This window comes from Scomber japonicus, chromosome 14 (genome assembly GCF_027409825.1).
Source record: "Scomber japonicus isolate fScoJap1 chromosome 14, fScoJap1.pri, whole genome shotgun sequence".
NCBI classification, from domain to species: Eukaryota; Metazoa; Chordata; class Actinopteri; order Scombriformes; family Scombridae; genus Scomber; species Scomber japonicus.
The window spans coordinates 26,191,590-26,335,768 of record NC_070591.1 but is presented as its reverse complement, the minus strand read 5'-3'; the positions used below and the strand labels follow the sequence as shown (position 1 = coordinate 26,335,768).

At 40.1% G+C, this 144,179-nt stretch overlaps 1 protein-coding gene across 1 annotated transcript; it reads right to left on the bottom strand.

Annotated features, from left to right (window-relative positions):
- Positions 1–60,086: 60,086 nt before the first annotated feature.
- On the bottom strand, positions 60,087–143,723 carry dntt (deoxynucleotidyltransferase, terminal). Its single transcript, XM_053333016.1, has 11 exons — positions 143,530–143,723; positions 137,442–137,616; positions 134,864–134,974; positions 120,650–120,820; positions 116,920–116,991; positions 116,574–116,697; positions 115,005–115,137; positions 106,019–106,121; positions 96,492–96,740; positions 95,974–96,057; positions 60,087–60,173 (listed from the first exon to the last, which is right to left on the bottom strand). Exons 1-11 carry the CDS (start codon positions 143,721–143,723, stop codon positions 60,087–60,089), a joined length of 1,503 nt encoding a protein of 500 aa, XP_053188991.1.
- Between the last annotated feature and the right edge of the window lie 456 nt (positions 143,724–144,179).

The window sequence follows — 144,179 nt, the reverse complement described above, 5'->3', positions numbered from 1 at the left end:
GTTTACAGACATTTTTAAGGAAGGCTAACCACAGATATTGGCACCCTGTGTTACTTTTATACTTTCTACTCCTTGTTCTTTTTTTGGTGAACATAACACTAGCAGAGATTTGAATGCAATCCCACCATAACACTTTCAGCCTGTTCAGCCTGCAGAGCGAGGTAGGATTTGCCATCACTTTAAATCACTAGAGCATGCACGAACCAAGATGAGGTGTTAGTAAAAAAAAAAAAAAAAAAAAAGAAGAAAGAAAGAAATTTAAAAATCACCCCTGGCTTTAACTGAATTGGATGCTAGTGAAAAGGAAAACAGAGTTGTTAGGTGCAGGAGGGGGGGGGGGAGAAAAAAAAAACATTCAGGCTCATTTTTGAAAAGACCTGTCTGCGACTTAATGACAATATCCGTGCATGTGCAGCTCTGGGAATGTGACAGAATCAGGTTAAGAAGATAGAGGGAATAAAACATCATGTCATTTCAGCAGGGTGACTTTCACAGCAGTGTGTAGCTTTGTCTCTGCCGGTATGATACTAAAAACCCACAAGCTAACGTTAGAGCTCTTATGAGTCTAATGAGCGTGCCATATTTGAGTTTTTTTTCCCCCCAAAGAAAGGTAAAAGAAGCACATATTGTGTTTTATCCTACTGAGATGAGGCCTGGGCTAAAGATTAATCAACATGAAGTATAAAACTAGACTTATCAGAACTACAGAACAACTTAAAATTTGAGGACTTCTCACTGTCAATTTCATCTGTGCCCTCTTGTTGAGCAGTTCTTCATGAATAAGTCATCAGTCCCCCACTATTCCCCTTTGGATTATTGCTCGTTCCACTGCCTCCACGGCCCTGTAAAACCAACTGAAGTGTTTATGGGAGATAAGAGGCAAAGGAGGTCGCAGGCCCAATAACTCCTTTTATCACCCCACATTCTGCAGCATGGGACATTTTATGGGGGAATTTGCTGAAGACGAATTCTTAATTAGAGAAGTTTGTGGACCCAGCATCAGAGGCCTAATGGGGGAATAAAAAAGAATCACTGAAAGGGCATCTGCTGGATTGCTTGTTGGTCTGCTTTGTTACTTTGTCATGTAAAGAAATATGAGAAAAACAGACCTTGGTGTGTTCTAGAAGCAATATCAATAAAATGGCCTTCTAAAGATGAGGCTTGTTTGGTTAGGTTTGAATGCTGTGTTCGTCTAGACAGGTCTGAGCCCTTTAGAAATTAGTTTACGTTATTGATTTTCTTAGGGGGCTTATCTTTATTAAGGGAGCCTACCTTGTCAAAGGAATTACTGCCTTCGCCATTAAGGTGAGCTGATTCTGTTTCACATTGATGTAAATTCCTGCCTGAGAGACTTAAATGGCTTAGGTTAAAAAGAAATATGATGTTGTTGTCCTTTGACTTCTTTTATTAGTCAACAAGTTTGACAAAAAAGCACGTAAAATTCTATTTTTAGCTCCTATAGTATTAAAACCAACATGACCTAAGTGTCTAAAGCACATCTATCTTTTGTAGCATGGTGCCACCTTTGCCAAATATAAAGTGAGTGGGATGGAAGGGAACTGGCTCAAATTTTAATTAGCCAAGTTGGCAGACATGTTTCACCAGATCAGACCAGATAATGACTAGGATCCTGTGTTCCCAATCGCTTGCATATTAACTGAGAAAAAAAGGAGAAAATTAATTACTCATTTTCCCAGTCTGGGGAAGAGGGATCTCATCCTTGATTGCATAATTTTAAAACTCCATAATTATCTCAACTCTATAGCCACAATGAAGCATTGGGTAGATTCATATGAGTTGTATTTCCTCCAGCAGACTGCTTAAAGCTGAGGCGGGTTCAGAGGGAACACACTTTACCTTTGTGAGAAAGCGTGTGTGATTTGTCGGGGACTCTCTTGACGTAATTCTACTTAAAAGGATGGCATGAAGTGGTACGGTTTGTGAGGTTAGCCCCATCACAAGTGACAACTAAATTTAGCAAACAGAGGAACAATAGAACATTAATAGGGAAGTGTGATGCAATCCTCCCTCCTTCCTTGCTCATCAACCCCTGCTGTAAAGCCTAGATTAACCATCTTTCACTTCATTTAGATAGAGGATTGTTTTGGGGTTTGCCTGATTATATCTGTCTCGAGCACACACCATTGGTATTTAACAAAGATTAGCTTTAAATTGATGATTAACCTTTGTAATCCTGCGTGCATATTGAAAATGGCTTGCTTGTCTTTACCACAGCCACACAAAAGAGAATCCGCATTAACGTTGAGGGGGAAAAATTGAGGCTCGGAAAGCAAATGAGGCAGTGTTATCAGCTTGGTGCTTGGCTGGATAATGAAGACGAATCCTCAGACTAGAGAGTCATCTCATAATGAATCCGAACAGATGAATTCTTTTGCCTTCTGTGCATGCATCTTTTTAATACAACTTCACTGTGACCCTGACACGCAATAGCCACCCTTATCTTGCAAAGAAGCAGCATTTACTCGTGGGATTGAGTGGTTACCATTGTTTAGATGGTTGTATGAGGGAGTAATCAGACATTAAATGAGACATATTTAACTCCAACTGGGAAGGTAATGACTTAATTTGCTGGGCAATGAGTTTTCCCACGTGTGGTGTTCCTTGCATTAAATCACAGGCCACTGCAAATGCATCTGTTGCTCTGGAAATTATCTATGCTCAGATACAGCTGTGCAAACCTTGGAAGCAGAATATAATTCCGAATCCATCTGAAGAAAAAAAAATCAAACATAACTTGCTGCATATTAGTGGTTTGGAAAGTAAAGTAGTAATACATATCTCAATATTTCACCTGTTGCCCTCTGAACCTCATGAACAGGAACTTAAATATAGTAAAAAAAAAACAAAAGTATCTGTATTGGGAAATAAATTAAAGGCTGCTATCAACAATTCTTTTTTTTTTTTTGATTAATCTGCCAATCATTTTCTTAAACCATTAATTAGTTGTTTATTCAAGTTTATTCAAAGTATCAGAACATACTGAAAATTGCCAATCACAGTTTTCCAGACTTAGGTTATTTAAATTGCTTTTTTCATTCTCTCAACAGTCCCAAACCGCCAAAATAATCTATTTGCTATTACTCATGATGGAGAAAAAACAGAAAATATTCATATTTGAGAAACTGGATCAAATTGATTTTTACTATTACTTTAAAAAAACAAATAATTTTCTTAGTTTCAGCTCCAAATATGTTTAATTTGAAAAAACTTTCTCTTTGAACATCTCAATCTTTACAAGTCAACAAAAGCTGACAATGACCAAAAGCACCTTCCCTGTCTTTGTACATATAGTGATAAAAGAGGAAGGTATGTTATTATTAGATACAATGGAAGCTGATACCTAATCCCTAATGTGCTTTAGACCTCTGGAGCAGACCCACACCTTGTGACCCTATTGCAGTTTATTTAAAGGGGATCCATATGATTAAAAGGTTATTGTGAAGGTGAGGGTCAAATTCTGCCAGATTTTCACCTTGTTAACAGTTTGAACTAATAAAAGCGTATTATCTAAAATCTCTAATTAGCCATTTAAAAATGTGGTGTGGTGTGGATGTTTGCTGAATGATAAATAGTCTCTTAAAAATTAAAATCCAAATTTGGACCAATCTGTCAGCGAAATCTCTGAGTGATATTCAAATATGAGCAACTACATAGCAAAATATTTTTCGATGATGGAGTACACACACAAACACACACATAAAGTGAACATACTGTACAGTATGTTTTGCATGTAGTTAGGAAAAGTATTGCGGTTAATGCATGCAATGAAATATTTATCTGGTTCTAAAATGCAGATTAGCAAGTGGGTTCATTTAAAACGATGCATGAAAATTGGTGATAATGGAGATTTGGACAGAATCAATTGCAAATGAAGTTACTTTCATGCTTCATGTTTGTAAAAAAAACCAACAGACAAAATCAAGCTTTCTAAATACAAATCATTTGAGGCTATGTATTATTTACTGTCATTTGCTGAAATCCCATTTATGAGATAATGCCTTTTTTGTGGGTGTGGTTGTGGGGATGGGGGTGGGGGGGGTGCCTCATTTGCCCAGACGATAGAAACTAAGAGCAAAAATGAAAATAATCATCATTATCCTCTTAAACCCAAATTATCACTGTTCATAATTATCAACTGATCAAACAATAATGAACACATCATGATAAACATGTTGAACATCTGCTACACACATACTGTAGATTTGCCGAAAACAACAAATGGTGTAATTATAGGATTAGAAGGAGTATGCAAGTATGTAATGAAGTGAAAAGGGGAGACAAACACTAATCTCAAAAGAGGAAATGAAAAAATTAAAGAGAAGTTAATTTCAAAGTGGAAAAATTAAAGAGAAGTTAATTTCAAAGTTTCTAGTATCTGAGAAAACTTGAAATTATGGAGATAGCAACAGTCTGTGATTATAATGTGAAAATGATACTAGACACTGTTGCAGACACGTTACAGTTCTTCCAGTATATGCAGTTGTATTTTGGTGTTGGACGATCTGAAGAAATTAGAAATGAATCAAGTAAAAGCAATCAATACAAATCTGTAATAGAAACTCACTTGAACTTCACTGAAAAATGACTACAAGCCATCTTCTAGAAAACTGCCAGCCTCCAGCAGCCTTGTACACTGCAAAACAGAAACCCTGCTGCAATGTAGTGTAATGCCATCCAATACAACTAGGCTTCAATATACTGTACGACCTTTCTGAAACTTAGTAGTCTTATTTCTTTTTGACACTTAGTCAAGCATGTTGAATCAGCTCTATGTTGACTTTCAAAGGAACAGTTTGACATTTGAGAAAAACACTTCTTTGCCAAACATTTGATGAGAAGCTTGATGCCTTTCCATTAAATATGAGGCTACATCCAAGAGATGGTTAACTTTGCTTAGCATAAAGACTGGGGTCTTGTCGTCACAGCAACCAGCAGAGACTCTAGGAAGTGACTGCACCTGGCCAAGACATAGTCGGACGCATAACATCCCATAAAACCACATGGCATTTTTACACTGATAAGTAGGGCTGCACTAATTTGCATTATATTAGTGCTGCAAATGATGTGTTTTAATGTTCTATTACTGTAGATTACTTTCTTAATTAATCCTTAATTGGTTTTTGGTCTAAAAAATAGCAAAAATAAATGTCAGTCACTGTTTCACAGAACCAATGGTGACATATTCATATATAATAATATATGTCAAAGAAAACCATCAAATCATTACAATTGAAAAGATGGAACCAGTGGATGTTGTAAAATTACTAATCCAATAATCAATTATGAAATAGCAGATTTCTGTTTATCGATTAATTGAATGATTGACAAATGAGTCAACAGCTCTACTGAATAATAATGTAAGGTGTTTCTATGGGTAAGCTCCTCCAAAATACCAAAACACCCTTCCATTTAATGTATTTCAATAAAGTACCAGTAGCCTGAGCCTTTACCATGAGCATAACAATCAGCAGCTCTCTAACACAGAGTCAAGTTTTCTAAAGGCAGTATGGTATGTGCTCTGCGATTCACCATAGATATCTGCTGAATCACTTTATGAAAAGGATAGGTGCTTTATGGCATAAAAAAGGGGTAAGATGTCAGTGTTTTTGAAAGATTCCCCATTTTCATTCTCTTCAGCAAGGTGACACCAGGGTTGCAGGGAGGGGGACGAGCAGCAATATGCAGCAGTGTTTATGTGAAATGTGGTCACTGTTACCTATGAGAGCCTCTCAATCACATTAAATGGTTATTCAATTTGTTTAAAACTGTTTCACCAAACTACACAATCAATCCACAGCTATAAATCTTTGCTTTTCAGAGCTGCTGGAGTATTTTTAGATCAGACTTTAACATACATAAAAGTTCAGCGACAACATTTGGTGTTTGCCTGTAAGCCAAAAAAAGGAGAGAGAGGAAATCTAAGGTAGAGGAAAAGCATATTTCAAAGTTCAATTTCAAGTTTGAGATGAGCAGTATTCCCCTTTGAGATGGGGGGGGAAAAGAGAGGTGCCCCTCGGGGCAGTCTCCCTTCTAAAAGCTCCACCAAGACGGAGAGCCTCATTCAGCACCATGGACAGCTCCCTGCACAGCCTCAAGTGATACCTACTAAACCCTTTGTCAGGAGGCATGACTGAGACATCATTAAAAGTGGTCACATATCTTACTCTGGAGACTAGCCTTTATAGATGTGTGTGTGTGTGAGTGAGTCTCTGTTAAGTACTTATTTACTGTTAACAGTGTAACTAATTGTAAAAGACCTGTTAGACCCTTTTAGGGATCAGTTCTTCAATGATTTCTGCTGTAATCTTAAGAAGGACTAAGGGTTTGGACCAGGACACTATGAGGTTATTTTCATCTGTCTTGAGTTTAACTTGGCAAATCAAAGCACAGATTGTCTGCACTGCCATTGTTAGGTGTCTGACCTTCCCATAATAATAAACCCAAATCAATGTCTCTAAAGATCAAATTTCATATTTAGACAAACCCAGATCTTCGCCTTTAGAACAAATGTCAAGCATTGCTTCTGGTGGTGGCAAGAACGTGGGCCAAAAGGGCCGACCGACGCTTGACATTTTGTTCTCATGAGTATTCATCTGCTTCTTTTTAAATTGCTACAAGTCGTGTGTAAAGAAAAGGAAACACAGACAAAAGAGAGAAAAAAGTGGCCTCAGCTTCCTTCATAAAGTTGAGCTGAATTAACGTTGCTCTACCGTTGAGTTCTTTTACAAAAAAATAAAAAGACTTACAAACACTTGATCTATCTCCAGTGAGGATATCACAGCTGATTTGGCTCTTTTCAATATGCAAAACCCTCATAATAACGCCACCTTTTACATAATGTCCCTCTTTAGCTCCACTGATTATCTTCAAATCTTCAAATTAATTAAAAAAGGCCTTGACGCGGAGCATTGTTCAAGTGAAATTATCTAATTATAAACGCTGCTTAAATATTCTGCTCTAAGGCCACCAGATAGATGAGGAACATATTTCACAAACACAAATCAGTGGAAATTCTCATACCACTATCTTCTACTAATTTGCCTTTCCTTTCCTCAGCCTTAGAAAACTGTACACACACACCCCCACACATCATAAATTGATACATATGGTGGAGCGGAGGTATCTGAATCAAAACAAATCTCACTCCACATGACGGGGTCGTGATCTCTGCGAGGAGACAGATACCATTAATCTGACAAATATGACGAGACATGGGTGCGATATATTAAAAAGAAATATATATATATGGCACACTGTCACCAATAATGAGGGATGTGGCTGCCATGTGCCTACTCATCTGAGACAGGCAGAGAACAAAGGTAATGAATAAATAAACTTCTTAGCCCTTCATTAAGTGTGAATGATACTTCATAACACTTGGTGGTGCTGATGGCGGCGTCAGTCTTTCTTGAACCTCTTGATGAAAAACTGGATGAGGGGAGACTGTTCACTAGAAGGTGACACCGCCCTCCGTTGTCTGCTCTTTCACCCACTCCTATTATTTCAGAACCTGTTGTCTGATTCTGACATCAGAATCTATGTGCCTTTAATAAGGCTTTCCCAAAGGCTGAGTTCAGACTCCGAGGCTTTTGATGATGAAGATGCGGCTCCCAAGTGCCTGGCAATGACAGCTTCGACACTGCTTTTTAACACTAGGCTGCTGCTGCTGATGCACATGGTGGATATCAGCCCCTGAGATATGCCATACAGCAATATGGACCAAGGTGGTTCTTTGCATCATGGATCGCTGCTTACTGCACAAGCTCATGAATTATGGAATTCGGCACAAATATGCAAATCTGGGCATTAGCCTAGTTATGCCCCAGTACTGTAACTTACAGTGACTTATCTATTATGTATGAAGCAAGGATTGAAGTGAAGAGGTCCTGGCAGTCAGCTCCGTGGTCCTCTCTCACTTGCTTACATTCACATCATGAAAGCGCATGAATAGCAAGGGGAGGTAGCTCCCAAAACGTTAGCTTTCTTCCGCTCCACATCTCCAAAAGACTTGGGAGAATTAGAGTTTGCTTCCATGCTCAATTGCCAAGCTACTTAAAATAACAATGGTTTCCACTGGATTTGGAAGCCCGGAAGATACGTAGGGAATAAGCATGAAGTTGTTGCTAATCCTCTAATTTCCCCCCACAAGGCTGATTTGAAATGCTTGTCTGATCAGTAATCAGTCCACGGGGGTTGGGGGGGGGGGGGGGGGGGGTGAGCAGACAGGGGATCGGCCAACACGCACGAAAATCAGCCTCTGTTTGACATTACCATCACAATGCAGGATGAGTGATTGTGGTCGTCAGGTGACCTAATCATAAGCAGTGTAAATATCCCAAAATCAAGAAGCCAGCAGGATTGAGAATTCACTAGGTCAAACAGCTTCAGTTTTGAAATCACACACACATGCGCGCACACACACACACACACACACATTTTCAAGCTGAAAGCATAATGAAGCGAGTCCTGCGGCTACCGAGATGAACAGAGCGATCATTAGCTCGGATCAAAGTCAATCATCAAGCACATGACAGCTGACAACTTCTATTTAATCGAACGCCGGGGAAATGATGATACCTGATCCTCGTGAACCCGGTCGCTATGGTAACAAGAGGATGCTGCACTTTTGCACCATCCCATAGAAGTAAGCAGTCCTGCCTACTTTTATGGGACAAGAACCTATGTATTGAACTGGAAGATGATTTATGCTCATTTTTAGAGGAAGGAAACACTGCAGCCATTGAGGATAAAACAGTTTTGGACATATTTGTGTATAAGCTTTAAGTGTCTTGTTTCCCAGGCTACACTTACTGTACCAGTCCAGTTGTTGGTGATGACCAAAAGAGAACCAAAACTTATATACGTTACTCCAAGATTTTAATTCAAACCCACAGTAACTAATGTATAGTGTCACAGAGTGTTGCAGGAAGAGTTCAAATCATAAGTAATGATAAGCAACGACTAATGACATCAGCTCCCTAGCTGATTAACATGGCCTTTGGAAATGAATTGATATTATGAACTATGAATCTGCCTCACAGTAATAACAATGCCACAGCCAAAAAATCACTCCCCTTGGATAACACTAATTCAGGAGGCCCTATCATGGTGGAAACATTCACCAAATTTGACTTTTCTTTCTTGATAATTGCATTTTGACTACACAAGTTCAAACAAACACCAGATATATATAGACTTTCTAATTTCTTAACAAATTTTAATTACAGTTTGAGTTACAGTTTCATTTGACTGGGAAATGAAGGCCTTGAGATTGCATTGGGCACATTTTTTTTGTGTAGCCAAAAAAATAAAAAAAAATAAAAGGCTGCTTCTTTCATGATAACTCTTTCATCTCCTGAGGGAAGAATCAACCAACAACCTCGACCACAAAAAGAGAAAAACTCAAGAATTCATTTGCATTTTTAACAACTATCCCTGTACGCCTCAGCTAATAGTTTTCATCCTTTAATTCAACAAACATAACCTCATCAAATATTAATTTTGTTCTCTTGTTATTTTCTATTGCTCTTGATTAGCAAAAACTTGAAGAAAAGAGAGTGCATTCTTGTATTGTTCTTTTTTTTTCAACCCTTCCCTCCCTCTCTTTCTATTAGCTCAAGTGGAGCCAACTGGATAAACTCCATCAAAGAAAACATAATAACAAGGAAATTGCACACAAGAAAACCCGTTCCTCTCTCTTTATATCCTTTCCCCACATGAAACTCTGCTCACATTATGCCATAACATCCTCTGACCCTGTATATTCATCCAGTCGTATATCACCGAGACACTTGGAGTTTTCTTTGGGGAATTAGAAATCACGCCTCCCCTGAACCACCGTCGCCCGTACAACCAGACTCATAAACACTCGCTGTCAAGAAAATCCCACGGACCATCCTGCCCACCGCCTTCTCTCTAACATCACTTTTACTTACACATTTGGTTCCAGGCTGCTAAAAGCAAACAAAAAGATCTGTCCCAGTTAAGCTACAGATAAACAAGGGGTCCCATTCATGTTGATTAGTCGGGTATGAAAATAACGAGGGGCGACCCCTCTTTCATATTGACCGTTTGCCCTTTGTTGTCAAGTCTTTACCCCGCTTCTTTGCTAGGCGATTGAAGTTCTCAATACAGGAACGGCCTTTCTTCTTTCTTTACAATCATTGGGTTACATTCATCATTATATATTCACCACTTAGAACACACTTTAACCCTGTGCTTAGAGGTGGATTTGCTCACCGTTCATTTATGTGTTATGCATATGTTATATTTTGCACCAAATTCTAGAAGAAAATGTATTAAAGCCTGCAAGAGTGCTGGATAAAATGAAATCTTCCCCCTCTGACACACTACAAGTCAAAAGTTTGGACACAGTAGAAGGTGTGTCTACACTTTTTGGCTGGTGCTGAACAATATGCAGCATCTGTCGGTGGAATGAGCAAGTCAATGCTCATGTAGTAATTGTGAGACTATTAACACCCCACACGTTCCACTTTTAGGATGACAGCTGCAGTAGTGTTGCAGATGACAATAAAAGAACACAACTATTTTAAAATACCACCAAATTAAACCCCACATTTATCCATAGAGAAGCACTACGTTTCATATGAATTTCATCAGAGAACTTCTCCTCAGTCAAACACCAGTTTATGCCACCGAAATCCTGCAGCTAGTAGCACCAGCTCACATAAGCCAACACCCACAGGCTCGTAATTAAAGGTGAATTGCACAGCCTGTGGCAATTTGCATCCAGTGACAGTGATGCGAGGCTGCTGGAATTTCACACAAGGTACCTCGGTCTGATAACAGATACAGGAGATGCTGATGCTGATGGGAAAACAATGTTGCATCAAGCCTGTGTTTCACCAAGAAAAGAGTATAGCAATTACCATTAGTTACACTTGTGTTAAAGCTATAAACTGTGACATTTCCCACAAAAGTTTGAAACCATTAAAGTGTTAGTGTTAAGTTGATTTTCTATAGCACAACCCATAGGATATATAGAGGATGCCTCTCCTGGGAGCTTATAAAGCTAATTTATTGGATGTAGCATTTTAATTAGTTTGATCAATACTCTATCACGGAGGATTTAAATGTGAACCGCAGGCACAAGACAGGGCACTCATTTCACATGAAAGAACGATTATGTTTCAAAATGTCAGAGATTGAGCTGACAGCGAGGCGATAGTGGATTTATTCTAGCTTTATAATTGATAAAATTAATCGCCCGTGAATTGAAAAAGCATAAAACATCCTTTTGTCAGACGCCGGGGATTCAAGTGTTGCATAAAAAACATGTGTCTGTGTGTGTGTGTGTGTGTGTGTGTGTGTGTGAACCGCTGTGTGGTTCAGGGGCGGTGGATTTCACACAGTCAAAGTAATGGAAAATCTTAAAGAGAAAATCTGGTTACCTCGCAAATTTTTTGGAGAGGGGGGGTTGGTGGTGTTCGTTGAGGATCTCAGTGCGCCTCCTGGGTTTGGTTTGATCTCAGGAGCGGGTGATGATGATGATGATGGTGGTGATGCTGAACCACGGAGCGCACTTTTGCGCACCGATGGTCCACATAGAAGAAGAAGAAAAGCGTCCGTCTCTCCTCTCGGCCACTCTCATCACTGATTCATTAGAAAGCAGACACCAACGAAAGGGGCAACGGAGTCCTTGTTTATTCAAAAGTGGAGAACTCGACTCCGTCTCCTTGCTCACGCAGCAGACGAGCCTCTCTCTCTCTCTCTGTGTGTGTGTGTATGTATGTGTGTGTGTATGTGTGGAGAGAGACGCGGGGAGAGAGTTGTGCCCAAGCCGCTGCTTTGCGTAGCAGACTGAAGGGGAGCGGGGAGGAGCCGTCTGCCGTCAGATGATCAGGGCAAGGTGCTCTCCTCCCTGATACTCTGCAATCCACAGTTTTATACTGAGCTGCAGTTCACACTTTAAACACAATCTGTCTAATCAACTACTTTGAGTGGGAAATGCTACTTGGTGCACATGTTTATTATACTTGTGTATTACAGTGTAGTCTATACTGCTTGTGGCCAGGTGATGCCTGTATCATTCCTGCTTAGCACAAAATCTATTAGATGGGCAATATGGTTATGTATATTATAGTAATTGTACCAATACTAACAAAACAGCCATAAATAATGATATTGATTATATATGATTGATTGAGGCCATGGTGAAAAGAAAATCAATAATTCAATCATTTTGAATTGGATAGTGTACTGTACATTGAATTAGACACACTACATTGTATTGCCAGCATCCAAAGCATGTCAAGGTTATCATTAAATATCACAGTGTTGTAAGTTCTTGTATACTACCATCAATCAACTCAACAGGGAGGGTTCACACTACATTTCAAGGTCCTATGGGAATAGTATGGCAATATGAAAGAAGGAAAATCAACAACAACAACTTTCTAGTCATTCAATGGAACCAAATGGAAACCCAACAATGTCAGAAGGCAAAAGTGTTTATAGCTGCTCCAAATGGCCACACTCAAGGGCAGTGTTCTATTAACATCGTCTCTTCAAATAGGGTCTCCCCTCCCATTAGAATTGTTTTACATATTGCCCCACTTTGCAGTTTGAGTTGGGGTTATGTTATGGGTGGTGCCCATGTATCTGACAGAAGTGCTTGTCAGATGATTAAACAGCTTCAGAAAGCCACTCTCCCACACCTTTTAGATGTTGGACTCCAAGAAGCTCTGTGACTTTCCCAAAACCGACAAGCTGACATTCACACCTACTACGCACACTGTCAACAACATGTTGTACAAAGTAGATCTTTTCTACTATAAACCCAGCCCATATAGAGGTTAAGTTAAGGTTGATTTAAGGGGAAACAGACTTCGACACAGCTGTCATAGAGAAAGGCAAGTGATAATTGCAAGTATAACAATGCATACCTTCGTATAGTCGCTCCTGGAAGGCATTCAAAGTGTTTGTATGTGTGAAAAATGAATTGTGTAAAGAATGAAAAAAAGAGACATTTGAGAGAGAAAGTCAAACACTTTTTACTTTCCCAGCCACATACACATGGCTAGTCATGGTTTTGGTCAAGTTTCATCAACTCATTCATTCATTTCCTTGAATTTTTGAAGTGCAGATTTTAATAATGTGCGTGTGTGTAAGTCAGTGTTTGGGTTCTAGTCGTTGTCCATCATACAGATGTTACATGTTGCACCTTTCTCCAAAATGATTGATTTTTCTCTGCACCCACCAAAGAGGAAACATTTAACTCAAACTTGGTTTTAAGTAGTCTTTCTCTAAAGTTGAGCCCATGCCCCTTAGCATAAGCACATTGCCAAACTTGAGTCATTCCCTCTCCCTCCCTCTCTCCCTTTGTTAATATCTGCTTGAGTGTGTAAGTCTAAAAACAGACTCATCACCTCACAGGTGGGGTGGGACATAATGCCTGAAAAAGACAGATCTTTTACAAAGGAGGGGTCAGATATGCCTGGGAGCGACATGTGTATCCATAATCCCCACTCATAATGGAAGTGTGCGTGTGTGTGTGTGTGTGTGTGTGTGTGTGTGTGTGTGTGTGTGTGTGTGTCTGTGTGTGTGTCTAACATCCCCATTGACTACACTGACTACTTCCTACAGCAGCCTGTCTCAGAATCCTGGCTGTCATAGCCGGATGCCTAAAAACGAAAGCCAAGGAGAGGGTCAAGCCAAGGACGCATTCATATTTCATCAGCCCGGTCCACCTTTACAGAGAGAGAGAGAGAGAGAGGGAGAGAGAGAGAGAGAGAGAGAGAGAGAGAGAGAGAGAGAGAGAGAGAGAGAGAGAGAGAGAGAGAGAGAGAGAGGGGGGGGGGGGGGGGGGGGAGGGGAGAAAGACAGCGATCATACTGGATTGCTTAAAAATGTATGGTGTTTGTAGGACAAAAGATGGCACTTGTATGTAGATCTGAATCCTGAGAAATGGGGACACCAAACAAGTCATAGCCTAGTCAGCAGCAGGGAAGATGACATGGGAATCCGAATCCGAAAAAAAAAGAGAGTCACTTTTGCTTTAATTGAGCATAAAAGAGCACTTTCATGAGATGGGGTAACAGTTTGGGGAGAGGAAACTAAAATCCTGTCCTTCTTAATAAAATATATCGCCGCGCTAGATAAAAAATGTTTGGAAATGGGTAATCTAGGACCCAAAGGGCTTCTGACCCTACTTTGAGCAGGACTGTGTGAGCGTAAGAGATAGAAATAGTTGCGAGCTGTACTTTGCAGCATGCAGATGTGTTTGATAATTTATCAGGCGCCTGTTCTCCAAAGCAGCAGTGATAACCTACAATCGGCTGCCTCAGAGATACCTGGAGTCAAGAGGTCCCAGCTCAAAATGAACTTTTAATGCTGACTCTAATAATATTTTCATAGATGGAAGCAGGATTTCAAAAATCATAACTAAGACTTTTCAGAGGAGAATCCCACATTAAATCTTGCAGTGAAACCAATTATTTATTGAGAAGTATTGAGTAATTTTCATGTCACTAATATTATACCTCCTGTGTTCCTTTTTTTTTCTCCATGCTGGATCATTTTCAGCCCCATTATTTGTGCCACTGACCCTACACGCTTTTAAACACTTGCCAGGAGCTCTAATACAGTGGTGTTTTTTTTTTTTTTACATAATTCTAATGTGCCGTTTGTCATCGCTTGTGTAATCTGCTTCCACGACACAATGTGCAACCAGCCAGCTGCATCGGTGTTGTTCAGACTTGCCCCCCATCCTGGCCCTGCGAAATACTCCCCGCTGATGAAATTTTCATTGAGCGGGATGAAGCCGAGCGTCGTTTCATAATTCCCCGGCGAGTTGCATCAGCTTGTACTGATATTGTTCTATCAAGACTCACAAAGAGCAGATTTCGTATCTTGATAGGAGAGGGAATCTATTTTGTTTGAGGCTGATCCTTCCCAAGGCACGCTGGGGCTTTGGAATAGATGTACCAAGAGTAAGATGTAGTTTTTTTTTTGGGGGGGGGGGGGGTTTAGGAGTGGCACTTTTTCCTTCAGAGTATGTCATCGTCCCTTAACTGTCAATACAGTGATGTGTCTTGGTGGATGTGACAAAAAAAAAAAAGATGGGCAACTTTGAAAGAAGTGCCTGATGGGACTTTGGCTGTCATGTATTATGTGGAATAGAGAATGCAGCTATCTTAACAACAATGGAGGGTGATGGCGGGACGCATCTGTAACCGTTACTGCAGGGATTGGAGCGTCGCAGTCGCTTCTTGATGTATTTACTGATAATAAAAAAAAATCCTCGCAGCAAATTGCGCGTTTAAAATTTAATGCCGGTTTCAACCTCATGCAGATGTTTGATGATCGTATTTGGCTCGGGCGAAGACAGAGAGAAATGGTGATTTGTTAAGTAATGCGTCACAAGTTGCCAATGAATCTATTTGCCATACTTCCCTTTCAGTACTTTTCAAAAAGGCGGAACATCTTTTACACACTGCCTCAGACATGTTCAGCTATTTTCATGTGGGAGTAAAAACAATGAAATGTTCCTATTGCTTTTGGCACTGCGTGTCTTGCCAAACAGTTGCAACTGTGGCATATGCTTCATGTTTATTTAAACATTTGGAAACCAGCAGAGGCTCTCGGTTAACACTCAGCCAATCTGATATTTTCCACTACATTTTACATCATTTCCACACTGGGAAAGATTGTTATTAACTTTTAAGACTCCAACTATGTAACTCCATTGGCAGATACTGAAAATGTGATGTATTTTAACATGTATTTGATGTAAAGTATCATTTAATGAGCCTTCTGAATAAATATTAGATGAACATTTGAGATGAATAAACTAAGAAATGCAAACCAATCAAAATCCATCCCATTTCAATAGCATGATGTATCCCTGTTTCTTTTTTGGCTTTGGTGTTCCTCCAGTCTGTGGTAATTCATCACCAGGAACTGCACTTCTTTGTGTTACTTCCTCCATTTTCTCTCCTTTGTCCTCGTTTCTGTGTATGAGGAGGCAGAAAGCCTAATTTCTGGTCTAAATTCTGTTCACCAGCTAGTTACTAACATTTCCTGTCTATCATTTGGTGCTGCACAAGCTTTTTCCAAGTGATTTTCACAGGGTTACATTACATACAACTATTAAATCCATTGTTAATAAAATTATTGACTAGTGCAGCTTTAGAGCCATTTTTTTCTGCATTCACCTCTAAAATATTCTTCATTGTTAGTCTAAACACACCTTCACAATGTTCTTCAGTCCAAAAAAAAACCCCCTCTCTAACTACTATGAACAAAAAAAGACAACTTTTTCAAATGACTCACAGCTCTATTGTGACTTTATGAGAGACTCTAACCCCTGGCTTGGTTCATACTATGATTTTCTGTGAGAGGAAAAGTCAACACTCCAGGTCATTCACTGTGATTGCTCACCGCTACTTGCTGAGTATGAGGAGAACAACTCCGTGAGCAGGAATTCACCAGCGGGTGTGAGGTGACTCAGTCACCATGGTGACAGAAGAGTCCTCCCCATCAATTCCTCGCATGGCGATGAAATGCTTTATTTTCCTGGAGGATGGGATCGAGAGCTTTGACCTTCCACTCTACTGCTCATTGACCCGCTGTCGAAGATTCCCAATGCAGAGAGCTCTGATTATTCCGAGAAACAAAAGATAAATCACGGAAGAGAGTCGAGTGTCGACCCTGTGAGGTTCCGTCGAGCCCCGCTCTATATCATCACATTGGGAGAGCTGAAGGAGCATCAAAATAGATTAGAGAGCTGTGAGACGAACCTGTTGTGTATGGGATGGTGAAGTGTTCAGCACAGCTTAAAGGAATCGTTAGACATTTTGGGGGAAAATACACTTCTTCACTTTCTTGCCTGGAGTTAGATTAGAAGATTGTTACCACTCTCTGACTTCTTGAGTGATCCTGATTTTCTCTTCTAACTCTCGGCAAGGAAACAAATACACTTTTCCCACCAGTTGTCTTATGATTCTTTAATTAATAATAAATATGAAACAAGTGAGGATTTTTTTGTTTAATTGTGATGGTTTATCTATTCATGAAGATCATCAGCTGGGTGTCAGATTTTCATCATTTTGTTTATTTACCACTACAGCACAGTTAGGTTACGTCTATTTCCAGTAAAATAACAAATGACGTGAAGGACAAAAGCACTGTGATAGAAAAAAAAAGGAAGCAGAAATGTCTGGTTTTTAAATGATTCACAAGCTTTTTCCAAGCTGTCATTCTCTCTCCGTGTCCAGCACTGTGGCTGACTCACAGGATCAGCCTGAGCTAATTTGGAGCAGGTGATGTGGGAAAGTTATAATTGTGCTTTTGTTCACACATTCACAGCTGACAATGTACCACCTGCCACTGTGTGAAGCGTGTGTGGATAATACACCGCCTGTGCTTGCCATGCGGTTTTCACCCAGAATTTGTGTTCTACATTACATCCACTGCCATAATAATTCAGAGATGCTTTGCAAATAAGCTCATTAGAGATTCAGAGCAAAAAATCTCTCTAATAGTGACATATTTAAAGTCTTGAGAATGGGGCATGTTAATTCATTTCTTTGTAGAGTATTTAAATATATCACTACATTACCATATCCTCAATTGAAGCAGGTTATTTGACATCTGAAAATGGAGGTTTTACTGTGTAAGAGTGTATCATTTCACTGTATAATGTGAAATGTGGCCCGGCTGCAGGAGTTCATTATTCTGCTTTTGGCCCGGTGCCGGTTAGAGAGCAAACCTCTGAGCGGGTTTCAGACCTCCACTCAGATGAGTGTGAACTTCCCCCACAATAGCAGGGCGTGCAATCAGATGACCCAAGTTTAACAAGCTCATTCTCACTCAGAGAATGAAGCCTCTCCACATGAGCCACAGTGCGATAGGCGAGGGAGAACGCTATTTGGAAGTGACTGAGGTCTACGGCTTTCCTGTCAAATCTTCTGAACTTAATTTTTTTTTTTTTTTTTTTTTGCTAAGCATGAAATACCTACCCTGATTTAAACTGATGAGGGCCACCGCTTGACTGGAGCAATTCTGCAAAAGGACCTGAACTCACCTCCTTGACAAAAGCAATGATGCCAAAAAGGGAGACTTCATCAGCAATAAAGAGACTGAAAGGAGTGCAGCGATGTAGACCCATGCTGAGCAAATTTGACAGGATTAAACCAAACATCTCCTTGCTGATTTATTAGCATCTGGAAAAAAGGGTCAATCAAAGAAGGAAGAGAAAGGCATGTAAAGAAAGAACATATTTTACTATTGGTAATAGTGCCAGTAATACAGAACTAACTGATTTGAAAAGGGTCTGATGATGTGCAATATCTGAGTGCAACAATTGGATACGAACACAAGTTGCAGGGGCATTTCAGAGCCTTCTTTAAATAAGTAATTGTTGCTCATTAGCACTATATCTTCTGTGCTTTCACCCCACTATGGTTTCTTGCAAGTTAATTGCCAATTAATCCATGTAAGAAAAGTCAGAAGATTCATTCCCCCCACAGAGACTAAAATACTTCTTTTCTGTTTCCAATTGTTGTTGCCAGGCACTCAGTGGGGCATGATGTTCCCGTCTCTGATTCAGCCAGGTCTCACAGTTCAGATCAGTTTCATTATATGATGACATTTGTAATGGTATCAGTGCAATCAGAGGGAAAATGTGACAAAACACTGATACATTTACTTTCAAAGTCTTCAATCTTGATAAACAAATCAATAATAAATGAGTCAATATAGTGCAATATGTGATGTTTTTATGAGCGGCAAGGATCGGATGTGATTTTTGCTTTTACAAAGGAAAATCATCATTATAAAGGGAGCTAATGCTAATACATTGTCACATTGTGATAATGGTGACAGCGGTGTCGTCTTCGCTTGATTTGAGGCTGATTTGAAGTTTGAAGTTTTTTCAGGGGCCCGTGTAACCTCGCCGCATTAATAATAATGATGATGATGTCAGCGTCTGCAGATGAGAAGTGGCACAGATGAAGAGAAAGCAGGCAGGCAGGTAGAAGTTTGCAGATATATAAAGATCATTTAATGCATGGAATAAGAATCATTAGTCATGGCATTAGTTTTACAAATATCCATATCCAATGATGTGTGAGTGTGTGTGTGTGTGTGTGTGTGTGTGTGTGTGTGTGTGTGTGTGTGTGTGTGTGTGTGTGTGTGTGTGTGTGTGTGTGTGTGTGTGTGTGTGTGTGTGTGTGAGTGTGTGTGTGTGCTGGTGCCCCTTGTTTACATGGTCCATAACTATTTTATGCAGAGCATCTAAATATTTAATGGCATGTAAAGGCGTTTTTCAGAATATGCTATGTTTGCATATTTATTTGCTTTTAAGGCTCAGCAAACAACCGTGTTGACAGCTTGCAGTGGATTCAATGAAGTTGTGATTATGGGAAAATATGGGCTTTTACAAATGGACTCCTTGTACATTTATCACTCATTTCACAGGGCCTATAAGTCACTCTCTGGCCCCTAATTTAAAAACACAATGCACAGCGCATAATGCAAATGTACATACGCGGAGCACAGAGGTCTTTGATGGATTTGTGTTATAATACACATGCAACATCCTAATTATTCCTGCTTCTGGAAGACTGGGGTTGTCAGGGAAATGCAAAGCCGAAGAGCCCACATGCTTACATGCTGATAGTACAGCTGCAGAGTGCCCCAGGTAAACTTTTTTTTTTCTTCTTTTTCTTGTTTTTGCAGTCAGATTGTTATCGTGTCAGTGCTGGAAGCTGTCCAGACCAACTTTGATCACGCCTATAATCATGACCGTGGAGGAATTACCAAACACGATAGCTTTGTCCCACATTCAGCCCTGCCCTCATCCCTGGAAATAAAAGAAGCAAGAAAAGGAGGTATGGTAGTACTTTTCGGGATGGGGGTGGAGGGGGGGGGGGGGGGGGGGTTCTTTTTCCCACATCTTTGCTTTTTCTCTGACAGATCTTTGTAGTTATTTGTATCCTCGGGCAAAGCAAAAGTACTGAGTGTGATAGCTTTTTATTCGCTGTAAGATTTTGGCTTCTTTTTTTTGTTTTCCTTCTTTTCTCCCCATTTTTTTATGCAGTGTGTAGCATATTTTAGACACACTGATGGCGGCTGAGCCTAAGGGAGTTAAAGCTTGTCTGCATTCGGAGTGCACTTGTTAGGGTCTCTATGTTCTAGTGGGGGAAATCAAAATAACAATGTATGAGCAGGAAGATTTATATATATGTGCTGTACTGTAGGAATGTGGCAAACGTCCATGACTCTCCTGTGACAAATTTAAAGGATCACTCACTCACTCACTCTTTGTAGGATTGTTTTGTTCTCCAGTGGCAACGTTAATCAAATTCTGACTTATGTGTAGTGGTAACTTGACAGTTGAGCTATGGGGGGAAAATGCTGTATTATTCAATAAAATATTACAAAAGTAGCCTTTCTGTTCGGTTGAAAGGTTTAACATGTGCAATAATTTAAAGCATTTTACTTATTTACTTAACCCTAACCCTAACCCCTGTATTTTACATTTCATACTATTCTCTAAGCATTTAAAATGAGAAATATTCATATTCCTGTTTCATCTACCAGAACCATTACACTATATCTCTGTGGTATCATACTCGATGATAAAATAAGTTGCTCTATTTCAACTTCTAATGACCTGCAGTGTTTTGCATATGCAGATCCAATGGGAACCTGATGTGGAAACAAGTTGGCAGCACATCAGAGAGGTCATTTGCAGCAGACTTCTCATGTCAGCTGATGAACTGTTGAGTGAGTAATTTTGGCCTCAGAAGGGACGGACATCCCACCAGTCTATTGTTCAGTGTTAGGCTGGAGAGTAGCTGTTAGGTAGTGTAGTGAGGTAGATGGGTGGTCTAATTTAAAGCTCAGACTTTGTTACATTTTTGTGTTTGGTTTGATAATTACGGCAATTTTATACAACAGAAGTCATAATTAGCTTGTTGACAGTGTTTCGGTTACATGTCATCTCAACGATCCAGTTTCAGTCCGTTTAACTCTCGCATAGCATGACCAATGATGGCGCACTCCATGTCATAATTAACCTCATCTCCGTGTTAACAACTTCAGAGAGCGATCCCCCTCTCCTTCTCTCACACACCAATACAACCTTGCAATCTGGGTCCTTTCCAGTAGATTGATCAGCTATTTGCTCAGCCCTCTGAAGCACAGAGGGCTGAGGTTGTCACACGTCTCAGCGGGTTATTTGGTGCTCAGGGGTTCAATGGCCTTTTCTCACCTATCAAATGAGCTTCTATGAGTGATTTTCAACAAAATTGGGTTGAATGCTTTCTTCATCAAAAAGGTGATTGTAGGTCTGATCAGGCTTGAATGTGTATTGAGGGGATGATTCATGAACAGGTTCTTGAGGTGGTTTATAATGTAGTGGAACATGTTTGCAGGTGGAAAGAAAAAAGAAGGCCAGCTTAATAGCAACCACAGTGTCTCCAGCCCTTCTTTTGACAACCAAGGCAGGTTTCTGAGTAGACATTCACACAGGATGGAGCAATATTTACTTTCTGTCTAATATACAGTATTTGCATACTGTAATTGAAGCGCAAGCAACTCCCAGGTTGGCAGGCATTCAGCACCTCTTATTTATTTATTTATTTATTTTCTTATTTGTGTTCAGAAACATTTCTGTGAAGTCACCTGCTCACCTTACAATGAATATATTAGTCACCAAGGTCTGAACCATCAGGTCTGTAGACACACTGTGTGCACAACATGATGAAAGCAGATACAGCTTGTGTTTTTATATATATTTCTATGACTGGAGCACCTATGGAGCCATATAGCTTCACATGCGTTATTCATTCACAGTTATATGGCATCTATGGTACCTAATGGAGCTGTCAGGGCCGCAGCTTTGTTGCTGTTGTCAGGTGTTGTGATGTTCAAGGCTAGGGCGGTATTGTAGGACAGGCAACCTACACATAGTATGTTTTCTATCCCGACAAACTGTACAAAATATTACTTATAATAATTAGAGTAACTCAGGTGAGGAAGTTCAGTCAACTGGATAGATTGAATTAAAGTCACATTTCCTATTGTCACGACTTAGAGATGCATATTTGGTGAATCAGTTTCAAAAGGAGACTCAACCCCGTGTATTGTATTTGTGCCTGCTGAGGAACTGATTGTCATGTAGATCTCATTTCCCATGAAATGCCTCCCACAGATTATAATCCACTTGATTAGATAGTGATTGTTCCCTCAGCTATAAAACAATCTGAAGTGCTGCTGCATTGTACAATGACAAGTGCTGTTGACTCAACCAAACCGACCACGTGCTCCTTACTAAAATTAGAATCCCAAACCTTCACCAGTCAACTGTTTTCCTGCTCCTTTATAGTCTCCAAAGACAGAAACTTTCTTTTTGTCATCATGCAATTCTTCAGCTATAGGAAATGTAGCGTGGGGTAATTTGTTCACTTCACTCACAGTGCTTTATGCTTGCATAGTAACGGGCTGAGTCGCCAAGTCCTATAAAAGTCTTGATGAGACTTATCAGCGAAAAAAGAAATATGTTCGATATTACTCGCCTGAGCTTATCATCTCGTTAATTGATGGGAAACTTAACAAAGAACTGCAGTAATAAAGTTACAGAAAATAATTAGTGCCTGCTAAAGCCTTCATTAATTTACAGCTATTAGGATTCTTTGATTAAAACAGTGTGTGGGTTGTCATTCACTGAAGCAAGGGAAGAACTGGGCAATTAAATTATTGTTCATGTTAGTTAAACATTTATAAATGTGTCCATGTCAGAGCCAGGTAAAACTATAGAAAACATCAGGATTCTTATTATTATATTAATGAATACTTTTCAAAAACATTCAAACATTGAATAAGCTACATGTTTCAAGATCTTTCTGAGCCAACAGAGGCAATGACATTATATTTTTATTTTTAAAATAAGAAAGTCATGTAAGGTGATCCTGGAAAAATCACAGGAAATTTTACAATATATATTAGCAGCAAGACACACAAAAACAAGAGGGATCAAGTTTCTCACTCAGTGCGTCTGGAGATGGTGCCCACATCAAAAATCCATTTGGTTTCTGTCTGGTTTTAACCTGCACTCCTGGTGGGACGGTCGATCAATGTATGGACCAGAATCTTAATCTTTTATAGTTTGGGCGTAAGAGAACTAAACAGTTCTTCTTCTCCTCTTGCAACCATGAAGGAAATGGAGTTTAGTAGACTTCAAGCTTGCCTCCACAAATGATTTAGCCTCTTCTTAGAATAATAATTTGTCTGATGTGGTTTTCCTACACACACACACACACACACACACAGACACACACACACACACACACACACACACACACACACACACACACACACGCACACGCACACGCACACGCACACGCACACGCACACACACACACACACACACACATACACACACACACACACACACACACACACAAAGCTGGGATATCTTAAAATAGTAAAAATTCCATCCACTCAAAATGCAAATGCAAATATTTTTCTGTTCAAATGTTTAACTGCAAGACACAATATGTCTCATATTATACTCTTCTCTCCCCTCTTTCAGTATGCATGTGCTGGGAGTTTCACATTTCTGCATCACACTTGTGTAAGTTGCATACTAGATCATGATTTTTCACATTTGAACTCATGTAAAGAAAAGTCCAGGTGTGACTATTAAGCAAGCCATGACTGTGACAACTGACACAAGCAAGAACTCAAATGCAGAGTCGTATACAGTGGGTAAAATAGAAACAGTCCTTTAATCGATGCCAAAAGTCGGCACACAGGAGATCAATCAGTGAAGGCAAAAGTACAAAATCGGCAGGCAAAAAGGCAGAAACTGGTTTTAAAAAACAATAATGGCTCACTAGGAAAAATACAAGACATGCTGGAACACTGTCACCAGGGAACAAGGTGAACTGGCACAGAGGGGAGAAAACAGACTATACATTCAAGGGAGGGGGGGGGGGGGGATGAGACACAGGTGCAATGCATTAGGGCAGGGCAGGTAACCACACAGGTGCAACACATTAGGGCAGGAAGTCAATGACCTGGAATGAGATAAGAGGTGAGTATTAAAATATAACAGGAAATATAAGACAAAACACTAGGTGAAATATAAAGTGACTTAACAGACATGGCATGACAGTGTTATAGTTAGCCAGTATGCACAAAAGCAGGTACACGTCTTAAAGTCAGCTTTAAGGTGAGCACAGATTAACTTTTTCCCTTCATCTTTCTACTGTCAAACTCTGCACATGTATAATTCTGCACAGTGAAGCTCAAACATCCATAAGCATAAGTTGGTTGCCATCTCTTCTTAGTGTTTCTGTCTCTTTAAAATAATCTTTACATGTAAAAGTGATAAAGTATTCAAAGTATTAAATCCTGCTGAACGCATCATTATCTTCTGAGGTGTTCCGAAACAGAACGCTAACCCAAATAATATTGACTCAAAAGTCTGCGGGCACTGATCACAAACATGCTTCTCATGCAAACACCTACGCAGTCACATTCAAATGAACAAACACCGATAGCTCCCAAGGCTATCTGTGAGGGTTTCAGAGTCCACCTGTGCAGAGCGGCTAACGTTGTGAACTCTCTTTGACACCGACGTGTGAATGCACCTCGGCATCCATCCCTGAATAATTTGTGGGCTGCCAGCTGAACCGGGCTAAATGGTCTCCTAGCCCCTCTGAGATGCACTCTGCTCTGCAATCTCCACTGGTACACATTTCATGCTTCTGGGGGCCTGCTATGATGAAAGAAAAACAAGGTCACAAAGTGGAGGTTGCATAACAGATTTCTCAGATATGTGCACGTCTAATAAATTATACGCCACCTTTTATAGATGTTTTCCGAACCATTCAGTTTATCTGACGTATACACTGGAAATGACACACATTCTACAGATTTAAAAAGCTAGCAGCACTCAAAGCACTTGTGAATATTGTAGTATCTTGGATACCTGCCAACAGACATATAATTTCCTCATGCTGCCATGAAAAAGATATATGAATAGACTGACATATGAATTGACTGCCTAAGCTGGGCTCTGGCTCTGCCCACACAATATAATTTAGTCCTTCTTACCTGCAGGAATTATGTTATTATATGCGTATGTTACTGATATGTCTTTGCAAAGTCTATTCCCCAGGTATTTTGTGACATAAACATAAAATATCTGGTGTAATATATGGTATCAACATATAATACATGGGGATATCTATCTAAAATGTAGAGTAATGTGATTCAAATACATTCAAAGTATGATGAGGAACAAGAAGGGGTTTCACATGGAAATAGTGAGTTTGAAGTTACAGTAGGAGAATGGACACATGTATTTTCTTAAACCTGGATACTCAGTGTAAAGTAAGTTCTATTGAATTTTTATGCCAGTTCATTTCATATTCTACCAGCTTTCCATTGAGCTGACTGAACATGTTTGAAGATAGTTTCTTCCTTACAAATCCAGCAAACACAGACCGACATTAGCATTTGTTTGGAGTGGCCACCTGACACATGGAAGACAAATATTCACTCTTCTTTTAGTTACGTTTTGGTCTCAATCAACTTCTAGCAGCTGTTAAATGTTGTGTGTTCACCAGTCTGAGAATTGGTGTTGGATTGCAGGTGGTGTGCAGTAGGGTTTATTAGAGATGAAATGAATGAATTAAATAACAGACTATGTTGTTTTTTCATTGTTGTTTGACCATGCACCATCGAGAACAACATATGAGTGCTTTTTTCTAATCTCTTGTCACAAATTTCCCAAAACCATTACAAAGAACTGTTAAAAACAATTATATATTACACTGTGGTTAGGTTCAGGCACAAAAAATGCTTAGTTAGGGTTAGGGTTAGGGTTTAGGGAACAATCTTGATTTGGGTTAAAATGATCACTTTATTTAGAGAGACATATGGTGTGGTTTAAAGTTATATCCTCCTTAAAGTCAAATGACCTTAATGATCATGGCTACAATAATCACAGGGTTAAGAGTAGTTGACAGTCAGTGAAATGAACAGTGATCTCCTGCGGCAATGCACTCTGTTGGGTCAACGCCTCCATCCACCCTTCTGTCCCTGAATGAGGAAGTCAGCGGACATATATAGACATGATCTCAACTGTGCAACTACTCCGGGTCATGCTAGGCTACGCTACATGGCATCTGTCACTCAAATGTCACTCAAATGTCAGTATATGTTGATTCTGGGTGACTGACATTGCAACCTATTGTGTCCTGCTTCTTGAGAGGACAGTCTGATATTTTGGTTTAAGCTTCATGAGAGTGAACTGAACTGTAAAGCCGCAGGTCATAAAACCAAAATAATGAGCTGAAGGATGCTAGAACGCCGTAGTCCGAGTCTGGGGATAATTCTCATTGTAATCATTGGATCCTTCGGTATACTGATTAGTACAGCTTTGAACTCTTGCTGAATTTTTCCATGGCATTTTCACAAAGTCTAATTTGTGGTGCAGGATGGCAATTTTCACATAATTTGTGCCCACAAAAAATGCAATCTGCATATCAGAGTTTGTACTCAGCACCAATGCCACCAAGAAAAATTCCAGTACATCAAATGTGCTCGGCCATTAAAATGATTTTGAATTATTTACATTACTGTGATATTCCCTTGGGGCAATAACGCCGCAATAAAGGCACTTAGGGAAGTGTGGACCAAAAAAAAAAAATCAAAATAGAAGTTACTGATGCATAAGATGAACAGTTATCAAAAGATTTAGGTACCCAATGAGATATAACTCCATAGAAGACCATAATCACAGTCAATTTCATCTCCGCTGGGCATACATCACAAAGACGTAAAGTGCTCGTGCATTTATGCTTTGTGAATTGTAACACAGTCATTGCAATGGTTTTCTCCACTGATGCATGCTTGACCAAGTAGGAACAATGGGGATATCAATTAGAAGAGGGGCTCACCCACCTGTCGGGAAGCCTGATCAGCCTGGGCCATCTGCAGGCTTAAACTGTCTCACACAGATCTTCCAATGAGCCAAAGCTTAGAGGGAAATGTTGGATTCACACCCCATTTAGCTCAATATTAACATAAATCATTTTGGGATAAACACCTCTAGTAGCCAGAACTGCACTGGAGCTCAAACAGTCTATGGTTTCCCATTTTAGTCCTTTCATATAGTTTTTCCATTTTTCGCCTATTAATGATACTTTTTTGTAATTATGATGAACCTTTTAGGGATTTTTTTTAACTTCATGGACAACAAGAGATTCACATTCTTCAGTTCTTCCACAAAGTTAACACAGAATTGCTTTTTTTCTATCTCTTTCAGGGGTGAAATACTCATTTATAAGCTAAAGTGAGACTTGTTTCCAACCCATCTCGTGTGTCATTTAAGGGAACTCACAATATTCCAGCTCCTTCCCCATGGCACATACACACATTTGTAACTGAAGCTTGAACACCTGTTTAATTGCCCTGAGCATTGCAATCAGCATTCGGTATGAATGCATTTGGCAAAAGGGAAGAGAGACTTTGCTCATCTTTTATTTAGCAAACAGGCATCTCATACAGACAACATATAGTATAGTGAACCACAGACCTCAATATACCAAACCTAACTCTGTACTCTGTACCTCCAGGAATGGAACAGATAAACAAGTCCAGACCCACAGCATCGCCCAGGCATGTACTGTGCATTATATAAATTATGTACTAGGCAAGATCATCAACCTCTGTAGACTCTTAAATCTATATAAATGTATATTTGCACTTCATTTTTAGTGTTAAGCATATTTAATATTAGCTGTAGTTCTCTCATTGTGAATGTATAGAGTATATATGCTGTCTGTGTCTTAGGGGAACATCATTTTTCCAATAAATGGAACTCTCTGTGCCTCTGTGAGACGAACATACACTTCCACATTCTCCGTCTTATTTTCTGAGATGTAGACATTTTATACTAACCTTTTTTTTGTTTGTTTTCTTTTCCAATGCCATGGTCAGAAAATGATTTTTTTTGTGGGGGGGAAATCAGAGTGAAACGCTGAATTATTCATGTCTAGGTAAGGTTTAGATGACAACGTATTCTCTAAAAAACATGTGTGCACGTATTTGCTTTCCACAGTGGCGAGAATAGCCGAAGACAAATCACGCTTTTGCAGCTGTTTGGCAGCCTGAGTAAAGGGTGTGACAGCCACAATGACACAGGAGGGCTTTGTCATCTCTCCTGTAATCACAAACTTGATTTCTGTTTGAATTGAAAGGGCTTTTTTAGGTGTGTTTTTTTTTTTGTTATGAGGTGTGAGCTGTTGTTGCAACAAACATGGTTTCAGTGCATCTGATACGTGTGTGTACTGTTTAAATTTGGGGGGATATTTCAGTCTACAGTATTGTTACAGTCAGGAAATATTTACCAGTTATTAAATAAGAGAAGTGTAAAAGAAGGTTAATAGAAATGGAACTTTATGTGAGAGTGAATTATAGTGATTATTTATGTGTTACACCAGCTAACTGTGTTATTTCCCTGACCTATGCCCAAATGCTCAAACGTGCTCCAGTAACTCGCACCCTTGAAATAGATCAATGAATCAATTAGAACATTTCCTAAAAAAGTTACAGTCATCAGTGATACACTAGATGTGAATGGGAGTCACTTAAGCAATGAACCACTACAGCAACCAGGCAGTAAAAAGAACATTTTTCATAATGTCCTATATTCAAGTAAAATGAGTTTACTTCTGCTTCTTCAGAGCTCTACTGTATAAAACAACACATCTGAAGAAAACACTGGCTCCCTTGATGTGTGAGTCGGCGTTAACAACTGTAGCAAGGCGTCTGCAGTCAGAATCATAGCCTTTAGTTAGTTCACTTGTTAAATTCACAGCTTTTCAATCTTGTGGGTCAAATGCTGTTATTGTACAACATAATGCAGCTCATCACGGGCATATTGCCTCACATCTTCCTTTGCACCCAGCAGCTGGCCCTCAGTAGCTCCACGCATCCGTCTGTCCTGCACTGACGTAGGAATAGACAAAAGGGTTCAATGCATTCAGCTTTGCATAAACACTTTTATTATTGCTCTGCCCAAAGAAAATCAAATACTGGAGATAATTTATTCATATCTCCCATTTCTCCATTGCTTGGCATTGAAAACTGAGGAGTGGGGAACAGAGCTTCTTTTTTTTTCTTTTCTTTTGAAGGTCTTCCATTAAAAATGAATGGCCCTCTGATTCTGTGAAAATAAGGCTGGGATTGGGACTGTCTCCCAGATGGAGCAGGGCAGAGTGAGGCCTTAACAGGTCCAAGTTAAATATCTGCTCCTCTCCCTTTCTTTCTATTTTAGGTGTTCCTAAGAAGAAGAATACACGCTCAGCAAACCCTTCGCCGATTAAAGGTTCAAAATGTAGTTGCTTACGATTCTGGGCCGTAACAGAGAGGGCTAAGACAGCTAGTTTCTCTGTCTCTTCTTCTAACTTTTAATATAAAAAATGTCTTACAGCCCTGTTTACTCATGCCAGTCAGATTAAAGGCTCTAACAATTGCTCATTTCTGTATTATCACTGACAAGCCGGTAGATCACAGAGTGAGAGCTGTCACAACATTCGACACGGAGCAGTTTACACTCCTCCAAAATGAGAGTTTTATCTCTGACGCCGAGGCGAAAATGCTGAATACAGTCAAAAGAATAATTACACACTAAAATCTCACTCTCGCCAGCTTTTTCAGTGTGTTTCAACTTGGAACTTTGGTGATGTGTCACCTGAAGAAGAAGAAGAAGAAGAAGAAGAAGAAGAAGAAGAAGAAGAAGAAGAAGAAGAAGAAGAAGAAGAAGAAGAAGAAGAAGAAGAAGAAGAAGAAGAAGAAGAAGAAGAAGAAGAAGAAGAAGAAGAAGAAGAAGAAGAAGAAGAAGAAGAAGAAGAAGAAGAAATTTTCTGGGAGCAGGAAGAGTTGCCTATGACATCTAAAACTTGCTTTGAGTAGATTTGAATCTGCCAGTTTCATTTCCTCTGTCCTGGTTGGCCTTTGGCAGGTGTACCAAGGACCAAGGCTAGTTTAAAACACTGAGACAGTGTGGTCAAGACAGGTCTTCCAAAGTCCCTTCCAAAATGACTAATATGACTAATACAAAACTATCTCATCAGCATTTTCTGATCTGCCACCCCTATGATTACATTTTGATTTAGATTAGTGGACTAAAATGACTTAATAAGAGGGGGAAAAAATCTTATAATCCAAGGTTAATTTACAACTACACACTTTTATCGACTAAAATAACGACAGCCACAGCAGTTTAGATTTTATCCAGATGACAGCACATTAACAGCTACATTTTTAGTAATTGATGACCCTCTCTCCACTCTAATTAAAAAAGTGTTTTGCGGTGCTCCCTTAAGCACAGTTGATCCTAAAATCTTACTTAACAAACTATAATCTTTAGCCCTAGATGATATTATATATTGGTTCCACGTTTACCTTACAGAGACAAATGGCTGATGGTGCTGAATCAAGCCAAACCCATTAGTCATAGTTGCCTCATCTTTACGGTGTTACATGAGCTTGCACTTCCCCCCATTCAGCCAGTTCATAATGAAGAGGGATAGTAACAGCGGGGCAACAAGGGTAACTACCAGAGGGGACTAGGTTTAGGCAAACAGTCCTCTCAGTCAGAGCCACCCACTACTGGAATAGCCTACCAATTGAATTAATAGAGTACTTATTACCCAACCTTTAAATATAAATTTAACATATGGCTTAAAGCAAACTAAACTTGCAATCATGAGTAATCAAACTAGCTCTGATTATGTTTTAATATATCTCTTTTACTTCTGTAATGTATTTATGTATTGTAATTAATGATAATATATTGCAGTATTTGTTGAAGCACTGTATTGATGGCATTAGGCTTCTAATTTGTAATAATCTGCCCATGGACTACAGATGAAAGTTAGCTCATTTGCAAGCTCCAGCACATTTACTGTATATTGATTAATGTGAACTGTCCTTAGTAAATAGATAAATAACGGTGTACCACAGGGATCTACTCTTAGTCTTTCAACTTTTGCATTAGTGAAAATATCATTATTCTTCCCAAACGAGACTTCATTGTCCTTCCTTGGTTCATCCACTCTTAATTATCTTTATTCTATAATTGATGCTCTCCAGATATCAATTTTGAATCACATACTTGTTTCAAATGAAGATAGTACCAAGTACATTGCATTCTCTACATCTACTTTTTAATTTATTTTAAAATATGTATTTATGTTTTTTAAACTACCTGATTAAATGAAGTTGGTAAATGTGTGGCTGTCAAAGAAAAAAACAATCTTCCACCTTGACACAGGAAATGTTTAGCATAGAAAACACGGTGTAGTATTCTGCGCCACATGCATCCACATCTATAGTAATGCAAAGCAAAAATAAAAACACTATACAGCACTCCACGATTCCCTCTGAAACATATTTTTATCATATTATTATTGTGAGTGCATAAAGTGCTCTATATACCATGAGCAAATGCACTCTCAAATGCAGACAAACACACATATACAGCATACACATACATATATAACGACAATGACATGCTGCTAAGGCATATTTGTAGTTTTGAATAATTCATGTATTTTGAAGATTTAATGATGTGTGCATCCTAGCAGATGGAATAATCCTGGTCAGTCAAGGTCCCAAGCCCTGCCTGTATCAGGACTGCAGTAGAATGCCTAACAAGACTGGTGGGCTGAGGATACCAGTGTTTTCATAAGCGTGTGTGTGCATATGTGTGTGTGTGTGTGGGTGGGTGTGGCGCTGGGGAGTGGTCCTATGATCACAGGGCGAAGGCTGCAAGCAAAATGCATTTTTAATTCCAGCGTTGTTTATCTTTCCTCCTGTTAGAAGTGCAAAAAGTCTGAATGATGTAAAAACCTCAGAAATAATTACACTCAATTTCAGTTGATGCACTGAGGAAATAGCTCTCGGTAAATCCTGAAAAACAATCTTTAACTCCCTCGGGGAAGAGTGTTTACATCAAAGCTGCATCAATAATTTCATACCGAAACTAATTTTTACAGGTTAAACTTGTGTTTGTCCCTGACAAGCTTAGTAAAGATGGTACAAGGGTAAATCATGCAGAGAAGTAAATCCCATCAAAGTGTTTGAGATATTTGGTAATTTTCAGCATCCATTTATTTAAAACTCTCATCCAGGGCAAATTGTGCTTTTCTGCTGCAGCTGTGGATGCTTTAAATGCTTGTTCTCTCACTATACAGGCAGCTGGAAGTATAGGGAATGCAAAGGCTGAACCCACTGTGCCTATAACTGGATTTACAATGCATTTGCATGAGCCTTTTCCACACTACATTAGGGAAAATGTGGAAACAGACCTAATAATGTGAGCAACCCCCTTTTTTTACTACAGTGATGAGCTAATTTTAGCTATTACCCTTGAGAAATCTTCTTTATTACCTTTAGGGAGTGTTTGCTGAGCGTGCATGCTCAACGTTCTGCTACAGGATTCAAAAGCTTAGTATTGAGGTTTAAAGAAAAACAAAGCCAACCAAGCATTGTTTGATCCTCTGTTTTGCCAGTATTTCTTCTTACTGCAGTACTTTTATATCAATTTACAATACATCTGAGGAGCATATGAGCATCTGAGGTTTTTACTGTGTGCATTGGCGGGGAAAGGAAAGTCTGTCACACGCAGCCATCCCTGCATGTTGTTTTGGTGGTTTGAGGAATGTGAGCATTGTTCTTTGGATGTAGGTTGTAAAATGTGGACTATTTTAATTGGTGCTCCATCTGTTGAATGCTGCTTTGTAAACTGATCATGAGATAGAGGCCTGCATGTCTGATTAAACCACTTGTTGAATTGCCAGTATAGTATTTGTTCATAGATTTTGTATTCAGCTTCTTTTTATGCTTATTCCAAAAAACATCCTCAATATTCCTTAAAGCCCCTAATCGTAAATTCATGTAGCTGTTAGAATTCACTTTAAGTACTTGCATTTGAATTTCAGGTTTTCAATCCCAGCCCACTATCCTTAGGAATCATTCTTAGTCCATGCTGGAGTCCAAACCATAACCAAGTGTTCCCTATCTCCAATCATACCTTAAATCATAGTTTATTTACTAAAACCACTACCTTTCCCTGACCTCAACCATATCACAGTGATAATGTTCAGATGTTGTGGAAAGTAAGAACTTTGAGAAAACGTTCATGGAGAAGAAAAAGTAATTGAGCATAATCCAGGGTATTGCTCTGACATGCTCAGACTCTGGGCTGAGATCACAAACGTAAGCATGGATGGATGGATGGATGGATGGATGCATGAACAGATGGATGGATGCATGCATAGATGAATCCTTATGAAGCAGAACTTCACCCTTTGAACATGACTTCTGCACACACACAGGACAAAGTGCAGGCAGTACACAACCCAAACTAAACTCATTATTCAATTCAGAACTAGGTCAGTAATAATGTGGCTGCACTTGATTGACAGTGTTATTTTCCAGTCCACTGTGTGCATCTGTAGGTGCTGTGTTTGTACAGTTATGTGAAACTTTGGTGACATTTATCCACATATACTTTATGATTTATGCTCTCCCTGGTCTAGGGCATCCTATCTTCTGTTCTTATCAGAGGGGACAGTCAACATGGCAACAGAGCTGACGGGAGTGAAGCCAAAATTTCTCCTTGATTAATGAAATCAGCTCTTTTAACAGACTTTGCTCATCATGAAATCAACAGATTCAATTAATCTTAAGCGTTGATGGAATGTAATGGAAACTAATGAGATCCAGAGATGTTCTGTACAGACACCACTTATCTTTATTCACTGGGTGCGAGTTAATGTTTAATAATTGCATCATTACATGCCATCTGTTATTGCTAATGAAAATCATAAGGGTTTTTAAAGTTCTTACTTTAAATCATTCACGCCATAGCTAACTACCTTGTAATTCCCCCAAAAGCCTTCACTCGATACAGCTCTATTCGAACAGGATTAGTCCAGCAGGTAGAGGTGGGGTGATGTAATCATTACCGGAGCGTGTCTGCAATTTCAGTCCTGTCTGAATCTGCTATGGCAGTAATTTTTATGGACTAGTAAAATTTTTCCTTTTTTATCTGCTTTTATGATATCCAGTGGAAATAACCTGAGGGGGGAAATGAGCTCAAACTGACATCGCTGAGACTGTTGCCAAATATTGGGTCATTTCCTTTGGGAAAGCACTCCCTCTGTATGGTAGTGGACCATCTGCTCAAATTACGATTGGCAGCAGGGTTCAGCCTACGGAGAGAGGTGACCCAAAGTTTCAACTCTCTTCTGGCTCTGACTTTAATCTGCTCGTCATCCTCTTTAAATGATGTCCCGCAAATCCCCAACAGGGTTCAAGTCTGTAGTACCTTTAAACAGTCGACAAGACCGAATGTCTAAAGCAGTTCATGCTCAACTTGCTCTAGGATCCAAAGAGGTACGAGCAGGTGTGGTGAGATGCAGTGCACGAAACCTGACCTTTCTTCTTTTTCTTTCAATCTGTTCTTTTGGTGCATCTATTTTCTATTTTCTATTTTCTGGAAGTTTATTCTCTGAAGAAATAGATTTACACACAAGGATTTTAATGTCGACAGAAAGCGATTTGATCAAGATTGATTCAAATCAAGCGGAGGACTTTTAAGAGGGTTGAAGCTAATTATTCTCACATATTTGCTGCACAATGTTCAGTCAACAAATATGCTTGTTATTAAAAAGACTATTATTTGCCATCTTCTCCCCTTAATTTGAACAGTCATCGAGAGACCCACAAGAGGCCTAACAAATGGCTGCGGACAGCTTAATGCCTGTCAAATTGAAAGCCAAAGATGTAATTATTCCACTTACATAGCATACTGCCGTTGAATTAAAGTCATAATAGACAATGACAGCTGGAGAGGCCTTCCTGTCACGCATTACGATCAGATAAATACAGTGGGGGGCAGAGCTGGGGAGGTTGCTCTTATTTATTAGTATCTCTTTTTTTATGAATTACAGTCATTCTTGTGATTTAAGCCAATGTACTATCTTTTACTCAGTTATCAGGTTTATTAAAAGAAATTTAGTGTGCCATAAATTAATGCATGTTTATGGTAAAGTGTAGATCATTTGTTTGGATCTGATCATTGACTGCATCATTTCTAGTTTTGGTTGTTGGGTGCTACAGTACATGCATGAGGTATTGTAGCATTTTTTTTATCAACCTGAAGAAATATTTTTAGTTTCATTTCATACATGTGGAGCCACAGAGTGTATTTGAAAAAAGCACACCAGCAACATATTTCATTTGATTGAAACCAGCAGAAAGATCACAGCCTTGAATAAATATAAAAAAATATATAAATGACTTGAAGCATGAGAGCTGGAATCATTATTGACTTTAACGTTTAATCTTTCCCTAACCTTTACCAGAGTGCATTTACTGCGTAAGGTTACAGCAACCACACACAGGACTCAAGATGTGAACCTCGGTCAGATTCTCACCCATCCACTCTGACCACCGCCTTATGACTTGAGTGCAGTATATAAATATACTAAATGTAATCCAATTGTAATCAAAGGTTGTACTTCTGTTTCCACTGTGCTCTCGCTGCTTTGGAGAGTTCCTGAACCTAAGCTTTGGCAACAACATACAGTTCATTTGCAACACAGCAACTAAGACATGTTTTGATGTATGTTCAGCATTGCAATGTTAAATACGGGTGATATTTTGACTCATTCATTTTTCACAAACTAAAGATTGTGTGCACAGTGTTGGGGAATGTAGAGAGAGAGAAGGGTAGGAACTGGCCTGGTGTTGACCTTCTTCCCCTTCTTTTTTATTATATTCTCTCAGTCTTCTATTGCAAGTGGTGCCCTTCCACTAATTTAATGTTTAAAAGTGTAACCGTGAAGGAAAATCAATATTAGCACCAATTTTTAAACTAAAAAACAGTAAACAACTGAATTGAAGTTCATCCCAGATATTACATAAAAATGACAAAATTTGTCCTGGTATCCAAAACATCACCTTTTCAAGGAGATATATCTAAAATACTCTGATTTGTAAAAGATAGTGGGAAGATGGAACAGAAACTGGCACAAAAGCTTCATGGATTCTCAAATGATTTCCGGTACATGAATTTATGTAGTGGAAAAGATCAAATCTAAACATGTAACCTTGATGTAATTTGTATTTCCAACATTTTTGCAGCCTTACAGAATAACGCATCATCTGATAGTCCAAATTTGACTGCCAGTAATATCTTTAAGCCAAATGAGTATCCATCCAATTATACAATCCAATTGCAGATCAGGATTAATGAGCTGTATTTTCATCCCTACATCAACTGACAAAGTCAACACTAATGTCGTAGTTAGTGTCCTTCTGTGTTAAAGACCACAACACTTCAGTTTAATGTAGAGTTTACGCAAACTAAAATGGGCATATTGTGTATTCATCGAGTAATAATCGTCACAGACACGAGATAGGACAAAAAAAAGGTTTGAACATGACACAAGAGGAGACAAAGACAGGACAGGACACAGGACAAGATTCAGAACATGATGTTTCAAAGTGGAATCCATCCCTCACTGAGCTTTACTGCACTCAGGACTATAATAATCCTACTGACATATAGGGGAAAAAGGTTATTCCACAGTGTTACTCCATCTGGTGTTTTAGAGGTGGTAGATTATTATTAGATCTAGTGATAAACTGACCTTCGTGTTATTAAACTTTATCGACACTTCTCCCAGCTAATATAAGGCCTTATTTATCCACAGCAATGAGAGCCAGGAGGATCCTAGGCGTGAGGTAGACGGGATAAATATTTGACTTTCTGAGTTTACACTGTTTATTGAGGATTATGAGTTGGAGAGACCAAACACTCCATGTGCAAGGTCTTGTCTCCCTCCGCCTTCCATATCCGTCTATCCATCATTTTTGCCCGCCAATCCATCACTCAACCTCTCAGCGGGAGCTTCTCCATAAATACAACCTTGTAAACACACCTCTTGCATTACTTGAGTGTTCATAGTCACTCTGGCGGGTGTGGAGGTGTTGAGGTGTGTTTTCAAAGCGTGCGTCTGCAGGGGTGTGAGTGTGTTTACAGATAAGACAGCGATGTGGGAGTGGTTTGATTAACACATGAGGAGCAGAGATTTAACATTCATTAATGAAGACACTACAGCAATACTAATGGAATATGAAATGCCTAAGGAATCAGACTGCAGTAGCTTGTTAGATGTACTGTTAAAAATCAATTTTAGCCTCTTTTAACCCCACAAATAACACATACAGTCATCTGCATTACATGTAGTTCCACCAAATTACTGAAATGATTGTCATAGCTGCTCATGTTGCCCATATCATCTCTAGATCTGTCATAGTTGGGTGTGATGGTGTGAACACAGCTAATATATTACAGATCTTAAGGTAATTTATTTTGCACCTTATGCAATTATTTAGCATTTTATTGGGTCTTGTTGCTCTTGGTTTTATTTTGACATAATGACATATCATGTAAACATATTCCATATTCTAATACTTCCTGTTTTTGCAGCCAGAAGGCTCTTTAAATATCAGTCATATGCTGTCACAACTCAACAGGGAGACTCAAAAAGGTCACGAGTTGCATTCGCGTCTGAGTATTTGACAACTCAATTAAAAAAAACCTCATCAGGGATGAAAAGTTAAAAAAAATAGTAAAATCCTAATTACCCAGACATTTCTTGCTTCATTTTCATTTTAATTGCAAACTTGCCCTCAGCGCCCATTTACTCCTGACCCCCCGGTCATCGGTCATGAAGCATCATTTATTTCATGAGGTCTAAAAAAAACAATCCCCTACCACCAGGCAGGATAAGCTTTTAATGGCCATATACAAATTAATTAGGCAAGAAAAATAAATCATAATAATTGGTGTCCTGTAATCCAAAACGCCATTTCAAAGTTCACAAAGAATCCATGAAAACATTAAAGCGGCACTAATCAATATATTTCTATTGATATCTCCTCAGCTTAATAGAGTATGTTAGCCTCTTTTAGCTAATTGTTTTGGTTTGAAAGCCCAGGGCTGCCAGGTCTCATTTAACTGACACTTTTCACATGCTCTTATGCCACATGTCCATTTTCTGACATAATGAAAAACTAATTCATTGATAAAAGAAGACACTGATAGTGCACAGACAGACAAGGCAGAGCAGCACAGCCCAACAGCAGCACCTTGAAGCAGTGAGTTATTCAGACCATCAGTAAGAAAGCAAGACATACACAGATCTATTATTTTGTACTGTATTTCCATGCATGCTGCTTAAAGTCAGTCAGTGGCTCTAATGCCAGCAAACAGCACCTCTCCCTCTCCTCTCACATCAAGCACACGCAGGCAGGAGTGAGAGTAAGTTACTATGGTTACAGAGACGCTTTGTGTCTCTCGCTCTGAATCATTCTTGCAATTTCCAATAATAGCTTTTTCGGTTATTTCTGAGGCCATTTCATTCATCTAAAATGTTTGTACATTGAAGATGGCCTTGTGAGTATTGACAATAACAATCCTCAAGTTTTAACATTCCTTTTGGTTTTCATAGCATCCTCCATCTTACTCATGTAGATTAGTGTAAGTCTTGACTCAGTCCAAGAGATGAGTTGGTGTTGAAATGCAGGAAATTTGTTTTAAATTACATTTTTTGTTTGTTTATTCCCTAGCCCCCCTGCCAATTATGTGTCTTCATAGGTTTTCTCCTCCATAATAAATTATAAGCCGGTGCTTATGATGAGGAGCATATGTCTTGTGTTGAAGAACTATATCGGGAGTGCATATCAAAAATGCTTTTCAATAAGCAAAACAATTGGCAAAAAGAAAAAAGATTTATGAAGTAGATGAAGGTTCAATAGGTCAAAGAGAAGTTGGGTGGGGACCAGAGTGTCCCTGCTCCCCACCCACAGGAAAGAATCACTCTCCAACGCTTGGCAGCCCTGACTTCACTGTTTGGGTCAGTGTCACCACTCTTGTCAACTTTCATTTTAGCAACGGCATGCAGCTGTTTTTAGCCACACACACAAAAAGGTCTAATAAACACACTATACTCTACCAGCCTAGCACCAAACAGTAGGAAATGTGAACAGACAGTGAGCAGTGAAAAGAAAAGATAGAGACTAGAGCTGGTGAGCATCGTGGAGCATTTACTGTAGCAGCCAAAGAGACAGATATTTGCCTCAGGAGTCTTTAGACCAAAACAATTGCATTTGCAACCCTGACAAATGTAATAAGACTTACATTTGTCAGTGTGGCTAGCAACATGACTTCAAATAAATGCAAATGTTGCCTCTGAGTCTGCTGGATGTGTAAATAGGCAGCCAGGCTAAAGGCCCGTTTAGACTCAAGATTCACAATGAGACCAAACTGTTTTTGAACGCTGCGGAGAACAGTTGCAGCGGTGGAAAGTGACCCATCTCATCTTGGCTCAAGCCAGCTGGTGGTGTTGTCTGTGACTCAACTTGACAAGTCATCACTGGCTTGTCTTACATTTTAGAACATAAGGCCAATCAGTTTATAGCTAAGTCAGCTGGTCAAGTCAGTTACAAATCATCAGCTGGTCGAAATGGCAGATTTTTGGACACTTCATTTGAAAAACAACATATTATATTATTATAATATTTTTGGAAATTTGCAATAAAACTACTATCTAAATTCTCTATCCTTTAGCAAGTAAATTGCTCTCATTATCCTTATTCGCATTTTAAGACACTGCAAAATATCCAGCTACAAAAAAGCCTGAAAACTGAAGTACAGGGTGTTGTTGCTATGGACACTGTCTCACTGTCACATTGGTGTACACTGGCATGTTTCAGAGTGCTGCTAGCAAGTTTCAACTGATCTCATTATAAATCTATGATAACACGCTAACCATAAAATTAGCCAGGCATAATATATAACTGTTGTGTTTACAGCTTGTTCTGCTGCCCCCAAGTGGCCAAAAAAATCAATGAATTAATATGTGAAAAATGATTTGATGTGTTATCGTGCCTTAAACTTTCTAAACTGCGGTCAACTGCTTTAGATTGTTCAAACTGACTGGACTGTCACATTCAAGACATGACCAACTGAAAGAGACAACTTTATTGATTTCCATCCCGTTGACATGCTCCTCGACACAATTAGTCCTGTCAATACTGTCAGTTCAACCTCATTTCTCCAGACATATCATAGACTGACATGCTTATAAACTCTATAACTTGTATCTCATATAGGCAAGGCTCTCTGTCGCATCCCAAATCAAACCAGGTATCACAGTCACAGGCAGACAAATAACAAAATGATTCTACTTTCAGTACCTCCTACTTATTTTCTGGTCAAGGCACTGATAAGAAGACTTGAGAGGGGAAATTATTATTTCATGTTTCAGCTCAGCCCAAGACTGCTCCATTAGCTGTGGGATTTGGAGGAGATGAACAAAGATATGGAGAGTATTGACAAGTGTACTGACAAAACTGAAGGCGGCTAATATATACAGTTAAGACTTAGAACTCACAAAAACCTCCAGTTGTTTTGTAGTGGAGTGGAGTGGAGTTGGTGGAGGCTTTGTGGTGCTTTGATCAATTCCCAAGTTATTGTTACACATCTTAATAGCTTTTTAATTAACATGAATATTAAAAGAAAAGTGGCATCTGAATTAGTGTAAATGTAAAGCTTCAAAATTGAGCTTTATTTAGCAATCAAGTGAAGGAGCCTTTACTAACAAAAGTTTCCCGTTATGATTTATGTATTAGTATGATATCATTGATTTGATATATGAGTGCATCTGCAGGTTCACCAAAGCTCCTGCCAGTAATCTCCACATGATCACATGATTTCGCAGCATTTTGAGCTTTTAAAAGCAGATCTATATTTTGAGAGATGCATTGGGTATTTATTAGCATATTTCTGTTGATGTTGCTCATGTGCAACTATTCTGAATTATAGATATACTTTCTATGGGCATGTCCATTGCTGCAAGAATATGTAATGTCATATTGATAGATGGGTGAATAAAGTGTTTGCGTCTTCTTGTGCAGGTCAGCAGCAGCTATGTGAAATGTGTCATCTTATTAAAATAAACTAAAGTATGTCATTTACTTTGGCAAAATTAAAACTTTAATCGCTCTGGATTTTAAATTCAGGTCTGCACTTCATCCCTGTGCTGTAGGAGGATTATACATCTTGTACTTCATGTTGCTTATGGCAGAGGAGGGAGGAGTGAATTCTTAAGGCCTGACGTTACAGTAAGTTCCCTATTTATTGAGAGTTAACTGCAATCCCTCACCCAAACTCAAGTTCATCATTATGTTCATGTAAGAAATTGATGTAACACCATATACAGTCTTTCTTCTACAGCTATATTTGACCTTATTGAGATGAATACGCAATTTAGATTTTTACCAACTAACATTATTCAATATTAACTTCATCACAAAAAATGACTAATAAATAAATAACTAATAAAATAAATATTTGTGACACCATATTTCAACATATACAGTAGTATCATGACATGAATGTTTAGGCTCTCTCACCTGTTTTCTTCTCCTCTTCTTGAGGACTCTGGTGACCGTTTTCTATTTTTATGTCCATGCTTTCCCAAGTTTCTATGTCAAGTTTTGCTAATTAAAAGTAATCCTAGCGCAGATTGACCTCGTGTTTTTCTCGTGTCTCCTGTCTGAACAGATGATACTGAAATGATTTCTGGCTGCAGTCTTCACTTATAAACCTGTTCTGACAGCTCCAGGTCTATAATGTCACACCATAGAAGAAGACTGCAATGTTCTGGAATGTAAGGATGACAAGTTAACATGAAAATAATGATGAACTTAACTGTAACAAAATCAGAAAATAACTATAATTCACTCCTCCCTCCTCTGCCATATACCCAACATGAAGTACAAGATATATAATCCTCCTACAGCACAGGGATGAAGTGCAGACCTGAATTTAAAATCCAGAGAGTTTAAAGTTTTAATTTTGCCAAAGTAAATGACATACTTTAGTTTATTTTTAAAAAGATGACACATTTCACATAGCTGTGCTGACCTGCACAAGAAGATGCAGGTTTAATATTTACAAACCCTTTATTCACCCATCCCTACTCTGCTATATCCAACATGAAGCACAACACCTTTTTGTTTTTGTGCTGAGAAATGTTGAGGACATAAAGTTGACACTAAATTGAGTTACAAGGTCTGCCCAAGCGACTGATAAAGACACAACAAGGAGAAAATATCCTGGTTAAATGCTGAGTAATATAGTGGTTATATTTTCAAAATGAAAATTCAGTGGACTAAAAAAACAGTACAGCTTCTGTGCTGTAATACATTAGTTTGAAATTCGTGTCTCTGGACATAAATAGATTCAATTTTGTGACCATTTGACGAATTTGGAAATCTGCTTTCAGCTTGATGTCAAAAGTGAAAGTTAGTATTTGGTAAATGGTAAATGGTAAATGGACTGAAGCACTTTTCTAGCCTTGTGACCACTCAGTGCTTTTACACTACAAGTCACATTCACCCACTCACACACACATTCATACACTGATGACAGGGACTACCACACAGGGTGCCAACCTGCTCATCAGGAGCTAACATTCATACACCACAATTTTGGGGTATCTTGCCCAAGGACATATTGTCATGTGAACTGAACAAGCCGAAAATCAAACCACTGATCTTCTGATTGGTGGACGACTGCTCTGCCCCAATTGTACAATTATGTGAAAACTACAGAAAGGATTTGTGACCATTTATAATACAGTATTTCCATACTGGTGATGTTCTGTGATTAAAAAGTTGGTTTTGATCTTTGTGCTCTTAACTAATCTGTTATTTTTTAGGAAATATTTAAATGATCTGGATTGATCCTCTGCAGATAGTACAGTTGTATGTTTGAGATGTGTTTACTGAACGTAGTAATGATACATTTTCTTTCCATGTTTCAAAGCACTTGTTAACTCAAAGCTAGAACATAGTGACTTGCTGACCAGCAGACGGAGTGAGTACCGACTTCAGTACTTCATGTTTGATGGCGTCTTCAGCAGAGTAGCTCAGTGCCAAGAAAAGGAATGATGGTTCCCAGGAGCCCAACAGAGAGGTGGATCATCCGACTCTTTGAGCAGCATATTTATTTACATATCTAACATGAACTGTTAGCTGTACCACCCGTCTAACTTCTACCTATTTTGCTCCAGCATGCCATGCTAAAAATGATCCGAGGTCTTGATCCGGTCAACATTGTTCGATTTTGTGAGAGTCTTGAACACATAGGGCAGACGTGCCTTGCATTTGAAATGCTGGACAAGAATCTTCACGAGCTGCTGAGGGAGAAACGCAGCAACCCGCTCTCTCTTCAGCATATCAGACCCATCACAGAACAGCTATGTGGATCTGATCATTATTTCAAAAAGCAGTTATATATATGGATCAATGGAAGTAGCACACCAGCAGTCAGAACCTTGCAGATTTTTAACTGTGGCATCTTTATTTCTTCTTCTGTCCTCATACTTTATTATTCTAGTATATTCTCATTGAGTTGTAACGCCACAAACATGATCACAGCCAACATGTCAAACTGTGCAGGAATTGTTTGTGACATCTTCTAAAATGTGCTTCTCTCCTTCCTCCCTCAGGTCTCCTGAAGTGATTCTGGGTGTTCCTATCACAGAGGCTGCAGATATGTGGTCTCTGGGTGCAGTTCTGGCAGCCCTGTACCTTGGCAGGGTCCCATTCCTCAGTGCTGCCAGAATTACCTGGTGCATAATCTAATAGACCTGGATTTATTTCTACAGCTCCATGTCCAAACACAAGCAGAAATATGGTGTATCTTGTCTGCTGATGTAATTCTATACATTTGTTTTTTAAATGAAAACTATAGTGCAGACACTGGGCCAGCCGGAAGACCAGATCCTGAGCGACAGCACCCACATGCTGCTATATTACAGCCAGAACCAGGACTCCACAAAGCCAGAATGAAGTCTAAAGGTATGAAAGTCTGTATTACAGCACTTAAAGCAGGTTGGATATAGTTCCTTTATTTGAAACTATGAAAAAGTACATCATGTATATTTGTTGATTTGGACCACTGATGAGTACAAGGCTGTGAATGGCTTCCCGACCCAAAATTACAAAGGTAGCTTCAGGTTCAGCAGCCTGGATGACCTTATAAGAGGTAGGTGGTCCTCACTTTATTGTACAAGTACAGAAAAACATTTAATTAACAGCAGTACTCTGGGAGTTAAGAAGTGGATTCATCTGAATGACCATTGACTTTGTTTTTCTAAGATTGAGGAAAGGGCAGCATTTGTTTGCCTGTTGAATCATATCCTTTCTGAATCCTCACAAAAGAATAACCCCAAATTCACCTCTGAGTTACCTCTTTATACCATGAGCACAGGGGATGCTAGTGATCTAAGTGGTCCTGTGGTTAAGTTAATACAGTCAATAGATAAAATGTCATGTTGGATAGAAATGTTACTGGATGGATGGATGTTAAATTGATTGAAGGCTTCATTCACTCATTCCTTTGTTGTCCCGCATCATCCAGTGAGATGGCCTCACTTGCTCTTATGAGTCACCAGGAGCTACAAGCTGATGGTGGCTTAGCAGCAGTGGACACAGTTGACATCCCCAATGCAAGAGATGAAGACTCTGCTGACACTGAGTCAAGAGATGATGCAATTTCCTTTGAGGAAGGCGTCACTATCTCTTCTGGGGAAGATTCAGTGGACCATTTCAAAACTGACCTGTACGATGCTGTTCCTGCTGAAGAAGATACCATTACTCCATCTGCAGTCGATGGGGTTACAGCCTTACCTCTGACTGCTGACTTCAATGATTCCGATTCAAGTGAAGAAGCTGAAAGTCACTCAGAAAGTAGAAATTCAGCAGATGAAGTTGATGAATCAGTCACCTCTGCTTCTACTGATGACGCTTCAACAGCTTCTCTTGAGACTGGCCTGTATGTCATTGTTTCCGCTGATGAAGGTACAGTCACTGTGTCCTCAGCTGATGAGGACACAGCTACACCTCCAAAGACTCACACCAATGAAGCTGGCTCAGCTGATGGAGATACAGTCACGGACTCTGATGGAGGCTCAGAAACAGTGGGAGGAAGCAGCTGACAGACATTCTTCAGCAGGATGTTTTGGGCTCTGTGCTGCTGTTGCTCGGTAACTGTTGATTAATAACTCCATCTAACTTGACTCTGTGTAATGTGTCTTTTGAAAAATAAATTAATTAAACATCAACTGAATTGATTCTTGCCATCATAGCAGCAGCCACAGCAGAGGTCTCAATGGCAACGGCGGTATAGCTTTAGCAGTGAGATGGGTGAAAGAAAGGATGAAGATGACCAAGGGGTGGTGGGGTAAAATCTGGGTGGTTAAATTACCTAAATGACCTTAGGTGCCCTAAGAGGTAAAATGTTCTCTAAAAGCAATCATAATCTATTAATTACATCACTGAGTATATCCTGTGAATCTAATATAAATATAAGTGTACATTTCCCCACAGCGGCACTAATAAAGGAATATCTTATATTATCTTGTAAAATCAGGACAATGTTATTGGGAGAAGTATGAGAAAAACACATATAAACAGTAAGAAAATTAGGGAATCAAAACATTAAATGTATATAAATATAGGCATATTTTTGAATTTAATGACAGTATACAGTACTTAAAAAAATCTAAGCAATTTGGCAATCTGTGTTTTCTCCATATGCCTCACTATCTACAGATGGTATTTTCTACTAAATGTCAAACAGTGAAAACAGTGAGCGATTTTTTTTAAAAACTGACTAAAGCACAAATATATAAAACCAATAGGACCTAAAACTGTACATTAACACAGACTGTGAGTAAATATACTTTGTTTCTCTCAGTCTCTGATCAAATGTTCCAGTCTGTGAACATCTGATGAAGCAAACTAGAGCTGCAGCTCTCACCGAGAGCACAGATGACAAAGAATGACTGCTTTTCTCTGCAGGATGTGGTCATAATACAAAAAATAAAATTTTTCATTCGCTGTGGGTATTGACTCTGTAGCCCAGGCTTCACACATGATCAATAGCAATGTATAATGTCTGCTCTCCACCGGTCTTAATAATGAGCCTCCAACACAGCCAAATTCTCATTTTGTTTGGCTTTGAAAGAATAACAAGGTTGTTAGTTACAAAGGTTACATTGATTAATATCCCTTCTCTCCCATCGATGGATGAGTAATTCTTGGTAATGGAACATGCTTTGCTCAAAAGAATCGATCGGGGTTCATGGAAGTGATGAAAAACTATCTGGGTGCTATCAGAGAAATGAATTGGAGCACGATCACAGGGGGGCAATGAGCTCCTGCCTTTCCCAGACGTCTTAACTTGACAGAGTGAAAACAAAGATAACAGGACAGAAATACATCCAAAAAATAAACATGCATTAACATTTGTTTAATGTTTTTTATTACCACCAAAACCAAAATTGCTGGAAATCTAGACAACCAGAGCCTCAGTATGAAAATCAACTGTATATATGTGGGCAGCTTGATTCCAGCCCACATCCTGCTTGTGGACAGATTTATAATGTCTCCAGTGATTATACATATGGCAGATAATGCACGCCGTACCTTCAGATAAACCATCCACCACACATTAAATTCAGCTGAGTGAGATATATAGTTCTGCTGCTTTTAGACATTTGTGTTATTTTTAAAGTGACAGGGAGGACAAAAACCCATAGGATTCTCTTTTTGGCTTTATGTGGCATCTTCCTTGAGGTGAGACTGAGATGCCATTCTGATCATCTAATCCCTTCCACCATCACCACCGCCACCACCCCCCCCCCCCCCCCCCCCCCCCCTTGCTCCTGCCTATCTCTGTGACTGAGGCAGACACACCGGTGTGGAGGGCCAGATGGTGTGTGTTACACTTGTTTTGCTGTCGTGCGACTGATATTTATACGCCACAGAGGCAGCAGCGGGTGCCCCACACACCCCCCACCCCCCTAGACGAGACGCTTTTTGTTTCAGAGCTGCAGAGGAGAAGGAGGCGAGGAGGTGAGAGGGAGACAAAAACAAATGTCCCTATTAGATTATCACCTCAGCCCCTGTGGAAGAACTCTTTCCTCCTGTCTTATGTGTGAGCTCTTGCCGGCGTGGGCGTGTGCCCCCCGCTGCCAGGAACAGAATACAGAGGTCTGATATCTCAATATCACTGGTATTAGCCCGGGAAAGAGGCCATGGATCATTTTAATGCCACCTCGTGTACAGGAAGCCCCGAGTAGGGGATCGATGATACATGTCCCCTGGCCACCCATGACACCTAAAAGCCATATACAGACACACATATATCCACACACACACACTCATACAGACTGTACCCAACCTTACATTCCCCTCCTTTTTTTCCTCTGTCACCTCCCCCCCTCCCCTACCCGCTCAATAAACTGTGAGAAAAAGCAATATCTCTCTTGAAGGCAGAGGAATATGATTAAAGCTTTTGCGCTGCCGTTATCATCCCGTTAACAGCGAACAAAATGAAGCAAAGTGAATTACCTCCAGCTGTCACTGTGTAGCCTGCAGACCCCGAGTCAAGGGCCTGTAATGTTCAAAGCGTTGTTGACGCTTATAATGACAGATAGAAGCCCAAGAAAAGCACACTGGGTTTCTGTAAGAGGAATCCTGTTGTTGCCGTTTAAAAGTTTCCACCATTGTTTTCATGGTTTTCACTTAAAAGTTGTGTTTGTATTGAGTTAGAGAACATAAATTGACACTGAATGGTTGTAGCCATTACCGCAGTGCCGAAAACCTATATATTGTTCATACTGTACAGTGCAGCATATGAATTATCTGCATTGCTTTGTTAAATATAAATCAATCAATCAAACTTTATTTATAGCGCCTTTCATACAAGTCAGATGTAATAAAGTGTTTTACAAGTGACAAATGAATATGATGGTGAATATAGATTGGGAGACTAATGCACACTCGGATGCAAATAAAATGCTAAAAATTCTAATGAGGTGAATTGTGAAATATAAATAAAATGACTCAATTTAATTTAAGAAAACCTACTTTAAAAGAATGACTTCAATAAGGCGACAATACAACATAAATGCTAAGAGAATTGTTAAAATAATAAAAGAAATATGGAGAGGAATGTGTAAGAAAATGGTCAACCTGAGTTTGAACTCTCCCATTATTTCAATTAGTGTCAAAATTCTGCACTTGTTTGGAAACTTGGTTTTACTATGACCAAGTTATGTCTGCTTAGAAACTAAAAACACACCTACCTAACACCATCACAAAAATATGATGATTCAAAAAACGTTATAATAATTATAAAAAACATATTAGAAGTCATTCTAAACATATCAGTCTGGGTGAAATCCAAACACATCACTTCAGTGCTCAGTTCACTTCACTGGCTCCCAGAAGATCACAGAATCATATATCAAATATTTTCACTTATAGTTTTTAAAGGCCCCTCCTAGTATATGTCTGACCTGCTCACAGAGTTCAGTCCTGTCACATCTGTCAGGTCATCAGATGGTGGTTTTCTACCTGTATCTGGAGTAAGATTCAGATCAAGTGAGGGTGCTCTTAGTTACTTTAGTCCTGTTCTTTGGATCAAAGTGTCTGATAACCTGAGATTTATCACACCTGTGCCCACAGTGGCAAGCAAACTGAAAACCTTTCTATTTTTTCAGGCTTGCTATATTGTCTGTCTGGATTTGTTACAGTCATGTGGAGGTGTATTTGTCTTTGGGATTTTTATCCTTCTTTTTTTCTGTTCCATTTTATTTTCTTTCTGCTCTGCTGCATTTTATTTCTTGCATTTTTCTATTTGCTATATACATAACATGCACTGTACTGTACTTACAAGGCCATTGTATGATTGGGTTAAAGGGTTAGATCAGGTCGACCAAACTAGGAAAAAACATATTTTTCCATTTCCTTCACCTCTAGTGGTATCTAGCTATTTAATTTAATATGTCCAGGTTTGGAATATACTTTCTTAGATTTCTGTCAGCGCCCAATACAATAGAGGTGACTGTAATTTTGTTCATGGTGCTCACAGAATTGAAATGACATTCAAAAAAAGATATCTTTCTAGACAGTGTTCATAACTCCGAATAACCCATGGACCATACAATGAACAGTTTTCAATGGAACTACTTTCTGCCAAAATAAATAGTCCCAGTTGAGGCAGGGGTCTCATAGACAAAACCTGAGCACATAAAGCCAAAACTTTCTCCATGACTAAATACCAGTATAGAGTTAAGAGAGAAAACATAGTGTTTTTTATCATTTGGATAACTCAACCCTTGTCTGTCTTTTTACAACAAAAGGTTTTTACTGTGATGCTAGAGCAAACATGTTTCAGCACTTGGTCACTACTGTGAAATATCTATTAGAGCCCCTAAAAAGAATCAAATCAAGTTTAATCCAAGCACGGTTTGAACAGGCATTACAACATTGATTTCCACTAGGCTTTGGTTAGACTGATCATCATCCCGGGTAAGGAGGTAACAGTAAAACAGTAAGATCCGGGTGTGCAGGAGGAGGTGTAAATTATTATTCCTGTCATCACACTGAGATGTCTGTGTCTCATCCCTCCTGTGGTGTGTTGAGTTGTTCCACATGGATTACAAAAAAAATGACAGAAATGTACATTTAGGCATTTCAAACACGCCATTTACTTTGTTAATCCCATCCTTTATCAGCTCTCTGGCTGTATCCAGAGTGCACTTCATGGGGTGGGAAACATCGAACATCGCAGAGGGAGATGGCGGGGGGGTTCTAAACACTGTCATTAGAACATTTTCACTCTGTCCTCTTGAAAAAGCCAAGGATTTTGCAATCCTTCAAAGATAACATTACAGCTTGCCATCAAATGAAATACCATCAGCTCTGGCAAAAAAAATGCTAATCGGCAGCAGCAGAGACGCGATGAGATGAGAGCAGACTCAGACAAGGAGAAAGAAAATGAGATAGAAGGAACGAGAGGAGTAAAGTGTAGGAGTAGGAAACTGATTACAGCAGACTGTCTGATCCCTTTCGGTCTCCCTGTTTGATTGGAGCCTCGTCAGCGTGTCTCAAACCTGTCTTTCTGAAGTCGAGGGACAATATTATGGTTTATTCTTTGATCAGTTCTGAAATGCGGGAAATGTAGCAGGTAGAAACATCTGGTCAAACCTCAGGAAGCATTAGCATTAAAGGCAGTGTGTAGGCAGGAACCAATACAATGCCTGATCCAGCAGTGAGCTCTCATGTGAATGGAAAAGCACCATGTTGATAAATTAAGTCGAATAAATTAGGGCAGGGACTCATTTTGAGCCAGACTGACAATTAAAGATGCCTAGGGATTCCCCCAGTGATAACATCCATCTCCCCTTTTACATCCATTAAACAGGAGCAATCATCTTGATTGACACAATGAGTGCTTATGGAAAGAAAAAAAAAACAGATCAGAAGACATGTCTGCTTGACTTTTCCGCAACAACTTACGCTCAATAATTTAGGTTTCTCTGTCTCGTTTGAAGGTGCATGTAACAGTTTCTCTCAGACATGAGGGCTGCTGCTTTGGACATTGTCGGATCTTCCACATCTATTAAGGATGACTTAACTTTCCACCACTAACATTATTTGATTAAAGCTATGCTAATCAATATTTATATGTTAGGGAGTAATAATAATTATATGTTAGGGATTTACTACATATAATATGAAAGAGGTCACTCCTATAGTGATGAGCTTACAGACAATTATCACTTGACTCTCCAGTCCTCCTCCAACTCTGGATAGCATTGTGCAGCCATGGCCGGATCTACCATAAAGGCAATCTAGGCAAGTGCAAGCAAGGGGCCCCCAATGATGGGAGACAAAGAATATGGGCACTTTGTTGTTTTATTGTCGGGCTATACAGAAATACAACACAAGCCTTGACCCATTCTCTTGATGTTGGTAACCATGGCCACAGTCAGAAACCTAGTATGTCCAAGACAAAATATGTGAGTTAAATGGGAGTTACAAGGTTTCCACCTGACAGCAGCATTATCCAATCATAATAAAATAAAAGTTGTTTGGGGGACATGAGCTTCAATGCCAAGGGGCCCCCGGGGATACTAATGCAGCCTTGTATGCAGCTCAATGTTTTCAGTGTCATTTACATATTTAAGATAGCTGTTTTTAACAAAGAAAAGAAAAGAAACTCTGCTAAACACTCTGCTCTGCATGAAAAGGCACCCAGACAATGGAAGTGACTAAGTACTGAACATGCAGCACTTAGTGGCTAAAGATGTGTCCTTCAGGAGTCGATGAAGACAAAAACAGAGCTAAAGAAAGGGTGAATATAGCTCCTAATTTTGGGGTGGTGGTCTAAAACTTTACAAGGTTATTATGTCAGTGTTAGGTTTACATCTTATTACATGATCCCATGAGCCAATAAAGTTAGGGATCATTGGTGATGATGTTAATAGAAGCAAATGATAAGTGCTGCTAGGAGACAGCTGTGAACAGAGGAGTACTGTGTGAGAGTCAGACACTTCACATTAAACCATCAATATGTTGCTTATTTGGCATTAGCTTCTCAAAAACATCAAATGTAAATATGCATTATTGTAAGTGTTTGGCCAATCGACCGCTGCTGTTGGTTTTCTGGTGAGAACAGTCTTAGCTTTGTTATGAACAAGAAAGAAGAAGAAGCTGTAGCAGCTCCTCATTATGATCAATATGCAGCTTTAAGCTCATGTGAACTCAAAATGATGCAATTATAACAGTGGAAATGAAACAGAGTTTTACATTAATTGGAAAATCAAAGCCGTTACCATTTTTGTGTGTGTGTGTGTGTGTGTGTGTGTGTGTGTGTGTGTGCGCTATAAAACAATCCAGCAGATTCCCCACCCACTCATACTCATACCCACTCCATGGAGCAGCAAAATGTAAAATCATAGAAAGATGATCTCAGTTGACAGTCATTTCTCTCAAAATAATGATTAACTGATGTTTAAGCTCTATAGTATTACCACCTTTAACAACTCAGAAATGTTAGATGTGATACATACAGAGCTAAACAGCTGTCAGATAACACTCCAGATGTGGCATATAGCTTCAATTTTAAGAAAAGTGTGTGCTTATCCAGAAGAAGCTAAAAGGTAATACTTGACCGTTGTCAACCTACGCTATGAGAGCGATTGTTGCTTTATGTTTTCATTTTTTCCTCGATTCACCGGGATGGCGTGTGGCTTGGCCCTCGAGGGTGGACAGACGTAGGTGTTTATTCAGCATGAAATGAGGTGAAACCTAAAAATACACGGAGGTCGAGGAGGGGCGCTGGGCAGGGTTAAATGGTTGGCCCTCCATTCAAAGAGCCACAGAATGAACAGCGCCGCCTCATTAGCGGCCTGATATGGAAGCAGGTCCATCTGGAATAGCAGGGAGAAGAACTGGAGAGGCTGGAGCTTAGCACGGGGAGTGGAGAGGGGCGAGAGGTAACCTTAGGACACACACACACACACACACACACACACACACACACAGAAGCACAGTTCTAGAGAAGCACACATGGATGTTTACTGAAACTAAAGTCAGAGACAAAGTCAGACAAAGCAAACACAGATACTGTAGATATTTACAGAGCACAGACGCACAACCAAATACATTCTATTTTATGTACATATACTGTAGACACTGTTACATCTGTCATTTACGTCTGTACCTTCTGCCTTCCTGCCTACACTCTTCTAAATGATCTAAATTAGAAATAAAAATCATGCATATAAGTAAATGTCACATACAATAATACATTGTCCCTGAGTGAAACTGGTTGGTTCTGTTTGCGATGAATAGGAAAGAAAAACCAAATATCTACAAGTGGATTTGTATGTAAGGTTTGCTTTGTTTGTTTCTTTAAAGGACTATTCCAGCTATTTAATATTATCATTATTAACATGAAGTTAGTGGACTCTTTTGAAGAAAGCATGGTCAAAAGTGATGCAGTAGAGGTGAAGATTTCCTTCATTTTACTAGCATGGGTCAAGTTCCTACAATCTCTATAATGCAACCAATAGCATAGCATCTTTCATTTATAGCCTCCCTACCAGGTAGTTACTGTTGTCTCTTATTTTCCACATCTGGAGTTTATAACACAGGCTTTTCCTTCATGATAAAGCTCCTCCAGAGCCACAAAATAACTTATATGAGTGTTTTCACAAGCTGCATAGTGCTCCTCATCGTGAGTAAACTAACATTTATGTGTAAGATCAGAGGGAATACCTCTTAGTTTCTCCATAAATGGGCCATATGGAAATATTTTAGGCATCAAGAGACCAGATGCAGAGTAAACAATCAGGTTGCAGGTAGTCCACAGTGAAGCAGTATTGTTCACACTCTAAAAAGATATTCTCTACTCTCAAATTAATCCTTATATCTATACCTGCTGTGAAATGAAACGCAATAATCAAAAAATGCTGAAATAGGCTAATTCTATTTCTATGGTTTATAGATGTTCTGCTCTCATTAGCATTTTTCTTGAATTTCCCTCACGTTATTAGTAGATATTTTGAAATCAGTGAGATAATTGAAAAAAAGGTTCATTTATCAGTTTTTAGAACTTACTGCATTAAATAAATAAGCCTCTGGCCTTTTGCTTGTTTGCTTGTGCATGGAGAGAGCTTGCAACAGAGAGAGAGCAGCAGTAATTGGGTAAAAGTGAACGGACAGGGAGTTGAAGCGACATAGTTAAAAGGTCAGAAGGAAGCTTGGGAGTGTAGTTTTATAGTGTTTCTGTTTTGGGGAATATTAGTCAGATATATTAATTGAATTAGTCAGAAATTGGATGATCTCCAAAGTTTCATAAATGCAAAAAAAACAGATAAAAACAAGCAGTGCACACACAGTAAACAGAGAAAAAGTGACACACAGACAGACTTAGACATGCACAAACACCTTCATCCATAATAACCCATATGTTACACACACACACTACATAACACATACTTAGAATCACATAGACACACTGCACACACACACACTCATACAAAGACAAACATCAGATTCTCTCCTCCTGCCTGTTTGCCACAAATGCAGAAAGCAGGGGAGGGAGGGAGGGAGGGAGGGAGGGAGAGAGAGAGGGAGGAGTGGAGTGTGGTGACATGTTGCAGCAGATGGCTCATCTCCTCCTCCTCCTCATCCTCATCCTTTTCGTCTCTTCCACGCGTTCCTCAGCCACCTGTGGAGGAGGACACACGCTCGCCGAAACCGTCCGCCCTCCCCCCCCCAAAAAGAAATCAAGGATGCAGGTCATTTATCATGGAAGGAGCGGGTCACCCCAAATTAAAGTTTGTGTGTGTGTGTGATTTCTTTCTCGCTCACGCAGGTTCTACACATCACACACGGCAAGAGTGAATGAGGCTGAAAGTCGCAGTGACACCGGTGGGAGTTTGTCTTTAAGAGCGAAATTATCCTCCAGATCTATATTAAACATTTCTACTGATCAAATAAATCTTTAGTTCAATTTCTTTCTTTTTTTTCAAGCAAATTAAAAGGGTGCTCTTAGAAGCTCGTAGAAATAAAGCTTTAATCACTTTTTCTCATATTTTGTATAAAACACTCAACTCTTTTATAGTAGACTGAATGGGTGTAAAATGAAGTACAATTGGTGCAGGAGAGCTTCTTTTTTTTTCTTTTTTTTTTTAAATGCATGTCTTTATTTCAATTCAATGCAGATGTTTCAAAAGCTCAGCATTCCTCTCCTCACTCTCCGCTCTTTTGTTTCCGAACCACAGCCATGCATCGCTTTCACTTCTCTCCGGCTGAGTTGACACTGTGACAGGCCTTGAGAGGCAAGGATACACAGTGTCCTTATTCTGTCACCTACCCCCATTGGCTTTGACTGGCCCCAACACATACATTCAAGCCCCAACAGCACAGCCAATAAATCACTGTCTTCTGATACAATACAAGAGAAAGTTTGCTCAAGGAGCTCAAGCTCAGACATTATCAGTGTTTCGTCCCTGATCTATTTCGGTCCTCTCCTCTTCAGTCGGCGGATGTCTGACATGAAAGGATAGATATGCCAGTGGCTCAAAAGTGTGATGAAAACTGTGATGTTCGTCACTGCATTAATGGACTGCAGCACAATAATCAAATTGATCTGGATTTTTTTGTGTGTGTGTGTGTGTCTGCTCCTTTTTTTGTTTAGTTTTTCATTCACATTCTCGCAAGCTGTCTAACCTTTTCCAAACATGTCAGAGCAATTATTCACATTACACACTCATTGTTCATTTAATTTGACCTTTAATCACGCAACATTGAGAGAAAAGTGACACTTCATATTCTATCGTCGGGCCATCTTTAGTGAGGCTTTTATGGCTGATGCATGTTCCCTCGGGTACATGTGTCCTCCTCAAAGAGCCCCCCATTAATCTCTGAGCACTTCCTATCAATGCAAACTGTCTCCATATCATCCGCTCTCTCAATCAACCTCATAATATCCGTCGTGACAAATTGACAGAGCTGCGGAATGACCTTGCATCTTTTTTTTTTTTACGTCGCAGAAGGTATCAAAGTGCACATGCTTTTTAAAAAAGGTCAGGGAGTGAGGTGGAGACTGAGTAAGAGTTGGCCTGTACCATCAAGATGTCAATATAAAGCTTCTGCGCCATGATGGATTTGGTTAAGTTAAAAGAATGGGTGTCAGACAGCGATGATTGAAGGTGCTTTTTGGTGCTGGGAGTGTCACAGAGAGAAAGCGAGGGCATTGGAAATGATTGCATAGGTAGAAATGAAAAGTGATTGGATGGCAAAATACTTTCTTTTCTTTTTTTTGTCAGCAAATCAAGCACTTTTATGCAAATTCCTGCGAGGAGTTTTTTCATATATTCACACATCTGTCATCTCAGTCAGACCTCAGACATCAAGTATGCAAAAAAAAAAAAAAAAAAGTGGGGGGAGTGTGTGCCAGAGTGAGAGAAAGCCAAAGGCGATGATTTGCATAGAGCCACGTGATTGGCTGAAAGTGATGAATCAACACATGAGTTAGATTTGAGGTTTTAGAATTGGACCTCTGCACACACAAAAACAACTATTTCTCCAGGCGAAATTGGAAATTTGTACGGTAATGAGTTAATAGGATTTGTCAAGTCATTTCTCTTCCAAATGCTTTGACTGTGTAGACTAAAAACAAGCACTGCTAAGCACTCACTTGTAACTTTGTTTGTTTTAAAATATATATATTATAATGAAAGTCAATGGAGTGTTTCAGTAAGAGAGAATAAACATGGAGAGGCAGTGTAGGTGGTTTGGTTGGGACTGTTTTTAAAAATTTGACAACCAGTATGCAGAGTCTGTGCTTTTAAATATGTCTCTTTTAAATGCACACACAAACCAAACACATTCAATACATGTACTTTATTCACTATGTATTTGGTTAAAATAATCATCAATCACATTTTCTGTCATTTTAGTCAAATATTTTTCACTTAAAAGGATTTGACTGGTGATTTTCTATCCACATCTCAAAGCCAAACCAATAATGAACTCTTCCTACCTACAGTGTTGTGAATGTATTCAAAGCCAGATCTACTGTAGTTACATTAGTTCATGTAGATTTTGGAATATAAAATAAAGATATTTGATGAAAAAAGTCAAAAGTCTGGCATGGGCTTAATTGGTACTGTGACACCATTTAAGCCCATGTGTGCTCCAAATAAGCCCACGTCATGATTTATTTACTAAACATAAAAAAATATTGATTTCAAAGAATTAAAATCAGCAATATATGTATTCAGTAACATGTTCAATATTTAAAAATGAGGAAAAAACCCTCCTGAGCAAAATCTTAAAGGTTTGACTTCAGATGTAACCTCCTTTGTAATCATCAATATTTTTATAAGTAACATTATTACAGATCACAGTTACATTTATTTTGTAATTAAATTACGTAACGCCCTATTGTGTTACTAGTTACTCCCCACTGCTTATATCTTATCTTATTGTTTCAAACATATTATGTGATTATATTAATAGAAATATGGAACAAAAAGTCATAGATTCAAAACTTTTAGGAGTCAATGAATACCAAATAAGCAGTAAGTGATGTGCTGCTGCTACAAACTATTTTCAAACTTCACCAGAGTCTGTAGCTCCAATGATTTGGCTGACAAACAGAGCTCCTCCATGCTGCTATGCTACAACCTATCTTTACACCATCCTAAAACTTGTATAAATTTTCATCATGTGTCTGTGTCTCAGTGCTGGTCAAGCTGCTGCTGCTGCTGCTGTCTGGATTCTGCTGATAAAATGATATCTGATCTCACGGCTGTGGCTAATGCTGCTTATAAATTATGTTCGAGATATAGCAACCCATAGAATAGTAACTCAAGGCAAGAGGGGGGCAATAGCGTTTAATAAACATTAATATTACACATTTCTAAGATGTTTGGATTGATTAAAGAACATTCTTATCAGCTGAGTTGTAACTGGCACTTTGGTTCATCTCCTTCATCTTTTGAAGAACGTATTTTAATAAAAAGACCATCTGCTTCAAATTTACTACCATACATTCATCTCACAGATTCTGCTGTCAGTGCTAAAGCTATAGCTGAGAGCATAGTTCAGCCAGAGGGATGCTGGGTCATCAGTTCAAGCATCCTCAATATCTCAATGTTTCAATCAAGGAGCTTATTGTAAGCAGAATACATACAAACCTGACAAGTCTGGATAGATCTTATCAGTAACAATATGGAGGAGTTAAAATGACAAGGTTATTAATATTGGTAAAGACAATTCAGCAACACCTTATCATTTGTACCATCCATACCCAAATCATCACCTATGGTTTGTTGATTCATCCGTAATGCTGAAAGTAAAAGTCTGAGATAACAAGACTTCTATGCATATGGTTTCCAAATTAATTTCCTTAATCATCAGAATGAATAATTACCTTTGAATTAATTACCCTGTTCAGTGGGGTAAAGTATTAAAATAGTCCAGCATAATCAGTTGTTTTGTTAGACAATTACAGCTTCTGTTAACCTGACTCACCAGATGTTTGTTACTCAGAATCATCTCAGAAGTCGTCCATGGAAACTGTTGAGCACCGTCCAAAAATACTTGGCGAAAAAGTTAAAAGGTGTAAAAAGGTGATTGGATGAACTAGCTTTCTATCATCGCCTTACCTCGAGAGAGAGGATTTGTGAAATCTTGCAAAAATTGTGGTGATCTTGTAAATCCAGCTGCCTCTCGAGGTAAAGCTCCAATAGTCACATATAGTAACTGAAGGGGGAAAAAATATCTTATTTAATAATCCACACACAGACGCATGGCTCCAGGGGGAATGAAGTTAAGGAGCAGATAGTATTACATACCGCACTTAATTCTTGAGTTTTCAGCTTCACAAATACTTTAAGACTCTCTAAGACCAAAACAACAATGTGTGACATCTAACAGCTACAGCCTTTTAATCCCTTTACACTGGTGAATATTTAATGTGAAAGTGGAAAGAGATCCCATTCACACTTGAAAAAACAATTAAGAAATAGAGAGCGGGACAAAAAGAGAGTAGGACAAATGTAAATTTATTGAGGGCTGTTCATTTTCCACTCTAGAGAGAGCTACTTCTTTTTTTTTTTCGGTGAAACTTCATCCTCATTTTGCAGTGAAAACATTAAATAACCCAGGAGACCAGAGTGGCAGAGCTCGCTCCATCTGGTTAACACTGCGACTCAGAATCTTTAGAGTTTGCTTTGTGTCAGCGAGAGGTTGAAGGAAGGAACACAGCTGGAGAGAAAAAAAAGAAAGAAAGAGAGACAGAGGAGAGGAGACGGAGGGTATAGGAGGGGGCTGAGGCCCAGGTCGAGTCCTCAAAGTGCCGGACTGTTCTACTTAAAGATCTTTAAATAGGGTGATTCACTAGAATGCCTTGCCCTCATCCGTCTCTGCTCTCGTTGAGGCGCTGTGGGACGCGGTGGGGCTGAGCAACATGGGGAAAGTGGGTTGTGGTGTGGACAGCAGGCCAGGCCGTGTCATCACTAAAGGAGCTGCTCCGACTTACCGAAAAAAAAAATCACCCATGGGGGAATCAGTAAAGTTTCTGATTTAGTGGATCATTGTCCTATAGAGCTTGGCGTAGGGTTTGAAAAAAAACTAAAGGACACCAATCTTGATAAACAGCCATCATACATAAAACATAAGCCAAAGTCAAACCAATAAGATAATGGCTGTTTTATTCAAGTCTCAATGGCGCACGCCGGAGCCAAGATCCATCCATGTGGTTAGTGGACTCATTTACCTTACCGTCTGAATCCTTCATGATTTCCCAGTGCAGCTGATTGCCTCTAATTTCAGCCGAGCATCTGGGGGAAAAGGGGGGTTGGATTCATTGTGGAACAAGAGCACAGACTATGGTTCTTTGCATAGGCGAACGCCAGCTAAATGATCTCCAGTGGACGTCGGCTTGAATGGAGGCTAAATGGCGACGCCGAACGCTCTTCTATCTGAAGCTCATTACCCGCCTCTCAATTGCCTCCAGAGACCTGGCTCAGCTTCACGTCGAGTACTTTCCTGCCAGGAGGAGGGTGATTACACCGTTTTGCTCGACAAGGCCCCCCACCCCACCCCCACTCTCTTCTTCCTTTTCTCATCATTTCCTGTCTTTCTCCTCCTCACCCTCCTCCTTTCCTCTCTGTGGTCACCGGTTTCTCTCCTTTGCATCCCCTCCGCGTCTCTTTCAGACTCCCTGTCTCTCCTCCACCTCGCAGGCGCCCCGGGCCATTCGTACTCCGACTGATTTGTCTTTGTGTCCTGCTTGTGATTACAACACTTAGAGACGAGCGAGCCATGAATGGTACGGAGAGTGTTTACTCGCTAACAGACAATAGTGAATAAGCAGAATTATGAATCATACACCAGCATGTAATCCAGACAACAACAACAACAACAACAGCGACAACAACGCCGAACTGTGTGGAAAATCAAAAGCTCTTTGAAAGGAAAGCAGATTAAAGCAGTGGGATAAACACTGATGTACGTAGAGGGTATCATTCCAGCCAGGGAGGAGCACAGCCCTACGCATTTCTCTGCCAAGGCTCAATGTACTCTAGACCCAGATGGGCAAAGATGTCCTTTTCAGTCGTAGCTGCCAGGAACTCTTTCTAGAGAGAGGGGACAAACAAAACAGAATGTCAGAGCAGGAATTTGTCTCGGTGACACCGGTGAACAGCCATAAAATCTCAACTTAAAGCTGAAGTGTTCCTCCTTCCTCATTCCTTGCACTCACAGGCGTAGCTGAGCCTGTATTTGGATTCCTATCTCCCTCCTGCAAGCTGTCAATATCAATTTGGGATTTTACTCCGCCGGTTTGTGCCAAGGCTCAAACATGCCGTGACTGTGCAGATTTACATTTGACCGTCCACCTCCCTTCCGCCCATAAACACTCTAACCTTGCTCTAAGTGATTGCACTCTTCAGCAGATGAGTATTTTCCCTGACAAATCACGACAGGGCTATTAACTGCTGGCCGTCCACCAGCGCCATGTGATGGGTTATGTCTCTATAGGAGCGGTGACGAGGCCTGACTCACCTTGGGAGCGAGACAGCCCGGAGAGAGAGACAGAGAGAGAGGGAGAGAGGGCTGTGATTCTGACACATCCTGCCTTCAAGTGCTAAACTGGACCTGACACGTTGCAAAGAGACGGCGGGGGGAAACCGAGAGCACGTCGGCTCCCGCTGCCAGCCAAAGGCAGAGATAACTGAGAACAACTAGTCGGCAGCCAGGAGGGGGGAAAAACACCACAAAAGCACGTCACCCACCATACTGGCTTGTTATTCATAATGCAAATGACAGGTTAGCCATGCGGCGGGGAGGTTTGGGCCAACATTGCACGAAGCTTTGCTTATATCGTTCCTCCTCTTTAACATCGACTTGTTTGGTGTCGATTTGGATTAAAAGTTCAAGCATGTTCCTGTTTATACAACTTGAGTGTTACTTGTAGTTTTGAGTGTGTTTTCTACCAATCTTACAGTGAATCTCAGTGTGAGTGTGTTCGAAATGTCTAATAATCCCTCATTGCACAGGAACATGGTGTGCACATGACTATGGAAGTGCAGCTGAACCAGTCGCCATTGTTTTCTCTTCTAAATGCATTTGGATAAGTTAATCTACTCTGAAAATGCATCAATTGGCACGTCTACTATTCAGGTACTCAAATGTGTTTCGACAGCTTAATGCAATTTGAAATCACTTAGCTTTTTTTGCCTGTTATGTGTTTTTCAATAGACAGTATTAATGGATAAAAGGATAGCTTCAGTTTTCCCAGCCATGAAAAGATCTGTTAAGTAGACATTCTTTGAGTCTTTAAAAAATGTTTTGATAATGTCAAACTAAAAAAAGTGTTAATTGTCATGGGTTAATCACTCCTACTGTTTTTCTCTTACTTGTAGAATATATATTTTTGATAGTTTTGGCACCAGGGTTCCCACTATGCTTTGGATGGTGCAAACAAGAAGTAACAATGTTGCCATAGAGACAGTAAGTACAGTTTGCTTAGTCCCATTTTTTTGTCTTTTTTCTTCCTGTTCTTTTTTGGCAAATGTGCACCTTGACAAGTCCTGCTGCTTATTTGAAGTGTAAACACAGATGCACACTCAGTTATTGAAGAAAAGGTCTGGACAGGATGATTATAAAAGGAAGGTGTTTTTTTCCTTTAGTTTCTAAGCGTTTTGGACAATTATCCACGATTGACATCGCAGGTATCACCATTACTGGAAGCCATTCACTGATTCCAAGAGTCTGATTCGACTGGGTTATGACTCTGAGAAGAAGAGCTTTGAAACAAATTGCATTAATTGGGTTCATAGGGTAAAAGCTGACATCTGACTGCTCGTGCTCCTCGCTCTGTCGGACTCTGGGACTAAGAGTTAACTTGGTGATAAAGGAAATGATCGTCAAAACTCCAACAATAAGACTGCTGTTATAATAAACCAGAATTATCATTAAATAACCACCTCGGAATAATCGGTGAACTCTTAAATAGATGAATAGGAGGTTAGCTCACTTACCTTCTCTTCCACACAAAAACATTTAATCAGTGCTATTTGGAGAAATATTAGCTCTTTCACAAAGAATAGTGTATTGTTGGTGAAACAGTGTTTGTATTTGAGTGAAATCATCTAGAGGCCCATTGAGTAGTCTAGGACTCCCTGTATTTTTCACTGCACTCATAACCCTGAGCCCATTTATTGGTTTTACCACTCAAAACACATGAAATGCAGACACACATTGCTAAAATTTATGGTGCGGCAAGCCCTACTGTATTAAACACACAGGTGATAAAAAAAAAGTGGAGGCGGGGAGGAGGAACGAAAGAAAGAGGAGAGAAAAAACAGAAGAGGGAAAAAAAGGAGAGTGCTGGACCAAAAAGGTGATGTGATTTGTAGTAAATCCACATTTCTAACAACACATGGCAGGGCTTATTGTTCAGAGGAAGCAGAGGGCAACTCAGAAGATCCAACTCTGGGAGAAAACACAGGCCACAGATGAGATTCTCAACATTACCAATTTAGCCATTGTCCTGGATCAGGACTAAAGCCCTTTCTCTGCTGCACTGTCCACTTTTCTCAATTCCTACAATCCTCACATGCCCTCAGGGAAATGCCGCTTTATTTACTTAGCACAACACAGTGTGTGTGTGTGCTCTCTGAGAGATAAATCCACAAACCTTATGTACCTCTGAGTTCTCCCCCTTAGGCGTACACTGGGAAACTATACTTGAAATGGCAAAAGCAGCGTTTATTCCACAGCTTTTTGGTATATCAAAAGAAGCTTAGAGTTGAGAACAGAGCGGCAGTTAATTGGAAAGAGAGGTTATCTGTCCGAGACACTCAGGTTCTCAGTGACCGTCAAGCCGCGAGCACCACGAGCCAGAATTGGAAATGGTGTGTGTTACTGTGAGCCAGTGTCCTTGACTTAATAAGCCGCTAATCAGCTACATGTTTCTCTGTCCACCGCATAATGACATCCCTCGTGGACGTGAACACATATCAGTTCCTGCAAAACATCTGCCCCTTCTCTGCTGCCCGTCATCCTCTCTCTGTATGCTTGATGGATGGAGCTGATGGACATGGCTGCCTGCCCAAACCCGGCCCGACTCAACTGACACATCAAAGGGAGAGAGACAAAGAGACAGAGGAGAAACCTGGAAAGCTGTTAAGCCCTGTCAGGAAGGATTTGAAGGACGGCAAAATGGAGGGAGCTCAATATCAACCCAAATGAACATAACATTTTCACCACTTTCATTTCTAACTTACTAAAACAACACTGTAAACTGCTTTAGCTTGGAAGATGTGCACAATGTAAAATCATCCTGAAATTCAGTGACATCAGCTAAAATTTGATCATTTAAACATTGATTATTTAAATGATCTATGATTTAATTACAGGAGAATTCTCAGCAACCATTTCAATTCCCACGATTTTCCTTCGGAGAGTTCACTCATCATCAAATAAATTTTACAAGTTGACATAGTTCCCAGCCTGGGAATGATTATTTAGTGTTAAAAATCCCAGTAATGAAAGTCATTGAAATTTGTGGCCGTTGCGTCTTTTTATAAATGTTATTTAATCAATGGTTGGTTTCTGTGATTATAATTAAAACTGTTATCCATGACTGAGGGCTTTTTTCCCCCAATTCCACTGATGGACATCCAGTTTGTTTCTGAGAAATTTCAATTTTCTTCTACTGTAGTTTTATATAGCAGATGGCTAAATACTGCAATATTGTTATGGAGGAGAGGCCAGTTCAGGGCACAGATTAGAGATCCTATTGTTGCTAACTTCAGCATATGATTCAAAACACTGAATCATATGCTGAATTCATCTTCATGACCCAAAATCACAAAGTAAACTGATTTAAACTGCTGAAAAGTATTTTTTAGCTTCCACTAACTGTTGCCAGTGTAATTTTTTTCTTATTATAAAGTTGTTCATCTTTAGAGATTCAACCAAGAGAGTTTCATGCCAATCCAAGCTTTGGAAGTGCTCCAACCGCCAGTCACGTAACATTGTCTCTAGAGGAAAATGAATAAATCTTTTACTTCTGGAACCAAGGGTGCCTAAAATAGCAACTCTCACTTTGCAACACTCTAAAATCCTTCACAACTTAAGACTTGTCACATAGTCCTACAGCTACAGCAACTACAGCAGAAGTAGTTGGCAAATTTAAAACTGTCTATTCAAGTTTAGCTCAGTTAACATTATGATTCTAGGCTGAACAAATTTAAAGCTACAGTAGTCAATGTTTTTACATTAGTAATGGATCAAATAACTCAGTGATGAATGCATAGAGAATTATAACAACTCTCTGCACTTCCCTTCATCTCTTCTGAAAAGGTGCACTCAGATCGCCAAGGGAAGAACTGAACAATGGTTCATCAGAAGGGGTAACCAGGGTAACACACGGAGGACGTGATATCTGAGTTGGTGATGTAGAAGATTTCCCAATGCAGGAATTTTGTTGAGAGAAGTTAACTTAATCGACACTCACTGAACAGGGAGCAGGAAGTAGTGCTGAATGCAGCTGCAGTGTTTTAGTGTCTTTCAGCACCTGCAACTTTACTGTATTGGTTCAGTCTCACCAGCTCTCATCAGCCACATTTTGAGTGGAAAAGCTCTCTCTAAAGCAACAGTACATTAACTGGCCAGCACCAAACAGCAGACTGTCGTGGAAAGCAAAGCAGATGGACCCAATGGCAAGAGACTCCAAACATGGATGCAGAAAAATGTCTTTGTTCCAATAAAAGTAAACAAAACTTGACCAGAACTGACGAAAACAGACAAAAACTGGCAAAACTGCAGAAGGATCCAACAACGATTAAACAGAAAACCAATGCTGCATCTCAAATTGCACACGTCTATTAATACTGATACTTACACTTAGTATTTGAGAGCACAAGTGCATTCACACTGAGAAATATGGGGAAAAAATCTGCTAGCTTGCTAACACTAGCTTATGAACCCTGGCTTATTAACACTAGCTTGCTAACTAGCTAATCATCATTTCCTGTAAGTGTGCAATGGCCATGTTTGATTTGAAACAACACTGATCTGTTGAAATATGCTCACTACACAAGTACACTGCATGATACAGTAGTATGTGATTTGAGACACAGCACAAGACTTCAATACTAACAGAACTAATGAGGGAAATGGGGAACTGGTGACCACACACAAGTGCAGGCTGGTAGTGATTGGCTGGGAAGACACAAGGAGCATGGCAGGACTAACGAGGAACATGCAGGCCAGGTGTGAAGGCTGGGGAAAAACACTAAGGGCAAAGCAGGGCAAACGAAGCTGATGCAGGGCAGGTGTGGAGAGAAAAATGAGCTGGAAATTGAAAATCAAAACCCAGAAAACACGTACAGAACACATATAAACAAGCAAAACCTATTGACCAAAGGGACTGAATAGAACACTGGAAACCAAATGAACAAAACACAAAAAGTCCAAAGACACAGTGGAGCAATTTAGCAGCTAAAGAGTTAGATATTTCCCATGGGAGATGATGAAATAACAGGCAAAAAAGAGAGAATATTGGACTTAAATTCACCAGGTGGCCAGACATGCAACTCCAAATTAATGCTAATAATGTTCTGTGTCCATGTTAATGTTTTACAGTCTGTTGCACTGGCTCCCTGTGTCCAAAAACCTAGTATTGCAGGCTTAAACTATGTTTTAAGTTACCCTATTACATCCGTCTCACTCTTATTTTCATCTTTACACAGATTTGTTGCAGGTTGTTATTCCCACTTATACTACAATTAATGTCAGAATGTTGGCTTGTTAACAGTTACTGTGTGTAAACAAGAGAAAAATATATCATACGTGATGTATTATCTTATATAAACCCTGCAAATTTAACTCATTAAGAGAGACAGCGAGACAAAAGAAAACAAGAGAAGGTCACACAGAGAAGTATGCAAACACAACCTGACACCCATGCAAATTCCCTCATACAAACTCACTGGTAAGAAAATGTATCTGAACAGAAACCTCAGAGAGAGTGCCGTCGTCTCACTTTCTATATTCACTGTCTGCTTGGCCTCAGCAGCAATGACTGTCTCAAAAACTTGAGTGTTGAGGTCAGACTGAATGGCAAACGCACAAAAAGCTCTCAAAAACATCACTTTGTTGCATTTTCACTGTCGAGAGGCACATATTCAGAGTAGAGTATTTTCCACTTGTACATCGAGAGCCAGTGATACACTTCCATGAGATTAACCAGTTTCTCTCAGCCAGACAGGAGTGTGTTTTGTGTTTTTCCACACAAATTTCAGGTTATCAAATCAGCTAATGTTCTATCTCCTTTTTTAAAATTTATTACTTCTTCTCACTGACAGTTAGAAATAGATTACTTTATCGCCAAGAGATAGAGAAGAGGAAAAAAAATCCTTTGATTGCCTGTAAGTTAATTTGTCTTTATTGCAGCACACAGGAAAGGGCTGACAGGGGCAGAAAAAGTGGGAAGTCGATTATACCCCTGTGTCTTCCTCCTGTAACGATCTGCCGTACACCCACTCTTCTCCTGTGCTCCAGTCTGCAAGAGCTCAGTTCACAGGACAGCCTGAGCAACCAGAGAGGGCACAGACACCTCACTAATCACACCAGCAATTAGTGCAAGCATCATAAAGCACCGCTGCCTATAAAACAGCTATTGAGTTCAGTGTTATCGTCATTACCTATCCTTCCCGAGCTTGCTAATCAGCCCATACACTGGGCAGAGAGAGAGGCAGACGGGTAGCAAATAATGAATTCCTAATCAGAAACAATGAGATTTTCACTCGATATCACTGGCTTTATGGCTCTCTGCTTCTGTGGAGGAGTAAACATTTGCAGATCAAAGTTATTTAGTTGATTAGGCTGCTCCAAGGTAATGAACAGATACAGGAAAAAATCTGTCATAGTGTCATAAAAAACGTATTTTTCCAGTGTCCTTATAAAGTTGCCAAAGTAGATTTCTGACACATAAATTCATATATATTACCATTTGCATGTCATTGTCATTGAATAAATGAACAGAGATGAAGCAATGACAATTTAAGACATATTTCATCAGCATGTTATGTTATGATACCTATTAGACCAGAGGCATGAATGCTTATTGCTTCCAATGAATGCAAAGACATTTCTTTGTTGCCACTTTGAAAGGTCTCACATCTTTCAATTTGTGTTTTTCTCTTATTCATTTCATTGAGGTTGGGCACAGGTGTAACAAATCAACAAGGAAGTAAGATAACCGTCAGTCAAGCATGGACTTCACCTGTCTAACCCAGCCAATCTGTGTAGTTGCACCATGGGTATGTAGGATCTTTACTATCAGTTTGAAATGTTCTCTAGTATCTGTCAGCTTCACATACAGTACACAAAGTAGACCTACAGTATGTGTACATGGTATAAAGTCACACCACACACGTTGAAATGATTGAGAATATTGTCCATGATAGATTCTGACCTGGGAAGCTTGTCTGGGTGGTAAATTTGGGCTCCATTAGTTTCATCATTTTTTCATGTCTTCAACTTAATTCAGTGTGACTGATTTATGCTCGCTTTTTGAGAGGGTCTGACTAGCCCATTAGGAAAATTGTTCCAACATATTTCAAAATACTGACAGATAAAATAACAATATGTTCATTTAAAAGCATTACCTCAGCTTAAATTAAAGGTCATGAGAACTGCTAGTTTTTTTGTGTGTGTGTGTGTGTGTGTGTGTGTGTGTGTGTGTGTGTGTGTGTGTGTGTGTGTGTGTGTGTGTGTGTGTGTGTGTGTGTGTGTGTGTGTGTGTGTGTGTGTGTGTGTGTGTGTGTGTGTGTAAAGGTGGGACTTCATCTCCACTTTGCATAATCAAATGAAGGCAAAAATGCCCCAAAATTGAGTATTTATTTTATTTAGATGAGTATCATTTGCTAAATGATCATAATTACACATAAGAATTACTCTTTCCACAATACGTCAATGCTTCATCGCTCTGTTGATCTAGCAATATTTTTATTTATTACAATCCCTTTTAATGTGCATTTATTAGCTAATCACCCTCCTTAATTTGATCACTGAAGTTTGGAGGCATCTTGTGAACTTGTCGAGTGTGAGGCCCCAGTCGTATAAAGTTCTCTCTGATCTGTCGAGCCTGTAATTGTACCTTGACTCTTCCTCATATGGACCCAAACAGAACAGTCTTTTAATGATAACAATAAATTAAGTTTCTCTGCTCCACTGAAGCCCATAAATAATTAATTGGTTTGTTGAAGAGGGGATGGTTTTGCATGACCAATTTGCTTCCTGCTCCAGACAGTGTGATCAGATGCTGCTGCCTCAGCACTCCCATTCTGCTCAATTAAAACGGCATATTGGCAAAATATGAGCTTTGTTAGGGAATTGTCATGACACATTTTCTTAGTGATATGAGCCAAAATCTGCTAAGTCATTTGATGGGTCACACCATTGGAGAATCAGCATCAACAGAATCATCTGTTGAATGGAGCAGTGTATCTGTGCCCAGTGAAACATGAACAAGGCTACCTAATGGCTTTGAGTGGCAATATTAATCCACAATGGTGGTTGAAGCTGAATGCTAATGTCACCATGCTAACTCGCAATTATAAACATGGTGAGCAAGTATAGCAAGTATAATGTGAACCATATTCACCATCACAGTTTATTTAGTGTGTTAACATGCTAATTTTAGAACCGACAGAAAGTACAGCTCAGTCAGATGGAAATGTCATTAGTATTGAGGGAATTGGTTTTTTTATAGTTTTAAGAGGTGAAATTTCACACATCTAATCTCAAACATGCACACACTCCAAGATTTGTTAATAATGGCGGATCAGACACTACAGGATATTATTAAGATTATTGTGCCAGAGGGAGCAATGCATGACATGTGATCATGTGATCTCATGGGGAAGCAGATGTTAACAAGATGGAGAATCATATTGTTCAATAACCTGCTTTCATAATGCTTTGCAGTGAGAGAAAAAATGAAAGCAGGAGGATGTTAACCATTGCTTGCCAATACCTTCTCTTTGATGACTTGTTCTCATTGGCTAGAGTGGTCCTGCTTGGAAAGTAGTTACATAGTCATGTTTGAGATTATTGGGGCAGCCATTGGCTTTAGAACTAGGTATTGGGCACATTTTTTATTTATTTATTTATTTATTTTTCCAGATGAAGGCAGTAGATGAGGAATTAAATGATCATCATAGTTATTACAATTCATCCTGAGGGCAACATAAATGTCTCAATTGAATTGCAATCTGTCTAATAGTTGCCAAGATATTTCACTATGAGGGGAAATGTCTTTTTATCACTGGATAACAGGATCACAGGATCTCTGAAGTCATTAGGAACATATAATAAGTAAAAGGTGTTTTTTTTCTTGTGGAGGTTTGCTCACACCTTTCCTTAATAAGGTAAGGGGCCATTACCTCTGTTTTCTTCTCTTAATAGTGAACATACTGTAGTAATGAGGGCACTCATGGCACAAAAATGCTGCAATTTTGTGGCAGTATTTTTGTGGCAGACACACATAGTTTTATATACTTGATGGCATTCGTTTTGTATTTTGGTCAGTGCTGCAATGGCACATTCCCCATTGGAAGTGCTGGCAACACTGGCAGCCAAAGATGCAATATAGTGTGTGATGGTAATAATCAAGCAGGACAGGGTAATTTTGGTGTTGGGGCTCTGAAATGTGTGTTATTTTACCAAGCAGTGCAGATAAAAAGAGATCTGAAAACTCCAACATAAAGTACATTTTTCATTTGAATTGCTTTTTATAGCTGGCTTTTAGTGATTATCATCCATCATATAGAACTGCAAATATGCGTCATGATGCAAACTTTCCTCCTTTTTTTCTACATGATTGAACATCTTCTTACATTGGAAAATGGTTCTAATGCTGTAATTCCACCACATGGTACAAGCTCATATCTAGTGTACCAGGAATTTGGTACTTTTCTACTTTTCTAATTACTTTACTTTTTTAATAGCATCATTTTCCATTGCTATGCCGATGACACCCAAATGCATGTCCCTTTAAAGTCTGGTACCACTGATGTTTCGTGCATCATGTCCTGCCACTGAAATAAAAATCTGATGTCCAAGAATGATGATTGATCCTGATGAATGGCTCCAAAACAGAAGCCATTCTCCCTTTTAATGCTCAGGTGACCAAAGTGCTACAATCACACTTTGTTCGATTGAGACAGCTTTCCAAATAATTTCATTCCTTTCATCTGCAGACTTATAAAAGGCCATCTATGCTTTTATCTCCTCTGGACTTGATTACACTAATGCACTTCATTCTGGTATCCACAGGTATAATATCTAAACAGTGCAGTTAATATAAAACGCTGTTGCTAGGCTTTTAACACGTACTAAGAGAAATGACCATATTATGCCAATCCTTGCTGCCCTTCACTGACTACCTGTGAGTTTTAGAATAGAGTTTAAGATTTTACTGCTTATTTTTATAGCTCTGAATGGTCAGACCCTTGCCTCTAAGTGTTATCTGCTAACTCTATATGAGCCTGATTGCTTGGCTCCCCCAGCAAGGGCCTTCAATGGCCCATGTCACTAGAGGGGACCAGACCTTTGCTGTTCAGGTCCTTCAGCCATGGAGCTCCCTGCCTGAGGATCTCAGGTAGGCAAACCCAGTGTCATCATTTCTACATTTCAAGACTCACTTTTTTTTAATTTTCTTGACTGATGGTATTTGTATTATTTCATTAATTGTATTTTGATCTTATTTCCTTGCATTAGTTGTTTTTATTCTCAAACACTTTGTAACACTTTGTGTTTGTGAACATGTTATATAAGTTATACAAGTTAAGTTATTATTAATTAATAACTATTATTATCAAAGGATTATATCACCCTTCTTTCAACCTGATTTAAAATTCCTTCTGATCGGTCTGGATAAGGCCAGTTTCTTCCAATTGAAGTGTTTCCACAAAGCATTGTTATTCTGATTGGGCTATTCTTCAGATTATTATAGAATATATTATAGAATATTAAGGTCCATGTAAACACAGCTACTATAGCTGGTTGTTATAGCAATGCTGCACAAAACTGCCATGACGTCAACGTGACACACACACAAACAATGGAGGATATCAAAGAGATGGTGTTCTTGATTCTCAGGTTGTACATTGTGTTTCAGAAGCAAGACTGATGGAAAAAAACAAACAGTATATGATATAATTCCTTTTCAAAGATTAAATCTAACAGTTGGAGCTGCCACATTAGTTTCTCTGAATGTTAAGTGAAGCTTCAGTGGCTCTATACTGTATGTGCAGGCTCTATATATTACCACATTTCAATGAATATAAATGCATTGAAAATAAACACATCAGTCTATACTAAATTTTGTTGTATTTTATTTAGCTAATAACAATTTGTATTTTTATTATAGCTACATTTCAGACTGAATATCATCATTTACTGCATCCCTCTGTTAAGGAGGTTATTTTTTTGGGAGAGAAAAAGTGTCAGTGGGGCTTTGAGTTAAGATTAGTTTGTCACAGTACAGTCAGGTAGGAGTGTTGAAGCTGAGCTGCTGCTGTCAGCAAATACGCTGCTGCAGTGAGGAGAGGAGAGAGAGAGTGGACAGGCTCTTCTGTCTCCTCTGGAGTGGAGAAGAAAAATAAAATCTGTTCAATGAAGTTCAATGAATTAAAATAAGGTAATTTTGTATTAATACATTGTTTATTTCATTTGCAGCAGTCTCTGGAACTATTTAAACTTAAAGTATGTAAGACTAACAGTGTGTCTGCGGGTCCATAAAAAGTCTTTTACATTTTATAAATATTAGGCTTTAGAAAATGTGTTCATATATATATTTTGGTTCAACTGACCAGGTTGGTGGTGCTACTGGACTTAAGTAGGCTACCACAATAATAAAATGAAAACTCCTGGCTCCATTGGTACTTGCTTTGTCCTGATCATCAACTGTAGCTGTCAAGGTTTTTAGGTGACAGGAGCAGCACTTTGTGACACAAAGGTGAGGGCAGGAACACCTAATGATACACCTGAAAACCCTTCGTAGACCAGACTGTCTCACTTAACACTTCCAGTCAAAGGACAAGTCTTTATAGACCGTGTACTTCAAAGGATGTGGCCCCAGAATAGGACACGGCAGTGGTATCTGGGCATAGTCTGTATGTGAGGTGTTTAAGGGAACATATGTGAATTGTATCTGAGTTACATACTCCCCTTCTGAACTGCATGAATCTCTGCAAGTACATTGGTCACATGCTGTGCCACCCACTACCATAAATAAATGATCAACCTATGGGAAACACAGAAGTGAGTACAGTCCAGTGAAGCTGTACCGTGTAGTCTAAATACTGATTTAGGATCCAAGAACATGCAGCCAAATGTTGTATCTCCTCCCACGCCAGTTTAATTTAAGGTACCATATATTTATTTCCTATTGGGAGAAGCTTTTGTGATGGTTTTCCTCTGAACTGTTTTCTCCATCACAAAATTGTCCGAGGGCGGCCGCTCAGAGCAGACTGTTTTTAAAAGGAACGAACAGCAGCGACCTGATTTGTCATGACTCATGCCAGAGCCTACACTGACTGATTAATCTATTCCTCCTAATTATACATTGGTTCTAACACAATGTAACTGTGGCCACAAGGTGACAAAAAATATATATCAGTTGCTACCCCGTGCACCCGCACTGTTACAGAAATAGAGCCCTGAAGGACCTGCCATTTCTTATCTTTGCTTTACCCTCTCATATTTTGTCCAAACCAACCGCAATTGTTGGTTCTGCAAACAGAAAATGAATCACCACTGTACAGGAGGGCTCGGATCAACAAACAGTGTACAGTGCCCATGTACAACCTTTCAAAGACAGGAAGGTTGGCTGAACTGACAGGAGATTATCTACACATGCTAACGGCATGGCTCTAGAGATGGCAATGTCGGTCGGTCCGTCAGTCAGTCCACCACTTCACTTTTCCTCTACAGCCACCATGAAGTAGAGATTTGTAGTTCAGAGTGAAATATCTAGATATTTATCAGATTGATTGCCAGTGTATTTACAACTGATATTCAAAGTACCAAGATGATACATTTCAGCAACTTAGATGATCCTCTGAACCACCACTAAACTCTCAAAAACTTCTGGATATATTGCTGTGAAATTTGGTACATACATTCATGGCCCCCAGATGGATGGTAACAACAATGATCTCCTGACTTTTCATCAAGTGCTATCATCTGGTCCAATGCTTTGGTTTATGACCAAATACCTGCATTACCATAACATTCCCATCAGGCCCAGCTGTACTTTGTTTTTATTGCTATTCAGTAAATGTTAGCATGAGCATTTAGCTGAAGTACAGCCGCACAGAGCTGCTAGCATCGCTGTAGACTCTTTAGATTTGATCGTTTCTGAATAAGTGGTAATATCTGTGAGAGCCAACTGTATACATCACATTTAGACACCTAGATTACACAGAACATGATTACGGAGGAAACGACACATCACTTTGCTGTTTGAAATCATTGGTTCTGTCCAGTTAAAAGATTTGTAGTCACTGATTATAGAGTTTGTTCACTTTTTTATAGTGTTGTAATGAAATCACTTCAAATGATTTAAATGCACAACCGGAGGTACATCAGTAAGTCATCATTCATCGCGTGGTGACACTCAGTGCTGACACTAATTGTCTTCAGTTCAGCAGTCAGTTGCTGGTTCAACCCTGTTATGTTCAGTTCAGTGCACAACTAGCTCAATTTGGGCCTGTCACATTCACTGGATGGGAGATGATCCCAATGCTTCCCATAAAGAAGTTTAGGGAAAAGTTTAGACTTTGTGCTGCTCTTTATCAGAGATGGGAAGTGTAATCAGACGTGCATTTGTCAAGCCAACCAGATAAAAAGAATCATGGTACAAAGCTAATGGTGACAATGGTGATTCAGTACAGTCATTTTAGTTGAAAGATTTTTTTGTATATGTGGTGAACAGTTTTAGGGGGTACTATTTTGATGCAATGCATAACCGAACCCGTTAGGTCCACAATTCCTACTATTAGTATAAAGACTTGCAGATTATGGGCCAGACTTGACTGGGTGATGATGGAAAAGTAATTATATTTGAAGGAGATCTTGACTAAAACAACATGTGCAAGGAATCGCAAAGGGGTTTTCATTTTCAGTAACACGAAAGTACTATAACCAGTTACTTTCCTCAGGTAATACTGTAATGTAACAAGTTACTTTTTAATGGCATTGATTTCGTAATGTAATGTAATGAAATCAAACATGCCTTTCAGACAGCACAGAGACCACAAGATAAGCCTTAGCCACCACAATGATTGTTCAGTCGAGTGTAAATAAATCATGGGGAAAACTGATACGGGAGCCCTGGACGGGACGGGTGCCTGTGCCACCGCAAGGGCCATGTCAATTAATGTTACATGACAAGCGGACATGGCCCAACACTGGGTCATCCTGAAACCTTCTGCCATTCACTTTCATCAATAATGGAGCAGGATATGTCTACTGAGTTAGCTGACACCCTGGTTCAGCCCAATTCCAGCCTTCCACCCTCAGCATCCCTCCCTCCACATCCCCACCTCTCATTATGTTCTCCCTCTTTGTCCTCTCTCTCCATCTCCCAAGTTCAGAGAGTCAACTCATTTCTTTTCTTTACACTGTAATTCCGGAAAAATAGATTGCAGGTTGCAGGAATCGGGCGGGATAATAGCCTGCTATTTAATTCTGCGATGCAAAACACAAGCTCAATAGAATCTATAAATACTTCCTATCCTTCTTTTTCACCCATTAAGCGCTGGTAACAGGCACTGTGTGGGTGGATGGGAGACTGGAGAAGTGGAGGCAGAGGTACAGTGGGTGAGGTAGCAATGGTGAAACAGATGACAGGGGGAAAGAGGGGGTGGCACAATTCAAGTATAGTAAGTGAACAGATAATTTTCATGCAATTATCCTGAATGTGCTTTTCTTCTTTTACAATTCTATGCCTTCTCCTAGCTATGTCCATCACTCTGCTTTTCCCCTTAATTCCCCTTAAATTCAGTCTATTTTTCACTAGTTTCACATTTCCTACTCTATCATAACCCCCCCTTCTGTCAGTCAATAGCTGTCAATATGATTTATTGATGCCAACTGATGTAATAGTCCCACTGTGGAGGCTGATTAGATGACCATCCTGCTGATACAGGCTCTTTGGGGACTACAGTCTGCGGGAATGGCAACAAAACCATCTTGTGTCTTTCCCTGTCTTCATGTGTCACTGTCTTTTCTTTCCCCTGTTTTATTGTCATGACCGTTATTCCAACCACTTAAAGCTACACAAGGAAACTATCTTATGAAAAATTGTATTTGTGCTGTCAACATAAAAAACAAATTGAAGCTGGGAAAAAAAATCAGCATGTCTACTTCTCTCTGATACTGTAGATTTGTCCTATTTGCCTCAGAAAAATTGTGGTGTCAGGTATGGACAGAATCTTTTCCGCCTACAGAAAGTGATGAATTGAAACATAAGGCAAACTGTCTGCCAAAAAGCAGTGAGAAGCACTCCATCCACAGAAAGTTCAAGTCAGCAGTGTTTTTGTTTTTTTGGTTTTTTTGCTGCTTCTTTCACGCTTTTGCTATCATCTTGTCTGAAGCATCACATGCCAGCAGTTTATTGATGGAATGAAATTTAAGAGCTGTTTAAACCCAGCATGTAGCAGCTCACATGCAGCTTTATTATTGTTATTTCATTATTTCTTTGTGATCATGAACACCTTCTGCAGTAATGTGTTGTTTTTTTTCCCACAAATAACATTGGCCCATTGAGTTGCTGAATTCACATTTTTAGTTTTAGCTCTAGGGTCAACAATTACCGTCCAGACTTAACAATCTCACTGACTCTTGGATGGATTGTCATGAGGTATTGTTAAGACAGAGAATGAAGCCTACAGTACTTTGGTGATTCAGTGATTTTGCCATCAGCACGTCAAAATGTTCACTTCCAGTGAAATATCACAAAACCTACGTAACAGATTGGAACTACATTCAGGTTTTCCAAACGTTGTGTATTATTGAATTTGTTGATTTACTGATTTAGGATGACATGGAGTAAAATGTCATGGCAACAGTTGGTTAAATTGCCATGAAATTAGGATCAGAAATCAGGATCAGCAGCACTGTGTTACATTAGCTAATGTTAACATGACTAAATTACAATAGTGAAAATAATTGTTGATTATTTTACATTATTGATTATGTTAGCACGCTTGCATTTAGCTCAAAGCATCACTATATGTACAGCCCGCAGTGTGTTGTCTTTTTGTCTTGTTTCTTTATTATGAGCTCTCTGTATGTTATGTTATATGTATTGTATATGATGGTCATTAACAGCATGACTAAGAACTGTGATGCTAAATAATATTTATGGAACCTTTTTTTACCCAACTGAGTGCATGAAGTGAAAAGAATTATCCATGACTATCATCATACTGGTAAATCACAATATTAGGCAAAAACTGGTGGGAAATTTAATAACCGGCTCTTGAACTAGGCTTACTCCATCACTGCACCATTAATGCAACTGCCCTCCCACTTCACACTCCCCAGTCATTCCCATTAACGTCCCTTAATTGTTTCTGTGACCTCTATGTGGAACGACCTAATCACATGGCAACTGTATCCTGAAATGAGTGTCCATATTTACATTGTTCACCTGTCATGGGGGGGGGGGGGGGGGGGGGGGGGCGTCATTAAATGGGGGGGTTGGAGCGAGACAGGTTTCTTCTTGTTCAAGGAGAGGGAGGACAAAAGAAGGGTACTCACACATTTGCACTTATGAATATCTTGATTTTTCAATGACATGGCATCACATGAAAGGATGGGTGGACAACTGATTTTCATTTTTTTTAAGCCATTCTGCTGGACAAAAGCAAGTTGTTATTTAAAATATGAAAATGAAAAAGTTAAATTGAGTTTTTGGTATATATACTCTAATATTCCATGTACATATGTAGCCCTAATGCCATAAGCAAGATGAGCAAATTGCACATAGCCTGACTGGGATTGGTCAGAAACCTTCAGGAGTGGAATTAAACCTCAATGCAGCAAACACCTTCACATTGCACTCAATGAATGCTGTCATTGTATAATCCATCATACATCCACGCTGATTTACCTGTCTGCAATCATTCCTCTCAGCTTCCATCTTATAGTCAAAGCCTTTCAAGACCAACTCGGGGACATACCAGAGAAAACGTCCAAACTGGTGTGATCAAAGCAAATCCCTCAAATGAAAAATTCCTTGAACCCTTTTTGACTGGCAGAAGAGAAGAAAAAAAAAACGTAAATATGTGCAGGCTTTTAGGGCGAACCAGCAAACTCCTGTCTTTGTAATGCTGAGTGGCAGCTCCCTCAGAGGAGAACGGGGTTTTTAATCAGAATAAATGCGAGGAGACACTCAGACCTGTTGCGTGGCTACGACATTAACATGGGCAGTGAAACAACCGAGACATTGCAGCCATGTAGAGAAGATCCTGACTATAACACCTGCACACAGATTGGACTGAGTGTCAAAGATAACAAGCGGGCCAGAGTGCAGCAATAAAAGATCAAACTAGGAGGTTTTCCTTGTGTTCAAAGGTTGTATGAATGAAAGAGAAGGAAAGAAACATTTTCAAGACAAGTTGTTAAAACTGCAGTGATAAACAGGGCTCAACCCTAACTTTTAAAAGTGGTTGTCAGGCATCAGCTTTTGTTTACCAAAACTGAAAATACGTTTGACATTTTTAATCATATTTTGAGTAATTATCTATGCAGTTATCTGACACTTCAGATAACTGCCAGATCATCCGCCGCCACGGTTTGAATTTTCATTGCTACGCTGACGATACCCAACTCTATCTAAGCACATCACCTTCCACCCAACTCCCTCCGCAATCCCTCATCAACTGCCTGCATGACATAAAAGTCTCGATGACCTACAACCTGCTCAAACTCAACAGTCAGAAAACCAAACTCATGGTTGTCGCTCCCAGGCCTCTGCTCCGCAAAGAAGGTGATCTTGTCCTCCTGGTTGATGGCTCCTGCATCTCGCTGCCCTCGGAGGTGCGCAATCTGGGTGTTATTTTGGACTCTACACTCTCATATGACACACACATTAAATCTGTCACCAAATCAGCCTTCTTTCACCTAAGGAACATTTCCAGACTCCAGTCTTCACTCTCTGACTCAGTTGCTGAGACTCTCATACATGCATTCATCACCTCACGTCTGGACTATTGTAATGCCATCTTGTTTGGGGTCCCCAATAAAACGCTGGACAGGCTCCAACATGTCCAAAACTCAGCTGCCAGGGTTCTCACTCGAACTAAACTCTGGCAGCACATCACCCCCAAACTCAAACAGCTGCACTGGCTTCCAATTAAGTTCCGCATCACTTTTAAACTTCTTCTCCACACCTATAAATCTCTCCATGCCGTTGCACCCCAGTACTTAACTGACCTCCTCCATGTTTACCACCCTCTACGTGACCTGCACTCCACTGACTTGGGCATCCTGTCCATCGCCCGCACCAGAAGGCAAACCATTGGGAGCAGGGCCTTCAGTGTGGCAGCTCCTACACTGTGGAACTCCCTCCCTCCTAACATTCGCCTAGCACCAACTCTGGGCTCTTTTAAATCATTGTTGAAAAGGCACTTGTTCCTGCAGGCTTTTGCCGGCTTAATATGTGTTTTTGTCTGTGTGTTATTGTGAAGCGACCTTGGGTTTTATGAAAGGCGCTATACAAAATATGTTATTTGTTATTATTATTTTATTATATTATATTATATCATTATTATTATTATTACTATTTCTGGTATATAAAATGACAGTTTTGAAGCTGTTGTCATGTTCTTTACAGATCCCTCAAAAATGAATCCAGCAAGTGTCTGGTTGCTTGTTCATCTGTTCTCTAACCTTTCAAAGTTTACTGCTGATTCCCAACACACATCCATTGGCCCTTCAGCACTGAAGTCTTGGATTGTCGATCCCTCAGGAGACACTAAAATCAGCTTGTTCATCATCTCCACTTTCAAAGGTGACCTCCAAGCTGTTTTGATTCAGCTTCGACAGCTGAATCCCCTCTCACATACAGCTGTAGACACTGGGAGAGAAAACGCCACATCATATAGCATCATAATGTCGGCAAACACACACTTGAAAATAGCATGCCACCGTCTATTGGTAATAAATGCCCTTAGTTGAACCACTCTGCCAAGACGATTTCCTCATTTAGAGGTTTTTGTCTCTGTAGGGCTGGTTGGAAGTGACTCCATAGACACTAGATGTCATGGTCTCCATATGCTGCAAGCTGCTTTGACCTGTGGCCACTCTTTTAAGGTCAAAGACCCTAGCAGCTCTCACAATGGGTGTTGACACATCAGCTTCACTGTCAAACCTGTTATTCTTGTGCTGCTTGACCATTTCAATCATTTCAGTGGATGTGTAGCTGTCATCAATCTGCACACGCCTCAGCTCAACTCCTCTGTATCTTTGTCTGTGTCTTTAAGACCACTGGAGTCTCTCGAGAGCAGAGACAACTCTGTAGTCTGGCAGTGTCACAGAAATGCTGCTTTTCCACAAACTTCAACTGTAACTTCACCTGGCTTGACCTCACACATGTTTGGAGTTAGATAGAAGGACCTCACATAATGTTGCAAGGACTTCCAATGCACAATGAATGTGAGGAGTCTAGCATTGAAGTGGAAATGTTTGACACCTCCCTCAGGGCTTTTGATGAGTACTATAACCTTCAAATCCTCCAGAGGATGATTATCTTTGATGACCGTATGTACCACAAGCTCCAGGTCATGCATCACACAGTTTACACTAACCACACATTCTGCATCTTCCTTGACTCAGACGCACTGTTTTTTTACTCTAGCTTAACCATCACTCCATCATAAGCCATTCCCAACAGCTTGCCAACCCAATCATCAATTCCACTGTAGACAAAGGCCTGCTCTATTGCTTCATAAATTTCTTGGTCATGTGCGTGTTTGACAGGTTGGAGGCTGAAGAACATGTATCTGACATGCACAAATTCTACCTCCTGGAAACTGTTGTCTGTTGTCTCATCAAATAAAATAGATATGGTTGTTGTATTTCTCAAGCAAGCGGTGATTGAATGCCAGCTGTCGTCCGCAATTTACAGAATAAGCCTTTACAAAAGACACAGTATGTGTAAGTATATACATGAAAAAAGAAGCATTGTGCAGCAAGCTGTGCACATTTATCAGATGTACATTTCTCAGTGCACTTGTATAATAAAGTGTACTAAAACCACTGTAAAATATAGTCTGTAGTAGCTAATTGTTTTTATAAAACAAAAACACTGTTAAATACAGTAAATATCTATGAATTTCTTCTTAAAACAAAATACAGTTTTTACCTGAATGGTTGCCTGGAAGTAGATAGTATTATATTTACTGGTATAGAGCCTAATGAACATAATAAGATCGCACATCAATCTGTGCCTGTTGATGAACCTATTATAAGTTATTAGACCAAACATAACCTCCTGCATGCTTGATCTGTTTTGTAACTTTTCAGTCACACCTAATCATTAGATCCATTCTTTATTTGAAGGACCAGCAGACGAGGTAAGGATGTAAAGGATCCCTCATTTTTCAGAGCATAGTACATGGTGTTTAAACGTCGATCTAATGGTTGGTGGCATTAATCTTTCAAATGGCAGTGTTCATTGGCCCGTCAATGGTTATACTGCAGCCTCCACTTCACTATTGAGCTGCCTACTGTGTTGCCTCAAGCTACCTTGAACTAGCGAACTTGATGTGTCACTGATGGAAGTGTATGTTTTATATGCTTTGAGGTATAATTTTCAGTCTAGCTCAAAGATGGAGAGATACTTTACCTCCCAAGACTTCACAAATTCCATTACTTACTTAATGTGCTTCACCAAAAGCAGGTGCCTGTGTACATACCAACATACATTTAGCATTGTCTGGCTAACTTTGGACAGTTCTGACTATAGAAATATTTAAATATCACTAATGCAACAAATATGAAAAAGTAATTGATTTTGGGGTTCACATTTCACTGTTTGCTGTTCTATATTAAAAAGCGGTTTCCACTGATGGCTACCAGAGTCCAAGAATTGGTTACCAATTTCTCAAAATGGTTGCCAACCTGACAACTGTTACTGTCAAGCCCTGGTAAAGAAAAACATTTGCTATCCTCTCCCTCTCTTTACTTCTTACTTGTTTAAGTGCCCTTGAACATGGCACCTTAATTGCTCCACTGGCACTGCTTTCTTGGCAAGTATACAAATACTTCATTCCTACCTGGTAGTACAATATACCCTGTTTTGATAATACAGCATTCTCCAATCCATTTTTAACATGTGTGGAATGTTCAGGTTAAAATATGTGATTAGTTCTAAATACAAAGTAACTCAGCTCACTGACATTTTCACCATATTTGGCCCTGATATAAGCTTTCACACATCATAGAGGTGACTCAGCAAGAAACCTGAAGCATCCTTTTGTTAAAAGTAAGCACGCAGAGCATCAGAGTTTCTTCCTACTGCTATTTTATCTGAAATCATCTCAAGGTGTGCAATGGGAATGACATCAGGGGATTGTTGTGTCCAGGTCAAATTGGTTGTCATATCCTTCGACTGTATTGTGATGTTATCTTTTATACTGTAGACTGGTGATTACTTCTCAAGGCTCGAGCCACCTGACATCTGTCATGCTCATTTTCCAAGTCCCGTCTCCCGCATCGAAAGCATTTTGATGTGAGGTGTCTTGTGTCCTGGTTTAGTTTACTTCACAGATCTGAGACTATCTTTTGAAAAAGCCCTTGGCAATACTCAAACTTGGCACCTGTGATTATGCTTTTGTCTTTCAGATCAGGCCCAGTCGCAGTAAATCTTGTAATCACACTTAAAAGAAAAGTGGTCCCAACACTAGGGCAGTATGAATTGAGGAAAATATCAAACTGCAATGTGGTGATTGCAGTTTTTACAGGACACACAGTCCCAAGCATAGATGACTCATATCAAGTTTTACAGTGATACATGTGAGCTTAAAACAATGATATGAACAGGAGATTGTGACAACGCTATATGCCAGCTGTCTGTCATTTACACTAGATCCTTCTTATTTTCAATGCATCAAAATTATACAAAAGTGAAACCATCTTTGGTCGAGTGTTTATAGTACAGGCACTGACACACAGATAGATAGCATAGCAATTGAGTGTTGTGCTTTTATCATTTGGTGCTTGACACAGCTTGTTAATACACTGTTAATTATGTAATATATCATTGAAATTTGGACTTTTTGCATTTTGAAAACTCTAAGAAATTATAAGTTTAATATAAAAAATACTTAAAACCAAAATCTTCAGCTCTCCACCTGCACATCCATCCTGTCATCCACATGAGTTTCTCACTTCACTTTCTCTCCACAAATTATGACTGACGCAAGATTTTGCTGTTGGCCCGGCTCCCTGCTTCTTTTGAGTTTGCCACGGCACGCTGCAAAGAATGCATATGTTTGCAACATTTGAGATGGTCCAATTTCCTAAATCCTATTTACAAATCCGAATGAATCTTGTAATCTGTCATTTTCCATCCTTATCTCAGGGCTAGGTGGGAAGCTTCTCTTGGAACGTAAGACAAGGTTTTATGAGAGAAATCTGGAGCGGACGGCCTGTAAAACTGAGATATGTTCACATTCTTTCAATCCTGCAGTCTGATCCCAGCTTAAGAAGCAACTCTTCATCCAGCTCTGCTCTGCTCCAAGATGTCTTCATGCAGTCTATTGGTCTATTTATATAACCGCCCAATTTTTCCTGGACTGTGCTGTCACGGAAAGGCGTAATGTTTTTTGTGAGTTTCTCGTGGGTCGCACGGATGATAATCGCCCCATTTTACGATATGTGACCAAAAGTAGGAGGACATGGTGAGCATGTTATTACCTGAGAAGATGAGATGATGTTTCTGCCTTCAGTGATGACATTGATACCCACGGTGACAACATGTCTATCTGCTGTGATAATGTTTGCACCCACAGTGATAACTACCTTACCCATGGCGAGGATGTTTGCAGCCATGATGACAACATTTCTACATTACATTCCCTTAGCACTGAAGATTTTTGATGATATGAACAGACATGGATATTTATTAAGTGAAAAAATAAATTGCTTTTTTGGTGTGGCTGAGATCTGGGCTGCTATCTATACAATCTCAAAGAAATAGCCTTAATAACGGTCATAAACTTTGACTCATGTGTCAAAAAGAATCCTTGTAAAAAATATGCTAAAAGTAACTTTTTTGCAAAGTCTGACTCTTAAGTGCTGACTGCACAGTGTTGTATACATAGACTTGGATTCAGGGGTGGATTGGCCATTGGGAGTACTGGGATTTTTCCCGGTGGGCCGATCAATAATGGGCCGATCAATAATGGGCCGATGGCTGCCCGTTTTTTATTTTTTATTTGTTCATTTAGTTTTTGCTGTGCCTTGCCATGGTAACTCTCCCAGCCCAGGGTCAGAGACTTGCACCGGCCCACAGAGCTCCGCTGCAGCCTGCAGACACAGCAGAGGCCCATTGGCTTGTCTGTCTAAAGAATACCTGGTCCAGTGGCCCTATGATAGGCTACAGAGGGCCAGGAGTCCCACTCATTTCTACCTATAATGACTTCCCCCAAATCAGGTCACCAGAGTTAAAGTGTCAACCTTTCTTCGTGCCCACAGTCCAATGTGTTCATGATGGACATTGATCAAACATAACATATATGTAGGCTATGCTTTACATATTTTTTTCAGTCAGTATTTATGGTTTATTGCCCGTTCAACAGTTTCACATTATACAGTCCAAACTAATTCAAGCCTATTCAAGTCTCCAGAATATAAAGGGATATTGTTCAGTGTTCTACTGTTATTAAGGGCTTGTGTATTTAAATGTACATCAACGCGAGTTGGCACAGTATCTGAGCATGGATTGTAGTGGGCCGGTCTGGACCAAAAAGTCCAGGGCTGAATTTTTGTCCCAGTCCAGGCCTGCTTGGATTATATGCACTCAAATGCCCATGTTCAAGCACTGAATCAGCCCAATAGCACATAACAAGGGGTGATGTGTCACATCAATCATCACACCTAGTTATGAGTAAGAGTACCCACCATTCCATATCCAGTGTTTGCATGCTTCAGTATATTACAACATGCAAGAGGAAAGCTTATAGACCATATTTAACAGCCATGTTAAAATCAATAAATGCTCCTTTTACTCATATATCTTAAATGACTTAAATAAGGATGTGGTGGAAAAAGGATATAGTCACAATTTTAAGTGCTACTCATCTGTGCAGGTAAAAAAAATAATTATTACTGTATGTGAAATAAATTAATGTTCATTGTTTTTGGCTCTGCAAAAGAGAACGCAGGCACTGACCTTAAACTAAAACTACTAAACTACTAAAACAAAAAATAATGAAGTTTATATGTTCAGAATTTCTGTTTCATATATTAATCGACTTACAAATTCATCAGAATTCTTCTTTTCATGCTGAATCCATCATGTCATTGACTTTTTAAGTTGTTAAGAATATCTGTCTTGGGACAGACCGTGTATCTTTTATCCATTTACAGTTTCATCATACATTTCAAAAATATATTTAGCTTTGAGCTGCTGTTTCTGTCAGTCACTCCTGACCCTAGAGACCTATTAAAGCATTGACATATGGTATAATCATAATATAATATTCATACTGGACATTAAGATATCTCTTCATAAAGAACTTTTCATTTAACACAAACCACAAACTAATATGAAGCTTCATATGTCCAGATTAGTTATATACTTCAATAAATGTTGTACCAAATGCCCTCTTTTTGTTACAATAAACTAAAAAGACTAACTGTGGCAAATTGTGGCCACTATTTGACTAACTCAAATGGCTGGAGCCAAATATAAGTTCCAGATAAACTGTTAAATATATTTTGCTCCAAATGAGGACATTTAAAGATGATCTTTCAATAACCAGTATGAACAGGAGCAAGGAGCAATGAGTACAGCAAGAAGAAGCGCTTTCAGTGTTCACCTGACTTTTGCTTTAAGACTTCCAGACTTCAACAAATGTGAACTTATACTTTAATTTTAAGACCAAGCACAAATTGTTTGTCATTCTTACACTTATGATGCACTTAAGACAAACATTTTACTCTGAGTGGCTTTTCATATACCATCCATTATTACCACTAAAGGTGACCTACATACCCCAACACATCCCCATCACTGTGCTCTCAGTGTGTATTTACAGTACACTTAAAACACACCTTTCCTGAAGCTGCAGCCACCACATGCATTTGTACTTTATGACTAACCTTTACACTGCGCACTAAACTGAATTCCTGGCCAAATGCAGCAAACTAAGCGTTAAAAGCAAAAAATACAGCACAACCCAATACGGAGTGTAAAGTCAACCACTAATAAAGCGCACATCGCCTATAATAAAATAGACCATCCACAAAGTAGAAGAAGCCTGGAGGAGGGAAGGAGACAAAACAACAAACTTTAAATCACTTTCTGTGGTTGAAAATAGAACAGCCTGTGTAGCAATTACCAGTATAATGTTCCTGGGATACTCCACTTCCGCAACAATAATAAACAGTGACGGTGATTCAACTTGTAATGCACTTAGTGCGCCTAATGAAATGTTACATATTGTTTGTACCCATGTTAGACAAAAGGAAAAAAAAACATTTCCTTTGGCTCTCGCTTCTTTACCTTCACTCCCCCTCTGATATATTTTATATGAATATAATGAGACCACAGAATAGAACTGGGTGCATGTCTTATTTTAGCGCCCTGATTCTTGAACTCTGCGGCATTGGTTGCTTTAAATGTGGGCAACAAACAGGAATAATTTAAGGTTTTCCAATGCTCATTGTAATCAGCTTTGGATTAAGACTGCCGGCTAAAGGCCTGTAATGGGAACAGAAATGGTAATGAAAAAGCATGAAATTGCTGCATGCTTTTAATTAGAATGGGATCGTAATTATATATATATATATATATATATATATATATATATGTGCGTATAAATATATTTATTTGTATGTAATTACATGGAGATGAATTGGTAGTTTGGATGCTACCTTTGGTTTGAATCTGTAATTGTCATTTATTCTAGGAAAAGATGCCGCTCTGCTTCTCCTACAGCCTGAGAAATCTATCTGTGGCTGTGCAAATTAGCGTGTAAGTGTGTGAGTGTGTAGGTTAGGGGCCGTGTGTGTGTGTGTGTGTGTGTGTGTGTGTGTGTGTGTGTGTGTGTGTGTGTGTGTGTGTGTGTGTGTGTGTGTGTGTGTGTGTGTGTGTGTGTGTGTGTATTTGCTTCCTGTGGATTTCCTGGGATTGCCTTTTTTAAATTTTTCTTTTTATACACAATGAAGCTCTTCTAGTCATCCTGAGTAAAAAAGATACTTTAGTATTGTCACTTTTGCTAGAAATACAAATCGATTTGGGGTTGGAAGCTAATAGCCGCAAACTGAGCGCTGAATGAACTGGAGCAACTTTTAACCTTGGAAAAAAATATATATACCACAATGTGCGCTACTCCATTCAGGCGCAGCTACACCGAGTCTATTCATCTACCTCTGTTAATTAAAATTCATAAGAACAGACGTGCCACCAAGGTCGAGAAGAAATGTTTGCAAATGTGAATGGTAAGTGAACAGCTTCCCCTCCATCGACTCCATCCATCCCTCCGTTTGCAGGCGCATTTCACAGGCCCCCTCCCCCCTTCCTTGGCTCACTTGTCTGTCACAATGTACGCTCAGGTGTGTGTGTGTCTTACAGTATGTGACGCCCTGAGGGTCCCTGTGCCGCCATCCACTAAATCAAACCTCTCCTCCCTTTTTCTCCGCACGCTGAGAGGCGGAGGATGGGAGCCGCCAGAAAAGGAGGCTCCCATCCTCAGCGCAAATGCCGCCTGTGAGCGCAGGCCGGGGGAGAGCATTGGAAAACCGGTGTCCCTAAAGCCCAGTGCAATTGCCCTGTTATTGTCCATTCATCCACTGCTCAGAGGGTGGAGGAGGTTGGGGGGCCGGGGGAGGAATGGGGGGGTTGAAAGAGCTGTGAGCAGTCTACATCCAAGGTATTGTAATTTGAGTATTAGATTCTGCTTTCGGCCAGGTGTATGGAGAGCGAGAGAGAGAGTGAGAGAGAGAGAGAGAGAGAGAGAGAGAGAGGTGGTGCACAATGGGGATAACTTTTAAATTAAACATTTTATGCTTGTCAAGGAAAATTTTGGGGGAGAATGAATGCTGTTCGTTTAGTTGTGTATTTTAAAGGTTTTCAGAGTAATCTCCTGACCTTCATACTTGTGTTTGCTGTTCTGTTTGTTAAATTTAATCACAAAAGCTTTCAGAGATTGGCCCTTTCTTTCTTTTCTTTCTTTTTTTTTATTTGGAAAACATGAAAAACATCCTGCAGGATCCTGATGTTAGAGCAACTTAAAAAAAATCAATTTATCTTGTGGATGTTTCCTTAAGGTCTTTTAGAGAGTGAAGGCCTTCCCGGAGGTCATGGTAAATGTTTTATTTGTGGCTACATCACAGCTCAGAAAGAGCTCTTTGTGCACTTATTGTGTTATTTTTATTTTTATTATTGCAGTGGTGTTAGTTTTGAATCTAACATTAAAGTCTCTGGGTTTAGAAAACTGGATTTTATTTCAGTATTTGAATCATTTTGAGGTTTTTCATATGACAACAATATTAAATAAAATATTGAAATTGAAATAAATATTATATTTAATCTGTTTTGGTCTGAGCCAGTATTTAGCAAAACTGTAAGTAACTGTTATGTGAGGTATGAAAGAAGTAATCCTTTACTTTTACTACATTTACAGACATCTATTTGTCTTGAGTTGGTTGAGCAGATTTTGATGTCTGTGATACAGATGCCTATTGTTTCTGATATGAACATTTAAAAAGATGATGCATCACTTTTCTTTTCTTTTTTGCATTTATCTAAGTAGAAGTAAGACTGATAAATACAGGCTCTGATTTCTTTGGAGTACGTAGAAATAATATCTAAATATGTTGATGTTTAAGTGCCAAATAGGAAAGAAAAAAGTCTACAGTATTTTTTTTCTTTGCACTGTTTTTGGTGAAGTAATTTCTCAAGTAAAGATTTGTCGTTGTTCATCACTGCTGGATGAATGGACACGGACAAAATATTTTGCTTTTGGTTAACTTTTAGTTGTTTGAAACCTCTGGAACATGGTGTAGAGTGAGTGTGAGTGTGAGTGTGAGACTATGAATGGCCCTCTCATATCAGTTACTCTGCTTCAGGACTAAAGCCAGGACATCTACACTCACAGCCTTTTGACCAGGACCTCATTAATCACACTCTTACACATGACATAGAGTAATTACCCTCTGAGAAAGACACATACTCATGCACACACACACTCACACACACATACAGTATATAACACACTTTACGCACACAGTATGTAGAAGTGTGCATAAATAGGCGGAACAAACGGCAGCGAATTGCATTTACATGAACATATTTTTAACAGGTGTATGTTGGTTTCAAGCCTGAGAACACCTGAGCCGCACCGCTGAGTATTCACACACACACAGCTGCATCCCCCCCCCCCCCACACACACACACACAGAGTGAGTTTCAAGGGTAGATCCTGCCACACACACTGTAGAGGGGTGTGTTTTTTCGAGGTGTTGGGCAGGTCATGGATCCCTCCTGCCCAGGGAGGGAGTCAGTCTGTCTAGGCATGATGAAATCCTCCACCTGTCCTCATTCATCAAGCCCACTACACATATTAATTATCACAAACCTTCAGACTTACAGCAGAGGACACACACACACACACACAAAGTGCCACCTCCCTCCCCCCGCCTGCTCCCCAAGCAGACACCACTCCCTCAGACCTACACTTCAGTTAAAATTCAACTGTGGTGACCTGATACTGATGCTGGTTGTAAGTGCCTGTGGCACTACAAGTCAGCAGAGTATTTTTAGAGGACACCTAGATGTCAGTTATTGCTTGCAGGCTGTCCCCATCCAAATTTGACAGAGGAGGTTCAGTCATATCGATCACACCGGGGTGCCAAAGATTTCCTGGGTTGCATTTCTGTGTTTTGTTCATTTTGGCTACAGTCACCGTTCACAAGAAACACCAGACTGCCTCAATAGCTCCTTTGTGAGGAAAATGGCCCTTTTCACAGCAGCAACCTGCCCAGGGACCTATTTGGGGTTACAAGTCTATAACTTGCGTACACACAGTAAGCAGACACTCTTTGTTACTTTGGGGATGGAAAAGAAGCTCCAACTAACAATTTCTTCACTTTCGATCTGTCAAATATTTTTCTTATTAATCGGCTCATCTTTTAGTTTATAAGACTGAGAAATGGCCATCACATCTTCCCTTAGAAGAAGATGATGCCTTTATATTGCCTAACCAACCAAAGATATTTCATTTATTATGATATAAAATAGAGGAAAGTGGTAAATACTAGAACCCTCTGGAACACATTGCATTTCTGCTTAAGAAGTTACTTTATAATTTAACATTTAAACAAATCAAAATTGTTGTTAATTAACTCAATTTCTGTCCATCGACAAGTCACTTAATTAACTAAATGTTTCAGCACTGAGTGGAAATCACTTGTAATGATTATTCAAGTGTTAAAGCAGACATGAATAAGTGCTAACACTTTATTGTTGCTATTTTGGACCAGTTGTTCTGCTCTTTCCTGTCTCTCTGTATGTCACAATTGAATAACAGTGAAGCACAAAGAACAACATGACAGGTCTGTTACTATGACGTGTGAAAATTGCCTCTCAAACAAATTGCCTAATCTTACCAGTTCTCCAGATATAACCAAAAAGTTTCTGATTGAGTTGTATTTCCTGGGGCTATCTGCTAAAAAAAAAACAACCCAAAAACCCACAGCAGCTGAGGCTACAGGAAACAGTCTTGCTACCATATTATAGGATTTGGCAGCAGTGGAGGGACACGGCGAGGGCGAAACAAATGTAGTTTAGCATCACATGACTGCGTGTGGTTCTTTCAAGGGGTCGGAAACTGTGCTCCTCAGCACCACATCTGTCCTTAACGCGGGTTACAGTCAGTTCATTTTGTTATGTGAGGCTTTATGAGCACGGGGGAACTCCAGCTGTCAACACCTATCTCCTGGCACTCATAAAGCCTAGTGTTGTGTGGTCGTTTGCTGTAATTGGTTTGGATTATAGAACCTGAACCTGCACTTTCAGCCGTTTTCAGCTGCTGTTTTTCTATCGCCACCTGCGTTCACATGACACAATGTTTCAACCTGTGCAAGCAAAGTGGATCACAGTGAACGCTTCAATCCAGAGGCGTGCTTGGCGTGCCTGAACTGTATGTCATTGTGTCTCTCTCTCTGTGACAAGTTGTCAAGCCTCCTCCCGCCGTGATTCAAGGATTCCCCCTGAGCCTGTCCTTAATTGAGTGGAGATCATTAGCTTGAGTGTAGCCTTCTAATCTTTTTTTAAGCATTTTGTAATAAGACGGAGACCAGCTTGTATCCGCTGAGAGCCTCTCTGAAGCCCGCAAGATTAAAGTCCTCTAAATGACCGTCTTTGGTCCTCAGTTGAGATGTCTCCCCTTTAATCAGGCATCAGTCCTCATCGCTCCCCTGTTTCTGTGACACCAGTCACACGAGCCGGGGCCCTGAATGGCTCCAAAACCACCGGCCAATTAGAGGGGGACACAGAAAAGATGAAAGCGTTATTATCGCGCGGTCCACAGCCATACGTCGAACCAATTAACGGCGAGGGCCTGGCGGTGAGTGAGGACAAAAAACGCGAAGGGGAGGGTGGGTGATGGTGTTGTGGGGGAGGGGGGGACAGTTCTCCTCCTCCTCTGCCCAAGGCGAAACGAGAGCGAACAGAGGGAACAGTCAGCGTTGTGTGAAGGCGGTGACAGGACAGACACCGGGACAGTTAATTGATCTTCATTACGTTAATTATGGCTGTGATGTAGAGCGAGGAATGAAAAACGGGTCACACTGGCATACGACTCTGCCTGAATGTACCCTGTTAAGCTTTCTGCTGACCTTGAAACTAGCCGGGGAAGTAATGACGCTGCTTAAGCAAGCGAGTGTGTGTGTGTGTGTGTGTGTATGCATAAACAGTTTGGCCTGTTTCACAACTTTTAAATCTCAGAAAAGCTGACGGTTGTGTGCCATAAATCTTTTTCTCTTCTCTCCTCTTTTTATATATATTCTACTTTTCTCATTGATGTAGACTACTTCTATTCAGCTACTTCTTCCTTCATTAGACTCTTGTGAAATCAGGCTGGGACCCCTAACCAACTGGTTTGTTCCCTAAACCCAAACCAGCAGTGTCAAAGAGCTTAAAATGTGGCGCTAAATGATGCATAGAATACTTTCTTACCTTATTAGACTCAACCAAAATCAGCTTGGTTCTCCTAATCAAATGGTTTGTTTCCCTAAACCAGATCAACGGTGTCAAAGAGCTTAATATGTGGAGTTAAATGACATGTAGGCCAACATCTTACCTCATTAGACTCTAGTGAACCAGACTGGTACCCCTAACCAAGAGGTTTGTGTCCCTAAACCACATCAATAGTGTCAAAAATGTGGCATTAAATGACACCTGAAAAGATGAAATACGTAGACACAACGCAAAATGTCCTAAAAGAAGTGTGCTATTTATACGCCATCTCATGAGATCACATCGGAACACATGCTTTGTTTGACTGTGAGTTCTTGTTGTGTGACTCCCCCCCCCCCCCCCCCCCCCCCCCCCGCCCCCCCCCACCTTGTCCACAGTGCACGCATGGCTGCACTGTCAGCAAGCCTGGCTTTGCCCTTGCATTTGAATAAACACCATCTGAGTTGGCTGGTTGTGTATAAAATCTGTCAGGAAGCTGCCACCCGGTGATCCCGGTACTCTGACCTCTGTCCCCCGAGGGAGCAGCTGACTGGAACGTTGCGGTGACAAGGGTGTCTCCCCTGTCGATCCCGCGCGCCGATACGCCTTACACCCTTGTCCCGTTCTCCGCTCGCAACTCAAACGGCTCTACCGCTCTGCCACCGTGCATCGGAAATGAGACGGGGGGTGCCTTTGGATGCATCGGAGAGTCACGACGATTGGATAAACACAAGCTTCGGAGATGGCTGTCACCAAGATTGATGGTTCCCTGGAATTTTTGTTGTCGTCTTGTCAGTACTATAAACTTTTCCCTGTTGAATAATTGAGTCCTTCAGCTGAGGAGTCACGTTAGTATTCTTTCAAAGTTAACACGGAGGAGCTTGTGCTTTCACGGGTGTATGTCACTTTTTGAAAGCTGTAAATCAGAGAGTCGTTCGGATAGAGGAGAGCTGAAGTGGTGCAATTCCTCAACGTAAAAATAAATTGGATTGACCGCAAAGACGGCAAAGCGGCTTCTCCGATCAACACATTTCAAAACATACTTGCATTTGTCAGCCGTTCGTGTGGCTATATCATAATCATATTACATGATATTCAAACTCCTTTATTTGTTGCTCTCAGCAGGAAGTCGCCGCCATCTGTCACCCTTGCCTCCGAGCTCATCACACCTGTTATCGGCTCTGGTTTTCACGTGTGGAAAACGGCCTTAAATCTCAATTAGCTTGTTTATTGTAATCTATAAAATGACAGAAAACTGCAAATAATGGCACAATTTCCCAAAGCACAAGGTGACATCTACAAATGACTCACTTTATGTGACCAGCAGGCGAAACTAAATGTTAATTTCTGATTTTTTTTTTAATAAATTACTTATGATACTAAGTGATTAGCAAAATTGTGCAATTCATTTTCTACTGGCTAATTGCTTCAGCACAGGGTAGAAATGTTGTATAATAGTCAATGACAACCTAAAGCAGAAATATAAAAGCTTAAAACACCGGGCAGCAGCTGCATGGTTTCTTTGGAGATGAAGAGTCCTGTTGTTTTCAGTCTCTCTTCATCCCTTCAGGTCAAAACTGAGCAACAGTAAAATATAATGGAAACTCGATGTGCGAAACAGCTGTCACTTGTGGTAAAAATGCAGAAACAGACATAGCAAAACTATTCTCTTAGTTTTTGGTTTGTTTTGGGTCTACTTGGTGAAAAAGGTGCTGAAGTCTTCGCTGTGAATCAGAGAGCTGTGTGGATAAAAGAACACTGAGATTCTAGCTGAAGCACAACACACAAATGACTTCAGTTAACTACAACGCCTGTAAATAGATTCATTGATCAACACATTTCAAACTACTTTCTTGGTCTCCTAATTATATTACAGAGTATTCAAACTCACTTCTATGTTGCTCTCTTTATGGAAAACACTGGAATCAGTACCATCTGTCACACCTGTTGTCAAAACCCATTTCCACATGTGAAACACGACTTTTCTGCATGTCTAAAAATATACCACGACTAACAATATTACTTTTTTCATAGGTTACCTTCACATGTAGTATCACCACCACTGCATGAGACTTTCCACTTCTGGAGGGAAAAAACACACCTACTGACTGTTTTATCCCTGTTGAAGCCAATTAAGTACATGATTTGAAACAAAACCTAATTAGCTGTAGCATTGTAGGCAAGAGTTTGTTGGTTATTAAATTGCATGAGTTACGGTGTAAATAGATTTTTGCTCCGGCGCTGTGCATAAGGTAAGATGTGCTTTATTTAATTTGGAAATGTGTGAACGCACTGCAAACTCTCCGATGCAATTACCTTTATGTTAACAAGCTTATGCTTTCATATACTGAAACATTAAGATGTATTCTCTACACTCAACTTGCTTTGATGTACTTATAAACTTAGAGTGTGTGTGTGTGTGTGTGTGTGTGTGTGTGTGTGTGTGTGTGTATGTGTGTGAGATGGAGAACCTCACTGCATCATGCCCGCTAAACCTTGTCCACCTCCCACCATGCACTGTGTTATAATTGATTAAAAACTGAACTGGATGAATGTGCTGGTATTTATATGTTGTCGTGTACTTGTAGATTTGTCTGTGTAATTGTTATTGTGATGGAGATTATATAATGGTGTTGCATGTAAATGAATGTATTCAGTGTATTTTCTGTCTGTAGCTACACAGTGACTGCAGATGGAAATTAATTTATAGCTAAATCTGGCATAAATCATTTCTTTCTCTCATTTTGAATGTTTTTTTTGTGCATGGTTCTTGTTTAATAAAGACTAATAATCATAATTATTATTATTATTATTATTAAAAATGTTACTCAGGCTCCAGCAACAACTTTGTGTTTACTTGGAGTGGAGACACATGTTGCTCTGAATAATTTGGGGTAATTTGTCTTTATTTTTTTCATGCAGCTGCAGTCCAATGCGTTGGGCCAAACCTCCCAGTAACCTTTGAGGATTTCTTGGCAGTAATTTAGTATTCAGATTCACACACAAGCACACACGCAGAGGCCTTAATGTTGCAGCAAATCCCCTCTGATAGTGTAAACTCAGTGGAGAACAGTGATCAGATGGCATTTACTCTCCCTCCTGGTGGATTTAGTCTCACGCTCTATCTCTCTATTACCGTCTACAGGATGTTTATATGACTTTGTGTCTCTACCTCTTGGGAAATGCTCCTCAAATTCTGCTAGGATCCTTCTTCCAGTAACTTTTTACAAATGCAACACAGGAGTAGGGTCAGTGTTAACCAGGCATGAGTGGTTAGTGCCCTACTCTCTCAGTTTCTCCACTGGAGAGACAGGAAGTCTGGCAGAGCTTTGACAGTCGCTAGAAACACATTTATGACCCTTAGAGAGAGCCGCTGTGTGAATATCTGTGTTGTAACTGAGCTATCATCTCTCTCACAGGAGGCTGTCCCACTGTGTGTCAGAGGGGTGCCAGTACATAGTCGTAGCCCTGCTGTTACAGGGGCTGTTATGGTGCTTTTATAGTGGTTAAGTTAACATTACTGTTCATCAGGTCTGAATATTCAGTGAGGCTGAATGTAGGCAGTTATCTGCAGACCCATGTGTTGAGTTCACTGCCACAAAGGAAAAATTAATCTCTTTTTCATGTCAAGGCAACTCAAAACTAGCAAATAATGAATAGAAACCATATCTTATTAAATACTGTTTTTCTTTTAAAGATAGATGACGATCTTGTAGTGATGGCAATGAATTAACCAGTCTGCTATTATTTTTCACAGATGAACAATCAGTGTTTCTGATCATTTTCAAGTAAATACTTCGATCACGACATACTGTGAAAGGATAACTACTGGCAAAATGACTAGTGTTCTTATATTCTATGTGAGACTAAAAGTAATAACTGTCATTTTACTTCTCAAAAATACATGTTCAGGTGTTACTTCTTTGTGTGATTGTGATTTGGGGGTTTTTTACATTACAGAAACTTCATGCTTGGTTGACCACCACACCTCCTTAAGATGTCATGGCAAAACTTACACTTGGCCTAGCTGCCTTAATCTCAATGTGTAAAGAAAGAGTATATCCCATCTCATTCGGGCATATTTTAAAGAAAATATTAGCGATTGAAACATAGTGAAAGAAAGGACAGATAGACAGCAGAGAAGTGGATTATGCTGTAGAGTGGTTTTAAGAGTCTCTGTGGCTGTTTTGACTTTTTCTCCACTGTGAAAACTTACTATTGAATAATGTTATAATCAAACCACTTTCACAACAGAGATGAGTGATACTTCAATACTGCACTCTGAACCAAAGAATACCAATAGCAAGAACCAAGAAAACAATCATTTGAGCCACACTGCTAGTATAAAACAAACCCTAACCCTAACAGAATAAATCTTAAATGCCCTTTTGTATGTTACGAGGCGACTGAGCAGGAAATCAGTCGCAGTTGTTGTGTACCTTTTTTTTGTCGTACAGGGCGTGGTTGTCCAAAAGCATCCGCCTCTCAGATCGAGCGTACCTCCTCAGGTCTCTCTCAAACTGCTGTGGAAGAAAAGAATCAATAGTCTGAAAGCAAATATGTGTTTTACTTGTCTGTTTTTATGACATTGAAAGGAAACCGTGATACCTCAAAGCATGTTATCTTCCGGAGGACTTTTACTCCTATTTCTGTCATCAGCAGATGGGTTTATGATATCAGATATTAGTGCTATTTCTCTATATCATTGTACCCTAGCACATGACTTTATATCAACTTTCAATGTATATTTGAAGGTATATTAGCTGTTTAAAAAAATCCTCTTGGTAAAAAAAATTCTACCTTGACTTTGAGGTTGTTCTTCTGCCCAAGCACTATTCTATGACTAAAAATTAGTAAATCCTGAAATACAGTAACCTCTATGTTTTACTGTTTTTCTCCTTATGGATTCCACCTGCAGCTCCCTCACTTGCCCATCAGTCCCTATAATCCTTCATACCCTGGATCCGGTCCAGCCCAGCAGAGCATAGGCGTAACGATCCACCGGCGGCGACACTAAGTCCACGCGTACGCCCCTCCAGCCCCTGCTGTCCCCCTCAGCAATGTTGAGACCTCCGTCTACTTGGCTGCCCTCCAAACGCAAGATCAGGAAGCACTTCGCAAAGTGGTCCATGGCCTCAAACTTGTGACTGGGAAGCTTTGATATATCGAAGGTGGAGGCCTGGTATTCACAGTAGAGGAGGATACCCTGGTGAAAAATAACAAGAGAGAATCTGATCACTAAGTCATGTTATCTGTGATGCTTTATACACATAAGCTTGTCTCTCTTTAAACTACAGTGTATTAACTATAAGATATATATTATAAGATACAAGTTAAGCTTTAAATATATAAATCATTCATCTAAAATTATTAAAGGGTTTTTCGCAGAGGTCTTGGCAAGAGCCTTTAAGGAGGACAGCCAACCGACATCTTGCTCAAGTAAGAACCCAAGGGTCCTGACAGCAAAAACCCGGTCACCTTTCATCTTTAGCCCAGACTTCAGAGCAGCCAAAAAGAGCTCAAGCTGAAGATCACAGCTTGCTCGCTGGCTCGTAGAAGGTTAAAAGTTATGAAATATAAACTGAAAGGCCTCAAAAATGATCAATAAACTCTCTGATCAATTCAACAGTTGGAGCCCAAAGTAAGGATGTCACATTTTGGATTTGGATTATTACGATCCCTTAGTTGTGGTCGGAGTGTTTTGCCAGTTCTGAGTCATGCCTCATTAGCATTACAGCAATTAAGAAGAGGGGATGTAAAAGCCTCCGTGTTCATCTCTGTGTCACTGACTGGCAATATTTTAAAAGACTCAGTTACTGGAATACCGCTCGAGGTTTTAAACGTTGATCAAAAAGGACAATTACATTAAAATGTTTGCATGATTTATTCTTTAAGAGATCATCAGGTTCACTTCTCTCCAGCCAATCAACAGCGGGAACAACAGCTGTCGTCATACGTGGGCAGCAGAAAGTTTGAAGACACCCAGTGTAATTGAGGATTTACTGGAAGATGCCACCCTCTTATTTGACAGGAATGAGAACAATTTCAGACCAACCACAGAGAATCCAGCAGAACTTGGGGATCATTCGTGGCTGAATGCTGCACATTAATGCAGCAGCCCAATCACAGAGCACTCTGGCTTCAAATCTCAACATAATTCTCAGAAAATGCTTTCCGTGAGCACTATTACTTGCTTTAATGCCACATTCTTCCTAATCTTAGAGATAAAAGGCAGCTTAGATACACGCCAGGAGGTACTGAAAATGGTTAAAGTAAGGTTTCTATACATGAAGAAAGGTTTTTTAAATAGTCAGTGGTGGAAGGAGAGGAATTGTGTGAGTATAATGTCAAGTGGCTTGGTGGATGGTCGGATTTAAGGTCGGTTTGTAAAAAGAGCACAAAAAGCTTGATCTTGATTTTTGTTTGGAGCATTTTTTCCATTTTTAGTGAAATGTCTCGACAACTATTGAGTGAATTATCATTAAATTTCGTGCAGTTATTCAATCATTGTGGTTCATGACCTACAATTATAATTAACTATTTTGTGTTGAGTACTAATATGAAAATATTAGCAAGCCAAAAACCTAAAACTAAGATGGTTTTATCATGATATCAGCTGAACACCCAAATGTTTCAGCACTGACATTGTGAGTATGTTAGCATGCTGACACTGTTGACACTGTTGTGCGTGTTTGATACTGCTGTGTCTATATTTAGAGCCTTACAGAACCACTTGCAGAGCTGATTCTCTCTCTTGTTTCCGTGTTATTTTTGTCCAAATGTTTTTTTGGGAAAATCTCCTTCCAGCAGTTTCAGCCTGCTGCTTTAGGCAATAGTTTGTGTATTTTCATATTTTTGATCACAAAGTAATTGATAGTAACAATCAAAAAGAGTCCGCTTTCAGATGTAGCATGGACTCATGTTGAAATTTGTAAAAAATTAATACATCACATAATCGTCTCTGTGATGAAATCAAAAGCAAAATCAGCTTGATTGGTTCAATTAAGCTTTAATAAAATGGCAACTGTTGTCATGACTGGAAGCAGAGGTAAAGAGCTTTGGACGCCAGTAAAAGGACCACTGTGTGAACATCTGGTCGGACTTGTCATCAGTCTAATTTGAGCTCAGAGTGGTGGAAAAAAAAGGGGGGAGGGGGGCGTTGAGTGTTACATCCAATTGAGAGACGTGCATCCAGTCAGCCATAGTTGACGGCTGAAGCCCATTCCCTGGTAAATGGCTCCACTCCTTAGATAATGGAAATCTGTGCCAAGTAAGATGTCAGCATGTCGGAGAGGGAGAAGAAGAGGTGACCACTGATGGGAAACAAAGCCATAAGTGTAGAAAGGAGTGAAATGGAGTGAGTACAAGTGCGTTAGAGTGCAGGGTTTAACCTGTAAGAGAAAGTAAGAAATAGGTGGGCGAGTAGATAGTGTGGAAAGACTGGAAAAAAAGAGAGAGAGAAAGAGAGAGTGAATTGATTTCCTCCAGGCCTGGCCTTTGCTTATTATGCTTCTCCCTGGATGCGGGAGCGTTAAGGCGATTAAGATTACAAATTGTCATTTTAATTCCAGCTCCCAGCGTAATTGTTGGGATACCACTCTCCTCTCAGTGGCCATAAATCTGCTGCACTCTCCTTAAAGAGCAATAATTGGGGGAAGAGTGCAGCAAGCAGCCACTCTGCCTGTACAGCCATTGACTGAGGTTAATCACAAAACATTAAACACCCTGTCAGCACGGCCCCAATAGCCTCTACTAAACAGTCCTGCCCGACCATCGACCCGCACGACTTATCAGACGAGGACAGAGCTCCCCGGGTGGAGGCTGAAAAAAGGAGGTGTGGAGAAATCCGAGGCCATGATGTTCAAAACCTTGAGTGACACATGGGAGTCAGATCTCAAAGAAATTGCCAGCCCTCCTCTGCTTTCACTCCTTTAACCGTCTTCTGGGTGGGATTCATTTTCGGTGCAATTTGCCAGGCGAAAATTCCCGATGTCACCCACTTCTGCACCCCTGGATCGTTCTCCCTCAGCAATTACAGATAACCATTCACCTTTCAATAATAGGCAGGGAGAGGGACTCTTAAAGTTCCCTTTACATTCTGTAATAGCTTAGCTACAGGCAGCGACAGTTCCCACTTAGATAATGAGGCCAGAGTGACGGCATAAAAGCACTTAAACACTGACTAATCTGAAATTAAAATTCCCCCAAGCCACACTTGAGACAAGTTGTGGGAGAAGGTCTGCACCCCCATCTCATACATAAGGCCGCAAATGTAGGCCACTTCTCATTCCGGCAGATATTTCGGTCCCTCCTGGTGGTACATTTCTTTCAGCCTTGAATCATATGGATGCCTTCAGAGGGAAGTATTAATGAGTTATGGTGACAGTTGCACGGACCGTTAAGTACGTGAATACAGATGCCCTTCCTTCCATGAGGTTTGCGGCCCTCCTGCCTACGCACGTACAGTAACAGCCGCGCTGCTTTCCTCTATCAGTCTCTCTCTCTCTTATTCTGTCTGACACACATACACTCACAAATCCAGCATAAAAACAGGATGTCATGAAGTTCCCGTCTCAGCATCGCCGGGGGCTGTTTAGCCCAATAGCGCTCTGTAATCATCGCCCACGCAGCAGGTAATGTCAGCGAGCATCTGAGAGTAAGCTTATTCCACCAGAACTGTTTACAGAGGGAATTACAGAGGAGGACAGCGGGAAGATAATCTTTCCCCCAAAAGCTTCTCCTCTGAGCATGGAGAGAGAAAAAAAAAAAAAAAAGAGTCAAGAGAACATGACTTTTGAAATTGTGATCTGAAAGCTGTGTGTGTGTGTGTGTGTGTGTGTGTGTGTGTCTTTTTTCCCCCCCTATTTGATTATTTACTCAGGGTCTTTTCTTAAGAGTGTGACGAGTGGTCGCAGCAGCAGCCTTCATGGCCACCTGCATCCAGGGGACGAGAGCGGCGTTGTCGGGGGATGCGAGGCACTCTGATCTCGACTCCTCCGACTCACGGAGAGAGAGGAAGAGAGAGAGAGAGAGAGAGACAGAGAGAGAAAGAGACAGACTTCAAAACCTGCCTTTAAGTTGCAGATTAGCGCGTGTTTGCCGGGACTGTTTGAACTGCTCTCTGACTTTGATATGGAGTTAGAATGAAAGAGACTGATTGCTGAAATTAAAGTGCAGCAGTTTGTGTGTCTGTGCCTGTCTGTATATATATGTATAAATGTATGCGTGTGTGTGTGTGTGTGTGTGGGTATCCTATAAAGTAGCCGTTACCGCTCAGATTTTATTTAGATCTCAAAGTGACTAACTCCATGCGACTGCAAAATAAACTCAGCTGTATGGGCAGCTCCGCCTGAATCGCTTATTCAACCTAAGGGAAAAGTCTCGGCTCCCTAACCGCATTGACTCCTACCGTATGCGGAACAATAAAACCGAACTGAATCGCATTAGAATGGCGGCAATGCATACAGAAGCCTCAGAAAGCAGCACTTATACAGTATTTAGAGACATAGAGATGATAGATGGATGCTAGATGAAACATGGCCCTCTCCGTCTCTCTCTCTCTCCGTTGCTATTACCAGGGCCAAGCTGAATCTCATCTGTCTGCCACTGAAGCTGGGTAGCTGACCTTGCCTCTGCCCCCAAGTTATGCTTTCAGAATATCAGCGGGAGGAGGAGGAGGAGGAGGAGGAGGAAGGGGTTGAGGCTGGGGGGGGGGGGGGGGGGGTAGCAGAAAAAAAATGATGAACCCGTTTTTACAAGGACGTTTCCAGATAGATGTATTTTTAACTCCCTGCAGGCTGGAGAGGGGTGCTGAGGGGTGGGGAAGGAGGGGGGGTTGGAGGCCCATGATATTAGGCCTGAGTGAAGACACGTGGGCCCCCAGGGGTTCCATTGCAGATGACAAGGTTACACGACTTAGAGTCAACCTCTGCTACCTCTAGTTAATCACTGTCTCTTGTGTCCTCATCCCCTCAGACCGGTCCCTCTCCATCCTCCTTCCATCCAGCCTGCTGAGAAGAAAGCCTTCAGTCCTATCATGCTGTCCCCTTCTTAGGCTCCTAAAGCCTTTTTAACACCCGCCCTACTCGCCTAATTCACATCCATCCTACCTCCTTTAGTCCCACACATTCACACACGCTTTCGCACCTTCACCTCGCTCCCTCTCCCTATAGTGCGCACCCAAAAAAAAAGAAGTCTTTAAGTAGTAAGAGCTCTGAGATAACGTACAGTAAGTAGGAGGTAATTATCGTCAGGAAGGACCTCTGAAGGAAAGCAGGCATGTGGAGGTGTGGATGGAAGAGGGATTTATTTTTACACCCAGCAATGTCACACACACACACACACACACAAAATAAAGCCAGCAGCCATAATAGACAGTGCGGTCCTGCTCTTCATCAAACACTTGTCTTCTCTCATGACCCTTTGCAACTACGCATTTATCTGACGGAGAAGACAGTGCTGACAAAGAAAAGTCCTTCTGCATCCACCTCTCTTGTATCTTCTTCATAGAATGTCATTTTGTTCAAGTAATATTGATCATTATGTATTTACAATGACCTTAAAGATTCAGTTTAATTTGTTATATGCTTTGCCATCATGGAAAACTATCAACATTCTGCAGGACACAAAGAAAAGCTTCATGTAAGTGATTGTTATTGTGTGGTTTCATCAATGGACAAGAGAAGGTTACTACCTGTTGGCCATGAAGGTATTCCTCTGTAGCACATTCATATTGTAAGAAATGGAGATCAAAATCCATAGTTGGAGCACTTTGGTAGCAGAGTGGTTAAAAAAATGCTCAAAACATAATATTTTTGAATCCATAGTCATCTTTTTGCATTCCAATTTTCAATCAAACCTAATTCAATAAGCATAGAATGACCCAGCATGTATAAATGATATTCAGAAAAGACTTTGGTGTTGACCTCGACAATTAGATGGATTTATAAGGATGGAGATCTATAAATAGCAGCCAATCGAAGATCCCCCCCTAAGGACCCAAGACAGGTCTTCACACTTGTGGCAGTGGGGTGGGAAAGGAATGAAGCTGCAATGACAGCTGAGAGACAAAACAGATAAGGTTTAAATATTCTCTAGAGAGGGAGAGACGATTGCAAAGAACCAATGTGTCACTGTATGTATCTCCACAAAAAATAAAACTAATCCATTTGGCTTTTTAGTGGTTTATTTTGCTTAGGAAATAGCAGCAAGTCCTCATCCTAAAAAGGAACACTTAATCCTTCCGCTGAAAAATTCAAATAGTTAGGAGATATATGGTTTCCACTGAGCTGTGACAATATGACATTTGAGTTCTGTATTAAGATAAACTTTCAAAAAAGCAGTAGTTCTCAAACTGGGGTGTAGAGGCCACTGAGGACACAAATATTGACACACACACACATATTGGCAGACAATGCAATAATTACTGATCCAGAGCCGACATCACTTCTACTGACAGTTTGACAATGGCTGCAGTGAAAAAGGTCTATGTAATCAATACATTTGGGAGTGATAACAAAACAAAGTGCTGTGATGCTGGTAATATAAAGTACCTCATATGCATTTTTTGACATTTATCTTCCAAATCAGAGAGAGAGAGAGAGAAAAAGTGACTTTAAAACCTGTTGATCACAAATGGCATAGTCACTACAAATGAATAAATTAATAACACATCCATTTCCATTCATTAGACTCTTTGTTTGTGATCTAGTTTTTGCCAGTTAACCAATCAATATTTGTTTAGCTTGCATACATTAAATTGACTTGGCTAGCTTTGGCAATATTATCCACCCAGGGACTGAATTTATACATACAAATAAAACATTATAGCTAAGATGCATCATCCTGTTTGAATTTTAAAGGTGCAGCACAGTTGCAATTTCAAATAGACCCTTGCTGAGCTTGAGAGCCGGCTGAGGTAAAAGCAGTAGCAACCATAGACTCGATATGTAAGTATAACATGAACACGTTGGACTTTTGTTTGCACGATTGTGATTAAGACCTCAGTTTAACGTAATTAGATAAATGTGTTTACACACTCGGAGTTTTAATTGGACACTTCTGTGGCGCGCTGATATTTGTCATATTAGTGCGATATTAGTGGCAAATAATTGTCATCGTTTGAGTGCAGCCGGGAGTGAAACCATTATGTGTATGTAAACATAGCCTGCCATTAACGTAGTCTGTGTTTTTATCTCCTGCTCACACATTTTCTCTCTCTTCTCACTTTTCCACTCGCTTTCTCTCTGTTCTAATCAGTCCCTATCTGTTTGTTTCTAACTCTCTCTCTCTCTCTCTCTCTCTCTCTCTCTCTCTCTCTCTCTCTCTCTCTCTCTCTCTCTCTCTCTCTCTCTCTCTCTCTTTCTTTCTTTCACATTCATCCTCTCTTCTCTATCCCCCCCTCCTCTCACACACCTCTCTTATTGTGCCCATTTTCCATTAAAGGATCCATTTTCCATTAAGGTGTCTCCAGTACTGCCGATGGTCCTTTAAAGGCCCTGCTAAAAGTTCTCAGAGTAACCTGTTAAATTGTATCATTTCTCTTCCACCTGATTCCTTCACCTTTTTTTTTTGCCCAATCTCTTTCCATTAAAAAGCGACTAAATCGGAGGAAACTGGACCACCTTTCTCTCTAAAAAAAATTTTTTAACAAAATGAAGTTTTCAAGGACACATTTGTGAATGATGGAAAAGTGACCGATTGTATTTAATACCTCATTAGAAAAACATAATGCATGTGCTGAGGTCAAAGATATGCCCTTAATTCAAGAATTCTTCATATTTTTTCTCAAGGAAAAACCTGACAAGTGTTTGCACCGCTGAGGATAGAAATGGATTTATTAGGTTTTTATCACACTGTATATCCAAATAGTGCTTTCAGTTTTAAATCACATTATATAGCCGTATTCAAGGACATTATGACAAATCCGTTCACAATCACTTTTTCCATCTTTAGTGATTTATTCACAATGTAAAACCAGTTGACAACATGGCATGCATGCACAAATGATTCTACACTTTAATAAGGTTTAGTTTGCTGGTAACTTTAAAAAGTGTCTCAGAGTATATGCCAACTCATGTGTCTTCAGTTGTGTGTTGGTATATGTTTCTGTGTGTGTGTGTGTGTGTGTGTGTGTGTGTGTGTGTGTGTGTGTGTGTAGTGGTACATCAGGGACTCTACCAGTCTCTATCATATGTATTAATCAGATAAAATGATTGTAGATTGTTGAGAAGCATAATAGATGAGATTAAGAAATCCCCTTCTGTGGAGAGCATGTTCTGCCTGCGTGGGTTGCATGCAGCTTACTTTAATTGGTCAGTCTAAATGACCTTGTTATTTTTCTGCATGTAAGTAGAACGTGAGTTTATATGTAATTTCAACATCTCCTCAGTTTATACCATTACCGGCTTATTCAACATGTTGATTAAATGTCAGGTCAGATGTATTGTCTTGATTCCATGTCTTCTTTTACTCTTCAATCTTAACACATCATATATCATCATTTATAGCAAATTAATGTTTTTTTTCCAATTACTTCTGTTAGCTATACAACTCCTGTGTAAATACTGTGTGTAAATATTTAGTAATAATTCATCTCTGCATAACAACAAATGTTTGTGGTGTATCTAGATTTGGTTAAGTGGTGAATAAATGCAGACTGCTGTACAATATAATATAATTATGACAGCCCTGTAACACATACTAACTTATGAGATTTGAAATGTTATATTACTGTTACTTTATCAAGAGCTGTCAATTTTGACTTTACTGTAATTAAAGGTTGTAGTTTGTGGTTATGTTGTATAGGACTACATGACTGTATGTTATACTGATGGTCATATTATTATGTCCACCCGAAGTGCACTATGTATCTTCTTCAGTTGAAAAAAACCCAAAGGAAAAGTTAGGATATAGGCTATTTGTAATTAATAAGTGACTTATTATACATGCAGATGGCCAGATGGAACCTGAACTTTAGCTTCTTGAAACTCCCACCACTTTCAATAACTTCACTTTAAATACAACACAAGTGTTCAAACAGTGCTCTGAACTCCTACTTACAGTATTGTGACATTCTCAAACACCCAAGCACTAGAAAATACAGGAGGGTAGTCTGCTGTGCTCTGTTATGTTGTCCATGAAATTGTGCTACTGTAATTAGCGTAACCTATAATAACCTGTAATAACACCCAGTGGCTTTTTCCAAGTGTATTTTAAATTCTGTCACTTGAATTTAAACCAGTAATATTAAAGGTAGAACTCTGAACTTGATTCACAAATGATTCCTCTCAACATCTTCACTTCTGTCCTCTGGCCAGTAATGACTGGAAGAGCTGCCAATATGCTCAAATTTGCCAAAATGCAGCATCGCCTTTTAAAGGGTGATGAGAGGAATTGTCCTTGTGTCCTGACTGTAGATACTTGTGGAGATACAGGCGCCTTACACTGAGCTGGTGCATAAAAAGAAAGAGGCCACATACTTACATGATGTTTCAGTCTATCGATAATGTCTAGGAGCAGACTCTCCTCCTTCCCCAGCTCGAGTGCGGTCACGATAAAGTCGACGTCGTGGCCGAACTCCTTCCCCCTGGAGATAAAGACATAGCCGTGGTAACCGTTCACTGTGTCTGGGAGATAATGAAAAGAATTATCTTTTAGTCATAGCCCTTAACTGATGAAGAGGGAAGGTGGCATACAGTGCTATTAAAAGCACAAGCCGTACTAATGACAGCGACTCTTTTTTTTATCATTATTCAAACAAGTAATTTTCATTAAGTTGCTAAGGGTAAAAGATCCTTTTCTGTTGCCTCAGCTGTCAGAGCTTTAATGTTATGAGAGTCATCATTTTCTACTTGGATCAGTGTTATAAAGCAGACCCATATGGAGCCTGACTGGGCTTACACAATGCATTTTCTCTGTCAGCACAACTGCAGACAGGGAGTGTTTCAGTACTGTAAGTGTTTATCAAGTGATTATCAAGCAAGAACACAGTGAAGAGCTTGGCAAACAACCCCAGCATGTGCATAAGATATGTACACAAAAAGCACATCAAAGCATCTGGGATCAGCCCGCCGAATCATTTTTTTAAATCACTGCTGTTATTCAGGCTCCATTTTTGAGGATGCAGCTTAATTAACATCGGACTGTTTATTTCATTGGTCACTGAGCACACTGAAAACATCTCTCTTTGAGGACAACACTAGTCAGTAATGAGGCAGTGTAAAATGTAAATCTGGGCTATTTGGTTATTAAAATCTTATTTTGAATTTCAAATAAGGATGTTTAGCCCTGTGTGAAGTTGTCACACCCCGCCATACTGGGAGGGTGTGAGTGTATAAAACAGCAGAGGTAGTGACCTGGTGATTTGTGTTTACCTCCCTCATACAGTGGCATCACTTTCTACGCTGACCTGTATTTATTTGTGTATTTGCTTCACTGTCCACCATTATTTAACCTGTCTGCCCAACTTTAAACTGCTCCATATAAGAAATATGGTTTGTAGATGTTTATGAGGCAGGAGTTCATGTCTGTATACACCTCTGGAATAATATGTATGAATTATATTACCAGTTATCCAGCTATTGTAATTAGCACCAGTGTTGCCAGATCTCACAAAAGAAACAAGATGAAGAGAAATCACAGTCCTCAACAAAATCAGCAGAACTCCTTCTGTGCAACATACATATATACTGGATTTATATATATATATATATATATGTATGTATTGCATTTCATAGAGCCATTATATCCAGGATATCGTGTTTACATTGAACCTAAGTAACCTGGTTATTCATGTTCCTCTTTGCATGATTCTAACAGTATCTTCTATAAGTTTCTAATCAACTGTTTTCAGCTGTACAGTATCTTGATTGCTCACTATCTCAGCCACGTTCTGTACCAACAAAGAATGTTCAGAAACCTAGATACAATGCTACATGCTACAGTATCCTAGTTTCTATTGGAGTACAATAGCATATCCAGGTTTTTCCAAAACCGAGATTAGGCCTTATCCTGGTTTATTAGGGTGTTTACATGCGCAGAAGATGACCAGAATATCTCAAAAACCTCAATGTATTCCACCTCCTTACAATATATTCATCCTCCTTCAGCCACTTCTGCAGATTATGTGCCAGAACTGTACATGCACCTCCAGTCCAACACAGTTACAGTCATAATAGGCCACATCCATGTGTCCACACTGTGAGCTGGTGTCTATATGTTAGAGCTTAAATCCAGATTCAGAAAAATATAGTAAAGCTTGTATTTTATGTTTTCTATGAAAGTCTCAGTAATTTAAATGATCAATGAAACACTCCAAAAACAAGTGCATCTACCAATTATGATGCTTCACTGGCTTTATTTGCAGTTTGAGCAAGAATACAATAAGAGAATGTTGGTGACAGACACACAGAAACCCTGCACTGCTCCAAAAGTTGAATGATGAGAATGAATTAGTTTCTCTGTATGTGCCACCTGTCCGAGGTGTTTTCCTGCATGTTGCTCGGTGCATGCTCAGACTCTGGGATAACTACGGCGGCTCTCGGATGGAATGATGAAAAGAATATGGCAGGAGTTTTTTTTCATCAGTCATCAAAGTGAGAACAACGCTGACACAAACACGCAGTAAACACAGTCTACGAGTGCTAAAGCCCCTCAGATGACAGAAGCAACTCTGTCAGGCTGCAATCCACTGAAGTTGGCCGCCGCCTTCAGCTCTGGCCAACGCCACTGCTACCTGCCAATGAAAAAAAAAAAAAAAAAGAAAGGCCAGGCGCCGTTTCAAACCGATCATTACCTAACACCCACTCACACACATGCACACACTCACAAACACCTTTGAAACACAATAGGTGAAATCATCCAGGCGCGAGCATCCGTATCACAGCTGACAACAAAGCGGAGTGACGAGGAATGCTGGGGCCGATACGGCTCCGGAGAAGCCTCGGCTGCTGCGAGGCTCCGTGTCTGATCTCTCCTTGTCGCTTCTAACAAAATGAGTGATGGCAGAGGGAGAGGGAAGGGACATTAAAGGGATGGAGAGAGAGGCTGTGAATAGCTTGTGGGAAAGCTTCAAAAAGGTCACTGCGGCTAATTCAGGAAGAAAGGATGTATCGGAAAAACAACTATTCGTGCCCCGCAAGGTATGATAATGTTAATGGTTAGCCTTAGTGGCAGGGAGCGTGTACCCTGGCAGATGCTGCTTCAGTCACAGTCATTTAATTTGCACTGTTGACTGTAATTTATTGCCTTTTCTCAAATAATAGAAGATGTGGGAGGACTCGCTCGCTCGCTCGTGTTTATACTCAGTGGCATTTATGTAGGTCTTTATGTGAAAAAAGTTGACACTTCTTTAATGAGTTGACTGGTAGGACACATCTATTTGAGAATGCATCACAGATTTCCATTTGCTGAATGTGCAACTTTCTCCTCCGAAACCTTCCAACTCTCTTAATTGGCAACGCTGAGATTCCACAACACTTCCAGCTTGTACGGTGCCCTCAAGTTGTTAAGTGAATCTCACTGCTAGCCTTTGCTGTGCTGGCAAAACGTACTCGAGTGCACTGCATAAATGTGTGCCGTGAATAGCAAAACACCGAAGAGGCAGAGAGACGGAGAGATCATCAGCATAAATTCCGTTTACCTCCAATCAGAGCTTAAAAACAGACAGTTTGCGTGTGTGTGCGTGTGTGTGTGTGTGTGTGTATGTGCATGACGGGCTAACATGGGAATTGGTGGTTATTCAAGGAGAAGACACCCAGGCATTACACTCTTCAGCTCTCGCCTGATTGCGATGGAGCATTAGTTCATGGCAGGTTCTGTGAAGATAGCTCCTCTAATTCAACCCCAGTCAGCGGAAAAGTAGACGACAAGCACGTCAGGCACATTCACACCAGGCAAGAGAGGGGTGGGGGGGTTCTTCTTCCTCCTCTTCTTCTTCTCTACCTTCACAACAAGCGAACCTGTCCTCCTGTGAAAAACGAGCCTGTAGGTCGTAAATTCAGTGGCCAAAAATGACCTATAGTTATGTTTGAGTGACAGAAGCCATCTAGCAGCCATAGTAATTATGACTCAGCGAGGTGATGCGGTTCAGAAGATGTCAATACAAGGTCACTTCCTTATCTGGAGGAGGCTGGTTGGGTGGAAGATTAGATAATTGGATAGACTTAAGTGGACTTAGAGTGTCAGGATTTTTTTTTTTTTTTTTTTTTAAACGTAATGTGGCATTTACTGTCGTCATGATGACAAAGGTTTTAATTCCTGGAAAAGTTCCTTACTTCATCTTTCACCCTTTTCCAACATTGCTTATTGTTGTTTGACAAACTGCACTTTTTAATGTACACTATTGTGCAATATCAGTATTTCAAGTATGCTATTACCTTCAGTTCAACTATGCAATATATTTTTTTCCACTTCACTTCATGATATCAAAATCAGACTCAGGTGTATTATTCTGACAACAGCATTATTCCTCTTGAACATAATGTTACCATCTTCTTTTTACTGTTGTTTTTATTGCTTGTGTACTTATTATTATTCTGTATTCATTTTATTGATGCTCTTTCTATCTTTACTATCCACTTGCTGCTGTAACACTGTAAATTTCCCCATCATAGGACTAATAAAGTCTTATTTTTATTTTATTTCATGCCTATATGAGATTTGTACATGTTCGAAAAAACTAAACTTAACTAAAGTGATCATTAACCCAGCTGTCTCTAACCCTTACCAAGTGTTTTTGTGCCTTAAACCTAACCAGACCTCCTACCACAGTGTTGTGACACCATAAACCTAACAGTTTTGGAAAGCAGTCAATTACACTCAAATGGTTTGTTCTGGAGCGCAGGTACAAACCAGCCATTTGTTCATTTAATTTGGAGGACTTGTTGTTTTACTTAGCGTTATTCACCCACTCGTGTTCCAGTAAGAGATACTCCTGGGAAGATTCAGCAGAAAATATTGTCTTTGAAGGACTGCTAACGCACTGTGCGCCGTAACACCGCCAGACTTGTGTTGCTTTAAATTAAAAGGAACAGCAGAACAGCAGATCTGTCGGGTGTGAATTTAGCCAGTCTACTCTTTTATTGCGTGAGGTAAAATGTTCAATTATTTAATGTTTCTGCACAAAGCCTATAAAATATACATGGTTATTTACAAATTTTGTGTGGACGACAGGACGACATGTATGAATAATACAGATGTGGGAAGTGTTGCTGCTGCTGCTGCTGCTGCTGCTGCTGGAAATTTCACAGAATGCGCTCATCATCTGTAGGAGAGGGAAAGTTCAGTAGCAGTTAAAAGTAGCCGGTCAGGGGAAAAGGAATGACTTTGTTCACAGCGATGCATCATTTCACCTTCTATCTCCCTCCACTATCTAAGCTTTCCTGCTGACACAGAAAAACAAGGTCACAGTGAAGAAGATATGACATAAAAACAAGAAAAAGGAGTAACTGTGAAGTGTACGTGGGCTATAGCTCATCATCAGACAGCTTGTTTTTTGCTCGTTCGCCCCTAGAAGCTGATAATAGAGTCGGTTATAAAAATCATGACACCCTGAACTAAACTGATAACATTTGCTTATCTCGGTTGTTGTTCAAGGGAAACAATGAGGCCTCTGTTTGAGGATTTCAGAGCAGACGCGATCGCCCCAGTCATCAGTGTCACTTTGAGTCGTAGGCCTATTCTAGACAATCTGATGTTAAATAAGATCCACAGCGGGGACGTGCCGGCTTCACACTGAAATAAATACAGTGCTCCGCTGACACCGCGTGAGCCTTTCACACGCCGCACTGGTAGAAGCTGTATTTTGGAGCCTAATCTATTTTTAATCCTTCCCCCCACCAAACAAAAACCGCTTAAGACTTGTCACCCGCCTTCCACAGCTGTCCTTTCAATAAGGCTAATGTCACTGGCATCAACAAATCCTTCGCCATGCTGTTTCCCCTTCTGAAGTGGATGACAGCTTGAGTTTACTGGAGCACGCCGTTCATTTCGTGAAACTTTCGGGAGCCGAGCTTCATCATCATCTTCTTCTTCTTCTTCTCCGTGTAACGTTACCCAGAGATGAAAGATTTTCCCCGAGCCGTGTGCATCTATTTAAAGAGGTATATAGTATGTGTGTGTGTGTGTGTGTGTGTGTGTGTGTGTGTGTGTGTTCCCGTTTTTGACAAGGGCTATCGGCTGGAAAGATGAAGCTAATAAGAGACTCGGAGCATCACGCTGGAAATGATAGGTAATTAAATCGAGCTTTGACAGGACTTTAGAAGGGAACATTTTCAAATATGTCACCCTGAAGAGAATTAGTGGGTTATTAGCGGTGCTGCTGGCATCTTAGCGAGCATATGAACTATTTTGGTGTAATAGGCCTTATAACGACACCCGCTGTGTTTAAACCATGTCTGGAGAATCTGCTTTTCAACAAGATAAAGGTAAATTACTTACTTACTGACTCATAATGTACAAGTCATCGTTGTTCAATTATAGCCCTGCGTGATTCCAGTTAGGTTTTCAAGTAATACTCCCCAAGCCCGTGCCCAAATATGAGAGGAAGTTAAAATGTGCGCCGTCTCTCTCTCTCTGAGTTTCAAGCCATAAAAAGCTCTCTCATAGGCCTCTTTACACTTTTGCAGCAGACTCCTGGCCCATAAATCTTTAAAATTTGTCCCTCCCCTTCATTCTTGATGTTAACTATCCATGATGCTCTAATCACTTTTCTCATCTCTTTTAGCACATTTTCCCCTTGAGGAGCTGTTATTTACATAATCAGATATCATTCCAGCTGTCATTTATCTTCTGAAGATGTGAGATATTGGATTTTTTTCCCCCCCTGTGCTCTTTGATACCATCTTTACTCAGGAAAGTTGTGGACGTATACCCACTGTGACAGAGTAATATACACCATGGTGGAGACTTTAAAGCCACACTTTGTGACTTTGAGAAGAAATAACACAATTTAACCTTCTTTAAATGAAAAGTTTTATATTGCTACTTTGGCTTTACTTGGTCTTACCATTTGGTCTGACCTGTAGCTTTTGGTAGCTACTGTTCGTTAATATTCATGACTTTACAGTATAATTGTCTTATATTCATACAACATACTAATCCTAACCAGGTTGTAATTGTGGAGCGTGTTCACATTGAAAAAGTGACTAAATAAATTTAATCAAAGCAGTCGGCAATCAGAGTAACACAATTATTTTTAAATGTGCTGTTGATGGACACTATTTTCCCATAATGTAATCCACAAAGCTAGAAAATGGTGTTGAAAAAGCTCCCAGAGCATGTCAGAAAACAAATAACTTAAATATTTATATTAAAAAAACATGTTGCTATCTTTTAATCAGGTTGGCAGTGTCATTGTAAAATTGCAGTTTCATTACCGATGATAGTGCAACAACTGTATCATTTCCTACTATTTCAGTTAAAAGGTGCATTCATTAAGTTTTTAGATATTTATTAATGATAGAAATGAATATCTGATATGCTGTGGTATCACAAAGCAGTACAATCACTCTCAGTCAAACTGTTCTGCCTGCAGCCCTTCTGTTGTTATTTTAGTCCTGTGTGTCCTATGTGGTCAAAGTACAGACCAGAAGTCCACCCTGCCAGCCATCTAGCGAAGGTCATAAAGTGGCGTGAGTCAAACAGCGGTCAAACAGCCAAAGATGGATGATCCTAAAGCTGCTACCAGCCAGACCAAATCCAAAACAGCACCAGTTAAACCGAAAAGACTGTGTTGCTTTGCACAGAGAGGCAGAGATGGAGCTAAAACAAGCATAAACACAGATTTGGCATTTGGGAGATGTAGAGCATTAATAGATGCTTCTCCTTCTTCTCCCCCTGCCAGCTCCACCTTACTGTCTGTCCCCTAGAAGTCCCTCACTGGCTTCATTCAACTCTCTGTAACTCTGAAAATAAACACAACACAGACTTTTCATCGGCGTTACAGTCGCCAAAATAAAATGTTGGCATTGTAAGTTTCTGCAAAACATTGATGCATTGAATTTTCAACATCTTTACAATATATAGCATAGAGAAACACACAGTTCATGGAAAAGCATCAAAGCAGCAGGGACCACCTCAGATCACTCAAATCATGATCTTTGAAGACCTATAACTCTAATTCACTGGTTTTTGTGCCTAAATCTTAACCTTAACCACAACGTTGTCACATCATAAAACATAATTATTCAACTGATCATTTCCAACATTAAAATGTAGAAATTCAACATATCTGTGGTTTGCAGAAACATACAATGTCAACGTTTTATTCTGGGGAGTGGGTTGCTTAGGAAACAGGACTGGACATTTGAATAGTAGCTTATGCTTAATTTGTTTTGGAGTCTCACTTACCCCTTACCACTTAGTAGCTGGAAAAGTTAGTTGTTGCTTTAAATATGTAGATTTCTTGTATGATAACTGCAAAAACCTTTATGCTATAAAGATCATATAGATAGTGATAGTGATATAGAACTGGGAAACAGCTTATGACACTTATCCATTTGTTGCTTATCATTTTAGCTAAATGCTTAATAATGGTTTGAGGTTAATATTAGATGAGCATTATTGTGACTTGTCACGAGTCACAGTGGCTGTTGTTTGACAAAAGTTCCTTTCCTTGCTTTCAAAGTCAGCCTATGACAATTGTGTGCCATGCTTGGACAAGCTTGAATATTTTAGAATACAACACATACAGAGAGGAGAAACTTTCATGAGGTTTTTAGAAGAGAAAGAAAAAGAGAACTCTCCCTGGCAACATGTAATGTTTGTCACCGAGGCACTATTGAAGACCATCAGCTAAGCTGTGGCAGCTCTGTCACCCCTGTTGAGAAGCAAGCGCCTGTCCTTACTGCCAGACTGCTTTTGAATTATTTACTGCACACGCCACTGGTTATGGCTGGATTTTTACAACACCACCGAGCAGAGTGCTCCTCGCTTACTCGGGCACAAAGCACCGCACATAAAAAAAGAGCAGCACAAAGAGGTGGCGGCGGAGGGAGGCGCCGGCTGTGAGCAAATAGCCGCACTCAGTAGGTAACTCGCCATGCGCTCCGAGATTGACAATGTAATGCATTTCGGTGTGTTAATGTAAATTCAAAACTATGACGCCAATGACCTGTGTACTCAGTCTTCTGCTTTTGATGATAAAGAACAAAGAGATTGTGCCGATATGGTATCAAACACATTTTATCTGCTGTGTCATATAAGCTGTTGGATGCATTAGGCACAGACAGCTTTAAGTCTAACTACAAATATATATGCCTAGCTCTGGGTGTCAGTAGTTATGAGGTATAGCCACATGAGATTAAAATCAGACCTCTTGAGGCTTTGCATTAATAATAATCTCTAATATCTTTATACTCCCATGTGCATTATCAGTGTGTTAAAAAAAAAAAAGCACAAAATATGGAGTGCTGTGCTGTTGTATTTCAACTACCGTATCAACACTGAAAGGAGGAGACATATCTTGTACCTGCGAAAGCCACCTGTCAGTGCTAGTATGGCGTCCGGCGTGATCGCGTGGACAGCTTCGTCAATAATGTTCCCCAGGGCTCGGGCCTCCGCTTTGCTGACAGCCCTGGAGATGTCTCCATAATGCAGAAAACCTGCAGGGGAAAAAAAAACCACGTGGATATTAGTCTGGGAGCAAGCCATCAATCATAGCCATTTGCTCTGGGGAAGTGGGGAGTCAGGGTGAATTAAAAGTAAGGTAAAATGTGATATGTTCTGCCGGCTGATGGAAGGCGACTGCCGGCACACGACTGCTGCAGACACAGGAGGATCTCAGCCACTGTAGAGACGGAGCTCAGTTATGAGTGATTGATTGATGGCTGTCTACAGTCTTGTTGATTTCACGCATCTCACTTTTTTGTTCTTATTTTTTTGTGCTACATAAAAAGCATTCATTGTCCCCCCCCCCCCCCCCCCCCCCCCCCCCGTTCTTCCCTTAGATAAACAGATGCTACACCACCAACTCATTAAAAAACCTTGAATGATATTTCTGTCTTTACTACTCGTGCTTCTATTCTTTTCAGCTTTACAGAACACAGTGGAGAGATCAGGGTTAAGACACATTTTCCATGTCAGAAATTCGCATTATTTCTCTGCACGGAGCTGAGACCGCAGTGTTCAGAATGATGGATTAAGACCAGTTTGATGAAGATGTCTGTCAGCGTAATACATTATCGGATGGAGTTTCCAAACTGAATGGAGGACCTGCGAGCTGTGGTGTAATATAAAGTCTTGAATTACCACCACATGCGGTGCTACATAATATGCATCCAGCGACGTCCCGAGCGGCAGAAGGAGCAGGAGATTGATGCAGGCGAATGAAGAAGCTACATATCAGTGTTTTCCTTTGTGACATTTTAACCGCGTACTTTAACCACTGTCAAGAATTGAGGCTGATGTTATCTTCATGTCTGGATGCTCCTTTATCGCTGGATTTCTGTTCACTCAGCTGTTTCTTTCAGATTTGCAGACAAACTATAACTTCTTGGACTGAACTTTCTACAGTTTCCATTCAGGGTTTTTTGAAGGCGAAAAAAAACCTTCATCCAAACTCAATCTGTAATTAAATGTAATAGCGGTATTACAAATGAAGGTAATGAAGGCCACAAATCTTCCTTTACGAGTGCCAGTAACAGCTAAACAAATCATAACTCTCCCTCAGTGAGTCAGAGACCTCTCGTGGTCTTCTCTGCCCAGCTGATTGATGAAAGTTCATGTGAATTCCACAGCAAGCGTTCCCCTTCACGGTCACTATTCATTGATTTTTATTAAAAATACCCCTGCTGCCTTTTCCATTGTGTTTTCACCGTTAACTCCCTGCTGCTCTCATCTCACTTTAGAGAAAATACATCACAGTCAGAGCCTCCACATAAGGAGCCTCCTGTGGGACCAAAAAGGACAGAAAGTCCCACATAAAATGCAGAGCCCCCCCCTAGAGAAATTGAACGATTAGTCTTTCTTGGAAGCAAACTCGAGTTGTTTTTTTCAGTCTATAATTTGCAGAGTGAAGACGGCGAGATGTTGACGTTACCGGTTTGCTGCATCCGGTTGAGTTGAATGCTGGGCTCTGCCAGAATGTCACTGAATGAGCGGAGCCCTCTGCGGTACCACTTCTCCGCCGTCTTAGGTCCAACCCCAAACACACTTGTGAACAGCTGTCAGGAAACGAAGAACGAGGTAAGTGCGTAATCAAGAAGACGCGCTGTGAAATGACAGCTCTTCTCAGAAGGGGTTAGCATTCAAAGCTCTGAAGAGCTCTACGTCCTCAAGAGACGGCAAATGCAAATCACTTTTACAGCAATTTCAAAGCAGCAAAACTGTGAAAGCAAAGCGAGGCCTAAAAAGATTAACAATGCAGTTGTTTCTCATCTACTTACCTTTAACATTTGATACCTCTCATTAGAAAGTATGCTCTCAACTTCAAACGAACGGCCATATAGAAGGATCTCCTTGGAAAACATAAAAATTGATGATACTATTAATAAAGACAGTTATGGTCTCAAGCTTGGGTATTATTTTCCCCTTGGTTTCTGCTCCATCAGCAATTAAGAAATGGCCTGAAATTGCTGCTCATTTAAAAACAGTTTCCACTTGAATCAGGTGCTCCTTATTGCCTCATTCCCATTTCTTTTCAAGAAATAATGACTCTGTTGTTGTAAAACTTGGGATTAATACCGGTTTACTAGCTTTCATAAAAAGCTCAAGGTAATGTTTTCCCCTAGCTTCTATTGTTTGCTCTCAAACAACTTTGTACTACGTGTAATTGTCTGCCGCTCCCAGCAGAGCACGAATAATTCGCCGGTCACATTTTAAGTGTCTTCATTATGTGAAGGCATAAAATCAGGCAAGTTATCGGGCTAATAACAGTCATCTTCCATGGGGAAATTGTAAAAGTTTGAAGTGTTGATAATAAGTGTGTGTATTTGTGTTTTACAGTAGGTTTATATGTGCGTTTTTAAGCTTGTGCATAAAGGGGGTGACATCTACTATCAATGAACCAGTGAACCTGAGATCCGCACTGTGAATACAGCACAGTTTAAAGCAGCCTTCACTGCTCAATGATGCATCCACCCGTCCACCTCTGCTTTTCAACCCCCAAGCTAAGGCCAACCTCAAACGCAGGGATAATGCTTCGACACACTCACCGCTCCAGGGAAGACACACTTTCATCGCATGCACAACGTTCCTCACATCCACACAGAACACACCATTCAGCCAACCCCCCCACCCCCCGCCCAACTCTGCCTCAGTGCTCCCAGACTTTCATGTCAGTAGGTTTATATCTTTTCCCCACTTTGGATGTTCAGTCAGCAGCGAGCGGCTCAGTCGCTGCTGACAGAGTGTCACTCCGATGTTCACAGGCACATCAAGCGTTTTGTTTTTACTCTGTTTGGTTTCACTTTGTTTTTTGTGTCATGTCATTTTCTTGTTTTTGAGCCGCGATCTGTTCAAAGAGACAACCTAGCGGAAAAAAAAACCTCAGCGTGGGTGTACGTCTCAATCATGTAAAAACAACAAGAGGGAGAGGTCATTTGCAGGCAGTCTAATTTGGTCTCCCTGGGACATTTATGTTATTTTGGTTAATGAATCTGTCTCAGCGCTGACACATTTGACAGATTTTGAAACTTGCTCTGAGACCTGCAGTGTGTATGTTGGGTTTAATGTGTCAGAGACTTGGACTGCCAAGCTCGACTTGTTCTCCTACAGGGACTCAGCATTCTCTTCAAGCAAACATTTCTCAACGCTTTCCCTGACAACCTGCCATGATTTCTGCCCCGAGGACGACAGAAGGTAAGGGGATGATTGCCAAGTGACCCAATGAGATTTGCTTTTTTATCGCAAAGACAAGATACATTTGTGTGATACCTGTCTGGGCCCGTGCTCGTGTGAGTGGCGAGTTTTGTTAGAGGGGCCTGTCGAGAACTTGAGATGTCAAAACTATTTTTGATATCTTTTTTGTAAGATTAAATTCAAAATTGCTTTTTCTTTACCTCCAGTAACTCACAGAAAATGTGTTCTGCAAGATGAAATTCCATTTTGGTGACACCTCTAGAGAGCATATTTGTGCAGATTGGTGTTGTTAGAAGAAGAAAGGTTCAGCCACAGCCTTTCTGACAGTACTCTAAAACAACTAGCACAACAGTTAAAGGAATACTTTACCACACCGAAAAATCTTTTGAGTATAAAATATTCACGCCGTGTAGACTTGAAAGGTGGTTCTCAAAAGTTTTGTTACGGTCTTTTTTGCAAAGGAAAGCAACTGTAGTCAGCTTGGATTCACAGCAGGTACAGTGGATTCTTATGGAGTCCCAGGAGGAAAACTTTCTGACGGAAGTACCATATTTTAAGGATAAGGCTATTGCTATTCTACAATATGTTCCCTGTTCTCAGCAAAAACCAAAGCCAACAGTGCTAGTCCATTAATACCTTCTGACTGCCCTGCCCTGTCTGTTGCACTCAGTCCCAATTAGCTACTACAGTACAAAAGATCACAAACATAAAGTTCCATTTTAAACAAGACTTCAGCCATGCTAGTCGCTAGAACAAAGCTTATATTAACGGGTACTGTAGCCACTGTAGTATGGTCATTCATACAATAGTTGTTATGATATTTCATTATGGACCAAAGTGATTAGACAACTAACTGAACGACAGACTGACTGCAGTCCTGAGACCTGCTGCTAACTTGGCTAACATGCTAAAAAGGCAGTCATTTCCTCAGAATTGTAGTTGTAAAAGTTGTGTATTTGTTGGGAAGTATTTACAGCTGTGGATTTGGTGTGTTAATGTAGTTTCAGGATAAATGGAGCTACAGTGTCCATACTGTAATAAAGTGTCACCAGTCAATGTGGTTCATTGGTGAGATTTTTGAGTTTTTGGACACCAATGGAAGTGTATGGCACAGAAAGGAACTTAGTCAGGCTTTTAATAGACAAACCAGTTCATTGTAGGTTTGTTGGTATTTTAATTAAAGATTTTATGAAAATCTCACCAGACTGTTCCCTTAACATTTATTTGCAAAGCGCTGATTTTGGATAAATAATGCAATTACATGATTTAGTAAAAAGCATTAATAATAACTACATAACTCAACCCCTATTGTTGGCCAGTCTGTACTTTTGCCTCCACAGGGCAAAAGTAAGGTTTGAAACCAGTGGTTTTGAACATGCTGAATATGCAATCAAGGAGCTGGATTTTGCTGCAGGGGTGGTTAGAGAACTTTCTGTGAACATTTTGAAATGTTTTAGACAAATTTGCTATGACTTTCACTCACCAATTTACAGCACTATAGCGGTGCAATTGCTATAAATCCAAGCAGACTATATTGTAGCTCCCATCCTCCACAAGGGAGTAACAAACCAACTGAAGAGCCACCTTTCAAGACTACAGGGTGTCAGTGTTTGATACTCAAAAGATGGATTTTGTTTTACATATCTGACAAATAGATGATCATATAATGAACTAAGGTGAGACTAATTTACTCACAGAGCCAAACAAAGACACAAGCACATCAACAATAATGACCTGCTGCAATTGAGTTATGAGCTGTTAAGTCATGTATATAAATGGTTTTCATTGTCCCATAAACTATATTACAATTGTACAGGAGTTAGCAAGTTACCAGTGCATTTCCTAACACAGGAATTAAGCTCAATGAAGGTTATTTTACTTTACTGCTACATTAAATGCCTGTTTTAATTTGCTAACTACAAAAAGCATCATATTTATTCTAATGACTGTTGACCATTTTTCAAAGTCCTTAGCCGAACCATTCTTCATTTCAGGCATCCACTGGTTTTAGATCATTTCACTGCAGTGTGCAAATCAAGTTCTAGAGACCTGAAAGTTGCATGAGAAGTTATCCATCAGAGTAAACATTGCAACATTAATTATTTCCAAGCATGGAATGTTGTTTCTCTTTGGTGAATATTTTAGATTTTGCTGCTTAAAAAACAACAAAACTTTGCATTCAGGAGCTGTGTTGTAAGAAAATCAAACCCAAACAACCAATGAGCAATCCTGTATGTTGTGAAATGATGGGAAGAAAAATATCTGTTCTATTTGGTTTATGTTATTATGTTAGTAGGGACGAAAGCAGTGCTGTACCTCCATGACTGCCTTAGTGTGATCCCCCAGGCATGGCAGGTCCTCAGTGGCCCCCAGGCACTCCACCGCCCAGGGCAGACTCTTCAGGACAGAAGCAGCTCTCCTGAAGGCCAGACATGGACCTTCGTTCTCATTGAATTCATAGCTCTCAGCAAGCACTTCAAAAGCATCCTACAGGGAAAGGGAGGCAAGGACGGGTGAAGGGTGAGGAAAAAGAGGTGGAGAATAAATTAATAATTTAGCAGATATTAGACTGAAAAAGTACAAATTTACACCAAAAAGGTAACAAGATGTGGGTAGATATAGGAAACACCAACCCAAGGAAAGAAAGCCAAGCAAAGATATGTCAGGTGTGCATTCACGTGTGAGATGCAGTGACCCGTAGAGAAAACAGACAGGGGACGGAACTCCCTCCAGTTCCTTCCTGCCTCCTCTATCACTCCCTTCTGTCTCTATTTCTGTCCCTGTCCCTGTCATTGTACAGTAGGACCTGGTGCATGTTGATTCTCTTCTGGATGACCGGACAGAGACATTAGTGGCTAGCAAAACACCAGACAGGAACCTGTCATTTCCCACTTGTTCACAACAGGCTCCCCAGGGGACAGCCATGGACTTTTCCTCTACAAAGGCAACATGTTCAAATGCTCAAACAGGCTTCAGACAGCATCATGAAATGACTGAATGAAGGAAGAGATATAGTAGAAAGCACTCAGAGAGAAAAGTAGTCACAAGAACCCTCTAACTTTAATTCTAAAGTAGTTTATTTTAACAATAGAAACTGTTAATAACTTTTTAGCCTGGATGTGGATTTGCATTGAAAAAGAAATACTGCCAATCTTTATGAATTTTGTAGAAACTCTGGGAATAGTAAGATTTAGTATAGAAGAATAAACTGTTAAATGTTGCAGGTGAGTCATGACCACTAAATTATGGATTTTTAAATTCATGGTGATTGGTCAAATGCCATCAACATTTGTACAGTTGCTCTGAGTGGAGAGGTGCTTGAGTCCTCAAAATGAGCCATTCACACAATGCATTCAATTAATTAAAAAAAAAGTCATAACTACAGGAAATTACACAATTCTAATGGTGAATGGTCTGGCAGCTAAATAATAACTTTTTTTCAGGGTTGTCCTAATTTGTCATGAACTAAATTTGGCAATGAATGTGGATTAAATATTTCTATGAGGACATGTTTTCTTTTCTTATTAGAAAATATGAAATGCAGGAAAATCTGTGTGGGTGGAAATGGGTTTGACCAAGAATTCGAAAAGAGTCGAAAATATATATTTCTTCTTGTTCCTACAGTTGAGCTTCACTGTGCAGAATGATGTATGTGCACAGTTTGTTTTCACATTCATCTCCTGAAAGTGGAAAGTTTCCCTGGGCTCACTGGAAATCTGATTTTAAGGGGTGGTCCCAAAGATTTATATATATATATATGTAGGCTGCATTGACCGATTCAGTCCGTGTTTGCAATACATCAACGTCGTCACCATGTTGGACCAGGCAAGACTGGCCTTTAAACAAACTCAAGTGAAGGGAGTTTTTCTGGATAAAAAGCACCATAAGATTTACATTTCTAAACTGATTTCAATAAGTCATTTTTTCCAATAAAGGGTTTATGATCTAAGTTGATTAGAAAAGTTTTGAGAAAGCTTGGTGACAGATGCTGTCATAGGCAGAGCTAATAAGAGTCTAGGGGAGGCTAAGGCTGCCCAAAAATGATGATGGAAATGTTATGCTAAAGCTTTTGGTGAATGACTTGGCTTGCTGATTGTGATTTGGATCCAATAGCTAACAGGTTATTTTGGCCAGAGAGAGAGAGAGAGACATTTGTTTTCTTGTCTTTCTGTGGGAGAACAAAAATGCCAATAATTTCATGAAATCTCAAATGGCCCTGGAGTATTGCACATTATCAATCTGATCTGTTGTTTAGTATTAATATAAGCTGCTTTCTATCCCATATTTTGTAGAGGAAAAGGAAAGCTCATCACTTTTTGTACTCCACATAGATCATAAGCTATTGAATATAAAAATGAGTTTTTATCCAGAAATACTGTGGCTCACCTTTTACTTGTATTTATTTACAGGCCAGTCTTGCCCAATATGGGGGCGACATTGACAGTCCAGTGACCAATGCAACATACTCTATATACTGTATGTCTATGGGTTGGAGCAGAGAAGAATTCATCACAACTAGTCTGGAAGCCAATTCTAAACCAATATTCAATTTACTTAAGGATGTAGAAACATGAGGCCATTAAGTCACTCAAAACTGACTTTAAAGTGAAGTAGTTAAAGTACTGTCCAGGTAGGAGGAGCAAAAGCCATTTTAAGAATTTGACCATAGTAATTATTGTTTTTTTTTGTTGAAAGAATGCATTAGATACACATTATTGTTCCAAGCAGAATATGTTTATGTCTTAATTCATGTCTGGAGGGGTTCACCTCATATCACCTTAAGTTATTAGAATGTGAAAATATAAGTACCACATTAATGAACACATGGTGGCACTATCCTCATTATCAAACCTCAAAATCCAACTGAAGTCACATTTAATCATCTTTCAATGCTGCTTTGCTCCTTTTTGACTCAGCCAGCTGGGGGGGCTTGTTGATGATTTTCTTGATTGACAATAATTGATATGATTGACAGGCTACCAGAGTGCTGGTGTTACACAACATCAAAGACAAAGTAAACAAACTGCTGTAAGTTCTGTTGTGGCGACTTGCAAACAGAGATATTGATGACCGAGCATCTAACGGGTCCAAAGTGACATTTTCAGGAATGTTTACATGCTGTTTAATGTAATGCAGTTGAGCAGCTAATTAGCTACTTAGTAGTGGTGCACTGTTCCCTACTGAGTGTTTGTTTGGTGACTATCTACTATCATCCACTGAATGTCTGAGGTCTCTAGTTTGTGGTTGAAAAGTTTCTTGAGGTTGTGATTATTCTAGAGGTTGAGAATGAGCATTTTACTGTATACAGTGAGGTCAGGTTTCAAAAATGGTCTCACTACAATTAAATGGAGCTCAGCTTTCCAGTCATACCATATTTAAGCAATGCCAAGATTGTTCAGGGATACAAATACACCATTTTTAGAATAGAAGACAAAAACACATTTATACTGCATGCAAAAAACTTCATTGGATTAGCATACGTCTGTAAAGGGGAGACTTGTGGGTGCCTATATCTATCATTCAGATATCTTGAGAAGAGAGGCCAAGTGACCCCTTTGACCAAGAAACTATCTTGACATGGTTGGTGTGATAGTTTAGCTTCGTATAATGTCTTAGGTCATTCATCGGATACCAGAATCGTCACTCTAGATTTAAAACTGAGCTCACAGCCTCTTAAAAACAGTAATGTCAGTTGGGGACACCAACGTCCTTGGAGAGTTTAAGAGGTTAAAATAGATAAGAAGAAAGAGAGTTGACCAGGAGAGCCAATGTTGGTTGTTGTGGCTCTTGTTTTGTGTAACAGGATGCTATCAGGCTCAGTGTGACCATCTGCTCTGTCTATGATTATAGCCACATTATTTGGTGTATTGAAATAAGGAGCCCAGTTACAGATAACAGCATCCATCATGAAACCAACTTCATTCACGCTTGCCTTCATGAAACACTTTTATTGTCACACTTCCCAGTGTTGGCACACAGCTGTGCATTTGGCAGTGTTCAGCTACACTGCCTGACAGTTGCTGTTGCAGAACAAAGTGGAGGAAAACATGTCACAATAGGAGACATTAGTATTATTATTCATTAGTTAAACTGGTAATATTTGTATGGAGGCTCTGACCAAACCTTTCAAATCAGATTGATGTGTCTCTAAGATGCCGAGCAAGCTGATGCTGTGATGTATAAAGAGCTGCAGGTGTGTTTTGTGCCTGTAATGTTTCCCCAGTTATTAATAAACAGCCTGAACATTTGTGCTAGTCGTGATGGGATTATATGAAATTAGGTGCCAAGCTCAGTTCTTCATATTCAGCCACCATGCCTAAAAAACATTTAAAACAGACATTAACAATAAATGATTGGACAAACTACAATATGTGACCATTTACGCCAACTACTCGAAAAAGAATCTCTGTAGCACATGTTAAAAATTTCATGGGAAAGTGACATGATACAATTATCACATCTCACTCATTTATAGAAGCATAACACAAAATGCTAATGTGTCGCTGCATGAAGATCCTTGGGGTATTGTTCTTGCCAAAACTCCTTAAGCATGTTGTGTTAAGAGCGTCTTTAATTGAGGAAAATGTGATAATTGTATGGGGGGGGGGGGTACATATTTTTGATACACTATGTCACTATGTTGCTGATATTTGATATTTGGTGTTTCCGACTCACAAGTAACATACATAAAACATAACATAGTGTATTTATTTAAAGCTTCTGCCCTTAGGTGATTACAAATGGGCAATAGTCTCCAAAACACAACAAACAGGCCCTTAATATACTACCAGCTAGCAAGCAATAGCATTTTCACACTGCATCAAAAGTAGTGTACTCATAGACTGGTCAGCTGTGCAGCAATGTGCTTGTTGTAATTACTAGAACATGGCCATTGTATGTTCCTGTATACCCAACATAAGGTTACACTCCTGCATACACAGTATTCTCTTCAAGTTGTTTCTTTGCTAATACTTGGTTGCAGATAACACAATATACACTATAGTAAAAGAGGAGCAACATGGGCAGTTTAAATGGAGTGCTTATTTTCCATTTGTCATATGTTCAAATTGTCTTTTCAGCTTTCACTTCTTTAAATTTGATGTTTGACTCACTTCCACTGATTCATTCCTAATCTGTCTGGCATTTTAAGCCAGGTTGGTGTTCTTCTGAGAACTCATGAGCAATCAGTGGCCGGACCTACATGAGGTGTCTGTGAAAATAATTAAATTCAAGCACGCCTGAAAAACAGCACCGACCTGAAAGCATCCAACAGAGCTGCAGACGTGGGCCTGACGCCCTGTCTATCTTTGCCATTTTAGCCTCCTTTTTTTTTTGGTAAGATTTCCATCTGATTAAAAACATACACTTGCATTTGAATCAATCCCGCTGTCTTCACCTGCCATGTACTTTTCGCACATTACTGCGACACACTGCTTTTCCGGGGGGGGGGGGGGGGGGGTTCAGTGTGTGGTACATTACAAAACCTAAGCTGAACAAATCTGTTGTAGACACTGAATGAGAGGCACAGCTGTTTTTTTGCTATGCTGCTGGAGTACACAATGTTTTGTTGTCATTGGGATCGACACTACCAGCAACCCCTCATTTCAGAGATTCATTCAATTCAACAAAAATATTGCTTGGTGAAGCTTCACTAAAACAGGCAACTGAGTGTGTTGGACCTTCTCTAAAACCTTAGACAGCACAGGGACTGCAGAAATTAGTGGGTAATCTCTTGTGACATTTGGGTCAGCGTTTCATATTATGCTAACTCTAGCATGCCGCTACCCTGCCCTTTATGAAATGCATGAATCAGTTTATGTTTAAGAGGAAGACACACTAATTGAAATAGATATTAGTGAAATAGCATACATCTAATGCCTTTGCACAGTTTTTGGAGAAAGAGAAGTCGCCACAGAGCCTCAAGCTGAAGAACTCTAAATCCCCGGACGTGGACCTTGATGCAGCCCAGTGTGACCCGAGCTCAGGACAGACTACGCCATATTGATGCTGTGGTTTGCCCCGCTCTGAGGTCACTGCACCACCCGCAGTCTGGTGCAGACATGCAGCCTCAGGTCAGTGAGCAGCAGACTTTAGTCCAGCTCACCCAGGAGACGCACTGACCCGTTTACTGCTGCACATGGAAAAGAAGCGACCCTTTACATCCCGGCATGAACATAACACACACACACACACACACTCACACACACACACACACACACACACAAAGCAAGGCTCTCCTCACAGCATGTGGCGAATAGGAGAAGCAAGCTCATAATTGGAGAGGTGAGAGGGCAGGGTGTGTTACAAGTAGTTTGTCTAGATGTGTTAGGCCTACTGCTGCTTCACTTGTAATAACAATTGCAGGGTCATTTGGTGATTGATTGAACTTACAAATACATATATCCTGTACATAAATGCCTGACAGTGTGAGCCAAGGACAAGATCTCCCCTTTCTGTTCTGCAAGTATTCATGTAGATATAGAAACTGAGAACCAGATGTAGCATTTTTGGAGTCACATACAAAGTAACATAGGTGTAAATCAGCATTTAAACAATATAATAGCAGCTGCAATACATCTTTTTGCTAACCAGGCTAACACAATCCTTGACTGATCTCTCTACTGAAATCACAGATATTGATCCTCTGATTTAAAGCTGCTATAAGTCATATTTTATACTAACAATGGGTCACTAATCATGACAAACCTACAAAGAGATTACTGGATTGTGCAATTCCCCTTAGCAATGGAGCATTATATATGGAGCCTTTTAGCGTCTTACAGCTAATTTTGTTTTACAGGCCGTAACTTTATTGTTTTATTTCGCTCTCATCAGATTTATTGAAAGCTAATCTTGCTGTGTGTCTGCTGGATGTGTAAACGGGTAACTGTTGCCCCAAAGTGACAAAAAAAATGAATGGAGATTTAATTTCTAAAATGATGGTTTAGTGATTAAATCTAATGTTATTTTGATACTTGATACTAATCCAGCGGTTTCATTGCTTATTGGATCTTGTTGCAAAATGTTCACCCTCAAGAAATGAGTATCTCCTAAAATGAGTGAAACATTTGAGACAAGTAGAACACCCAATTATCACACGTAATTATCTCACATTTCCAAAGACTATGTATTTTAAGATCTTGCACAAACACACACACACACACACACACACACACACATACATGCTCTACAGCCAGTCTGTCAACTGTCATGTCGTCGTAGCAGCCGCATGGAGTCAGCTCTGCGGGCTCGAGAAAACCACGCTGCATATGGATTCATCTAATTAATGAGGAGTTAAGTCTGGTAGGGAGACTTGGTGTGTAGGGACGTTGATATAGCACGCCGATTTACCCCCCGCCAACGGATATCACGGACATGCCTGCGAGTCATGTTCGCACAGCAGCCCGCCTCGCTGCATGTGCAAAAAGGAACCATGAAAGGAGGTCAGAGGACCCACTGAGAAGAGTTTCAACAGGATTAACAGCTAGGAGATGGATTTAATCTATCCTCTATCTAATGAACAAGTGGTGGCCATAATTCAGATTTTCTTTTTTCATGTCATTCTAAAGTTTATTTCAAATAAAGAAAGGGAGTGTTTCTAATTTAATTTCTTGTAATGGAGTTATTCAAAAGAAAGTCAAAGGCATTTTGATATGAAAGCTAACACTTGGGGATTTGATCTTGACAACAATATGAAAACCTGAACACAGAGGAGCAAAGTGAAATGGCAAGTTTGACCCTTTTCTCACCTTTAAATGTTTTTTTTCTGTTGTAAAGTTGTAAATATTGACTTCAATATTAACACCCCCCTCCCCTCCTCCTCCTCCTCCTCCATTCCCTCTCCACCCATCTCCTCCTCTGTGATGCTTGTCCTATCAATAAGTTGCAGGCCTTGTGCTGAAGGGAAACAAATTCAACAGACTCTTTTTTTCTCCCCTGCCCTCATTATTCTGGCATAGTGTGTACATGCTTGTATGTGTGAATGTGTGAGTGTGTGTGTGTCTATACTGTATGTGTGTGTGTGTGTGTGTGTGTGTGTTGCCATCAGAGGAAAGGCATTCGATGATGCGCGTCAATCAGCCGAGACACAAATGTCAATTTTTATGTCTGTGTATGTCAGGCTTATGGTGAAATTATGACAGTAGGAGACTCAAAGCTATAAGCAGATGAGAAAGAGAGGATGTAGCCTTGACTTGTGTGCGTGTGTGTATGTGTGTGTGTGTGTGTGTGCGTATGTGCACAATGATAGTGTAGATATCCCAGTCACAACAAGAGTAAGAAACAAGAAGAGCAAGAGAAGCACATTAAGAAGATTTAGATTAAGGAAGGTATAACAAAAGGGCAAGGGGAAGTGATACTAGGTGAAAGATGGGGCAAAACAAAAGGGCAGGAGGAAGTGATACCAGAATGAAGGAGTGGGTGTGAGAGATGGTGAGGGATAAAGAGGAAGCAGCAATGAATAAATCAATAGTGCATGGTTGTGGAATGAAGGGCCGCTCGCTTGCCAGTGTGTGACTGACACCTCACTGGGGCGCTGCCGTCGACATGATGCTCATCCTCATCCTTCCTGATCCTGATGTTTCCCTGCACCACCTATACAGTACTTCCTCCTCCTTTACCAGTACACCCTGCTGGCCCCCGGATGCTCCTCTCTTCCTCTCTATTTCCTGAAATCATTACAGGTTGTTATTTCTGACACTTCTCTCTGTCTATAGCGGATCCCTCTCAGCATAAACTTCTGTGCACATGCGGCGTACACACAAAGCAATGCCCATACATACACACACACACACACACACACACACACACACTTCGGTTCAAGCCACGGCCATGCTCTGTTTTGTCAAATAACTTGGTTTGGTTGAAAATAAAATAAAATAAAGTTCAATTGCACATGAGTATTCTTTGTCCTTGGCTATTGCTACTATAACAAGCAAAAGGATTCCATTTGAAATGCTACTTTTAAATAGAAGAAATAGTTCAACATTTCAGGTAATATGCTTATTCGCTTTCATGCTGAGAATTAGATGACATTACTGATACTTACCTGTGCTTTAAGTATAGATGGTAATTACCTTAGCTCTGCCTTAAAAGCCTTAAAGCCAGGGGAAGAAGCTAGCGTGGCTCGTCCTTACCTTCCTGCCTGCCTATGGGATAATAATTAGCTTGAAGTCACAATACCATGTTATTTTTCCATACCATTGTTAATGTTTTTTTTATATTTTTCTGCTTTTTAAATACTTGTAATGTGTTTTATGATGACCCTGCTGGAGCTTTTTCCCCCCTTCTCCGTGAAGTTGTGGCAGAAACCTCCACTCTTTCATCTGTACACAAATGACAAGTTTAGGTGTATGGAGAGTTAAGTGCTGTAAGTATTTGCTTGAGAAACAGTGGCAAGGTGTGACCTTAACAAACAAGATATAATGTGTTGTTATTGAGCTTTAGAAGTGAGCTAATCATAATCACTTAGGTATCTCTAATTCCATATTTAATGTACAGACGTGAGAGAGAGAGGCATCATTTAATTCTCCACAAGAAAGCTAAAGTGTATTCATCAAAAATGTCTTGAAATCCCTTAATTCATTCAATGTATTCTCTCATTGAGTGTTTCCTCCATCTGTGAAGCTCGTTCCTGCGTTTTCTATCCATATTAGTATCTACTACAGCACATGGTAGAAGTTGAAACCTTTGTGATCTTAAAGAAACTACTGCTTCCAGTAACTTGAGATCTTTCCGCATCACCAACTTCTTAGCTGTAATCTGCCTTCTAAAATGTTTACACTCCTCAGTCCTCACCACTTTCTCTGCTTTCTCTCTCTTGCTCTTCTTCCTCTGCTATGAAGTATGGCCACAGACACACAGCTCACACACAGCTCTGACTCACCTCATTCCCTGGAGCTGGCCGAGAGAATGAGGGAATGTTTCTGTAAACATTTAGTGAAGATGCTAGGAGGAAAAAATAAAAATTAAATTGATGCTGGTGTGAAAGCTATACTGTAGCTATGTCCTGGGGTTTGATTTTTTCTTTTTTTTTTTTTTAGAAATGATTCATTTCAGAGTTGTTTGGAAGGAAGTTTTTTTTGCTTTTTCAACAAAACCCAGAAGTTTTGTTAGTTGCTTTGTTAGTGCTTTGTAGATTATGTGTATTGTCACGCAAAGCTCATTTATTTTATCTTACACTGAATCAATTAAGCTTCATTTCATAGAGCTTAGAGATTCTGATTGGATTGGCTGACCTGTTTTTTTTTAAGGAATACACACCTGGAAAAATAAATATCCCTCTTACATCATTCTTTCTTACAGTTTAAAGTTGACAATTGAGTAAACTGGAAAGATTTGTATCCACTCTTCAGTCTGCAGTATTGATTTTAAACACTACCACTAGGGGGCTCAAGAGTCCTCCAGAATCAATTCTAGTAGCATCTCTCTGTTGAGTCTTTGAGCTCAAATGCTGGATTGACTGGGAGTTTGCAAATAATAGCCAAATAAATACTGCAAAAAAACCAAAAAACACAAGACTTGAAGACAAACCCACACAGATGCGGTTGCTAGGTGACAGTGGCAGCGGTTAACCCTAGCACACAGCAGGACAGGTACCAAAATACCGCTCATGGACTGGACTGCTGCGTGTGTGAGCCAGATAAGCAGCATGAAAAGAAGCCAGAGAATAATGTAGCCCCATCACAGTTACTCAACAAGTTACTGAATGATCATTTCATCCATGAAAGCTCAGATAATTACCGTTGTGGTTTTGTTACGAGTCTTTGCTGGAACGGGTGCAGAGCCATAGCCATGCATGGTTTTTAGATATGACTGAGGTCCAGATTTTTTTTTTTTTTTTTTTTTTTTTTAATGGAGCTTGTTTACTGCATTCCTGGACCAGGAAATGCCTGATGGGGACGTGCTGTGCTGCTGCTGAACACTTATTACACAGCAAAGCAGTTTCCTCTGTATCTGTAAACACCTGACTGTGTGACTTTATTCTTTCACTTCACACGATGGAAAGGATGGAAAGTGACCCCTGCTTCTCTGTGCTCCTCTTCTCTGTTCTTCTCTCTGTTCTCCTCCTCTCCGTTCTCCTCTTTTCTGTGCTCCTTCTCTCTGTTCTCTTCCTTGATGTGCTCTTTCTCTCTGTTCTGCTCCTCTCTGTTCTCCTCCCCTGTTTTCTCCACCTGTTCTCCTCCTGTGCTCGCCTCCTCCCTAATCTTCTATCTGTTTTTTCTTCCTCTCTGTTCTCCTCCTCTCTATTATCTTCCTTTCCTTTCCATTCTCCTCCTCTCTGTTATTTTGCCTGTTATCTTCCTTTCTGTTTTACCTCCTCCCTGTTCTTCTGCCCATCCTGCTCCTCTCCTCTGTTCTCCTCCTCTCCATTCTCTCTCTCTCTCTCTCTCTCTCTCTCTCTCTCTCTCTCTCTCTCTCTCTCTCTCTCTCTCTCTGTCTCTGTCTCTGTCTCTGTCTCTGTCTCTGTCTCTCTCCCTCTCTCTCTCTCACTCTCCCCCCAGCTTTCTTCTTCTCTTATTGTTCTGTCTCTCACTATTTTCTGTAGAAGGAGGGATCAGGGAGGTTGATTAGACCTTATTGATTACATCACAGTATGTTGCTTGAAGATAATTTAGAATGACGGGTTGAATTAATGCATGTAGCTGTTATGAAAACACAACAAGAGTACCAACACACATCCCTGGTGTGATTTTAAAGGCTATAAGCACAGGGTTTTTTTTAAATTTCTATAGTTGTAAGATTCCTTTAAATAATTCAAATAAGTGAAATTCTGCATACTGTATCAACACTGATGCTCTCATTAATATTGTTAATGAAAGTTTCCCAGCCATAACACATAACACAGCTTTTCCTTAACTTACACCACACACAGCAGGCTGCATGGTTGACGCACAGATAGCTGTCTTATTGAAAGCTGTTTCATGCCATTCAAATGCAGAGAGACAGTGAGGAGATGAGGGGAAGTGGAAGGGGAGGGGGGGGGTACCTGCTTGCTGTCAGGCTGTGTCAGGATAAACCAGACATTTTCAACTCCTGATTATACATTTACATAGCACTCATTTTTTTCATTACCAAATAATTACAAAGGTCTGGACCTCGGTGACCTCGTAGCTGGCTCCAGCCACGAATGATTGCTGCATATAAACTCCAGTTTTGTGACAAGCGTTAGAATTTTTTAACTGTTGCCAACGTCCTCTGAACACTACATTTTACTTGCTAATGTGTGAGAATGAACTATTGACAGCATTCATGAAGGGAGCGGCAGTAATCCATATTTGGACACTTTCCCACGTTCTGACATACTGGTTGGCGGCAAGGCCACGGAACAACTGTTGTCAGCATAACTGCAAATCCAAGATTGTGAGTTTTTCAATATCTTTAATCTGAGCTTCGATATATGCATTCACCTCAGCGAGTGAGAATCATCGCATCAGCATAAATTAATTAGAATGAATCAACTGTTTTCTGTTAGTTACCTTGCGACGATCGCTGAGAAGGAAAAGATGATTATCAACCTTTTAAATTACCACTTCATAAATATATGCAGAGAAACACATGAATAAGTGCAAACACAGACAGACATGTAAACACACTAATACTTTACACGTTGAGATCTTGCTGCATGATTAAAAGCATTTCTATTAGATATGTATTCACAGTGACTACATCATTACCGTAGACTGTAGGACAGATCAAGGATAGGTTTACCATTGTGGATCAATAGCTTAGCCCTCATTAGCACTGCTACAATACAGCAGATCATTTCCTATCTTTTGGTGAGCTGTTGCATATTTTTTAAACTATTCGATTTAAATAAAATAAAAAAAACTGCTAGATTTTTTTTGTACATCTCAATCTGACTTAGATATTTCAAATGATTGCATTTTATCTGGCTGTTTTACCTGTGGCTGTCTTAAGACCACATCTAGCACAACCTTTCTCTCTAATCAGAAAGTCTTCTTTGATGTGGCTTTATGTGGGGATAATGAGTTAATCATGGGGATAGAGAAACTGAGTGGGATTGCTAATTATGGAGTTAATGCTGTGGAAAGAAACAGGGGATAAGAAATTGCACAGCAGCCCTCCCCAGGTGAGACATGTGTGGGTGTGCACATCTGTGTGTGTCTGTGCATGTGGATAAACATGTGTGTGTGTGTGTGTGTGTGTGTGTGTGTGTGTGTGTGTGTGTGTGTGTGTGTGCATGCGTGCGTGCATGCGTGAGAGTTTCAGCAAAATGCATGCAAGCACATGCGGGTGAATTTCTGTATACACGTGTGTGTGTGTGTGTGTGTGTTTGTATCTATTATGTACATTTGCTGTTACTGGGAGCTAAAAAGTCATTATGAAACAGATGCCTCACAGGCCCTCGGTAAGCTGTGCTTAATAGGTCTTACAGAAACTCATCAGTGGGTCTCCACACTCCCACACAAACACACACATGGGTTTGCCAATCACCTCACAGTGATATTGCACATGCTCAGATTTCATATGCTGTGGCATTAAAAGAGTGCTTTCAGATAACAAAGAGAAAGATGGCAATTAATGAAATGCAAAGAGTGTACCGAAGTGTGTTTTTGCACACATCTCTTTTTCTATTTTTAGCAAGTTTTGATTGTTCCTTCAGGTCAGCAAGTAATTACGCTTTTCATTATGAATTAATCTGACAATTATTGTGTGATTAATTATTTTCCAAATTAATCATTAAGTCTAGAAAATGTCAGAAAATAGTGAAAATGTCACACTTCCCCATAGCCAGAGTTGACATCTATAAATATAATTTTTGTGACTAACAGACCGAAACCAGTATCCAAATTATAAAAAAAAAAAAAAACTGAAAAAAGCAGCAAATCTTCACAATGACTGTTTGGCATTGTTACTAAATAAATAATCAAATAAAAATGTTGTGGATTAATTTTCTGCACCGCTCACAATACTTTTTCAGGGTGGTTTATTGTTTGTTATTTGTTCGTTTAATGCATTGCTCGCTGCATTGTTCCTATTTTCTAACTAGTTAAAACATAATTTCCCTTTTCTTTCACAGCCATCATCATCTGAGCCAATCAGCCGATTAACCACTTCTCCCTTCTGGGAATTTGGGAACTTGTGTGTCCTTCCTCAGCCGCTTCCGCCCACCACATCCACCCCATCCGCCCTGCAACACTGCCCACCAGATGGCAGGGGGGCCAAATCCATCACTGCTTGTGAGGAGTGTCACGTCCATCGCCCCATCTTGGCGTAGCGCTTGGCGCCTTAGGGCGTGTCCGTGCCAGCCCCGTGCCAGGGATCGTGGGCATGTCAGCTGTTGCGCCTCCAACGTACCGCAGCTGCAGATGCTACTCATTTGCAGGTTAATGTATTTTCAGGGAGGTTTGTGTCAGAGCGCTGCTGAGTGAAGCGAGCCAGCCATCCAATTAGAGCAGAACAGATTAGGGGGCTTTTTACATTGCTAAGTCAGAGCGACAGCCTCTGGTGGGCGGACATGTGAGAGTGGCGTTATGTCCAGAGTGAGGTTAGGTAACAGTTCCTTACTGTGAAAATCTTGTTGTTGTTTTCTATAGTTGTCCGTCTCTGGCAGGCGTATTGAGAGACTGTGGCCACAGCAGTGGGTGGAGAACCTTCTGGCAATGTGGGCAAGGTGTCCTGTGTACAAAAATAACCAGACACTGATAAACACACAAATACATGCACGGCCATATATCATTTTAATTTCTGAGCCACTGCAAATGGTTGAGAGGCTAAATGTGTAAACGTGTATAAGGCTATTCCTGACTTGCACAGAGCCAAGAGTTCAAATTGAATTACATAAAAATGTAGCCATTTGCCTTGGAGAAGTTATTTTTATGACTGTGTGTCTCCAGGGCAACAGGCTAATGACACTCATCTCACAGTCTGGTGGCATCCAAATCCATTACGCTACCTAACCCGTGGCACTACAAATCTGCTTGCCATCATCCAATTTGCCTCCTGTAAATTGCCTTTTCATTCTATGAAGAAATGGTTCCCCATTTGTAATATATGTGTCAAAAGGATTACCAATGTAATATTAATATTCTTGCAGACAATTAGATATCACAAAGGGAACATTGCGTCCATAAAATTACCCGTGGATTGGGTGGGAGAATGATACAGGGAAAAGGAGGAAGAGGAGGAAGAAGAAGATGGAGAAATTGTCACCACATCATGTTGACTGAGGCCAATGCTGCAGAAGGAACAGGGGTGTCTCAAAAAGATAATGAAAAGAGCTAGTACCTCTCACACTGTTCGGTGGAATCAATCAGTAAGGGATTCAAAAAATGTTCATCATTTATTCTCTGCCAGGAGCCTTTCCCGTTGTCAAAAAAAAAAAAAAAGAATAACTTTGAATATATTTCACGGCACAATTTTTCTGCCAATCAAAAGTAAAACTGCCTTAGAAACTCCCAAACTGTACTCCTCTAAATACAACAGGGGGTTCTCCATCACTTTTCCACCTCTGCTGCAGCTTGTTTAATCCAATATGGGATTGTAAGTCCATGGAGACAAACGTGTGTGCATCAGCATGCAGAGGTTGGTTTTCCCCATCTGGGCTCTGTTATTATACAGGCCTATAACTCTGTGGAAGCTAAAGCTCTCAGACTGATCTCAGAAGCAGCGTATCCCCTCCTGGCCTTCTCTCTAGCGTCCCTCCCCACCTTGGCTGTATGGCTTAGATGTAACTAAACTAATGTGCGCAATCTACATGTGCACACGCAGCCTCATTTCTCCACATACCAGCTGCTGGGATGATAAGGCACAGTAAGCATTGCTGGACATCACTCCTGCACCCTCCTCCACATTACAGGCCCGTTCTTGCTTTCCATGTTAATGCCCGTCACGCAGGCGGAGAAGAAGCGCACACTCAGACAGGTTAATGAAATCCTCTCAGGGGCACTGAGGGGGGCAAAGGTCACCAATGTCCCACTTCTAAAAAGGGAAGCTGCTTGCCTACACACTAAAATACAAACATCATCCTCAGACAGCCAGCCCACCTGTCTCTTACAGAGTTGCAACTGCAGACACATGTTCACACACCAATCTCTAAATCCACTCTCTGGCAATCAATCCATTTTCCCCACCTCATTTTCACCACTTCTCCATTTAAACAGGCTAAACAACCTCTCTAAAACGCCAGAAAGGATTGGAAAATATTACATTTGAATGGGTTTAAATGTTTGAAATTCCTCCCTGACTTGCTGTAGAATATTTATGACAGTAAAACACATTGCATTTGAAGACTATCAAGAAGAGCCGCAGGGCAAATGTGCCCAAGAAGTAGCTTAGTTTGGGGAATATTTTATTTCTACATGGTAGCTCCTTAAATGAATTGATGGATGGATGCAGCCGAAGAGAAGAGCGCCACTGGTGTGCCAGCACTTACATGGCCATGTGGAAACAATGCTAGGAACCAGACAAAAGCATTTTCGGGGTGGGGGGGTTATTTCCTTTCATTTGAAGGCATGGCGAATGTCACTGTGACCCGTTAACGCTGTCAAAGGCTGTTAAGAGAAAACATAGATGGAGCCTTGCTAAACGCGACTTCAGTGTTTCTTTCTCTCCATCGTGGGAGGAAAAGAAGTCAGTCCATTTAAAGCAGGCAACATATTTCTTTATTTTGGACCCATATGCTGCCGAGCCCTCGTGGTGTCATCCGCAGGGGGAATATATATATGTGTGTGTGTGTGTGTGTGTGTGTGTGTGTGTGTGTTTCGGCTAGCCCTGACGTCCAGCTGATGGGTTTATTTGACACAATATGGTGGAGGTGAAGCGTGGTGACATGAGCAGAAGCTGAAGGAAGTTAGATGTGTCCTATTTTTTAAGTGCTCGCCATCAGTGGGTTGGAATTACGCGATTGGCAGGGAGAGGAAGAAGCTCCAGCATGTTTTGTCTTAACACTCACACATACCTACACATAATATTAAAATATGCATCACTGGCATGACAAAATTATCAAATTATCTTAGGGTTTCCTGTTTTGTGGTAACACACTCAATCAAAGACTTCCTGTTTGGTTAATAGTGCCATCTAGCGCTTCCTTTTTTTTTGTTGTTGTTAGCGAGGTGGTTCTGAGTTATTGGTGACACACACAAACCTGAATGAGGTGTCTGGTTTCCACAGCGACAGGTCTCCCCGCTCCCATGCTGTCAGTGAACCAGCTGATGTCCAACACCTGCATCATGGATAGATTCTTCAGGCCACACCCATTCAGCCATGCCCACAGGGATGAAGCCTGACTGTCCTCTGACACCACATGAGTGACCTTATCGCTGTAAAAAGGAGACAAGATGTTAGAAAGATGAGAGGTAAAGTGCAAGTTTAAGGTTATCTCTATAGGAGATCTATACAATTACTGTCTTTGTGCTGACAGATAATGCATTGAACCAAAATGGTAAAGTCGTGAGCCGTAAAGCCAAAACAATGACCTAAAAGACACTAAAAAAGCATGAGATTCATTACTGAAATACATCAAATCCAATTTCCCCTCTTGTCAAGTGATCTATTGGTATTGTAAAGAATATTGATTGTTGCCACTTTACAACCCCTGACAACTTGGGTTTCAATTATTAAATATTTCTTTTTGCATGTAGTAAATGAAAAATAAACAATAAATGAAGTTTTGATGAGAAATATTGTTATGTATTCCTTATTAGGAAATCAATAGAGTGTTTCAGAAGTAAGAAAATGTTGTAATATCGCAGATGATTAAAAATCCAGCCTTGAAACATAGCTTCTCTCAACAGTATGTCATGTAGCTCACTTAAAGGACTGCTGTTTCTTCAATATTTTATGCAGACTTTAACGAACATCACTTCCCAGGAGCCCTAGACCACCACAAGCTAGTAGTTCGCGCATTGTCACAAAGTAATTGTTGAATATTGTTTAAATCACAAAGGTTTATTCATTAATTTAGCAAGTACTGTAAGTGGGTGCCGATTTGTCTTATAGACTATGAAGAGTTAATTTCTGGAACACACTTTTCTTTTCTTTCAAAAGACTAATGAAAGACATTTTGAATAAAGGAGTGCATTGAATTATGGAGGCACGGGGAACAGAGGCTAGACCGGATGCAATGTCAGGACTTTGACTCCCTGCAGCTCAGCTAATCTGCATCACCAGGACAGTGTGGGTGTAATTTCATCAGATTTGACTGACAGTAGCCCAACGACCCAAGCTTCCAACTACCATTGGATTTTAAAATGTTGCTTAATTCAATGCATCTTTCTCCCACCAAGGCCTATGTGCTTCAAACCAGTGAGAAGAGCATACTGTAGACAAAAACACAAACACATACATCTTTTTTCAAGGTCTTTAGGTAATTAAATGCAAAACATAAGCAGACAAAAGCATCAATACCCTGTCTATTGATTAGTGGGATTCACGAAATACCTTGAATAGTTTATTTGAAAGATCTCCTTCACTGCTGAATTTAACACATACAAAAAAGAAAGTTCCTGTCCAAGCGGCAGTTGTAGAGCAGAGAGATTCAAGTGAGGCTTTTGAAATGCCATTCAGACTTCAGCATCATGGTCTTACTGGTAATATTTTAGGATCAACACTGGGTGAACAGCAATCAGCGCAGACCCTCAGTGCCTCCCTTCACCGTTTGATAGCTGACTCATTCAACCAGTGTCTCCTACAGCTCCGCCGAGACTTTGTCAACAGATTTTTTTTTTATCAAGGCCTCCTCCACTTCTGCCTCCTGCCACGGAGTATAACTACCATACCCAATCAGGGCACCCAGCCGTGCATAATTACTCTCAGCACGCTCCTCCTCTTCCTCTCTCTTGGGCGTGGGTAAATCGGTGGAACGACTCCTTAAGGAACATCCCGGCAGAGCTCAGGCTGAGGCCTAATTGGCCAAATCACTGGCGAAACTAATCCTCTATCTGCTTGGCATACCGGGCTGGCCACCAATGGTCCATTTTAAAGAAAAATAAATCCTTACCAGGACAAAGACATGAATATAGAGTTTCCTCGCAGCGAAGAGTCGAAACACAATTCTGGCCCTTTGGTTTGATTTTCCTCTACAAACAGGCAACGTTGCTATGTGGAAACTAAATTGCAGATTATAGAAAGAAAAAGTCTCCTTCTGCCATGTTTACCTAGGTATAATCCAGCCCTGAATTTGGATCCTTATCTTATGTGCAGCCTCACAGAATGTAAAATGGCAGATTGGCATGCAAATGAGCGAGTATGGAAGCCCGGCACCAGATTGTACTTCCCAGAATCAGTGGGACTCCGAGCCCAGACACAAGGACAGGCTAAAGTCAATGGGCTTTGATATGGAGAACTCTTTTGAGGCGTCACTCTACCTCGTTCCAGTCAGCAGTTAGCCTTCCAAAAGTGAAAAAAAAACAGGCACATCAAAGACGGAGTATGTCCAGAACAGATTTTTACACCATGGCGAGGTTTCATCTGTGTGCATTTTACAGCTGCTCTCATGAGACATCTTCACTGATAGATATGATCACTGTACCCAAGAACACCAGCTTAAATTCCTCACCCTGGCAAGATAAACCACATGAGGATGTGGCCAATGACGTCATCAACAGCCTCTGTGCTAACCCCCCGGAGGGTTCAATGTCAGATATATAAAAAAAGACATTATGAAATATGTGTGTGTGACATATATGGGGGTAATGCATATTGTGTAAAATATAAATGAACCAATAAATTGTGAACTCATTAAACATGTTTTACACCATACTTATTTATGGTTACTTATCATGATAAAGTTTCATTGGATTTCCTTTTCATTTCATTAAATAACCTACATTTCTAATTCAAAGTGTCCTTTTTCAGAAGTTTTTTGGTATTTCTCTCTGAGCTCACACTTCAACACTCAATGAATTTCACTTTTCATGACGGTGGTGGTGTCACCAATGGTAGTGTTTCAGCCAATCACATGCCCCCCTGCCTCTCCTTAACTCAGCAGCTGAACATTTAGCCAGTTAGCACCTGTTAGCTAAAGCAACAACAACTCCAAAGTAATTCTAAATAACAGCAGCAGCTGGTTAATTCAAAGTTACCTCAGCAGTATTTTCATTTAAGAAAGGATATTCCTCAAAAAAAGACAAGAGTACAAAAGAAATGGCTAGTAGCACCGTAGTAACACCGACAACAAACCTCACTGTACGGTGTATTGCTTCACCCAACTTAAAGTAGCATAAACATTGTCAGGAGTTTGAATTTCTGTCATATTGCTGAAATATATACAGTGGGGTAAATACGTATTGAACATCTCAACATTTTTGGTTTTTACTCAAGAAATCCACACATATAAAGAAATCAAAACATTAAAGTCCATAAATAAAGTTATGTGTAATCAAGTCGAATGACAAAGGGAAAAAGTATTGAACACACTGAAAAACTGAAATGTATTTAATACTTAGTGGAGAAGCCTTTGTTTGTATTGACAGCTTCAAAACTGAGACTGTAGTGCTCTGGTGTGATTTTGGCCCATTCTTTTAAACAGACTACAGCACATGCAGGAAGTCTTCCTGTTTCTTTCACAACAGGAAACTTTTTAACTATAACAGTCATATTCACTACTGAATTTTTATATTTCACAATATTATGAGTTGTGAATTCAGTTGTGTGTATGAGTGTTTCAGTTGTGTGTATGAGAGCATTTCAGTTGTGTGTATGAGTGTTTCAGTTGTGTGTATGAGTGTTTCAGTTGTGTGTATGAGTGTTTCAGTTGTGTGTATGAGAGCATTTCAGTTGTGTGTGTGAGTGTTTCAGTTGTGTGTGTGAGTGTTTCAGTTGTGTGTATGAGAGCATATCAGTTGTGTGTATGAGTGTTTCAGTTGTGTGTATGAGAGCATATCAGTTGTGTGTATGAGTGTTTCAGTTGTGTGTGTAAAAGCATTTCACTTGTATATGTGTCTGAATTTCAGTATAGTATGTGAGTATTTTTGGTTTCATATGTGTATGTGAGATGAAAAGTATGTGTATGTGAACAAAATGCAACAAAATGAATCTGTTAATTCATTTGTCTCCATTAATTTAAAAGGCGAAGGCTAATCACTGAATTGACAACACACATCAGACCCACACCCATCTACAAACCAATCAATGCCAACTATAGGAAGACGTAGCCCATCTAGGTGCTGAGGACAGGACATAGGTATGCCATGTAAACTTCATTATTGCACTCACTTAATTACAATGTGAAAACCAAAACCAACCAGATCAAATGTACTCATTGCAACAAAAACACCTTGGTTCAGACTTTCAAGTGTGAAAAGGCGCTCAAATATATCTCACAAATTATTCAATCATTTAAAAACTGTAAACATTTTATTTGTGTGGTTATTTTGATGATTTTCTTTTTTAATGTATGTGATTAGTCTCCTGCCATTCATGATAGAGCATTTAATATAGGTCATCAATCAGGCAGAACAAACATGGGTTGGATACATGTTCATGTGCAATAGACTTAAAATTAGGACAGGTGTGTGTGTGTGGTGTGTGTGTGTGTGTGTGTGTGTGTGTGTACGTATGTATGTATGTATGTGTGCAAAGCATGAGTTTGGTGTGTGTCCCAGTGTGTAAACCAGCACATACCTTAATGCACAGAGGAGTACACAGTGTATAAGACCATATGCCCAAGGCAGTGTGCCTATAACTTGTGTAAGACTAGATACGGGAGGTGTTGCTATCAAACTACAGCTGATATCAGTTTTGTCGGCTTGCAGAATTAATGTCAGTTTGAGGCAGGCACGCTCTACTTCCTGTCGTTGGTTTCAAACAATTGTATCAAGCCAAGTGTAACCGTAGGAGCGCTCAAGCTGTGTTTCTGGGAATGCTGCCATGGCCAAGCTGGCGCACGGCTGGCAGGCACACTTAGACACACATTTAAACACACACACACACACACACACACACACAAACACACACAGTTATATACTCATGAGGACCCTTTATTGACTACATATATGGGACCAAAATCACATGCTTAACCTCCAACATTTTTATAACACTAAGGTTACTGTAATTTTAAAAACTGGCCCCACTCTGAATGCCAAAAAGTGAAAATAGTCCTGGTAAAGAAACGAGCATAGGAACACACACACACACACACACACACACACACACACACACATACACCTGCTCACAAGAGGAGCTCAAAGCCTGAGTTTTAGCTGCCCAGCGTGGAAAACAAAGTCGACACTTAAAAACGGAAAGGTTGCATCAACACTATCACTATAGCCTCAAAGGAACATGAGTCTGAAGTGTTGTGGATGTCAAGCCGAGGACTTCTGCTGCGTTCACAGTTTGGGATTTAAAGATACTTTCAACTAGAGACAGAGAAAAAGGATGAACGCATGCTGCTACCATAATTAGTGCACAATACTGTAGATGATTCATCATCGCAAGGAACAAGCTCACAAGCTCCCTGAACGTCTCTCCTTAAGTGCGACTTAAGAAAATAACTTTTGCCAAACTCATTAAAAAAGTTTTTTTCCCAAAGTTTTTAGCTGCTTTGCAAACTAGTTGTAGCTGGGATAGCTCTTTTTTTCTCATTCCTAAATATATTTACTATATATAGGAGCTGTGAGTTATAGCTGAGGTGGAAAATCCACTAAGGTGTTGCAGGGACTGGATGGATGCCCTAAACCTGGTTGATTAAGTATTCATGAGCCTCTGGTGGCTGGACCTTAAGTTCTTCAAAAAAAGCTGGACTGGAAGTTTTTAAGAAAACAGCACAATGTAACTGATTTTGAACTGTCCTTTTAAGCAGTAATGGGTCTTTTATACAGTCTATGGTTGGGGTCATCCTTGATTGCTAAATCCAAAATTGTGTGCACCGCTTATCATTACATTATCTATTTTAACTGCTTCTACAGACTATAAATGAATGTTTATTTAAGCATGAAAATAAGCCTTCATTTTGCATTTATTGACCTGGCTGTTAGTCATACTATCATGCCCAACCAGCCATTTAATTAGTTTTATGACCTTCCATTTTACTGGGGTTATAATAAAGGCCTTGAGGGCTAACCAGAAGGTCAAACCATTCATGCTGGTACCCAAAAAAAAAATCTGAAAATACTCGGGCATCCCTCTATGCTGTACATTAGTGTTCTCTCCTGAGCTTCACATTCAGAAAAGCTTTTAAGCACCGAGCCATGCTCAGTCAGTGAACAACAAAATGGCAAGCTTTTTTTTCCAACCTGAGGACGTCGTCCACAATAAAGCCCTTTGACCTGGCCAGCTGGGTCAGAAAGCTTCTCCTGCTGCGGCCCATTTTCTTCTCCACCAGGTACAGTCTGACATCCTCAAATTTCACCTCTTCATGCCTGGGGATGCCGGCTTCCGCTGCCCTAGACCGTTTCCTCAAGCGAGGCACAACAGGAGCCTGGAACATCTTTTTTGAGATGAGCTATCCAATGTATTTCTGCACCTCTAGGAATTTCTGCTTATATGAGCTTCTTGTTGTTGTGTCCTATGTAAGTTCCATCCAGGAAAAACACCCACTTTGGTAGTGCCACAGTTATTTATTTCACAGCTGAAGATTTTTTTTTGTTTGTGTTGTTTTGGGGTTTTTTGCCTGATAGTGTGTCAGTTGGAGCAGAGTTGGCAAGAGATGGCACACAAGAAAAGCTTCTGGCAACAGGTGTTGAAGATTTGGTGTTTACCAAAAAACACCTGCCAAGATCGAATGATTGAGGATGGAAGGAAAAAGATGAAAAACACGCTGTTGGCATGGCTTTATTCACTGCAAAAGTTGCTCTCTAAACACATATTTGGAGGAAGTAAATAAGGCCTTATGCAGTTGCTTCTTAAAAATCTGCTCAAAAGTTTCCATGCAGCTGTAAGTCTT

Bases quoted from the DNA above. Each gene is read 5' to 3' on its own strand.
- dntt (XM_053333016.1), bottom strand. From the start codon at position 143,723: ATGTTCCAGGCTCCTGTTGTGCCTCGCTTGAGGAAACGGTCTAGGGCA. The intron at 106,122-115,004 runs GTACAAGATATG...CTTTATCTCCAG, and splicing joins CTGACAGGTGGCTTTCGCAG to GGGGAAGGAGTTCGGCCACG. The intron at 96,058-96,491 runs GTATGAAGGATT...TTTCTTCCACAG, and splicing joins TGGGCTGGACCGGATCCAGG to CAGTTTGAGAGAGACCTGAG.